We start from the raw sequence: 144,179 nt of genomic DNA, 5'->3' as shown, positions 1-144,179 counted from the left end.
TAAAATCAGAGAGATTAGAGCCCACACAGAGGCATACCGACAATCTTTCTTTCCACGAACAATACGAGACTGGAATAGAAAGGAGAACCGATAGAGGTACTCAAAGTACCCTCCGCCACACACCGTCAGGTGGCTTGCGGAGTATGGATGTAGGTGTAAATTTAGATGAGGGTCCCCTATTAAAGGGTAAACACAGCTGGAGCTCTGATAGCTACGCCACTAGGGTGACCGTTGACAGACGACATTGAAACTATTATTAGTACATCTACTATTCCCCAGGCAGCCTATGCAGTCGTCGGGTCAAAATCGGTGTCGTCTTTCGACATGTGCTAATCTTTCTCCGGTAGTGTATAAACTTTTTGTACTTCTTATTATGTCTTGAGAATAGCCCCGTTTAGACAATATATTCCATGATTCGTGCCCGTCTACCTTATCGAAGGCCTTCTCTCTATCTACAAATGCTATATAGGTGGCCAAATTGTATCCTCTTCTTTTCTCTGCTAGCTGTTTCATAGTGAGTACATTGTCAATGCAGGCTCTGAATGGTGAAAACCATTCCGTTCTTCTTGGCTTTAACCGGTTATTTAATATACCAGCGTTAGTTTACAGGTTGAAATTAATGTACCTCTGTAGTTTGTGGGTTTATTTCATTCACCTTTCTTAAATGTAGAAGAGACAGTGGCCGTTAACCATGTATCTGAGATCTTCAGTGTAAGCCAGCAGGTGTTTAATAGATGAAGAAAGTGGGGTTTGAGTAAAAATTCACCATTATTTATGAGTTCTGTGTTTATGCCCTCTGGTCCCTGAGAGTTTTTATTCCTTTGTTTTCTTTATTACTGCTTCTAACTCTCCTAAAGTAAAGAAGTTAATGTTTTTTTACTAATTCCCCAGTCTCAGTCTCTGGATTAGTAGATACGTCTGCCTCATTATGTGTTATCATATCTATTCGTGCATTGTCTTTCTCTGGTTTACTTAAATTCATTAATAGCTTGATAGTAAAGAAATGCAAATACAAACAGAGCATGGGAAAAATATTTAGGCATAAACGCTGGTCTGTGTACCTAAACTGAACGACTTTCTTTTTTATTAAAATCTCAGTTTAGTTTTAGCTATCGACGTCAGAGAAAACAGTAGTGCATTTAAACTCGTCTTTAACGTGATACTAAATCTCTTCCACAAATCGATTTCCCTTTACGAGGGGTTCAGCGTTAGGCGGAGGACACATATCGGTTGCAGTGCACGGCTTGTCGGAGCGGGCTGCGAAAAAGCCATCTGCGCTGGGGAGCACGTGTAGGCGCTAAGTGGAAAATTGCCTGGCGCAACGGGCTCAAACGGTCGGCGTTCACACGCGGCCTTCCAGCGTTGGACGCGTGTGGTCGCCACACTGGCAGAAGCTGGGGCGCCGCTCCCTCCCACCTGGAAGCTCTGGTCCGTACTGCACTGTAACACCACCCAGATGTTAGTCACGGCGCTCTTACTCCTTACTAAGCCGTACTTTGTGTCACTTGAGCAATCGTTCGCGGTATCATGATCATCATCATCATCATCATCATCACCCAGTTGAATTAGTTGGTGATGTGTCTCTGTGAGACGTCGTGCAACGTAGGTTCTCAGACTGTTCTTCCATTTGTCATCTCGAGCTTCCCGTTGCCACCCGAATCCAGCAGTCTTTCAAAGTGTCTGTCCCATCTGTCCGGTGGTCTTCCCCTCAGTCTGTTTTGGTTAACTGGGCTCCAATCTAGTATTTGTTTTGACCAGCTGCCGTCCTTTCTTCTACATCTACATCTACATTTATACTCCCCAAGCCACCCAACGGTGTGTGGCGGAGGGCACTTTACATGGCACTGTCATTACCTCCCTTTTCTGTTCCAGTCGCGTATGGTTCGCGGGAGAACGACTGCCGGAAAGCCTCCATGCGCGCTCGAATCTCTCTAATTTTACATTCGTGATCTCCTCGGGAGGTATAAGTAGGGGAAAGCAATATATTCGATACCTCATCCAGAAACGCACCCTCTCGAATCCTGGATAGCAAGCTACACCGCGATGCAGAGCGCCTGTTTTGCAGAGTCTTCCACTTGAGTTTGCTAAACATCTCACGCTTACCAAATAACCCTGTGAAGAAACGCGCCTCTCTTCTTTGGATCTTCACTATCTCCTCCGTCAACCCGATCTGCTACGGATCCCACACTGACGAGCAATACTCAAGGATAGGTCAAACGAGTGTTTTGTAAGCCACTTCCTTTGTTAGTGGACTACATTTTCTAAGGACTCTCCCAATGAATCTCAATCTGGTACCCGCCTTACCAACAATTAATTTTATATGATCATTCCACTTCAAATCGTTCCGCACGCATACTCTCAGATATTTTACAGAAGTAACTGCTACCAGTGTTTGTCCCGCTATTATATAATCATACAATAAAGAATTCTTCTTTCTATGTATTCGCAATACATTACATTTGTCTATGTTAAGGGCCAGTTGCCACTCCCTGCACCAAGTGCCTATCCACTGCAGATCTTCCTGCATTTCACTACAATTTTCTAATGCTGCAACTTCTCTGTATACTGTAGCATCATCCGCGAATAGCCACAAGGAACTTCCGACACTATCTATTAGGTCATTTATATATATTGTGAAAAGCAATGGTCCCATAACATTCCCCTGTGGCACGCCAGAGGTTACTTTAACGTCTGTAGACGTCTCTCCGTTGAGAACAACATGCTGTGTTCTGTTTGCTAAAAACTCTTCAATCCAGCCACACAGCTGGTCTGATATTCCGTAGGCTCTTACTTTGTTGATCAGGCGACAGTGCGGAACTGTATCGAACGCCTTCCGGAAGTCAAGGAAAATAGCATCTACCTGGGAGCCTGTATCTAATATTTTCTGGGTCTCATGAACAAATAAAGCGAGTTGGGGCTCACACGATCGCTGTTTCCGGAATCCATGTTGAGTCCTACAGAGTAGATTCTGGGTTTCCAGAAACGACATGATACGCGAGCAAAAAACATGTTCTAAAATTCTACAACAGACCGACGTCAGAGATATATGTCTATAGTTTTGCACATCTGCTCGACGACACTTCTTGAAGACTGGGACTACCTGTGCTCTTTTCCAATCATTTGGAACCTTCCGTTCCTCTAGAGACTTGGGGTACACGGCTGTTAGAAGGGGGACAAGTTCTTTCGCGTACTCTGTGTAGAATCGAATTGGTATCGCGTCAGGTCCAGTGGACTTTCCTCTGTTGAGTGATTCCAGTTGCTTTTCTGTTCCTTGGACACTTATTTCGATGTCAGCCATTTTTTCGTTTGTCCGAGGATTTAGAGAAGGAACTGCAGTCCGCTCTTCCTCTGTGAAACAGCTTTGGAAAAAGGTGTTTAGTATTTCAGCTTTACGCGTGTCATCCTCTGTTTCAATGCCATCATCATCCCGGAGTGTCTGGATATGCTGTTTCGGGCGAAATGTTCCGCCCACAGCCATTTCAAGCATTTACAGTTCCCAATATGTCACTGAACTTTGTTATGGTCTGATATGCACTACTTTCTTTCTGTTTTTGTGTGTCCAGCCCAGTATCGACCTTTCCATTCCTCTTTTACCTGCTATGAGTTTTCCAACAAACTCAGGTGAAAATGGCGTTGAAAAAAATCGATATAACTGAAAACCGGTTTTTCAGCGATAACCGCCATCCCTACGGTGCAATGTCACAATGTCCCCATTACGTTGGATGTGTCAGCCGTGGTCATAATAGTGTTCTATGCAGTTGTGAGAACATTATGCTGGAGCTAAGCGAATTGTGGGCGAATTGTTGGTGCTCCCATGGTGGGTGCTTTGGTAACCAAGGAAGTCAAGTGTTTGGTGTTTCGAGAGGCACCATTTGGAAGAGTTGTACCGTACACAGAAACAGCAGAAAAACATCATCCGTTAAGTCACAACGTGAACGAAACTGTGTGTTGAGCGATTGTGACAGACGGTCACTGAAGAGCATTGTGACGAAAAATAAGAAAACGACAGCTGCAAAAGTCACTGGAGAACTGAAAGTCGCACTCGCGAACCAAGTCAGCAGAAAAACAACACGAAGTGAGCTCCATAAGCGGGGAACTGCAAGGAGAGTAGGAATTCTAAAATCACTCACTTGTGAAAATGTACTGCCGAAGCTATGAAACCTGGACTGTGGAGCAATGGAAGAAAGTTCTTTGGTTGGATGAGTATTGTTCCACACTGTTTCCAACTTCTGGCCGAGTTTATGCCCCAAGAGTGAAACATGGCGCGGCTTCGGTGATGATTTGCGCAGATATATCGTGGTAATGCGTGTGTCCGGTTTGTAATATTATTGGTATTTCCGTCCTATGAAAGCTTTCAGTATTCTTTGAAAGACATTTGTTTTGTATAATTTACATAACTGTAAAGATGCGCATCTAGCGCGGACGCTAATACATCGATTGCGCAGTCAAAGAAACATTTTAACAGAAGCTGAACTGTCGTTCCGCTTCGATTTAAATAAAAGATGACAGTAAAAAAAAAAAAAACTTTTGTAGATCTTCAGATTTTTAATGTGCTTCTGCTTGTGGTGTGAAAGCGTGGAGAAGGTCGACTTTAAGCTAAAAAAGTGAGCGGTCTTGCCAGCGTGCAGACAACATAATTAATTAATAACATTAAAGTAATTTATGTTCGAGACTGTAATTCAGCAAGTTATTGTTATCGGAGGTGTTGAACAGTGCAAGAATTATCTTCAACGAAAGGAGAAAAGTAGTGACTATAATTTGTGACAAAAACGTGAACCAAGGAGACAGCACAGGACAGGCTGAAATCTGATCGCACCATACTGTTAGAAAAGTAATGATGTAAGTTGTATTGTTTATAAATAAGCCCTAATTTGCTAGTGAGAATTGTTTGAATATATTTAGTGTTTACCAGACTTCTTATCCTGTTCTTTTCCTTTATACTTTTTTATCCTCCGTGTCATATTATTTTTATAAATGTCAAACAGCCTTTACTACAGCAGAGAATACTGCGGCATCCTGGTCGTAGACAGAAGGCCGCTCCTTGTCATCTATACAACTCATAGCTGCCCCATTTATTAATGATTTCATTTGCAAAAGCAATTTTTTTTCTACTATTCATTGTTAAAGGTCCCTTAGGTAATTATAAAATTCATACTGATTACGTAAAGAAATCCGGGTTGTTCTTTTCCAAATAATAGAAGTCTTTGCGTAGTCAGAAACTAGCCTCCTTCTGACAACGATCAGGAGCCGACCAGAAGACGGACGTCTTCGACCGCTTTCGTGTGTCCTGTGGCAAAGCTGTGCCAAACTGGGAACACGACATTCTAGTATGAAACACAGATTTAAATTGAAAGAATTGAGATATATTTAATAGTAATAATAATTTTTTTTTCATACTAGATGTGGCGCCCGAACAGGGACCTGATAAAAAATTTTAATCTGTTCTGTTATTGTTTCATGACATCATCCGGTGGACATCGGGAAGCCGTAAAGGAAGTACTGAACGAAATCGAGGAAGGATAAAAAACAAAGAGAAAAATTCGAAAAATAACAGCAGTGCGCAAAACGACTGATGTAAGTACGGTTTTCATTACGCATAAAATCTCACGTCTTGCATAAAAAAAACTGATTTCCGGAATTTCTTTCCTTACTGCTTTATTTTATCCTATCGCTGTTATTTCCTTGCAGAATTGCTTATTTACGTAGTTAGAATTCATTTCTGATCATCTCTTCATGCAAAGTTTATTTGTTAGTATTATGAGCATCTTCATTGTTGCTACGGTTAAGAACACAAGATGGATGCCATAATAGCAGGATTCAGTGTCTAGTAGGTGTTTGTCACTTATTTTCAAAGTTAGGTGCCATCTTGTCTTCTACCCGGTATAGCTCGGCAATTGTCACCTACCGCGGGGTGACGTTTGACTATCAGCGCGCGCATCTGAGAGTTGACGATCGGCGTACCGCGAAATATTTCTTTGAGCAGTTACGTCACAAACTTGAAAATAAACATGGCTGATGACAAAGGAAAGCCGACAAACAGTCTGGATGACGGTGATGACACAGTTGTCAAGTCATACCCACTACGTTCGCGAACGGAAACAGGCAGACCCGAATCGCGAATGGAGACAACGGTAGACGATGATGGTGTGCGTGACGTATCGTCACAGCAATCATCGTCACAGCAAGCGGGAGAAAATTTGATGGTTGAAATGATGAGAATTTTTTTTCAAGAAAGAGAACAGGAGAAACGGGAAAGGGAAGCTTATAAATTACAAAAACAACGAGATAGACAAGAAAGGGAACAAAAAGAAAGGGAAAAGGAACGGCAGACAGAGCGAAAATGGTTTGACCTGAATACCATGATTGGTACAATGAAAAATAGGTTAGATAATATTGATGCCAACTTAGAGGCAAGAATTAGGACAGTCACGGTGGAATATATCTCGGAATTAAGTAGTAAAGTTAATGAAAGGATAGAAGGTATTCTGCAGAAGGTAGATGCATGTGAGAGCACAGTAGGTAACGTGCACAAAGACCTCAAAGTACAAATCGAAAGTTGCCAGGCAGTTACAACAGAAGTTTCAAAAAAGTCCGCTGAGGTCGGAGCTAAAGTAAACAAGCTTGCAGACAATGTCGTCACTCTGCAAGGCCAGGTCAATGACCTGACACAGGCGCTATCCGAAATAAACATTGAAAAGAGGGTGAATGATGCTGCAGCCAACGTACGTTCCACGATAGGAAAAGAATTTGTAGAATGGGTCGAGACTAAGGAACAGTACATAGAAAACAAGGTTCAACACGACTTAAAAGAAGCCGTTAAGTCAGCCACAGTTGAAGTTTTAGCTGCTCCAGGTACATCAGGAGATACGATTCTCACTGAATTAGGAGAGATTCGTAGAGTTTTTCACCGAGATCTTCCCGAGTGGAAACGACACCTCACTGAGGAAATCGAGCAGTTGAAACGACAAGTCAATGATTTTCCTAATGACAATAGAAGTGAGCATTCACACTTGCTTTCTTCAGAACATGAATACAATAATAATCCCGTGTCTCGTGTAGAATTCTCTCCACTTGTACATGGACACAGTAGTAAGAATCCTTTAGTACGCAACCAGAATGATCAAGTAACTCTTGTCGAGCTCATGAAAGAAGAAAGCGTTCTCAAGCACCGCGTATTCCAGCCTTTTCTGCCAGAGAAACGCAACATCCACCCAATGGTTTTTCTGAAGTCATTTAATGGTGTTTTTCCTGAGAGCTGGGATGACAAGCAACGTATGCGCTTTATAGTAGGTTACATTCAAGGAGAGGGTTCTGTCTGGGGAACAGAAGTAATTGACAGATGTAATAATTACGCTGACTTCGAAAAGCAATTTCTGAACATATTCTGGAGTTCAGGCATACAACAACGCCTTAGAAAGGAAGTATATAATGCTGAACCGTTTAACACGAGAAGTGCTGGTCTCCGTAGGTACTTCGAGAAATACCTGAAAAAAATACAATATTGGGACACGCCCATTTCCACGAAGGACGTAATTATGATCCTTAAGTCAAAGCTACCGGTATCAATCAGGGAGAAGTTAGTAAATGTCAGTGACGACGACACGGAGGCTTTTCTGTCAGTACTTGACAACCTTGACATGATTCAAGAAGACGTGCGTGCTAGTGCGCGGAGTAATTGTAATCTTGGCCTGCACACTACACAGCCGCACGGAGTAGGCGCAGACTCAGGTATGTCATACCAACCCAACAACAGTAAAGGACACGACGTTCCGTGCGATAATAACAACTACTATCGCCGTAACGGGAAGCAGAAACATAAATTCCAGGATCAAAACAGGTACCACCCCATATACCAGACAACACCACAGCAATACGGTAATTCACCAGTTAATTACAATGATCGCTATCACTACAATAACGATCGCCAAAATAATAATAATTTCAATGGAAAAGGACGTTGGATTAACACCAACAGTCAACAGCAGTATGGTAACCAGCCTAGATTCCAGCACTGTTCTCAAGGGAGAAATCCTCCAGATCCTTCCAAGCAATACAAACAACAGTATGCTCCAAACTTTAGGAATAGTCCTCCGCCTTTTACCAACTATCAAAGTCAAAATCATGAACCTCAAAATTCTCGCATCTATTATGCCCGAGCAAACCCGCCAACACACATCATCTCGACTGAAATTCCGGCAAATAGCTCGCAACTTAGGTGGAATACGGAAGCAAACTTCGTACCGAGCGTACCGCCCTGTACTTCAAAGGTAACTGTGAGCGAAATTCAATCTAATGATCATGCGGAAAACTAAAAGCACACTTTGACCGGTTTCACACCTTCAGAACTAATCTCCAGGCAAAAGGAAAGCAATGAATGGACTGATCCCATCCCCAAGATAGAAGGTCCAGAAGTCAACCTAGATAATAAGTTAAGACAAGCCCTGATCTCTCTCACAACTCATGCCAATTTAAGAAAAAAGGCATTTGACAAGCATGTCAATAAAGTTCTGTCGTATCGCCTGAACGAGCGTGTTCTTCTGAGGACACACTTCAAACCATCTCTCATCTTACGTAAAAATCGTAAGTGGCAACACTTATACGAAGGACCGTTTGTTATAGTCAGGAAGCCACATATTGGTTGTTACGTGTTGGCAGATCCAGTTAGTGGACGAATAAAAGGACTTTACCACCATGTAGACCTAAAGAAGTACCATGAAAAACGTTTAAAAAAATATCATTTATTATGTTAAGCTGCAACTTGAAACAAGAGTGTGATCTGTTTAGAAAGTATGTGAATCAACAGCATGTACATGTATTCTGCAGGTGACGTAATCATTTGAGTGAGGTGGACATGAAGTAATGATGGAGCTTGAAAGATATGAACTGATTGAAGAAGGTACTCTACGGATTTGGAAAATAAGATTTGCTTTAGTTTTAAGGTAGTTTTAAGTTTCTTGAGCACGAGAAGACTGCAGTCGTTGAATTGAGTAAGGGATGTGCCAAAGTGCCACCTGCTGCTTTAGTTTTAAGTTATGGCAAATCTCCTTTTTACCAAGTAGTAAAGGTTTTCTTTAAATCCCTCATTCAGACCAGAATGTCCGTATATGTGAAGTATTAACCTAAGTTAAGCCTTCAAAGGATTGATATTTTAAGTCGCTAGAACCATGTACGATGAAAAACTGATACATTGTAATCTGTAGATTACACCGAGTATAAGCAGCAACATATAGTTAATGTACAAACAAATGAATAATGGTACCCGCAACTGGAGAGCAACTTTAATTTATTTATTACTATGAGTAAACCAGTTAAGAAATTTGCATTTATAATAAGAATTAGGTCCTGTATTGGAGAAACTTAGAGAGACTATTCCTATGTCACGAGTATTATACAGAAACCTTCGATATTAAGACACCTAGTTGAGGACTGAGATAATCTGCTTATATTCTTCTGCTATGTCCGCATGCCGTGATGTTGAGATATATTTGAAGATGCTTTGGAAGCGGATTTGTGCGACATTTTAATACTGAAGTCAAGTTATGCCACGTGGATGACACTAAAAACGATGGAGCCGAAGAATGAATTTGCTCAACTGATTATTTCACCTGTTATCTATCTTCGTATCTTTCATTTCCTTGCACTATCCTATTGTAGTTTTCTTCTTTAGCATTATTACCTTTCTACCCTACCCGGTAGGGGAAGAAATTTGGAAATTGGTTCAAAAGACTTGACGTGTGTATGTTGTGTGTATTGACGATCGTGGCTCGTTGGTTAATGCGTATCTGCGGTTACTTATCGGAACGTGATGTAAATCTGATTTGCTGTGAGAAAAAGCATCCCAGGAAATAGGAATAATTTTCCCGATTTCTGTTAGATGAAGTTTTGAACGTGAACTGTTCGGCACGCCAAAGTGGGTATATTTACTGATTATTGATGTAACCGAATAAATGAACAAAAAAAAGAAAAGGGGGCTGTTATAGAACAATAAGAAAAGGAAAAGAATCAGATTTAAAATATATGTAAAATCTAACGTGCTTCAGAAGCATCATTCAGAATAGCAAACACGTTTTTCGTTAGGTCTTGGACAGTAATAAAAAAAACCATGAATATTTTGTAAATGATCCTTTCATGATAAGTAATTTTAGCATTACCTGTGCTAATCTGTGGTATAGAGAGACCTATATGGACACGTATGGATTGCTGCGTGTGACTCAGTGACAAAATAATGGACACGTGTGTAAAATCGTAATTTGACACATGTATGGACACGAAAAACTAGTTATCTCTTGTGTGAATCAAAACTGTAATAAACTTATGGACACGAGTGATGTTCCGCGTGTGAGGTAGCATTTCAAGTATTCTCACGCTATAACGACGATACAGTGGCTATCAGTCAAAGGATAGACAAGCTATTGTACTCACTGCAATAGGTGACAGTAGTCATTTTCATCGATGACTGTTCTTCGTCGCTGGTGCAGTCAATTTACCGTCCAGGTTGACCATGCTACCTTGACGAGCTGCTCCAGTACCCATGATTCAACAAAGTGCAGAAGTTATGATGCGATTGGTAGCCACTGAACTATCTGCCTCGTGCAGGACGCGGACTGCCAACGCTGTTAAACCGCCAGTTCGTTACCACGTGACTGTGAAGCACAGTGGCAACATCCAATGACTGCTCGCCGGCCCGTACTCAACAATAAGCACTCCTCTCCATAACGGGCGCGAGCGTGCTCCAGATTTGAGATGAAAATGGACATAAAAATAATAAATCGTTGATAAACTACGCACGATTTTACCATATTTACATGAAAAGGACACTAATGATGACTTTTCCTTAACTACGAAAATTTCTACAGCGATATTGCTAAATACATTGGTTAAGAAAGACCTATACAAGACGAAACGTGCTTTGCTAATATTTGCTAACGAAAGAATATAAAACGTAGACACAAAATATGAATAATATACAATGTATATGTACATAGTCTATGTAGTAATTTTTATTGTCTTAAATTCTTACTCTATATTCCCTTAGATTAAGATGCTAGTTAATGAGCAAGTCCTGATACAGATTTTTTTTCTGTATTTTCATGTGCTGAAACATGAAATGGAATGAGATTAAGACAGCTACCAAACTGACTCATTCGTCATTTAACCAGTCATCAACTTTCCTGATTCCCGACATGACCCGATGGATCGTCGAGTCAAGAAATACCATTTCCCGCTTCTCATAGTGAAATTCCCAGTGTTTTCCACCAGAATGTGAAAAGGTAATCCCCAGTTTTAGTGCAGTGAAAAGTGACAGGTTATGAAAGAATTCCCCTGTGAAAATCATCCGAGTTCATGGGAAATACTACCAACTACAAAGTGAAGAGTGATGTCGCTACGAGAAAGACTGATAAAGTTTTATGTTCTGTTCACAATTGGCGGAAATGCACCAATACTGTAATAGAATTTTTTTCTTATTGTCAATATTTATGTATATTTGTATCTGTATGTGTATTTAATTTGTACTTGTATCTATGTTAGTATTTCAATGTTTCAATTGACTGAATGAGAGTAATTCTTGAGAACACGAAAAAAAAGGAACCTATGTAAAATCCTTGAACACTTATGATGGCATCATGCCACAACCAAGTTTGTTAATGATCAAGCAACTGTGAGTAGCTTTGACGACTTAGTGTGAAACGTATATAATTCTATGTGCCTTATGTTATGTTTGTTTTGCTCCATACAAGGAGAGATTCTTAAATACTTCATTCACTAAGTACGTGAATCCAATAATATTGCAACTGCGCGTGAGTCGTAACGATCTTTCAGACTCATTACTCCTCACGCGGGAAGCGATGTAATATTATTGGTATTTCCGTCCTATGAAAGCTTTCAGTATTCTTTGAAAGACATTTGTTTTGTATAATTTACATAACTGTAAAGATGCGCATCTAGCGCGGACGCTAATACATCGATTGCGCAGTCAAAGAAACATTTTAACAGAAGCTGAACTGTCGTTCCGCTTCGATTTAAATAAAAGATGACAGTAAAAAAAAAACTTTTGTAGATCTTCAGATTTTTAATGTGCTTCTGCTTGTGGTGTGAAAGCGTGGAGAAGGTCGACTTTAAGCTAAAAAAGTGAGCGGTCTTGCCAGCGTGCAGACAACATAATTAATTAATAACATTAAAGTAATTTATGTTCGAGACTGTAATTCAGCAAGTTATTGTTATCGGAGGTGTTGAACAGTGCAAGAATTATCTTCAACGAAAGGAGAAAAGTAGTGACTATAATTTGTGACAAAAACGTGAACCAAGGAGACAGCACAGGACAGGCTGAAATCTGATCGCACCATACTGTTAGAAAAGTAATGATGTAAGTTGTATTGTTTATAAATAAGCCCTAATTTGCTAGTGAGAATTGTTTGAATATATTTAGTGTTTACCAGACTTCTTATTCTGTTCTTTTCCTTTATACTTTTTTATCCTCCGTGCCATATTATTTTTATAAATGTCAAACAGCCTTTACTACAGCAGAGAATACTGCGGCATCCTGGTCGTAGACAGAAGGCCGCTCCTTGTCATCTATACAACTCATAGCTGCCCCATTCATTAATGATTTCATTTGCAAAAGCAATTTTTTTTTTCTACTATTCATTGTTAAAGGTCCCTTAGGTAATTATAAAATTCATACTGATTACGTAAAGAAATCCGGGTTGTTCTTTTCCAAATAATAGAAGTCTTTGCGTAATCAGAAACTAGCCTCCTTCTGACAACGATCAGGAGCCGACCAGAAGACGGACGTCTTCGACCGCTTTCGTGTGTCCTGTGGCAAAGCTGTGCCAAACTGGGAACACGACATTCTAGTATGAAACACAGATTTAAATTGAAAGAATTGAGATATATTTAATAGTAATAATAATTTTTTTTCATACTAGAGGTTGTTACAATGCAATGTCTCATTACTGCTAAAGAATCTGTGACCGTTTTGTCTGATTAGGTCCACCCCATGGTACAATGTTCGTTTCCCAATGGTGATTATGCGTTTCCAAGAGGATAGGATTGCCGTTTAGCACTGGTTTTGTGCGAGTGCGAGGATGAATTGTCGTATATCCTCTGACCACCACTGTCACCAGGTCTTAGTATTACTGAATCTTTGGTATCTGCTTTAGACGGAAGGGTACGTAATCGCTATCCACCTGCATCATCGACTATGAAGATTGCCTGCTTAGCTGAGTGGTTAGCTAGCACGGTAGCTCAGCGTGTTCGGTCAAAGTGTAAGCTCCCCTCTGTAATAAAAGAAACTGAGTTAATCGATCAACGACGAATTAAGCAGGTGTCTTACGACCTCCGCCCCGAGCAGATGCAACGAACGAAAGCGAACAAAATGAGATTAAAAAAAAAAAGTGGTTACGTTCTGGCCTCCAATGCAGCGGGCCCGGGTTCGGTTCCCAGCCGGGATGAAGATTTTTCTCCGTTCGTGGACTGGGTGTTGTGTTGTCGTCATCATCATTTGATCCTCATCACCGGTCCAATGTGGCGTCCACTGAAATAGGACTTGCACTCGGCGGCCGAACTTCCTTGGAGAGGGCCTCCGGGCCATCAATGCCACACGCTCATTTTTTATCTATTACGAAGTGGAGATCGCTTAGGCAATCAGAAGACGTACCAATTGATACATCTTTCTGGAAAAAAGACGTACCAATTGATACATCTTTCTGGAAAATTCATACTATCTTCTTTATCTATTATGCTTCAGTTTTAAAGCATCTGACAGAAAGTAAAAAAACTCCAATGATATTGGTCCTGCTCACAGCGGTTTTCCAGTCTTTATTTGCATATGACACACTTTACAAGCGTTTCTTTCCCTTCTAGCTGTCCGCGAAAAATTGCGAACATGGCTACCGACGTGTAACTTTTTTCTGTTTTTGCGATGAACAAATACAGCTGACAAGTTAGAACTACTGCCATCATCCAAATGTTTTTATTCATTTCGTACTTTGTGTTCTGCCGGAGACCGTCAACGATTTTCCCAGCGCTGCAACAATTTGAATCTGTGTTCCTACAGTCACAGTTATACTGCTTCAAGTGCGGAAAGCGTTGCTTTGAGAGCATATGGAAATAAACCTGGAAACCAAAAGGAAATAAAAATTTTGCATTCGCGGTTTTTTGTGGTCTCTGACTGATAAACGACGGAACTCTGCACGAACACCGAAAATTTAAACTGTTGTGCACAATACCCGGAGAGGGAACCGCATCATTACCAGCTACTCGACCTGTAAGGAGCTTATCGTTTCGTGTGATATCTATTGCAAGCAAAAATGCAAAATCTAGAGACACTGGACTTTTATCACATTTAGCTACAGAAACCTATTACCAGACACCCAGGCATTTCTTATTTTAGATGTATATTTTGTATAATTAGCCATCAGGAAGAAACGTTGAAGGACATTGGAGGATATTGAGCGATTAACGGCTCTTGTAGCATATCATTTTAAAATTCACCGCAATTTAACGGGATTTTCCCCATACAGGGAATTTCATGTATAGCAGCTTCTTCTAAAGTAATTAATTAATTATACAAGGTAAGCTTTCAGGACTGATACTGGCAACCTTAAAACATTAGAGTTAATAGGCCGTGTTCGATGTATAAAACTTTCTCCTAACGTTTATCTCCGACTGCGGGAGACATCTTCAGGGGTAAAGTAGCGAACTGCAACCAGAATTCGAGGGAGCGCCGGATATATGGGCATGTAGAGGGCACCACCGTTCATCACGTGATGTCGGGTACGAGATTATCTGTGGTAGTGCCAACACCCACGACTGAAAGTAATCGATCGTCATTCTTACGTTGCAATGTTGACTTCCTAATTTAACACCTTCATCTTTTCTGTTGAAAATGTTACGGTGTTTATAAATCTCAATAGCCTCTCTATATATTTTTTTCAGTCATCAGTCTTCTGACTGGTCTGATGCAGTTCGCCACGAATTCCTCTCCTGTGCCAACCTCTGCGTCTCAGAGTAGCACTTGCAAGCTGCGTCCTCAATTATTTGTTGAATGTATTGCAGTCTCTGTCTTTCTCTACAGCTCTTACCCTCTGCATCTCCCTCTAGTACCATGGGAGTCATTCTCTGATTCTTAACAGATGTCGTATAATTCTGTCCCTTTTACTTGTCAGTGTTTTCCAAATATTCCTTTCTTCTCTGATTCTGCGCAGAACCTCCTGATTCCTTACCTTATCAGTCTACCGAATTTTCAACGTTCGTTTGTAGTACCACATCTCAGATGCTTCGATTCTCTACTGTTTCGGTATCCTACAGTCCATGTTTCACTACCATATCATGTTGCGCTCCAATCGTACATTCTCAGAAATTTCTTTCTCGCGTTAAGGCCTATGTTTGATACTAGTACACTTCTGTTGGCCAGGAATGCCCTTTTTGCCACTGGTAGTCCGCTTTTGATGTCCTCCTTGCTCCGTCCGTCATTGGTTACTTTGCCGCCTAGGTAGTAGAATGCTTTAATTTTATGTACTTCGTGACTGTCAATCCTGATATTAAGTTTCTCGCTGTTTTCATTTCTACTACTTCCCGTTACTTTCGTATTTCTTCGATTTCTTTCAGTCCATATTATATATTCATTAGACTGTTCATTACATCCAGGAGATCATGTAATTCTTCTTCACTTTAGCAATGTCATCAGTGAATAGCATCATAGATATCATTTCATCTTGAATTTTAATCCCACTCCTGAACCTTTCTTTTATTTCCATTATTGCTTCTTCGATGTACAGATTCAACAATAGGGAGGGAAAGACTGCATCCCTGTCTTACACCATTTTTAATCCGAGCACTTCGTTCTTGGTCGTCCAGTCTTATTATTCCCTCTTGGCTCTTGTACATATTGTATCTCACCGGTCTCTTATTTTTCTCCATATTTTTCTCAGAGTTTCGAAGATCTTGCACCATTTGGCTTCGTCGAACGCCTTTTCCAGATGCACAAATCCTATGAACGTGTCTTCACTTTTCTTTAGTCTTGCTTCCATTATCAACCGCCACGTCATAATTACCTCTCTGGTGCCTTTACCTTTCCTAAAGCCAAACTTATCGTCATCTAACACATCCTCAATTTTGTTTTCCATTCTTCTGTATGTTATTCTTGTCAGCTCTTGCAGTCTTCGGAATTGTGTGAATGATATTTTTCCGAAAGTCAGATGGTATGTTGCCAGACTACACACCAACGTGAATAGTTGTTTTGTTGCCACTGCCCCCAGTGATTTTAGAAATTTTGATGGAATGTTATCTATCCCTTCTGCCTTATGTGATCATAAGTGTTCCAAAGCTCTCTTAAATTCTGATTCTAGTACCGGATCCCCTATCTCTTCTAAACAGACTCCTGTTTTTTCTTCTGTTATATTAGACAAACCTTCCCGCTCATACAGGTGTTCAATTTTCCGTCCATCCGCTCTGTCCTCTGCATTTAACAGTGGAACTCCCGTTGCACTCTTAATGTTACCACCCTCGCTTTTAATTTTACCGAAGGTTGTTTTGACTTTCCTGTATGCTGAGTCAGTCCTCCTCTATAAATACGGGATGATAATGCGATGTTTTCGACGTGACACTCATAGCAGTGAATTTTATTTCAGCATCACCCTCTTGATAAAGATGTTCCGCTAAAGTCGATTGATCCGTATGTCCCAGATGGCAGTTTCTCTTGTGTTCAACCAGACGGTTGTTGACACTTCTTTTTGTAGTACCTATACAAAACATTCCACTACTACAAGGAATTTTATGTACATCTGGTGTAGCCAAAAGGTGTCGTATATATTTGGCAGATCTTAAAACATTGTTCTATCTTCCAGGTGGGTCTGAAAGTGGTTTCCACACCATATTTGCTCAACACTTTTCCACTGCGAGCTGTAATCGTTCTGATGAAGGGAAGGAAAACTTTCTCTTTCGTCAGCTGTCGTTCCTCGTCGAATCTGATTCTCTCCCTAGGGCGTGGGTCTTGATCTATCTTCCTTTTAGAATAATCATTCTTCTTGAATATCGACCGTAGATTTTCAAGTCGATTCACAAGTTTTGTGCGCCCTGTTCAGAAATGTTTTAGTTATCTGATTAGGATGAGATATAAGGACTGATCCTGCCGTAATATTTCACTGCGTCGGACATGCTAACAGCGCGATTTATCCTTAAGAATTGTTGCATGTGGAGGGCTACGTTGACCAGCTCGTAAAGAGATGGTCCTACACACCAGCGAGTTCCCTAATTACCCATTAAGAAAGCGGATTACTTCGTATCTTGTAAAGCTGTCTAGGTGTCCCCGATGGTCTTCTTCTCCACTGGTCGTGGGGCTGAACACGCATACAATCAACTGCGACAGATAAAATGGAAAGCGGAAAAGTCTCAGCGCTACTTCAATGAATGCCTTGAAACGAAACGATGACATATTTTTTTAAAATAAAACTAAGTAAGTCTTTAGAGCCATTCCAACGGCAGTACTTGAATCTAAGTTCTCGGAATCTAATCTTTACTTATTGAGCACCATTGCAAGCTCAGAAAAATCTCCACATGATTTTAATAACCAAAGGAAACTGCACACGCGCGAGATAGAACATAAACGTTTTCCAAGGCGGAATAATGCTTTCACTTAAGCTAAAGAACGTAAAATACCCACTTGTAGGAAGTACATGTTGTCGGCCTGAATGCCACAATCTGATTAAAACTACTTGATAGTTGACTAACGCCTGTCACTTGTGGCTGTAGTGCTACAGTGTTGCCACATCAGCTGCTGGCTGCGGCTCCCGCTCGGTTATAGGCGACAAACCAACAAGGCGGGTCACTCCACAAATGCCGTTAATGTGTAACGCGGAGCAATGTTGGCAGCGGCCATCGTGAGGTATTACGGAAATGAGAGATGGTCTGTCGACAGCTGATATCAAGTGACCAATAAACTGCAGCAGATAACGCGTATTGCGACCCTGAATTTGAACTCATGTGCTAACCTAACCACAATCTCGTGATGTGTATCCGAGAAAAGTGCGGTCAACCATCTACGGCAGAATTAAAATCACTATCGTTTTATTCACGGTGTTTAAGGCTAACCTCTACAGTCCACCTCAGAAAAATTTCAGTTTCACCGGTGGAAGCAAACTGTTATTTCTCGCTATTATTGGTTACCTGACTGAAACTATCCTCATACAGGCTATTCGAGCTGCTGCGTTTCCAAGCGATGAGCAGTCCTCGTTGGCACTTGCTTGCAGATTATAGGTGATACAAGATGAAAATGACTTGGCGAAGTATTAGATATAAAAAATTACATTTAAGCCAACTAACTGAATAAAATAATAATCAGTATTTTGATTAGATTTCGAAATAAAAAAATATTCACTGCATTTGACGAGATTAGAACCTAAAACCTTTCACACGGTATAATACTCTAAAAATTCGGCTTCATGCAATGTCATCACAGTCGCTCAAGAAAGTTATAACTAAGCATTACTTGTTTAATCATAATGAAATTCCTTACACATCTTTAATGTAAATGCTCAGTATATATTTTCTTGAGTAGCATACAATATATTTTCAATTTCTTTCTTCCAGTAATCTCGATAGCAAAATTACAATTATTCAATGCGGCTATTCGGCACGGAGAAGATCCTGGAAGTCCTCTCAACACACCAGAGAGAATATTACAAAGAGTAATTATTCGCTTATGGAATAGTAATAGTACTGTACTACTTTGCGCATCGATTCTGTGAGTATATAGATGGTCTAGTAGGAAACGTAATTCACTCATAGAATTGTGCAGGGATAGTTAGTAGAATGTAAAGAGATATTACATTATCATGTGTGATGAAACACGAAATAAAAGGAAGATCCCAGGATTCGGGATCCAAACACACCAAGAAAGAAAGAAATTGCAAGTGAACTAAGTGTTTTAGCAGTCTGGTAACGGCGAACGGTTCGTGCGTGACGATGAGGGCTCTGATTGGAGGAAACCAGCTACAACGAGTGTAGTGTCAATTATAAAGTAATTTTAATCAGAGTGTAGTCGAAGACTGTGCTCCTGACGAGTTAGTTTCATTGTTTCGCGCCTGCTTGCACAGGGCGCGTTTCTGATTGGTCGGTTTAGTCGGACAATGACTGATAACACCATATAAAATTGTAATTGAAATGTGAGTATGATTTCAGAGTTACTGAAATCATGTTTAGGAAGCTGTCAATGTGGAAAATGTCTAGCTGGAGTCGTATATAAACATTTAAACAGCTAATTTAAAGAAAAAAACCAACAAAAACGAAGTTCAGCGTTTGTCGCCAAGCCTCGCAATGTGAATCACCATATTCTCTGAATGCTCCATTGCAACATGGCTCCTATCTGCATCTCCGTTCTCACGCTCCATGACCATGGCTTTTTATGGGATGAAGGCTGCTACTGATCTTGACTGCTTGATGACGTATAGCAGCATAAGCCTTTCTGTACTGTATGTTGAAATCTAATAAAATGCTGGTCGACGTGGGCCGTAAATACATGGTGGGTTCGTTCCTTTTAGTAAATTGCGTGAGATCATGAGTTAATGATTCTCATTCTGTTGTATAGTATTTACTGCTATTTCCAGTTTTGTGTACCTCAACGGAAATGCTAAACGCGTTCATCACAAAACTTGGCAGATCAGTGTCATATGTACTTATCAGCACTGCCACTTAGTCATAATTTCAGATCTTAAGGAAAAGTCAGCTAAAAGATGTCTATTTTTACTTTGGAATATGATGGTGTACTTTCTAAATGAAAATTCCTGGCTATCGTTACAGACCAAAAAAGCCCTAATGTTTCGAGAAATATTGAAGAAATAATTTTTTACTTCAAACTATGGAAGAAATGTATGAATACTCTCAAAGATTATAAATGCCTGCGACACATATTTTATCGTAAAACGTAAAAGTATTTTGAGATAAAAAAGTAAATTACATTAAAGTGTGTCATTGTTTTGCCTGTGTTACGAAAAATGTTGACACTGGTGAACTTGCGTTCTGTTGGATCATGTAGATCCTTCCTGTGACAAAATTGTTAAGCAACAAAATTAGTTTTGGTAACATCTGGAACGCCATGTCGCCCGTGAACGCCATTTATTTACGAGAGCTCGGTGGGCTGCAGCGTGCTGAGGCTTGCACGCCGCTGCCAAGATTATTCTTCCGACGACTCGCCTTAATAGGGCCGAAAAGATTGTATTTGCAGCATTGTTCATCTCTGCACCTATCACCCCAAACAGCGATATGTATGCTATCCGAAAGTGTTCAAGAACTATGGTGTATTAGAAGTTCAGAAGGATCAACATGAAGAATTACCTCAATTCTACAGATGATGAATGAAATGACACCTTTAGAAGCAATTCAGCGACTATATACCAAAAATGCTGTTGAACCCTTGAGTTTCAGACTTAAGAAACTTTGCAGTCAAAAGTCAATGCACAGGACGTCCTATAAAGAACTAACACTGGCAGTGAGGTACCAACATTATTAGCTTGGCTATTTAACGTCAGTTAAATACTAAATAAAGAACATTGTTTAAGATTTTATAAACACCCAGATTTGTCCCTCCTGTGACCCTGATTCGAGATGACTGTCGGTGTTTTCCCTCAGTCGTATTAAAATCGGTGCTCCTACAAAACCATAACGAACAGCTTGCGTAGTCTTTCTCGTACGTAAGCTAAAAGTGTTTAACGCATTTAGCTCAATCTTCTTCGGTAAAACGATCCAGAGTTTCATGTACAGGGTGTTCAGTATTGGCAAATTTGAGAGTTGTGATTCTTTCTGCTATGTTCCGCTTAGCTTGAGCCCATATTAACTCAGTAGGATTATACTGAGTTCGTTTATGTTTGTGGGGTCCAGGTAAAAAGTAAGTAAATTTTATAACAGAATTCTTTAGGACTGTTGTTATATAATCTTCACGTCTTCCATATATGGCAGAGAAAGGAATCTTTCAGAAAGTTTCTCCCCTTAATGTACTGCTGTATAGTGAACGACCAACTAACTTTTGCAAGGAATACATGTTGTTTCATCTGCCTACACAGAAACAAAAGTGGCAGGATTGATATCTTTAATCAGTTCTACAATGAATACCTGGAACATACAGTCTAAAAGTTCATTTTGTTTAATGTGAGTTCATTTTGTATAATGTGTGACATTTATTTACAGATGTAAGTACTAGAGCTGTCTAAGTGGTCATCTGAAACACTGTCAAGATTTCCTTCCCGCGACAAGAAATCTAAGAAAGTGCTACAGTTGGCTGAACCTTTAGTGCTAACTTATGAATTCCACAAAACGTTAAAGACTCTACCACTCCGTTTAATATGTGTCTGTTCTTCGTAACTAATTCATTATGTTTTTAAATTGACATTTTATACGCTAAATCAATCTGAGCAGCAATATTAAGGACGCCAAACATTTTGTATTGGCAAGCACTTTCTAAAGACAAGCACGTGTCTTACTCCGTTCACTTAAATGCTTTAGATTCTTACAGGCGAAAGCTGTCCACGTTCCACCAAAATAACTTTTCTCTCTCTTCACTCAGAGTTAACCGCAGAACAATGTATTGCAGAAAATTGTGTTCTTTCTTCCATCGGGTTGAGACATTAAGGAACGTTTTGGTTGATGTCTACATTACCACTTGATTTATAGCTTCTCTTTCATATTTAATAAATTAAAGATTTATTTGTAGCAAACAATCTGCTTTATTAATTTTAAAATCGCTGTAAGAGTACTTGAGTTTCATCTACAAAGCTCCAGAATAAGGACTATCACTCATTAAAATCAAACAAAAAAAATGAAACTTCCTTGCAGATTAAAACTGTATGCAGGACCAAGACTCGAACTCGGGACCTTTGCCTTCCGCGGACAAGTGCTCTAGGTAGGAGACGAGGTACTGGCACAATTGAAGCTGTGACGGCGGGTCGTGAGTCGTGCTTGGGTAGCTCAGTTGGTAGAGCACTTGCCCGCGAAAGGCAAAGGTCCCGAGTTCGAGTCTCGGTCCGGCACACACTTTTAATCTGCCAGGAAGTTTCATATGAGCCCACACTCCGCTGCAGAGTGGAAACTGGTTCTGAGCACTATGGGACTTAACATCTGAGGTCATCAGCCCCCCTAGAACTTAAAACTACTTAAACCTAACTAACCTAAGGACATCACACACATCCATGCCCGAGGCAGGATTCGAACCTGCGACCGTAGCGGTCGCGTGGTTCTAGACTGAAGCGCCTAGAACCGCTCGGCCACCAGCGGCCGGCTGTCAAAGACAGCTGGGTTCATTGGTGCGCGAGGTAAGAGGGGTACGCGTGAGCCCGTCCGTCCGCTGGGCCCACCCGAGGTGGCCCTGAGCTATGCCCTAGCAACGGGCGAGGCTGAGGAAGGGAAGCAGTTTGGTTACGACTGCAGTTTACATAGCCACGGGTGGCGAGGGAGTACAGGCCGCGAGGCGCTGGCCCTTGGCCGTCGGCTGAATGGGGAGGGGAAAGGAAAAGCGGTCCGTCACTGCGAAATAATGGGTTCAGGGAGGAGTAGCGGAAGACTTGGCAGCTCAGAGTAACATCGTGTGCTTCTGCAACGGAACCTTGGAAACTGCGCCTCCTCTGGTCTCTGTCATCCGCACTACACCAAAATCATGTCATACTCAAACTGTCTGACATAATACTGAAAAAAATACGAGGAATAAATGTATGTTACAAAACTCTGGGTGGGCGGGGCCCCTCTGATCCTTACGAACGAGTCGTCCTTGCTGGCAGTGGTATGACCGAAATCACACAACTTCGTGTCCCATTTCCCTTGCTGTATGGCCCAGTTCATAGATCTTCTCAACCCTCGTCATTTGCTTGGATGAAAGTTCATCCCTAGTTTGAGCAGGGGAAAACTAAATGATCCTCTTCTGTAACCAGTCCACACTGTCTGCTATACACCAAATTGAAGACGATGTTTCACCAACTTATATGGAATGATCTAATGAAATTATCCATTACAATAACGCAGTCTTCTTTCGTTAAGCACAACAGTCTATTTCTGAATAGTAGTCAGATTCAGCATAACTGTAATGGTGTAGAAAGTCACACATTTCTGACGCCGGATGTCATGGATGTTTTCAGGAAGGTGTGGACGAGTGATTGCTGTCGGAGTCGGGTGGAGGAGCAGACGATGCAGACAGGCAGCTTTTTACTGAAACCCATTATTAGCAATCACAAAAAAATATAGAGCAGTATGTCTGCAGCCAGCAGAAAGCAGAATGGTGGGTGATGAACCTCGGACCCGAGCACAACATGGGGTGTTTACGCAGGCACTCTCTGAGGAAGGCAGCATGCGGATTTCTGCTACGGGAGAAGCTAGATTCATCTCTGTGACACTTCTCCGTAACCTTAGTATGACGCGTACATCCCCAGTTTCGACGATCGGGGATGTCTGTCGACTTTCGAGATCGTATCGAGGTCTGAGAGGTTCGAGAAGCCGTACTGGATTTCGTCACTCGGTTGAATCTCGCATCTTACAGGTTTTAAATTACGAAATATGTCCTATGTGTATGTACTGCTTCAAATATCAAGGATCTCTTGAAAACGCATCGTTATTGTAATAGTTGGTATAATTAAATTTAATGCAAAAAACATATTAGCGGTTAAAATCTTCAGGAGGTCTGAACACGAAAAATGAGCAGCGTTTTCCTGCTGTTGACATAGGCGAAGTGGGTAGAGGTTTCTCGTTAAAAGTAGAATGTAGCTTGTTCGCTGGTTCGAATCCTGTTCCTTCCGATTATCTTTTACCTTTGCTTTTAAAGAAGATTGTGGATCCTTCTTATTAATTTTAAGAAATGTATATTCTGTAATATTAGATGTTACGTACGTATTAGATTGCTCTTCTCCAGGAGTTAGTTGTTTCTCTAAATAATTTACAAATTAAGCGTGAAACACGCAGATGTCAATAAATACTGGAAACACGTTGATCATCTGCTGAAACAAACTAGGTACCACTCAGAGTAAAGGGTATAGAAAAGACTGATACATTTGAAAAAGAATTGAAAAGTAACTTAGTCTCCACCGTCTACGAAGTAAGAAAAAAATTTACAAGCTGCTGACCTCTTTTCCAAACAAGAACATCATCGCTTAAATTACATATGCAAACGAAATGAATGTTGGTACGGAAAAGAATGTTCCTGCTGCTGTTTTTTTCTCGTTATTCCGTTTTTTTTAAATGCAAAGGAAGAACTTCATTTTTTCTCTGTGAATTATAATTTTTCGTAAAAATTGGAGCATACTTCATGAAACCAGCGCATTTTTATCACTGGAGAAGCTTATTGGCAAGTACTTTTCGTAAAACATATGAAAAAATGAGTATCAAATTGGTAGCTTCTCACTTTGAAAGAAGGAAAAGGCAGGATTAGTTTCCTAAGCTGCCATGAATGTACCAACTGGAGATAATGAGTTGCTGCTTTAGTTCGTGAGCAAGAATGGCTACCACAGTCAAAATAATACTCCATATTAACAATTTTTTTACGTTTTCAGAAGAGTGCGGTGGTAATACTACCTTTGTTATCCTTTTGTGCAAAGGGTGTTTAATTTTGTTATGTAACTAGGCGACATAACGTTATGTAAGTGGAATTCAAACGAGTAAACATATCAATAAAACGAAGTCAACAAACAGGTCAAATCAAATAACCTGAGGCAAGATGTGGTACATTGTACAAGACAAGAGCATTATGGCTTCAACATCCGTTCCTGACGATATGTGATTTTACCAATCCATATTCCTTCTGAACAGAGTGAATTTGTGTTTGTCGAAACCACGGTAAAAGGCTAATAAACCTTTAACTCTGTAACTGGTTGGCTATTATTTTCCAGTCACATCAAGTTTTTACGTACACCGTTGCTGAACGCATCCATTTTTAAAATTTGAAGATGTGATTTATACACTGGTACTCAACCAATAAATAGGTTTCCACTTATTAATAATAATGGGACACACATAATGATCGTACATTTGCAGGCAGTATTTCTGAAATGAATAAATTCTGCTTAGCCACTGTTTCCTGCTTGGAAGTAATTAGGTATTGAAAACAACAACCAGTCACATTATTTTGAAGTATCATTAAGCTACGGCAGCAAATGTATGAGATGTGAGCTTTGTGCTGCGAGAGGCTCACCTCACTCAAACTCTACACGACGTCGACAGTCGATGCACATCTACGACGGTCGAAACAGGGCATGTACATGTCATGGTGACGTCACGAAGTGTCACCGTGGTGGATCTAGCTTCTCCCTTTCTGCTGCCTCTGCATGGCGGTGGGCAATGCTGTGGGTGGTGGCTGAGCATCTACCGGTGGCCAGGGATAAATAGTTCGCCCACTGGCTGTCATGGGTGAAATCGGACCTCACAGGCAGGGGAACGGCAGCGTCGAGCTGGCTGGACCTGTGTGCCTGGGACCATATGGCGGCGGCACAGCAGGTGCCTGCCAGGAACAAATGACACTAGTTGGGAAGTTACTATTCAAATCCACGTCTGACCATTCTGATATACGTTTCCCGCAGTTTCCTTAAATCGCCCTAGGCAAGTGCCGGGATAGTGCCTTTGAAAGGACACAGCCAATTTCCTTCCTTACCCTAAAAATCCCAGCGAGGTGGCGCAGTGTTAGCACACTGGACTTGCATTCAGGAGGACGACGGTTCAAACCTGGGTCCGGCCATCCTGATTTAGCTTTCCCGTGATTTCCCTAAATCGCTTCAGGCCGACTTCCTTCTCCGTCCTTCCCTAATCCGATGGGACCGATGACCTCGCTTTGGTCCCTTCTTCCAATTCAACCAACCAATCTGAAAAAGAATCTGAACTTGTGCTCGGTCCCTAATGATGTCCCGTCGACTCGACTTTAAATCCTAATCTTCCTTCCTTTCCTTTTTTTCCGTTGCGGATGAAACCGTGTTTCTGGTGCACGTCAAAACGTCTCTAATAGGGTCAATGTTCTAGGTGTATTTATTACGCGGAAGGAAGTATTTGGCATGCATTTTTAAATTGTACTTATTTCTTGGCTTAAACAAGTGTAGTTTTATTACGGTATTTATTCTAATATTACCTTTTGCATCCTTGTGGCCTGTTACCTGGTTTTGAATTTTAAATAATTTACTGTAATGGTCTTTGCATCTTAGTTGATCGTGAGGGTATAAGCCTGTTACTCAATATTTCTGTTATCCTGCTGTTTGGTACTGGATTTTAACACTGTTGAGATTGGTTGCAATAATAATAGCCCGCATCTCGTGGTCGTGCGGTAGCGTTCTCGCTTCCCACGCCCGGGTTCCCGGGTTCGATTCCCGGCGGGGTCAGGGATTTTCTCTGCCTCGTGATGGCTGGGTGTTGTGTGATGTCCTTAGGTTAGTTAGGTTTAAGTGGTTCTAAGTTCTAGGGGACTGATGACCATAGATGTTAAGTCCCATAGTGCTCAGAGCCATTTGAACCAATAATAATAACTGTTACTAGAAGACTTGCTATAGGGAGGAATGCCCCTCTCTGTACGTACTAGCCTGCTTCTTATGCCATCACTACTTCGTCTGTCATGCATATCTTTGCTTTCATGGTAACAGAATTTTCATTGTAAGTTTATAGATAATCTTATACTTTTATTCGTTAATACCTTTTTCTTTCTTTGATTTTCTTTCGGTCTACCTTCTGTGCTCATTATACTGTTAATTCCATTCAACAGCCCTAGTAATCCTTCTTCACCTTCACTATGGATAGCAATGTCACCCGTGAATCTTGCTGCCGACAGCGTTTCAGCCTGAATTTTGATCCTACTCTTGAACATTTCTTGTTTTTCACCATTATTTCTTAGATATACTGGTTGGTGAGAGAATGTTCCTGCCCTCTTTAGAGAAATTACCTCTTGGTATTTCATTCTTATTTTTCTCTCTTGAATCTCGTACACACGGTACATTACTTATCTTTCCCTAAAGCTCTCACCTATTTTTCTGAGATCTTCAAACATCTTGCGTCTATTTACGTTGACGAACGCATTTTCTTTGTCGACAAATCCAATGAAGTAGTCTTAAGTATTTTTTAACTCGTGGGTCATAAGCCTTGCCTACATTAGCAAACGCAGCGTAAGCCCCACTTCTCCAGTGCCTTTACCTATCTGAAAATCCAACGGATTGTTATCTGATAGATCCTCAACCCTATTTTCGATTTTTATCTCCATTAGTATTATGAGTAACTTGGATGCATGACGTGCCAAGCTGATTTTGCGATAAATCTCACATTTATCTGCCCTTCCTGTCTTCGGGATTGAGTAGATACTATTCCTCCGAAAGTCCGATGGTATTACTCCAGTCTCACGCTCCACGCACTACCTTGCATAGCTGTTTGCCACTTCATTAGTTTTAGAAATTCATTAGGAATTCTGTCATTTCTGGAGACAGTTCCTCCTCTTTATAGAACTCCTCAGTTTACCTTTCCCACCTACCCGCTTTTTCCTCTGCGGGTGACAATGGAATTCCTTCCTTGCTTTTAATGTTGACGCCCTTCCTTTACCGAAAGATCATCATGACTGTTTGGTTAGAGGTGACATGATCTTTGGACACACACAGAATACCTTTACAACCAAAGAAGACGAACAAAACAAAGTTGGAACTATTAATGGGTAAGCAACTCGTCTGTTGCCTTTACAACTACAGCGCCAGGTTTTCAGTTTTCATTTTATCTCTGGTGTTTTATTAAATTCAGATATATACCTCACTTAGAATAATCTCCGGCTGAAACGGATGAGCAAGTGTCTGACATAATTGTCCCTCTCGTGTTGTGTGCACAACTTTAGCATTCAAGCGGCTAAAGTGCGGTTTACTGCACGCCTCGTTGCGGACGCAATGTAAACAACATCCGCTTTGAAGTAGATTCTGAGTAGGCTAACATTAAAGCAGGAAATGTGTTTGGAAAGCAGCTTTAAATTTTGCCTACGCTTTAGAAGCTACAAGATCGAAAGTAGTGGACGCGGGCAATTACCTTCACTGTAGAATAAATCTGAGAGAATAAACTTATCAGTTCTGGACACTGAACACTGCCACTTTCCAATGTTATTACTCCTTTTATTATGCCATTAGTCAGATTTCGAAGTTGTGAAAGCTCGCCATAGGGTGGTAGGTATTTACTGCAACTGCAAGAGGTTACTGAAAAGTAATGTCTCCGAAGTTTTTATGCGAAAACTCTGCAGGTTTTTAAATAAAATGAACTTCATTAACATTCTCCCTATTTATTTTTCATCTCGACATATTTATATGAAGATGGTATACCACTGGTGATCTTGCAGCTCTCGGAGAATGAAATTATAATGAAATAAAGACCATTAGCTGTTTACAGGCAATGATAAATATCAACGGGAACAGTTGAAAATGTGTGCCCCGACAGGACTCGAACCCGGGAACGGATATCATCATCATATATAAATAAGGCTTACCGACCAATGATCGTCTTCAGTGCGGATGCACTCATGTTGCTCAAACTCTTGCGGGAATCGGTAGATTGACTGCCGTGAGTAATGAATGCAGTGGGCAGGGGCACTACAAATGCAGTGTGTGGACAGTAAGTTGGAAGTGTGGGTCTCTCGGGGTGATAAGTCTCTGCAGTCGCACTATCGTCCGTGTCTTCGGTGGCTCAGTCGGACAGTCTGCCTTCGGCAGTGACACAGTGCGGACCGTGTTGCCTGCCGGCCGCGCTGTGGTGCGCGCGCCTGTTTGTTTACGCCGGAGCAGCTTCGCGTGTGCGGTGTTGTGAGTCTAGAACGAGATGGCACACTCGTACAGAAAAACGACTTTGAAGTTCAGTTTTGCGAACGACTATACACGACCAAAGGCACACGAGATTGAACGTTTCTTCAGAGAAGAGGTAAAAATCGATCCACAGGAAATCGTGGGAATCAATTTATCGCTCGTTTCAAGCGTCGTCTATGTCAAGCTTGTTGACAAGGCTGCTTGCGAAAGACTTCTACAACGATCACCGAACGGGTATCGTTTCTGTCATGCCGACGGGAATGTTGGTGCGGTTACAGTCGATCACGCGGGAATGGGGATCCGCACTATACGAGTCTTCGAACTTCCGTTTGAGGTCCCGTCTGAACTTGTTACCGACGCCTTTCGACCATACGGTACAGTTCTATCCCATGTGGCCGAAAAATGGACGAGTTTTACCACGTACCCCGTTTTAAATGGGGTGAGACAGATACGGATCGAACTGCGCAAGCACGTCCCCTCTTATTTGTACATAGGAGGTTGTCGAGCGATTATAATCTATGATGGGCAACCCCGCACTTGCTCGGGGTGCGGGAAAGAAGGTCACGTCCGCTCGGAATGCCTCCAGCGACGTTTAGTGCAAACTCCACGAGATGACGTTCAGGCGCCACAACCGACGACTGTCTTACCGTTGACCTTTGTGGAAGCCCTGAGAGGCGACGTGAGGGAGACTTCCGATGGGCACCAGAAGCTGCCCCCTATAGAGAACATGGACACCAACGGACTGGAACTCCGACCACCGGTTCCACCACAGCAGACACAGGACACCACACAAGAGATGCAGCTGACGGCCGCTCCAGGCTCATCCGTGGTGGCTGCCAGTGCTTCCACCGAGAGCGTGATAGGCCAGGCCCAAGACGGAGGATACGCAACCCCAACAGCCGATGCGGACGCAAGGCAACGGAAACAGCGTTCGCCGAAGAGAAGAAAGAAGCGTCGACTGACTTCTGCTGACGATAGCCATAGTCCCGAGAGGACAGTGGACGACAACGACAGTATCGACCTGAGACCAGTGGATTCAACAGATACCGAGATGACGATGCAGGAACTCCACAGCGACGATAACTTGAACTCTCCTTCTGGTGACCGGAAGGCGGAAGTGGAGATGACAACTGTCCAACATCAGAGCGATGACAACGTTACCTCCCATCCTTCGACCAGTTCCGGAAATATGCTGGGGGACTGGGCGCACGAAATGGACCAACAGGAACAGGATGAAAATACGAACGCGATGATTGAGGACAGTCCTGGCCAGAGTCCGGGAGGGGTCGGGAAATGTTGACCAACTTAGTGTGTTGAGGGGCGCCGGGAGTGCAGATGGACGCTTAATGACACCGCCCTACAACTGATGAACACAAGCCAGGCGTACCGCATTGCCACGATAAACATTAATGGCATACAGACTCCGCTTAAAATTCAAATGCTGAAGGATATGTTACGCGCTGCGGACGTGGATATTGTACTCCTACAAGAAGTGCGTTTCACATCGCCGCCAGAGTTCTTCGGTTACGAGGCGCATTATTCAGTGCACGATGAAAGTGGCTGCGGTGTGGCGATTCTCACCAGGGAAGGAATAGGAGTGGAGGACGTCAGGTCTCTCCCTTCGGCACGCGGCGTAGCGATCACTGTCGACGGCGTTCGTTTCCTCAATTTATACGCACCATCTGGCTCCACAAAACGAAGAGAGAGGGCGACTTTTTACACCGAAGAAATAGCACCGTTGTTCGCTGGACGCTTTGATAACTATATAGTGGGCGGCGACTTTAATTGTGTCGTCGACAAAAAGGACCAAGTACCTCATTATGTGCCATGCATGGAACTGCGTGCGTTGATTACCGAAATGGCGCTTCTGGATACCTGGGAACTGCAGCATGGTGACAGACCGGGTTATACGTTTGTCACGGGACACTCGGCGAGTAGACTTGATAGAGTGTACGTGACACGAGCTCTGCGGACGACGATACTGGATGCCGAAATCTGGCCAGCGGCTTTTACGGATCATATGGCGTACGTCTGTACGATTTCACTAACGCGTCAGAAGATATGGCGGAGTAAAGGTCCCTGGAAAATGAATTGTGCACTTTTACGTGACACTGAATGTCACCGGTCGATAGAGGCGGCCTGGGAGACCTGCGTTCGCCGCCAACGAGCATACACCTCGGTTCTCCAGTGGTGGATTAAATGCGCAAAACCAACGTTACGGAGAACGTTGATACGATACGGGCAGGACAAATCACAGTGGACCCGCACAACGGCTGATTTTTATTTTACAGCCCTGAGGGAGCTGATGACCCAACAACCATCGCCGGAAAGGCACACGGCCATGCGCAGGATAAAATCCAGGTTATTACAGCTGACGCGACTAAGAATGGAAGGTACAATGGTCCGGGCGAGATTGGCGGACACAGTTGCTGCCGAAACCCCCTCCATGCACCACGTGGTACGTGACCGCCAACGACGACGCAGGACATTGATCAGGGAACTAATCTCTGAAACTGGCCAGCAAGTTGTGCACCAGCGTGATATTGCGCATGTGTTTACCGACTATTTCCGCCAGTTATATGGACCTGTAAATGTGAACCACGAGACACTCCATGATGTCCTCTCGGAAATGCCAGATAGAGGACCACCACTGGATGCAGAGACTTTCATCACAGCGATAACAGAGGACGAGCTGACAGACGCAATTGCCAGGGGGGCTCCGAACAAGTCCCCAGGACAGGACGGCTTCCCAATTGAATTTTACCGCGCCTTTGCATACCTCATGGGACGGACCTGGATTCAGATGTACAACGAACTCCTGTTACCGCAGACTGAGATACCTGCCGAATTCACGGAGGGTATCATCATCCCAATACCCAAACCACGCGGTGGCAGAAAGCCAGGAGATTATAGACCACTCACTCTCTTGAACTGCGACTATAAGATTTTCGCGCGCATCCTTGGGGCTCGTCTGCGGTCTTCACTTTCCGATAGACTCCTCATAGATCAAACTTGCCTCGGCGGTAAGAGTAACGTACATACGGCGCTCAGTGACTACCGAGATCTCATCGCATTAGCAGCGGCATGCCGAGTTCGTGGGGCACTCGTCGCTATTGACTTCGATCATGCGTTCGACAGAGTGGATCATACCTTTCTGCATGCAGTGATGGGCAGATTGGGAATCCCACGGGCCTTCATCCTAGTGATCATGCGACTGTTACACGGCGTACGATCAAAGGTCTCGGTGAATGGGCGGGGCACTGACTACATTGTTATTTCAAGGTCAGTTCGTCAAGGTTGCCCCCTTTCGATATTTTTGTATGCAATGGCTTTGGAACCCTGTCTATATGGTCTCCGACGACGGTTGGAGGGAGTGCCGTTGTCACAACTGACCTTTCATTGCCGCGCTTATGCTGACGATGTGATGCTGGTGGCACGGACAGGCGAAGAAGTACGTAGGGCGTTGGCATGGATACAGCGATACGGGATGGCGGCAGGAAGCGTACTTAATCTACAAAAATCACACTGCATGAATGTCGGTCGAGGATTACAACCGGGGGAGGAAGGCCCGCTCATCTTAGTTAAGACCATAAAATGCCTAGGTATTACGTTCCACACGGATGTGCAGCGGACAGCAGCGGATAACTACCGACGCATATTGAAGCTGATGCGGACGATGGTGCTGTTACAGAAATTAAGAGCGTTGGATATGATTCAGAGGGTGAACTATGTTAACGTATACCTAGCACCGAGACTCACTCACGTAGCGCATGTCCTGCCTTTAACGCGCACAATGGCATCACGGATACAAGCAACTTTCGGAACCTACGTGAGTGTGGGACACCTGTTTAAGATCCGATACACAACGCTTACGCTACCACCTGGAGAGGGTGGACTTGGTCTAGTGAACGTATACGAAAAGGCACGGGCGTTATTCGTCAGTACGATTTTTCGACAGTGGCGCGGTCAATTTCGCAATATCTCGGGTGCGTTGGCCGATGTACTAGCGCCCACTTCAATGCTGCCCCCAGTCGATGTGGGCCATATTTCACCGAAGCTGTCACATTTCAAGTATTTTTTTTTTGGAGCTTAGCTATGTCAGAGATTCCTTCCCAACAACACGACTACCGACGACGCGAGACGTGTACCAACTCTTACTGTGCCGGTGCCCCAGGAATACCCTGGAAAAGAAGTACCCAGACAAGAACTGGCGGCAGATATGGCGCGTTATACGAAACGTTTACCTCCCAACGTCGGTACGCTCAACATGGTATGTGGTGGTAAATAGGAAGTTCGCAACGAATCAACGGCGGCACGCGATTCATTTGGCAGACACTCCACTATGTTTAGGCTGCGCAACAGTGGACACTGATGAACATCGTTTAGCATGTAGTGGGACGGCCCCAGTGTGGCACTTGGCACAACAGATATTGGCGTTCCTGTTACGCTCCGCCCCTCACACAATTTCATCAGACACACTTTTTTTCCCCCAAGAATCTTACTTCCCGGTCCAAAAAACCAATGCAGTGACATGGGTGCGGGGAATGGTGGTGGGCTACGTGTATAACGAATCGGAAAAGGACAAGATTGATTTTTGGCATTTTCTCCTGGATGGACACACGAAGCTGCAACAGCATCAGAAATATAGGCAAGACTTCGCCAATTACTTGCGACTTACATTTACCGACCCGCCGGCCAGATGGGGTGTGACGGGTGAGAGATGAGATAGACGAAAAGCCGAGATAGACGTCGATCACACTTACGGACCCCTAGTTAATTTCGAGAAGACGAACCAGTCTTACACCAACGTCTGGAAACGGAGTCGATAGATGGCTCTCTTGATCTATCGAACGTCGGGTCGTGAGCAGGTGTCGCCCCCGACACGAATTTCATTTCATTGCTACAGGAGCATGTTTCTTTTGTATTTGTACTATCCGCAACGTCTTCATGTCTTTCATTTGGGCATTTTCAGTTTTATTCATTTCCTTAATTAATTTTCTAATTAGCCACTATTTGTCAACATATGGACTTTGTAGACACTATTTATGCGATAGTACAACAACATGTATGTCAGCAAAGGTGGTAAGCCTGACATTGGAGAAAAAAAAAAAAAAAAAAGATGGGTAGAGCGTGAAAAAAAAAGGATGGATAGTGTGTCTGCCATGTAAAAAAAAAAAAAAAAGTCGGATAGAGCGTCTGTCATCTAAGAATCCCGGGTTCGAGTCCTGATCGGGGCACATATTTTCAACTGGCCCCGTTGATATTTATCAACGTCTGTAAGCAGCTAATGGTCTGGATTTCATTGTAATTTCAGTTTGCAATTTGCGTCAGCAAAGCAAAAAGTCGACCGAGTATTGTGCATGACATGTATTACCTCAACCGATATTGAGAACAGAATAAAAAATTCGGAGACATTACTTTTCAGCAATCCCTCGTATATTTTGCATACCATGTGCTACTTATTACTGGGATAGTGGTGCTGTTTAAATTATCTGTATTTGGAAGGATTCGACGAAAATAGTCACTTCAATACGAACATGACACTTTAAAAGAATCCATTATATACCTGCGAGGAGACACAGCAGTGAGATGTAAGTAAACATTTGGTTTCAGCGCTAAGAGAATTCTTTGGTCTGTCGGTTTTGTTTGCCGAGAGATTTTACATTTAGCTGCACCAACGTCATCGTACCTATAAAAAGATAAAGAAATTATATACTGTGTTTTGACTCTTAAGTCAGCGCCCTTCTGGAGTGTACCTACAGTTGTTCCAAGTAGTATAATAAAAAGAAGTCTTGAATAACAGATAAAAGGCACGAATTTCCTTTAAACACCTACGAGCAGTATGTTCTGCTCTACCTCAGGCAAAAACTTGTGAGTATTGGAGAAATCTTGACGTAATATCTTATTTCTGCTTTATTTCCAAGCAGCTTTGTTGCCTATAGCTTCGCTTGAGTTCGTGATGTCGCAGCAACCTCCGTTATGCTTGACCTTGTCGGACCACATTCATGTGTGTAGAGTCATCAGTCTCTGGGCAGAAGGCGAAAGACAGTCTGGTTGCACGGCTGTCCCCTAATGTATAACGGGTTTGAGGTTTTGCTCTTTATTGAAAGTACTTCTGAACCAGCATGGGAAGCCTCGCCTTTTGGGAATGAGGCTGATCATCCTGAAAGATCCGGACAAAAGCAGAGAGAGGATTTGTTATACATTGGAAGCTCCAACATTAGGCGTGTGGTGGAGCCCCTTGGATAAATGCTTGTAGGTCAGGAAGGAATGTCAGTGTCCACTCTGTATGCTTTCTGTGATTCACGTCCGAGATACATGGGATGCTATGCCGGCGGCGATGGAGCACACACGGCAAACACTAATGCAATTCGTGACTCATTCCGGCACCAATGATGCCTGATGTCTAGGTTCTGAGTCCATACTCAGTTTCTCAGGTGGTTAGTAACATTGGTGACTCCTCGTGCTGGCTGAAAACGTTAACGTTTGTTATCGTATTTCCCAAAGCCGAAAGCAGTCCTTTACTTTGGAGGCGATTGGGTCACACGATTTTGTGACGCTCTATGGTGCAGATTTCTCGGCCTGTGCTGTCGGTTGGAGAATTCTAGGGCCTGCAGTTGAAATGTGCTCTATATTCAGGAAGCAGCAACTAGTGTACCAGATGTAAGGCGACAAACTGCAGGTGCGCTCCCCTACGTGACCAAGTGAGGGAGATTTGGAACTGGAGGGAACAGGGATCCAATATGGTGCCAGGAAGTGGCATTCAAGATGTGTGAATTCCTAAGGGACCAAACTGCTGAGGTCATCGGTCCCTAAACTTAGAACTACTTAAACCTAACTAACCTAAGGACATCAAATACATCCATGCCCGAGGCAGGATTCGAACCTGCGACCGTTGCAGCAGCGGGGTTCCAGACTGAAGCGCCTAGAACCGCTCGGCCACAGCGGCCGGCCCCCGCGGGAGGGGCCGCGAAATTCGTGACAAGGCGCCTCAAACCGCGCGGCCACTCCGCGTGGCGGAGTTGTATTCCTCTATGTTATTTTGATGTAGCGACTACTGGTAACCAGGCGAGTCAGTCTCTCAAACTCACCGATCTACGGGAGAGTTTTTAACGGAAGTTTTTAAGCATGGGAAGCTAACCCGCAGGTAAATTCGCGAGGTCGTGAATATCTAAGTCATATGCATAGCGAGCAATCTAACTTAATGATTGGAAACAAAAGTAAGCTAAATATAGATGGATAAGAAAGGGAGATGTACCTTCCGTGTATAAAATTTAAATAAGGGAATGAGGCCTGGATGTTGAGGGGGATGAGCTGAGCAGTCAGAGGAGGAAAGAATGACAGGCTGCCAGAAAATTCTGAGAGGAGATTGAGACAGGCATGACGTGCTTGACAAAAAGCAGTACTCACGCTGGGCCAGGTTACATGACAGTTCGGCGGCACCCGTGGGACATAGTTGGACTTAACTATATCCATATACAGATTTGTCAAGATTTAGATTATTTCTAGAATAGTTCTGTCTGTTTAATATTCAGTTACAATCGCTCAAAGCTGCGCTCTTGCTATAACAAACGTAATTAATGGAAGTATTTCACAACTTCCTTTTAATATTGCCTGGGTGGTAAGTCCCAGTGACGACCCGTTTGTGCCATAAGTAATGGTTTGTACTATTCCAGCGTCATTGTCTCCTAACAGGGCCAAAGAAACTCACACTCTGGACTATGTGCGGCAGTATGGGAGGAAGTAACCAGTAACCGCACCCAGAATACATGTGATTTTCTTTAGAATAGATAAATCTCGATAAATGATGTTCTGATTTCAGAGGGGAGAGAAAATCAGTCCCATTACTTACACAGATTAACTTTCGTGCAAATATTGATTCACTGTAGGATAGTCCATGGAAAGGCACCAGAAGTATTCTCTCTCAGAGTCTGTAATATTCCGCTCACTTTACTATAGACAGAACTCAGGTTGAAACCAGAAGTTAATGGCAATGAAATTTTGAATTCTGATTGGACCGTACACCACAATGATAAGTTGTACTCCGGTACTGGAGGCGTTTTTACAGCTGTAAATAATGAACTAATAACTACTGAGTTTAGTACAGATTGTGAATGAGAAGTAATTCGGGTGAGGTTAAGAGTTAGAGGTGGATCAGTTACGGTAATCTGACCCCCTACCTAAGGACCAGTAGTGACTGTACAGTGAGTGGGAATATAAATATTGTGGATTACAATAATTAATCGTTTTCATCATTACCGCAATATTAGCCTCTGCTGCACCTGGTATACGACATGTACTTCCTGTTCTAGTCTATGCCAAAGTAAAACAGATAACGTGTGACTCGGATGCTCCCACTTTACATACAAAGAATCTTTAGGCGTTTGTTTATAACCTGTGGAAAGCTTTCCTCAAAACGCGAATCACGGACAATGTGGACGTTCCGGGGAGAGCACTGTTTCTCAATGGAGAGATCTGACTGTGAAAGGCTGGTGACTGACGTATGGGGCTCGTTACCAGTCGGCTTTCTGAGCTAGGGAAACATATTCTTTCGCTAAATCTGCATCCCCACGGAAAGCATAACAGAGGGGGCTAACCTTTCTGCAGGTGTGCAGCCAACCTGAAGCCACATGAAGACACTTCAGGGGGGGGGGGGGGGGGGGAGGGGAGTAAAATTGACACGTCTTGAGCCATCATTCTGCGGGACTAGATCGTGCGAATGATTGGTGAACGCGTGTACGTCAAAGTCCGTCCGCGACAAAAGATAGGTGGTTTCCTGGAACGAGGATTCAAGATGAGGATGTCTTCCCAGGAAGAATCGCTACCGACTGGGCGAGATATATCGCCATTGAACGATAATATGTTACCACAAAGATTCAGAGCTCTGGAAGCGAAAGTGTGTGGAGAAATGGATCAAAATCTTCGATTGATCGAGTGGAGAGACCTCTGTCGATACGATGACATTCGGTGTATTTTTTCGGCGGAGACGGTGATCACTAGAGACTTCTACATGATTCTTTCTGGAGACTTCGTGTTGAGACATTAATCTTAAGACTTGGTAGTTTGGACTTGAGGCCTTTGTGCTGATCTGCATCTGTGAAAGCCCTAGCCTAGTCCATGTTGCTCTGATTCCCACTGAAGTCTTTGTTGGATTTCGTCCCAGTCCGTTGCTTATTCTGGCAAACGTTCGACTTCATTTTCTTTTCTGAAGATAGTCTTCTGTCTCTGAACAGTCACTCTTTTGTAATCTGACTCCAGTACAGATCAGAGTTTTGAGTCTAACGCAACTGATTCATTGTCACGAGGACCGTCATTCGATTAAAATTTCATTCCTTGAGTATCAACATTGTGATCTGTCTGCATAACGTATTGACAAGGTTTAGACATTCGCATCACATAAATGATATTCGATTAGCACGACTTGTTTTGGAGATTATTCCGCCATCGGGTGCCACACACCGTATGTAGCACCTAATGAAGGAGCAATAAGCTCCAGAACTAGTCTTGCTAATCAAATATCATTTGTAGCTCAAGAGCCGGCCGTTGTGGCCGAGCGGTTCTAAGCGCTTCAGTCCGGAATCGCGCTGCAGCTACGGTCGCAGGTTCGAATCCTGTCTCGGGCATGGATGTGTGTGCTGTCCTTAGGTTAATTAGGTTTAAGTAGTTCTAGGTCTAGGGGGCTGACGACATCATATGTTAAGTCCCATAGTGCTCAGAGCCATTTGAACCATTTTGTAGCTCAAGCTGTCTTGTGAATATAATCCTCAGTTGTGGTTATGACTTTTGATTTGATTGATTATAATCAAGACTGGTGCCCAATATCCCTATATCTTTGCTAAAAATTCCCATTCACCACGTTTTAGCGTCCAACGATGGCTCGAGATCACCGAAGTTACCACATTTTTGGAGGCCAGCATGGGGCTTCTACCTTTAGGGCACGGCACATTGTTAACTCATTGTTGTGTAGTAATATTGTAGTATAGTATGGCTGGTTCAAATGGCTCTGTGCATTATGGGACTTAACATCTGAGGTCATCAGTCCCCTAGAACTAACAACTACTCAAACCTAACTAACCTAAGCTCATCACACACATCCATGCCCGAGGCAGGATTCGAACCTGCGAGCGTAGCGGTTGCGCGGTTCCAGACTGAAGCGCCTAGAACAGCTCGGCCACACTGGCCGGCGTAGTATAGTATGGTTCAAAATGGCTCTGAGCACTATGCGACTTAACTCCTGAGGTCATCAGTCGCCTAGAACTTAAAACTAATTAAACCTAACTAACCTAAGGACATCACACTCATCCATGCCCGAGGCAGGATTCGAACCCGCGACCGTAGCGGTCGCTCGGCTCCAGACTGTAGCGCCTAGAACCGCTCGTCCACAACGGACGGCGTAGTATAGTATGCCATGATAAGTATTTCTGTTAGCACCATTAACCGTACGGATAGTTTTGTGTGTGTGTGTGTGTGTGTGTGTGTGTGTGTGTGTGTGTGTGCATGAGTGTTTAAGTGACGTATAGTGAATGAGCTATGTGTGGTAGACGGAGCTAGAGAGTATCTGCTTGCTGAATTTATATCAGTAGTCACAGTATGAATTTCGTTTCTCCAGCCTACGTCTTCATCATACTCTGCAACCCACCTAATGGTAATGGCAGAGGGTACTTTTGGTACCCTGTTCCATTCGCGAATGGCGCATCGGAAGAATGATTATCGGTAAGCCTCTGTATTGGCTCTAATTTCTCAAATTTTCTCTTTGTGGTCATTACGTGAGGTGTATATGGGACGAACTAGTATGTTGTCCGACTGTTCCTGGAAACTGATGTCTCGAAATTTTAATAGTACATTTCTCCGTGATGCACAAAGCCCCTCATTAACGACGCTAACGGAATTGGTTGAGCAGCCGCCGACTAAACCATCTAGTGACGAATCGCGCAGCTCATTGTTAGATCTTCTCTTTCTCTTCTATTAGTTCTATCTGCTAAGGATTCTATGTTGATGGACACTAATCAAAACTCGGTTGAACAACCGCCTTATAAGCCTCTTCCTTGGTGAATGAACATTTCCTAAGATCCTTACAATGTATCTGAGTCTGGCATCTGCTTTTCCTACTGTTTCTTTTATGCTGTTATTCAGCTTAAAGTCGTTCTGGATAGTTACTGACGAATATTTTACGACAAATACTGTTTCCCGCCGTTTTTCATCAATTGTGTAACTGTACAGTAGTGGCTTTTTTTCGTATGTGTGCGTTTATTTACGTTCAGGGTCAGATGGCAGACAGAGCGAGGTGGCGCAGAGATTAGCACACTGGACTCGCATTCGGGACGACGGTTCAAACCCCCGTCCGGTCCTACTGATATAGGTTTCCCGTGATTTCCCTGAATCACTTTAAGCAAATGCCGGGATGCTTTCTTTGAAAGGGCACGGCCGATTTCCCTCCCCATTCCTCCCTAATATGGGCTTGTGCTCCGTCTCTAATGACCTGGTTGTCTACTAGACGGTAAACAGTAATCTCCTCCTCCTTCCGCAGGTGGTTGAGCCTGCATCAGCCATCAGTCTTCTGCACGTTATTCTGAAAATCGGTGCTATGGTCTGGCGTTGCTACTTTCTTACAGACAACCACAGCATCTGAGAGTAGTCTTATGGAGCTTCTGACGTTTCCTACTAGATGTAAGTAGGCTGTTTAGGTTCTTATATTGGTAACGCCACGTAGCCTCTGTATGCAAATCACTGGCTGTGCTGTGTGCAGTCTGTGGCTGGTTGGCATTGTTGAGATACTCTGTATTGTAGTGGGCAATTGGCTGGACTGATATATATATATATATATATATATATATATATATATATATATATATATATAATGACTTTTGAATACTATTAAGGTAAATACATTGTTTTTTCTCTATCAAAATCTTTCATTTGCTAACAATGCCTATCAGTAGTTAGTGCCTTCAGTAGTTAGAATTTAGCTAGCAGTATTGGCGCTCGCTGTATTGCAGTAGTTCGAGTAACGAACATTTTTGTGAGGTAAGAATTCATGAAGGGTATAGGTTATTGTTAGTCAGGGCCATTCTTTTGAAGGAATTTTTGAAAGTCAGATTGCGTTGCGCTAAAAATATTGTGTGTCAGTTTAAGCACAGTCATGTATAATTTTTCTAAGGGGACGTTTCATAGATCATTTGTATACATTGTAAACAGTAACGGCGCTATCAAACTTCCTTGGGTACTTCAGAAATTACCTTTACTTCTTTAGATTTTGTTTCGTTAAGAGCGACGCACTGAGTTCTATCTGCAAGGAAGTTTTGAGCCCAGTCGCAAACGTAAAATTTGGATGCGTTATTAGTAGTTGTCTTAATTTACCCTGTGCATCTACAATACTGTGTTGCGTAGTAGCAAGATTTTTCGATCTGTGTGATGTCCTCCGTTAATTTGATGTGACTCATATCCGAAAAATTAGTCGATATGGAGTAGGATAGAGAGCTTGAGATCAGTGTGGGCGTTAGCGAAGCTCCACAGATAGTTCTGTAGGTGAAATGTGTATTCCAAGTGTGTTGGATCGATGCTCGCAATGGTGACGAACACTACAGAGAAATTAGCAGAACTGAACTAGGATAGCGATAGGACCAGAGAGCAAGTAGCTGAAATGAGACTGGAAAACCAGGGTCAGTTTACGAGAATACAATCTGAGTTAAGGCAGTACACCTCAAGCGTGATGATCAGATCGTAGAATGGAGGAGTGATTTAGGGACAAATGCAGATGAAATCCGGGCAGAACTAGCCAATACGCAGTGTTCAAAATGGTTCAAATGGCTCTGAGCACTATGGGACTTAACATCTCAGGTCATCAGTCCCCTAGAACTTAGAACTAGTTAAACCTAACTAACCTAAAGACATCATACACATCCATGCCCGAGGCAGGATTCGAACCTGCGACCGTAGCGGTCGCGCGGTTGCAGACTGAAGCGCCTAGAACCGCTCGGCCAGCAACTGCCGGCAATACGCAGTGTGAATGCAGTTTGCGTGCGGTAACAAGGTAACTGGCGAGGAGGCGGGTTTCAATTTTAAAATGGCGGAGGTCGTCACTCACACTGAGAGCGAAAGAGTGGCACCCACTTAGGGGCATCGGGAATTGAAATGGCAAGAGAACAACACGCAAACGAGGATATCGCTCCTCGAACAAGAAGTGTCGGCAGTTCGGCAGGGAAATAACACCGGGCCACAGGCCTCGTCAACATTTCACCTGCAGATTTACCAGTGAAGGGTATCGATCTACCACTGTGCAAGTTCGTCCGAAATAGGAAACCTATAGGTATATCAGGAAAATCTAGATACATACCTGCGTATGAAAGGGGTGGCCGAATGTAATGCGGTACTTGTGGCACGTCAAACATTAGAGCAAGAGGAGGCTGCCTGGTACGGTGTTACCATCAGCGAAAGTACTTCTTCTTCTCTCTGCAAGTTTTCTACACCACGCAATGTCTCTCGCAAACAAGTTTTGATTTCATTCTATCCTGCCTGTCGTCTTCTTTCATGTCCTGCAGTGCATGCCTCACTCCATCGTTTCAATGTAGTCGGGATCTTCCTCTTTTTCTGTGTCATTGATGCCTCCAGTGATGTATTTTAGAAGGTCATATTTCCTCTGGCTTTCTTCTAAGACATGCATGCCATGTTAGCCGTTTATTTTCAATTGTGTCTGCAACATCTTTTGTAACTCCCATCCGTTCTCTTAGCACCTCACTTCTTATTTTCTCTCTTTTTGTTACTTCACAAATTCGTCTCGAAAACTCCGCTTCCGTTACCTTTAATTTCTTCCCAATACCCTGAAGACTTCCCACAGATCAGTACCACGTAGAGCAATGCTCTCAACTTTACTTTCGTATATCCTACTTTTCAAATTTTCTGACCCCGTCTTATTCCAAATAATGGACCGTAACTGCTCAATTGCCACCTTTCTCACTGCTATTCTGTGCTTTACTTCCTCGATACTTCCACCTTAATAGAACATTATAGTATCTAAATATTTATATAGCTGATTACACTTTACTATCGATCTATCACTCAAACAAGATCTCTTCCTGTATTTCCGACAACACCATTCAGTCTTCGTAAAGTTTATGTGAATGTCTCACTGCTCATAGTCTTCTTTAAGCTTTCTCGATAGATGACTCGTCCTCTTCTTCATCAACCTGATCGTCGGCCAAATTTAAGGAGAACAGAAAGTCATCATTTACTCTAATTTTCACGTTTTTGCGTTTCGTTTCCAGTTTTTCAGTGCTTCGTTCAAAAATATTTGAAAGAGGGTAGACGCTGAGCAGCATCCTTGCTGGTTCAAATGGCTCTGAGCACTATGGGACTTAACAGCTATGGTCATCAGTCCCCTAGAACTTAGAACTACTTAAACCTAACTAACCTAAGGACATCACACAACACCCAGGCATCAGCATCCTTGCCTCAGCCCTCTTGCTAACCTTCAGTTTCAGTGATAGCAACTTCCTAACTTTAACACGACAGGTATTATCTGAATACAGTGTTATAACGGCCAGAAAATAACATTTATGAATGTTCTGGTTTTTCATTGTTTCTCACATCCTAGAAAGTGGTACACTGTCATAGGTCTTCTGCTGATTTATAAAAACCATGTGTATCTCCAAATTATGTGCCAGTCTCTTGTCAGTGTCACCTGATGATGCTGCATATATTATCCATACAAGACCTTCCTGCCCGAAAGCCACTCTTTTCTTCTACTTCCTTAATTCCTCTCTCAATTCTAGTCTTAAGTATCTTATAGTCCCGATACAGAACTGAGATCTGTGATGTCTCTATAATTTACGCAGTCATCCTTGCTTGCCTTTTTAAATATGATTGTGATGAAACTTTCTTAAAACTCGATAGGGATTTCCTAGCGGTTAAACAGCTTCAAGAGATGTTCAAATAACACGTCTGGTCAGGCCTTCAGTTAACTCCTTATACACAGCTCCAGGTCCTGGTGCTTTGCCATTTTTGAATTGCGTAACTGTATCCTATACTTCTGCCGTTATTATCACCTGGATTTCTATGTCTTGTTTGTTACCTGCAAAGAGCATATAACCTGAAATTCGGATCGATGTTCCTTACATAGTTCTTTGTAGTAATTCTGCCATTTCTGTAGCCTTATCAGTTATAAGTTTATACTACTTCTGTCATTTGTTCTTAGCTGTATTATTACCTTCCATTTCTTCTTTGAACTTTACATTCCCGACGCAGTTATTAATTTCTTCACATTTGAAATCCCACAGGGAATTTTATGCTCAAATTACTGCTTTCTTTGCATCTTCACTCAGTCTAATATACCTACTTCTACCATCAGTTTTACTGTTCATAAGCCATTTGTTGCAGGCCTCCTTCTTCTCCTTCAGCTTTGGGACAATATCATCACCCCCTAATCACTTTTAAATTTATACTTCCATACGAAATTGCTGGTTGCGTGATGAAACTTTGCCGCACAGGCGACGCCAAAATTAACATTTACCGGGCCAGTATACGCCTCAGTGGCGAAAATTGGTGACAACATATGACGCACTTGCTATTTAGTTGCTATATGAAGGACGAGGGGTGGTGTAGCGCTTTGCTTTCACGCCTCACCGCTCACTTGCAGCATACACTCATCGGAGTGCAGTCAAAGGAGCAATTTCTGGAAACTTTGAGGTGATAGAGCAACAGACTGGTCACTATAACAGCCTGCGCAGTTACGAAGCTCGTCGGCAGAATACTATAGACAGGAGGAGAAGTGACACACAAAGGCGAGATATGGGCCTACCTCAGGACTAACGTGTGCATGGTCAGGGCCTGAATGAAGCGCTGGCTCAAAGACGCCGCGTTAATCACTTCCGAGCGTCACTAAACCAGAGACGTCGCAGGAACGAAGAGAGTCCACTATCGTAGGCGCTGCCAAAGGCGCATTTACGAAATTTGAATGAAGGGCAAGACAAGGGGTAATGAGGTTTCCTAGGGGACGCCTCTTGCAGTGGGGATTATCGCATACGCAATTTGCGGTATTGGTGACCACAAGCAGAGGAAGACATCTACTACTATTGTGATGAACCCACAATACCTGGGAAGGCTGAAAACCAGTGTCCCATCACCGACACATCAATGTGAAAGGAATACATACGAGAGATTGTCTGGACATTGATACGGAAGTAACGGCGATGTCCATGATATTTTACACAAAACTGATGAAGAGTGGCATGAAACTAGCAGAGGTTCCCGTTAAAGTGATCTTGCTTATTCCCACATTTTGGGCAACAAGGATACTTACGGCGAAGCAAATCTTGTAGTCGTTCAGCGACAGGCGAAACGAAAATCAACTAGAACCGATTGCTACTGATGGGCTGTCGCTCGTTGTTATCATCCGAGAGAAAGCAGCAGTATTTTGCAACTTTCATAAATAAGACAAAAACAATGGCCTTCAAATGTAAATATAGTGTTAGAACCAAAATTATAACCAGGGACACTGTATTGAAATAAGTTGCGGGTTTTAATTACTTTGGAACGTATGTCAGTTACAGAATATGAAAAGGATTTTGTAAACAAACTACCCATCTTCCAGCAAATTTGCGGTACGATAAAGAGAAGCCTAAAACCTAAAACCAGAAAAGAAACACGAATGTAGTTCTAAAAAGTAATGGCTTTGTCAGCTTTTCTCTATGAAAATGAAAAGTCAGACATTGACTAAAGCTAATAAAAACAAGATACATGCTACCGAAATGAGTTTCTTAAGAACAGTAAAAGGTTGTACCCTTTTAGCCAAAATTTCAAATAACAGATTAAGAGGAGATCTAGGAATAAAATTCTTGAAACAAAAGGTTATGAACTACAGAAATGAATAGAGAAGCATGTTTATAGAATGCCGAAGGAGAAGATCCCAAGAGGAGTGTTGTATTATAGACCTCAGGGAACAAGATATTCGGGAAGACCGTGGAAACAATAATCATATACATTTTTAGCCGGAAAAGGTAACACTGCCTAATCCATGGAGGGCGGGAAAGAAGAAGAAGAATAACAAGAAGAAAGGGCCATAATCATGAAATGGAGCACGAGGATTGTGGATAATGTCTTGAAGGATCCCTTCGTATTGGGTGCAAACGGAATTGGGAGAGCACACGATACCGTCAAGTGAGAAAACGGCAAGAAATTTTCTACAGGTGGGCCACAGGCGCTAATTGGTGATTTTTTTCAGTCATCCTTCTTCTGGTTGGTTTGGTGCGTTCCGCCACGAATTCCTTTCCTGTGCCAGCTTTTACATCTCAGAGTAGCAATTATAACCAAAGTTCTCAATTATGTGTTGAATGTATTTCCAATCTTTGATTTCCTGTACAGTTTTTACCCTTTACAGCTCCCTCTAGTACCGTGGAAGTTATTCTCTGATGTCTTAACAGACGTCCTATCATCCTGGCCCTTCTTCTTGTCGGTGTTTTCCGTATATATCTTACCATAGCGATTCTGCGGAGAATTTCCTAATCAGTTCACCTGATTTTCAACACTGGTCTGTAGCACATATCTCAAATGCTTCCATTTCCTTCTTTTCTGGTTTTCCCACAGTCCACATTTCGCTACCATACAATGCTGTGCTCCAAACGTACTTTCTCAAAAATTTCTTCCCCATATTAAGGCCTGTGTTTGAATATAGTAGACTTCTCTTTGCCAGGAATGCTCTTTTTGTCAATGCTAGTCTGCTTTTTACGTCCTACTTGCTTCGTCCATCATGAGTTATTTTGCTGCCTAGTCAGAAGAGTTTCTTTACTTCGTCTACTGCGTGATCACAAATTCCGACCAGTTTGCCACTGTTCTCAATTCTGTTACTTCACATTACTTTTGTCTTTCTTCGATGTACTCTCAATCCAATTCGACTGTTCATTCCATTCAACAGCTCCTGTAACACTTCTTCATTTTCACTGATGTTATCGCTTTCACCCTGAATTTTAATCCCACTTGAACCTTTCTTTTTTTTCTTTTGTTGTTTGTTCACTGTATCGAGTGAACTGTAGGGGCGAAAGATTATATCCCTGCCTTACCCTTATTAATCTTAGCACTTCGTTGTTGATGTACTACTCTTACCGGTAATTCAGTAGAACGGATATGGAAAGGAATCTTCACAGGCTTTAGCGACTGCAGAGAGCCTCAGGCAAGTATTAATAATATTTAAATGGTCAGAGATAGTTAAAGCAAGCGCTCGATTGACACCTCGTGCCACCCATGCTGGTATGGGATTAACGGGAAGTGAGTCTCATGCCGTTCGACAAGTTGAGGCAGCAACCTAGTAGCGAGCAGAAGAGCCTAACTGTAAAAGTGCCAAGACGACTACCATCACCGGAACAAAGCCTCCACGATGCCCCTGCCACTCAAAATAAGCACCATGAAGCAGCATAAGACAACAGAATATGCTGAAGTAGCCTTACAACAAACAGAATGCACTTGCAGGTCAGAGGCACAAGCCAGCGTTATCGCTACCACGAAGAAACGTGTCACAACATGAGAAGGTTATCGACAAATCGATACTTTTTTCGAAAATGTGGGCATTCTTTACGAATTTCGATCTCCTGAATGCGCAGATGACACTCAAAACACCATATCACCCACAGTTTTTGCACAAATCGCAAATATTTCCAATAAAGATAATATATACTAAAACGCCATATGAAACTCTGAAATGACACAACGCTTTCAACTGTTCAACACTTGCGCCTCTGGCGGCACAATAGTGAAGTTTCATATTGAAAAAGGCGCTGCCTCCCTGTCACTGTGGAAGTAAGTTGAAGTATGTTAGCGGCGATAGCAATGGAGATACTATCGAAGGCAGTGCTACCAAAACAGAGTTAATAAACTTAGCCTGCTGAAATGACTTCACGTAAGAAGACAATGTAAATATTCCAGAATTCGAAACAAGAACAGCCGCAAAGGCGAGTAACGTAGAAGTAGATATCCTCGGTGTAGTGAAACAACTTAAATCACTTATTAAAAGCAAGTCTTCGGGTCCAGACTGTATACCAGTTAGGTTCCTTTCTGAGTATGCTGATACAATTCTCCATACTTGACAATTATAAACAACCGTTCGCTCGACGAAAGATCAGTACCCAAAGACTGGAAATATCACACCAATATTCAAGAAAGGTAGTAGGCGTAATCCACTAAATTACAGGCCCATATCGTTAACGTCGATATCCAGCAGGATTTTGGAACATTTATTGTGTTCGAACATTCCGTATTTCTGGATTTCCGGAAGGCTTTTGACACTGTGCCACACAAGCGGCTTGTAGAGAAATTACTTGCCTATGGAATATTGTCTCAGTTACGTGACAGGATTCGTGATTTTTTGTCAGAGAAGTCACAGTTGGTAGTAACTGACGGAAAGTCATCGAGTAAACCAGAAGTGATTTCTGGCGTTCCCAAAAGTAGTGTTATAGGCCCTTTGCGGTTTCTTATCTATATAAACAATTTGGGCGACAATCTGAGCAGCTGCCTTAGGTTATTTGCAGATGGCGCTGTCGTTTATCGACTAATAAAGTCATCAGAAGATCAAAACAAATTGCAAAACGATTTAGAAAAGTTATCTGTGTAGTGTGAAAATTGGCAATTGACCCAAAATAACGAAAAGTGGGAGGTCATTTACATGAGTGCTAAAAGGAATCCGTTAAACTTCGATTACACGATAAATCAGTCAATTCCAAAGGCCGTTAGTTCAACTAAACACCTAGGAATTACAATTACGAACAACTTAAATTGGAAAGAATACATTGAATGTTGTGGGGGAGGCTAACCAAAGACTGTGTTTAATTGGCAGGGCACTTAGGAAATGCAACAGATCCACTAAGGAGACTGCGTACACCACGCATGTCCGCCCTCTTTTAGAATACTGCTGCGCAGTGTGGGATTCTCACCAGACAGGATTAATGGAGTACATCGAAAAAGTTCAAATAAGGGAAGCACCTTTTGTTTTGTAGCGAAATAGGGTAGAGAGTGTCACTGGAGTGATAAAGGGTTTGGGATGGACGTCATTAAAACAAAGGCGTTTTTTGTTGCAGAGGAATCTTCTCACGAAATTCCAGTCACCAACTTTTCCCTGCGATTGCGAAAATATTTTGTTGACGCCGACCTACATAGGAAGAAACGATCACAATGATACAATAAGGAAAATCAGAGCTCGTACGGGAAGATATAGGTGTTCGTTCTTTCCGCGCGCTACACGAGATTAGAATAATAGAGAATTGTGAAGGTGGCTCGATGAACCCTCTGGCAGGCACTTAAATGTGATTTGCAGGTTATCCATGTAGATGTAGATTTTGTGGTGAACAGACAGAAGAAATAATACTGCTTTCGTGATAAAACCTATCATGCCTATTTGGGAGCGAAACTAGCCGACTTCAATAAGGCATGGGCTCCAAACGGCGTGTGCGCTTTGTGTGTAGAAGACTTACAACGGTGAGCGGAAGGATAGAAGAAGCCAATACGATTTGACGTCCGACGTTTTGCAGGAGCAACAGAATCATACGAACGATTTTAGTTCCCCTCTTATAAGGTTAGAGGTTTGAGCAGACCGGAAGACTGTAGAATATCCGAGCAACGTTCTCTCAGCGATTCGTCCTGTTCCGTACGGCCCGGGTACATCTATACCACAGCCTCCACAGACGTTAATACGCATGATAGTGTGAAAAGATAGGAAGCAGGGGACGAATGATACTGACTTTGAAGCAGGCACAGATAAGGGCCCTCTTCTGATCACTCAGCCAGATGTTAAAAAATGTTCAAATGTGTGTGAAATCTTATGGGACTTAACCCCTAAGGTCATCAGTCCCTAAGCTTACACACTACTTAACCTAAATTATCCTAAGAATAAACACACACACACCTATGCCCGAGGGAGGACTCGAACATCCGCCGGGACCAGCCGCACAGTCCATTAGTGCAACACCCGAGACCGCTCGGCTAATCCCGAGCGGCACTCAGCTAGATCTAAAAGATTTAGTCTGAGATCTGAGACTGACAGAGGATAAAACACAGCTGCAAGGGTCAAGATTGTAGGAAAGACATTTTTTAGCAGCTGGTACGTCCGTTACATTTTACAGAAAAACGGACACAACATTTTACTCAAAACGACTTGAAGCGTACTGCAGTAACATACAAGGTTTGATGAGTCAGTTCCATATTCCGTACGCGCCAGGTGACTGGAGACTTTGTGTTGACTCATCTAAAAGAAGTCTGAAGACGTTTCTGCTGCACAATGGTAACATGTATGCCTCAGTGCCTGTCGGTCATTCTGTGCATCTCAAGGAAAATGTTTCTTACTCCCATTCATTATTAGGGTCACAGTTCATTAGTGTGTGGTAATTTGAAAATATTGGATATTCCTCCAAGACAACAGTCAGGATATACCATGTTTCCCTGTTCCGCCTATGATTGAGACGATAGGGCTCATGGCAAACACTAGAAGCAAAAACAGTGGCCCCAAATGGGACAAAAATATCAAGCGTGACCTTCCAATGGAAAGAGGAAGAATACTTTTGCCACCTCTGCACGTCAGACTGGGCATAATGAAGCACTTTTAATAACTTTTCTTATGTCTTAACCACACTTTTATTTTTCCAACAACCCTACACATTTCGACTTTGAATGACGGAAAGTCGAAAGGCGTAAGGTTGTTGGAAAAATAAAAGTGTGGCCAAGATATAAGTAAAAGTTATTAAAAGTGCAACCAAGTGGCCGCGTCGTCTCACAGCTTTTTCATACTAACTGCAGCATAATGAGCCGGCCGGAGTGGCCGTGCGGTTCTAGGCGCTGCAGTCTGGAGCCGAGCGACCGCTACGGTCGCAGGATCGAATCCTGCCTCGGGCATTGATGTGTGTGATGTCCTTAGATTAGTTAGGTTTAATTAGTTCTAAGTTCTAGGCGACTGATGACCTCAGAAGTTACGTCGCATAGTGCTCAGAGCCATTTTGCAGCATAATGAAACAGTGTTTAGCGGTATTACCTAAGTGTGGCAACTGTTTCAGATAGCTGTGTTACAAGTTCCCCAACCTGTCAGATGCTAGCATGAAACAAGGTGTGTTCACTGGTCCTGATATTTGGAAGCTAATGCTAGATGATTTTCTTCATTCAGTGAGTGTCGCGGAGCGAGAAGCCTGGACACCTTTAAGTGTGCGCTTCAAAACTTCATGGGGAACAATCGTAGCCGAGAGTATACTGACATAATTGAAAACATGCCGAAAATTCAAAATGCTGGGATGCTCAAAGAGTTTGAAGTTACATTTTTAAATTCGCGTTTTGACTTTTCTCCTCCAAACTAGGGTGCTGTGAGTGAGAAACAGAACGAAAGATTCCGTGAGGATATCAAGGACATGGGATGTTTGGATGATGGACGACTACTGCTGGATACTTCATCATAGCACACGGAAATTCCCCACAAGAGGAAAAGCAGGAGCCACGCCATGACAACTAAGAAATCACGGAATGAGTACGGTTAGTGCATGTTTTGTACCACGTTGTCTGTATACACCTGTTCACTGTGCGCATATTTTAATATGTTGATCTTTTAAACGTGTTATATTCTAGTGTGATTCATGTGAAAATATGTGATTTATGTTGGCAAAGTTGAGATTGGCGCCAAATATATGAGTGAAACGATACCTAGAATATTATTCTTGAATTCAGGAGCAGAAATACATAAAGAGCACCTAAATTTGCGAAAAACGTTATCCACTGTCGCATTGTGTTATTTCTCTATGCATCCAAGTGGTGAGAGAAACCTCCGACGTCGGCATTAGACATGGAGGATATCAGGGTCAGAAGGCAGAATTAATGACCTACGATACGCAGAGGAGGACGAGTTTGAGTACTGAGTAGGTTATATCGTGGTAGGAAGAGGTAATCCTAGCCGTAGATATTGTTATTATTGTCTTCTGTTAATGTCACTCGTTTATCAGCATTTAGCGTATTTGCATTTTTAGTTAGCTGCATGAAATTTCGTAGCAATAACAGCAATAGTTACTTGGCTTGAGTGCGTATAGCGTGAGTGAAATGCTCAAATGTGTGAGGTTCAAGTGCTTGCACTCAAACCAAGCCATACATCATTTCCGACACTGCTCGCGCCTGCGCGCTTCTAATTGTGCTTGTGCCGTATTTTGTATTTCATTCTTTCAGATGTACTGGTTTGTTAGCCTGCTTTGCGGCCGAGTGTTTATTTATCAAAGCATATGTGTCCTTGTTGGTGTGGATGATAATAGCCACACACGAACAAAGATGCTGTTAGTTCGTTGCAGCCTACAGAAAAGCATGTGCTCATTGCGCAGGCGAGAAAGGAAAGAACGGCACGACAGGTGGAATTACATCAAGCCATTTAGTAAACTTGGATCCCAAGTATGTAAGTTAGTGCCTGAAACTTAAGACATTCGTTCACCTGGCAGTCTCCATTGTGTGCCACCTGCATTATAACTGACACCGAAGAACAGCAATTTCTTTGTGCAATGCAAATAACGTATGGTTGTCCATCATAACAAAATAGGCAGCATCCAAAGGACACCAGCCAACTCTGCGCTGTCGACGGTCGATTCAAGACATTAATGAGATATAATTGACATGCCAACTCCCCAGAGAGCTCAATTTGGCCGCGTATACCTACCACAAGCACCCTAAGCCCTGAGTTTAAAGTTTCTCATTTTTTCAGTAAATTGTTTTGATATTACTATCTGTGTGTGTGCCTCTCCGTCTTTATGATGTTTTTCAGACGTCCTGAAGCGATGATGTTTGGTTTGGTTGATTATGATCAACCTTGCCTCACAGAAAACAATGAAAAAAAAACAAATAAATTCCCTACATCCCGCAAAAAATGTCCATTCACCACGTTTTAGCGTTAATGAGGACTCGAAATCACGCGAGTTACCACATTTTTGGCGTCCAACACAAGGTTCGAGATCACGTGAATTACAACACTGTAAAACCCTCCACCAGATGATGTGTCTGCAATGGCGAAAAATTTGGCTAATGGCACAATCAAAGTTAAAAAAATTGTGAAGCGACTGGTTGCAGTCTCCACACAAATCACCCACTACATCTGAGATTGTCGAATTTATTGTGTTTGTAAACAAAATTGCGACGTTCAATTAAACATTCGTAAATCACTGGCTCTCTCTCCCTCTCTGATAGTTGAAACGTCCCCTTTGAACAATTATACACGACTGTGCTTAAACTGACACACAATACTTTTAGCCCAACAGAATCTGACTTTTAATAATCTCTACAAAAGAATGGCCCTGATTAACAATAACCTATACCTTTCAAAAATCACTTACCTCACAAAAATCTTCGTTACTCGAACTACTGCAATACAGCGAGCGCCACTACTGCCAGCTAAATAAAAGATTGAAACTACTGAAGGCACTAACTACTGATAGGCACAGTTAGCAAAAGAAAGATTTTGATAGAAAACAAACAATGTATTTACCTTAATAGTGTTCAAAAGTCATAATATATATAGCAGTTCATGACATCCAGTCTTATAAATGTATTGTCTCTGATGGACACACGTCCAGATCATCCGCTCTCAAAACTCTGCCATCTCTCCCCCCACATCCACCACTGCTGGCGGCTCACCTCCAACTGCGCAACGCTATGCGCTGTTAACAGCCAACTGCCCAACGCTACAATGGCGAGTATTACAACAATGCCAACCAGCCACAGACTGCACACAGCACAGCCAGTGATTTTCATACAGAGCGCTACGTGGCGGCGACGTTACCAATATAAGAACCTAAACAGCCTACTTACATAGTCTAGGGGCAGATTTCTTCTTCCTAGGGTTCAGTAGCTTTAAATTTAATAAAAATACTGTAAAATAGTGAATAACAACTAATCAGAACTCTAATATCTACTAGCTTGAACGAAGATGCCGTTACAAAATCACATACCCAACTACTGATGATGAAGTTTTAGTAAAATAGTTTATTGTTCCATTGATCTCTCGCTTAAGTGTTGTTGGCTGAGCAACAAAAGTTAACATGATGAACTGATAAAATGGCTCAAGCCCCTAGTATTGGGTAATAGCAACTCACTACATCTGTTATATATAAAAAAGAGGAGATCCTAGATCCGTAACAAAACCCATGGATCGATTTCACCAAATTTGCCATAGAAACAGGATTGTGTGTTTCTCTTAGCTTTAGGCATATGGGCTGCCCTGCTTGGCAGGTATGTTGTGTGGGCGAGCCCAATCAATCTGCTTTTGCAGGGAAGCGTACTTGTAAGTGGCAAGAAACTGATTCCTGGTTCCCAACATGTAGACTATGTTGGTGTAGTATTGGCCTGCTTTGCATGGTGGCCTGTATGTCAGCGGCAAACAAATGATTTTCAAGTCCATGAAGCATAGCCTGCCCTTCATGACAGGTGTGTTGTGGGGATAGTATCAGCCTGATTTATTGAACTGTATTGCAATGGCTACACATGCCAATCAGTGTAATTGTGGACAGGTTGGGATGGATAAAAGAGGGGATGGACAAAGCAAGGAAGGAGAAAATGGACAGAGTTAGGAAAGGAGTGGGAGATGCATGTTGTAGAAAGGGTATTGGGCAGGTGGACAGGGAAGAAGGGAGAAGGAGGTGGAAAGAGAGTGGGGTATGAGGATATGGTAAGAGAAAGGGGGGAGGAAGATAGGCTCAAAAGAGGAAAATGGACCAACACTTAGGGAGGAAGAGATAAAGAGATAAATACAAGTATGGAGGAGGGGACAGACAGAGGTGGAGGATGAGGAGGGCAGACAGAGATAGGATGGGCTCCAAACTGAGAGAGGTGAAGGTGTGTTCAATGTAGTTGTTGACTGCATACATAAGTGTGAAGCTGCAAGGTAAAGGCTAACAGAGATATGTACCACTGCTCATGCCGATGAAGATGCGACCTCCTTCAAATTATCCTTAACTCAGTCTCCTGCTTCATGAAGAAAAATTCCTTCTACCAGAAGGCTATCAAGAGTCTTAATTCTTATTGTATTGTTTCCCTCCAGAGATTTGTCATCCTTCTCTAACTTTCGGCGCCGACGGGAGGCCCTCGTTAACGACATTTACATTTTACCATTAGCTGTGTGCTAATATTCCACACTATAAAGACATACAATAATAATTTTTAGGCACCATAGTTCGCCCTCAAATCAAAATTTTAATATTTACAACTTGCACTTGGAGTGGTGCAAATTGTTTATTCTCATGATATCTTTACTATTTCCAGTACAATTATTAATTTTACATAATTTTAATGGATTTCATCTTCTCTTTCGATTACTGTTACTGGATCTTATGTATCTTCAATAAAATTTAAATTTGGGGCGAAATTATGCAAATTTAATATAAAAGAATCAAAACAGGCAATAAAAGTAATAAATCCTAGCATCTAAATGGTATGTGTGGTAAATAGTAATTGCTGCCAATAGTTGCTACCTCGCTGTCAGTGTGTCTTTCTTCATTCAAAAGTTATGCTGATTTTAATTAATTTTCCAATTAATAGTCTCTTAGAACTTAATTATTAAAGTTATTAAATATGTATGTAGTTCCACCGATGCCAGTTACCAAGAGTTACAAACTGAGTGCTCGATCTGTTTGGTGGTTGAATTATTTGTGAATTATTTGTGCTCTAACTTATTTTGCTCTGCCTCTGCTCTCATCCAACATTTCCAGATCATACCTGTATACAGAATAGAAGAATGTAAAAAACTGATAGAAGCTGTTATATTTTGACTTAAGTTCAGTCTTGATCACACCATTTATGTTTCAATGAGATGGGTAACTGGTTTCGGTTATTTTTACATAACCATCATCAGACCTGTGGATTGATTTTTAGGAAATACTAGAAACCAATCTTTAAATAAAATAAAAGTGTCTAATGACATCATTGAAACATAAATGGTGTGATCAAGACTGAACTTTAGTCAAAATATAATAATCTATTGATCACTGTATTCCAAAAATCTTTACCAAAATTGTACAAAGTTTGTCTAGTCAGGCAATTGGAAATTACAAAAGGTTTAGAAATATTAGAACCAAAATTATGAAACTTGGTACGAAAATTAAATTTAATAAAACTTGCCTCATGGAACATATCATACCAAAATATGCTATAATCAATATCCAATCCAAATCTAGTAATGTAACATATATACAGCAAAAGAGTGTCTTATGGATTAAATCTGAAATTAGAGAAGCTTTTAAGATAAATGATCTTTTAAATGTCGAAATGTATAGTCTGCATTTATTGCTAAGTAATGAACTCTCACCTTTGATTTTTTCTACTTTACTAAGCAGCACTGATGAGAAAATAGACTTTTTACGTAAAGCGATTACCCAAAGACATCAGAGAAAAATTGATTTACTCGTAGCTAAACAACAAAATAGCTTTTAGAAAAGGTCAACAATATACAACAATTTTATCCAAGGACAATGAATCTTACAGATATTCAGTTCACAAAGTCCGAAATGTCGCTACTTGACAAAGGCTTAAAATATAACCTAACTCCCCCACTAAATAATACGAATGTTAAAAAGCATGTAAGATAGCCCTAAAAACGAAAGATTTAATTCTAAAAGAGAAAAATAAGCTGCATAGAAAATCTGAAGATAAATCACTTAAAAATATCAGTAATAAACTACTAGCAGAGAAAGCAATTGTAGTAAAGGCCGATAAAGGAAATACCCTTGTTATTATTAAAGAAGACGATTGTATATTTAAAACACTCTCATTTTTAAATGATAATGGGATTGTCGAAGTAACTAAAGACCCCACTCTAAAGTTCCAGATAAAGATCAAGAAATTAGTCGATGAAAATATTCACCTCTTGACCCCTGAAGAAAAGAATATGATGAAAAATATGAATCCCCAAATACCTAAATTAAGATCACAGATTAAACTGCATAAAAAAGAGAAATCTATACGACCTATTGTCAACTACAAAATTAGTGCTTCATATAAACTAAATATGAAACTTAATAAAATTTTGAAAGCATTCTATATGTATGACAGCAATTTCAGTATCAAAAACAGTTATGAACTAGCACAACAAATTCACAATATAGACATTCCAACTAGTGCAAGTTTCGCCTCACTAGATATTAAAAATTTGTATACAAATACACCCATTAATGAGACGATTAATATAATTAGGGATAACTTAGTACAATACAAAAATATGACTAAAGATGAAATAATCGAATTTATAGAACTGCTTGAATGCACTTTAGATTACAATTATTTCACTTTTAATACTAAAATCTATTGTCAGAAAGATGGCTTAGCAATGGGCAATTCTTTGGCTGGGAGAGTTGCAGACATTTTCGTGAACCACATTGAGATGCAATTCCTGAAAAATAACCCTGATATCACAAATAAAACTATATATTACAAACGATATGTAGATGATACATTATTGCTTTATAATTGTTCAAAAGATGAAATTGAGAAGCTTGCTATAAAATTAAACTCTATGCATCCGAATTTACAATTTACGGTTGAGCATGAAAATCGAAAATCTATTAACTACCTAGATCTCACTATAACTAATAACAATGGGGAACATTTCTTCACCATATACAGGAAACCTATAACCACTGATGTTATTATTAATGCCACATCATGTCATCCTGACAAGTAGAAAAAAGCATTTATTAAGTCTATGATACACCGAATACTAAAATTACCGCTAGAAGCTAATGAGATCAAAAAGGAAATGACCATCTTAAAACAAATTGCAAAAACCAACTCTTTCGACACATGACAGGTAGATATCATTTTTAATAAAGTGCAACAATCACAAAGTACTCCACTAATAGGTAATCCAAAATATATGAAGATGACATATATGGGAAACATATCAGATAGAATTACTAATTTATTCAAAAATTCTGGAATAACAATAGCATTTACAACTGACAATACTTTACAACAAAAATTAAGACATACTTTAAGTAAAGACAATGGCAAATTTACCAGATCAGAAGTGTACAAGATCCAATGTAGAGACTGTGAGAAAATATACATCGGCCAAACAGGTCGAAATTTTGCAGTAAGGCACAAAGAACATACGTCAGGTACCTCACGAACAAAGTCTGTATTTGGCCATCATATAGCATTCAATAATCATGCTGAGGGGACAGTAGAGCAGAATTTACAAGTTCTTCATTATGCAAATAAAGGCTTACTTATGAATATGTTAGAAGAAATCGAGATATATGCTCATTTGAAAACCAAATCATCATTGCTGCTCAATGAACAATTAGATTTTCGCGAAAAATATTTTTACGACCTTTTTGACGAAATTTTATAATAAAAGCACCTACTCTTTTGTTTTAAAATATGAGACTAGTTATACCCATGGCAAAAGCTATATATGTAAAATATGCTGTACAACATATAAAAATTTTATTAAATTGACATTGATTATTATAAAAACTATTAGAGCGATGTGTCCTAAAAATTTAATCAGCAGTCTCATCAGTTATTCAGACATACATAATGCGGAACGTACTATTGGCTGCTACCCTACTGCTATAAAGAATATTGCCATGAAAACTACAGTTAAAGTAAGACGATTCTACAACATCCAATGAAGATGCAATTGTGATGTAGGCGACTCGGTATAATCGATATATACCACAACTCCAAGGACTTTCACATCTTTGATGTAGCTGACACTGTAATAGTATTAAGGTTGCCCATAGAGGGCACAACTATTACACATCGTAGTTTACTGTTTTTATCTAAAATAGAAATAAGCTGTACACATACTAACTATCCGTTAATCAGACATTTTAAATGAATCAATTTTATGTAATTAGTGTATTTCCTATTTCTATACTTTGACGATGGCGTCATATTATGAACGCTGATTGGCAGTTGTGAAGTAGTGTGACAGGAAGTAGGCGAACCTCTGCATATTTAAGCTCATGCTCAGCACTCATAACCATCAGTTGACTTTGTAGCAGCTGAGGAGAGCTCCGCCTACCATCCTAAAGGAGCCATGGGTAGAATTAATTTTATTTTATCTTGTTAAATTTTGACGTCATTAGACACTTTTATTTTATTTAAAGATTGGTTTCTAGTATTTCCTAAAAATTAATCCACAGGTCTGATGATGGTTATGTAAAAATAACCGAAACCGGTTACCTATCTCATTGAAACATAAATGCTGTGATCAAGACTGAACTTTAGTCAAAATATAATAATCTATTGATCACTGTATTCCAAAAATGTTTACCAAAATTGATAGAAGCTGACCTGAGGGAAGATCAGCTTGTATTCCGAAGAAATGCTGACCTTACGACTTATCTCAGAAGATAGATTAAGGAAAGGCAAACCTAGGTTTATAGCATTTGTGGATTTAGAAAAGGCTTAGGACAACCTTGACTGGAATTATGAAGGTAATGAGAGTAAAATACAGGGAGCGAGAGGCTATTTACAATTTTTAGAGAAATCAGACCTCGGTAATAAGAGTCGAGGGGAATGAAAGGAAAGTAGTGGTTGAGAAGGGAGCGAGACAGGGTTGTAACCTATTCTCGAAGTTATTGAATCTGTATATTGAACGAGGAGTAAAGGAAACTAAAGAAAAATTTGGAGTAGGAATTAAAGTTCACGGAAAAGAAATAAAAAGTTGGAGGTTTGCCGATGACATTGTAATTCTATCAGAGACAGCAAAAGATTTGGAAGAGTACCTGAACAGAATTAACATTGTTTTGAAAGGAGGATATAAGACGGACATCAACAAAACAAAAACAAGAATAATTGAATGTAGCCGAGATAAATCAGATGATGCCAAGGAAATTAGGTTAGGAAACGATAAACTTCAAGTAGTATATGGTTTTTGCTATTTGGGCAGCAAAATAACTGATGATGGCCGAAATAGAGAGGATATAAAATGCTGACTGGCATTGGCAAACAAAAAGGATTATTAAAGAAGAGAAACTTTTTTATGTAGAATATAGATTTGAGAGTTAGGAAGTCTTTTCTGAAAGTATTTCTCTGGAATGTAGCCATGTATGGAAGTGAAACATGGACGATAAACAGTTTAGACAAAAAGAGAACAGAAGCTTTCGACATGTGGTGCTACAGAAGAATGTTGGACAGTAGATAGGTAGATCTCGTAACTAATGAGGAGGTACTGAATAGACTCGGGGAGACAAGAAATTTGTGGCACAACTTGATCAAAAGAAGGGATCGGTTGCTAGGAGTAACTCTGAGACATCAATTGATCACCAACTCAGTATTGGAAGGAAGTGTGGGGGTAAAAATCGCCGAGGGAGACCGAGAGATCAACGTAGTAAGCAGATTAAGAAGGATGTAGGTTGCAGTAGTTATTCGGAGGAGAAGAGGCTCGCACAGGATAGAGTAGCACGGGGAGCTGCATCAAACCAATCTTTGAACTGAAGACCATAACAACAATCTTTATACCATTGAATTTGTAATCAAATTCTCTTCCGTTTGATACCTTGTGCTCCCCTTGAAAAATCACAATCCGCACTGCACGTACCAAAATAATTACAATGCAATTTGAAAGACAGAACGGCTGCCGGACCCTGAGTCACCGACGGCCAGTGAAATACTCAATTGGAGTCATACGATACAACATTGCATTGCCCGTGTTGCCCAGAATTACGATGCAATGTTCATTCGAACATGCATGCTTGTCCAAAGGAGCAGACGCTGCAGCGACTACAGCCGCTGCGAAATACCTGAACTGTATTCGCAGTTGACAACGTACGGAGGGTTGGTTGTGGACGTGAGTCGTGCTCAGATAGCCAAGGGGTTGCCGTCCTACGGCTAGGTCGGGGATTTTCTCCTCTCAGGGACTAGGTGTTGTGTTGTCTTCACCATCAATTCATCCCCATCCGGCGCGCAGGTCGCCCAATGTGGTGTCGAATGTAGTAAGACCTGCACCAAGACGGCCGGACCTGCCCCATGAGGGGCCTCCCGGCCAATGGCGCCAAACGCTCATTTCCATTTCGTACAAGAACAATAAATGTTAAAAAACTAAAAAAATGCCGGCACGGTAGCTCAGCGTGTTCGGTCAGAGGGTTAGCTGCCCTCTGTAATAAAAAAAAAAAAAACTGAGTTAATCGATCAACTGCGAACTTAAAAATGGGTGTCTTACGATGTCCGCCCCGAGCAGATGCTACGAACGAAAGCGAACAAAATGAGATAAAAAAAAGGGGGTGGGGGGTAAGGCGACACGCGCAAAATCCGGTGTCAAGTCCCGGTGCGGCACAAATTTTCATCATCTTCATTCCACTATGCAGCTGATGGTTGTCTATATTCGCAGCTGCGAATGTGTTTCACATGGAGCCAGGCCGCCTCCGACGGAAGTGAGCCGCTGCCCAGCTGTGCCCGGCCATGACACAGGCGCCGGTCAACACCGACTCAAAGAAAGACCTCGGCGCTTGTTGGTGACGTCACGTCAGCTAGGCACGTCGTACGGCAGGTCTTTTGCAGGCAGAAACTCCTGGGCGTGCTTATCACTATAAATCTATTATTTTTGGACAAAATGCTTGGTGTTGTTTTAGATTCTGCAGTTTTATGTAGATGAAAGATTTTCTTACTATCGTAAAGCTACAAATGAAGATCATAGTTCTGTATTACTGAATCCTGTCGAAACAAACGTAGATCAATATGAGAAGATGCTTTGCCCCATTGCAAGCTTCGGAAATTTTACATTCAAGTAATTATACTTACTTGATCCATTTTGTTATCGAAACGTACCCCAACCACTTTACAATTAACTCGTTTCTTTTATTTATTTATTTATTTTCGTTTGACATCGTCACTGGAAATGTGAACTAATTTACATGTGTAAATGTCCAACTGTTGCCAGTCATTAGATTGCAGTCGTTTTCGACGAAAGGAATTCTAAACAGGAAACAAAATAGCTACATACATCGTAAATACTGCTGAGCTTAAACTTTTTTAAACATGCACATTAGAAAGATAAATGTTCCCCTCTTGCAACAAAGGAGAAACTTTATAAGACAAAAAAATTTTATTTGATAAAACTAGTATCTCTCTTTTGCCTCTTCTTCTGTCCCCACCCCCTCCCCCAACGTGTACAATCGCAAGATATTTCATTAACATTCAGTGCTCCTCACCCCATAGTCAACCAAGATACCTAAAGAAGAGCACCAATATGTTCACAGTTTCTTGTAAAAGCAACCCAGTACAAACGTAACTTCCTCAGATTTACAAATAAGGTAAAGAAGCACGAATTCTGTTGCTGCTGGACCATGAAGTTGTTTTTGTATGTCAATCCTGAAAACAGGTGGAAATTTAAGTTCAGGAGGACACTATTTGTTAAGAAGTGTAATGAATTGCACAATTAATTGATTGCAGAAATCTCTCAGAACAATGTGTGTTGGTCAACTACCGCCAATAGTTTCACATTTTCCTGTGTGAGAGAGGGAGACACCACCATTATGAGTATGCGTGCAACAGACCTGGCGTTCGCCGTGCCTAGCTGACGTGACGTCATGAACAAGCGCCGAGGCCTTCCTTTGAATCGGTGTTGCGCCGGCCCGCACTCACTGCGCGCGTGACGTAAACTCTCCACTCAAGCAAACGGAAATGTCTTGGCATGTTACAGAAAGACGAGGCAAAACTTTAAGACCACACTTAACAGCGTGGTGGTCTCTCCTTCGAACGCAGTACAGCAGCGATTCCGAATGGCATTGATTCGACAAGTCATTGCAAGGTTTCCGAATGTATGCGGCCCCAGATGTCTAAACACAGGTCACACAGTTCCTACAAATTATCTGTCGGCGATGTGAATGTGATTCGGGCGCCCGACAGCGTACCAGATATGTGCTATCGGCAGCTAAGACATCAAAATACGTTTTTGGAACATGTTTCACTTAACTTCTGCTAAGACTCATATTGTACCCGCATCTCTGAGGTTTCATAATCGCCAGCAACAACAAATTTATGTAGGGTTAAATGTCCAAAATTACTGGGCGAGCGTATCGAACAGAACTGAATTGAATGCCACGTATTATGCAAATCCTCATTATTACTCCGCATGTGACTGCTGATTTTGGTAACGAAAACATCAAAACGTAGACTTTATTTCCATGCTTCCATTCATTCAGGACACATGGAATAATTTGCCAGAGCGACCATATGTTCCAGCTGCTCACTGAACAAAAACTCTTACGGGAATCGGCGACGCGCCGCGAGTAACGAGTATAATGGGCGGGGGCACTACGAATGTAGTGCGGGACAATACGTTGAGAATGTGGGTTTCGCCGCAGGCGTGCCAGAGATAAATCCCTGCAGGCGCGCTATCCTCTGTGTCCTCGGTGGCTGAGATGGATAGAGCGTCTGCCATGTAAGAAGGAGATCCCGGGTTCGAGTCCTGGTCGGGGCACACATTTTCATCTGTCCCCGTTGACGTATGTCAACGCCTGTAAGCAGCTAAGGGTGTTCATTTCATTGGATAATACCCATCATTTAACTTCACGTAGGCAACTATTTAAAAAGTTAGGCGGCTCAGATTATTCTTGGAGATGGGCAGCGAAAGAAGTTTTGTGTTGTACATCATACGAGCTGGAAGAGACGGTAGCACCAGTTCTTGGTGGCACGAAGCAGCGAGTCTTGGACAGAGCCAAGAGAAAGTGTGGTGGTAATTTCCTATAAAAAAGGTCCTTTTCGAGAGCTGGGTTACGACAACTGCCCATATTCCGATAGGTGCACACCCTTACACCTTTAAGTTTCGGTTGAGATGTATTCTCAAGCACCTTTACGTATATCTCGTTTTTCGTTCACAAGACGCTCGAAAAGTTTTCACTTGGTGATGGTATATTGAAAAAAGTTTTCAGTTCAACGGCTTTGCTTGTGTTTTGACGTGGCGACTTGCTTTTTGTGACTTCCGAAGTGGATCTTAAGATCGCACTTAGGCTTGTTTACTTTTTTATGCGACGCACATACTGCTCTTAATACGGCGCACGTGTTGTCAATGTGTCTGTTATGCTACTTAATGGAGTGTAGAAGAGATGTTTTGCGTCAGTCAACTTTACAAGCGTGAGGGCCATCTAAAAGCGTCACTGATTACGCAGTCTGCCCGGTAAGGCAGGTCCTTGGGGAACTCAAGCGTTTTTTTGTTTTGTTTTTACTCATCACGGTCTTCTGACTGGTTTGATGCGGCCCACAGTTTTTACCCTCTATACTTTCCTCTAGTACCATGGAGGTTGTTCCGTGATGCCTTAACATATTTCCTACTATCCTGTCCTTTCTTCTTGTTTGGGTTTTCCGTACGTTAATTGCGTCACCGATTCTGCTGAGAAACACCTCATTCCTTACATTATCATCCCAGTCAAGTGTAATATGAACTTACATTTTTAGTGTAAGATGTAGGTGGAATGGGGTTTGGCTGGAAGTTGTGGAGACATTGGGCTCAGTTTAATAATTTATTTTTTATTTTTATTTTATGGTCTTCATTGGACCACTCTAGTCAGTTACACAACAATTATTTTTAATGGTCATTTTATTTAACATCAAAAATTTCAATTACATCTACAGAAACCACTTACAATTGTATATAAGTACAGGCCAATTATACTTAAAGTTAAACTTTCAAAACGCTGTAGAAATAACACCACTGGTCAGAATGACGTCAAATTGCAACGGAATATTATCGGAGAAGGGAGAAAACGGATGGCAGCAGAAAAAAATAGTGTGAAAATTGATCAATAGATGGCGCTGTGTGTGTCAGAATACGTAAATGAAAACACTTGCCATGTGACACGGTCCTTTGAGGTTGGTGTAAATACGCCGTGTAGGCGGCTTTTCCTCCTTCCGTATCTGTGACGTTCGCCATGACTGCCTCAATGCAGGATCGCGCCCTGATTTTAAAGCTGCATTACATGGACGATGACTGTGCACACGCCGCTCTGCAGAAGATCCGGACACTGAAGGGTTTGAAAAAGGCGTTAGTCGGTAACTGCCGTGGGTATGGAGAAAATGATTCGGAAATTCGGTAAGACGGGTTCTTTTGGTGTGCAACCTGGTAGAGGGAGGAAACGAATTGATCCGACGTCAGTGGAAGCAATTGCCACAGAAATGCAAGAGGAGACGAGTGGTGGTGTGCAAACGCGTAGTGCACGAAGAATTGCCCGAAGATTGGACATACCCGTGAGCAAGCTGCGTAAAATCCTACGAAACATCCTTCTTTGCTATCCATTCAAAATTACCCATGCGCACGAGTTGCTTCCTGTTGACCTGCCAGCAAGAGAAACCTTTGCTTTAGAATTTCTTGCTGGCATGGACATGATTGGCTGTGAAAGATTTTCTGGACAGACGAAGCCCACTTCCATCTGACAGGATATGTCAGAATTGTCGAATATGGGCAACGGAAAAGGTCACTGTATGGTGCTGGTTTACGGCATCATTTATTAAAGGTCCATATTTTTCGAAGAGACGGGTGCTTCCAGTTGAAAGCACGCATTGCGCAACACATCCTGAACGTGACCCCGGAATCACTTCAATCAGTTGTTGAAAATGCTGTTTCTCGATTTCAACTTGTTGCAGAAAACGGTGAACAGCATATTGAAAATATTTTTTGCCAGCAAAACGGACATTAATAATCCGATTTGATTTGGATTGTTGTTTTTAATGCGATTTTTCGCCTCAGGACAATTAAAAACCAATGTGATTGATGCTTTTTATGCGGTTTTCGGTCTCAGGAGAATTAAAAAGCGATGTGATTGATGCTTTTTATGCGGTTTTTGGCCTCAGGAGAGTTAAAAACCGATTTTTCCCATCCGACTTACCTTGATGGGTGGGGTTATGTAACTTACAGTATCACGCCTGTACACCCATGCTCACTGAGTAGTACAGTTTGTTTAACCTCAAATGTACACCTTAGACGTTGTTATATGATTCATTTGCCATTAAATTATGATGCTTAAAGCGTCATCTATTGATACATTTTGTAACTATTTATTTTTTTCCGCCGTACGTTTTCCCTGTTCTCCGATAATATTCCGTTGCAACCTGACGTCATTCTGACCAGTGCTCTTATTTCTGCCGCGCGGGATTAGCCGAGTGGTCTGGCGCTGCAGTCATGGACTGTGCGGCTGGTTCCGGCGGAGGTTCGATCCTCCCTCGGGCGTGGGTGTGTGTGTTTGTCCTTAGGATAATTTAGGTTAAGTAGCGTGTAAGCTTAGGGACTGGTGACCTTAGCAGTTAAGTCCCATAAGATTTCACACACATTTGGTCTTATTTCTACAGTGGTTTGAAAACTTAACTTTAATTATAATCACCCTGTATACATTCATGTTCTCTGTAGCTTGTAAGTACTTAAGTAGGGCTAAAATTAATTAAATATAGAACAAACTCAATCTGGCCATCCAATGGGCCGCCAAGCAACAGAAAACACTTTAAAATACTTGGCACTCTGGCAAGATTAAAACTGTGTGCCGGACCGAGACTCGAACTGCCACGAAGTTTCATATCAGCGCACACTCCACTGTAGAGTGAAAATTTCATTCTAGAAACATTCCCCACGCTGTGGCTAAGCCATGTCTCCGCAATATCCTTTCTTCCAGGAGTGCTAGTTTTGCAAGGTTCGCAGGAGAGCTTCTGTGAAGTTTGGAACGTAGGAGACGAGGTACTGGCGGAATTAGAGCTGTGGGGACGGGGCGTGAGTCGTGCTTGGGTAGCTAAGTTGGTAGAGCGTTTGCCCGCGAAAGGCAAAGGTCTCGAGTTTGAGTCTCGGTCCGGAACACAGTTTTAATCTGCCAGGAAGTTTCAACTTCTGTTTAATTTGCCTAATCACGCCCACAGAGTGTACTGGCACAATTATGCCCGCTTTGAATCATAACACACATCGCCGCACGCCTTGCATTCCGTAAATACCAATGATCTATTACTTACCATTAGAGGACTTCCATTCAGGAAGTTGTTTTACAGTTGGCTACACTCGAAGCACTTCAGCACATAACACGGCGCACCACTTCAATAATAAAACCACCAGGCAACGGCCATCAGCAGCCAAAATACTTAGGTGGTGCTCCTTATGACTAGCAGAAGTCCATTCCTCACCTCTCCTGGAATTCGTGTGTGTTCAGCAAAGTAAACACATCAACCGCTCTCCCAGGTTGTTGTTCATATGGTAGCCCATCTGTGCTGACCACAATCTTGCCTGGCTACTTCCCGCATGCACCAGTTCTTCAGATCCTCCCTCTTGGCTCAGCCCAAGACTCATTGCTTTGTGTCACTCCAGCAACTGATTCTGTCACCTCTTCTCGATGGTATGCTGTACAGCCCCAGTAAAAATATTTGATAAAAATGGATGACAGAAATGGGGAGGCAAATGATAGTTTTCAGCCTCTAATTGAGTTTAAAATAAGTGGAAATTGAAGACTGCTCTTATCGACAACGGTAGTACAGTTATAGAACTATCTGTGGTATATTGTTCCAAAATTTTAAGAAGAACAGAAAAAATTGTAACATGAGTATATCGAAAGACAGAATGGATTATGCCACTGGAACACTAACCAAACCAATTACTAAATTTTAGTATGTGTAACTCTCAGTCTAGAAAATTTTGAAATGGGGAAAGATTTTGCATTAGCGCTGGAACTGAACATTGATGCTGTGCTAGGAATGGACGTGCCGAGAAAGTATGAAGTAACAATAGATTGTCGATAGAGATTTGTGGAATTAACGAGAAATGGTCAGACTGAAAGCATACATTTTCCTGGGGTTGTATCAGCAGAAGAGGTACTGATACATCGATTAAAAATTCAGGAATGCAAGTGAGATGACTCTGTCAGGCTAGAAGCTGAATACAACAATAATGGATGATCAGATAACAGAAAAAATAAACAGAACTAAATATATTATCACTGAACAATACAAAGCGTATGGAGAATTGTTAAGGAAATATAAACAAATCTTCTCCAATCAGCCCAGAATAATTCATAATTACAAATTCAGACTTAAGGTAAAACATCATGAGCCATTTGTCGTAACACCTTACCCTATATCCTTGGTCAGAAGAAATGTATTAGTAAAAGACTAAATTAGAAAACATGGAGCACTGTAGCTTGGGAGGGAGGAATTGAAAGAGATAATTAAGCATACAGTAATCCATTAGCCGTGGTATACAGACAGGATGCATCAGTGCATGTGACTTAAGGCACCACACACCTAAAAATTATTGAATCAAAAACCGACAGCTCAGAGGATATGCCCAAAATTATAAAGAACTTTGAAGAAGTTCGATATATGACTAACGGCGATTTAAATGCAGCTATTAGCAAGTACCACCGTCAGTACCTACACTTTCGGTTACAGTAGTAATCCGTCCACACACAGCATTTGAAGGTTGCTGTGTGTGGACGGGTTACTACTGTAACCGAAATACAGGTACGTTCTAATACATTTGATGCTGTTCGGATAGGATGAAAAAGGTCTGCACATGTGAAATAGGAAATTAGTATCATTGTCGTTTCAGATCTTAAGATGGTTCTAGAGGAACCGAAACCGGTCATGTAAATAAACATTTTTGCAACCAAGACGGATTATAAGTAAAATTACACTTCACATAGTTTATAGGGCCACTAGAAGCTGGGTGTTCCTTTTGCGATACTGCAGGAAGACTTGGCAGTAATGCAGCCACTGTACATGATTACTGGCAGCGGTGGTCGCAAGAATGTACGGTCGCAGGAACACTAGGCTCCGGACTCTTCCGTGGCAGTACCGCGAGGGAAGACCATGATGTTCGGCTTATGGCTCAGACGCATCGTATTCCATCTGCAGCAGTAATACGAGCAGCAGTCCTCACGACAGTGGCACAACGAAGTATTACGAATCGTTTAAAGGACTGCTGCGAGCCAGACGCACTGTAGCGTGCGTTCCACTGACCCTAAACCACTGCCATTTGCTACTTGGGGCCGGCCGCTGTGACCGAGCGGTTCTAGGCGCTTCAGTCGCGGATTCGAATCTTGCCTCGGGCATGGATGTGTGTCATGTCCTTGGGTTAGTTAGGTTTAGGTAGTTCTAAGTCTAGGGGACTGATGACCTCAGATGTCAAGTCCCATAGTGCTCAGAGCCATTTGAACCATTTTGCTACTTGGGTGGTGTCTAGCGAGAGCTCACTGGAGGGCAGGGTGGAGGCTTGCTGTGTTTTCTGATGAAAGCTGGATCTGCCTCGGTGCCAGTTATGGCCGTGTGCTGGTTAGATGGAGGTGTCTGTGGTGTGATTTCGTATGATAGCAAGCGCACTTTTGTGGTTATCACACGTACCCTGGCTGCAAATTTGTACGTCAGTCTGGTGATTCTACTTGTTCTGTGCTATTCATGAACAGCACTCCAGGGAGTGTTTTCCAACAGGATAACACTCGCACATGTACCGCTGTTGTAACCCAACATGCTATACCAAGAGTCGACATGTTGTCTTGGCCTGCTCTGTCACCAGATCTGTCCCCAAGGACATATTGGACACCATCAGACGACAACTCTAGCGTCACACAAACGGCGTTAACCGTCCCTTTATTGACTGACCCCAGTACAACTGGCATAGAACGCCATACCACATTCCGACATCCGGTAACTGTACAAACACAATGCATGTACGTTTGCGTGCTTGCATTCAAGATCCTGGCAGTTACACTGGCTATTAATGTACCAGCATATCAGATTTGCAATGAATTTTCTCTTGCTTACACTAACCTGTGGTACTGCAATGTTAATCGCTTAAATACTCGTATATTACCTAGATAAATGGGTTGCCGAAATTTCATTACTCTACTTTAATTGTTTTATGTTTCTGCTATTTTTTTCCATCATCGTAGTAAGACATTGGACGACAAATATACAGCTCACCATTTAAAACATATAGTTATGCAGTCGTCCATTGTTAAGCTATAAAATCCTGTCTACTTGTTTCAATCTGGCGTAATCGAATCCTGATCCCTTTTCGGAAGTAGTTCCAAAATTTTGTACTGTGTATTCAGCCACGAGACGATGCGTCAGAGCAGCAGTGGAAAATTGAATTTTTTATTAATTAATTTTCCTTTTGACAATTTAGCAACCCTTATCTTGCATGGTCCTGCGATCGTCAAAAACATGTGCAGCGTATCAAAGGGCTTCCAACTCGGCAGGTACGATGACCTTGAGACAGATGAAAATTGCAGCGACTTCTACAACGCTACCAATTTCGTTTAGCAACTTGTGAAAACAGTATTTTAACTCTGTATTATGCAGGTGCTGATAATACATGAGAATTACGTATTTCATTCCTTCAGAAAGGAAAAACCGAACGAGGTGGCACAGTGGTTAGCCCACTGGAGCAGCATTCAGGAGCACAACGGTTCAAAGCCCTGTCCAGCCATAAAGACTTATGTTTTCTGTGATTTCCTGACCGCTCCAGCAAATGCTGGAATAGTACTTTGAAAAGCGCACGCTCGGCCTCCTTCTCCTCCTACCTTTTGAAATACAAGCTTGTGCTCCATCTCATGACCACGCTGTCGACCGGACGTTATACTCCAGTCAACCTTTGTTTCTTCAGATAGCATATGCACAGAATTTATTTTCATAACATTACATAATCAGTATAAAATTCTCTCGAAAGTTAGAATTTGTAACCAGAATACATAACAGGATATGTGTAGAATTAGAGCTTGCGTCTAAAATAACATTTTACTGAAATGATTAACCATACCATACAGAAGTAATTGTTTTCTGGATATATTTACGTGTGCTAAGCACGAGCAAGATTATAGGTATCATATCACGTGACTTATATTACGGAAATACACACATCAAAAAACCTTTTGCATCAACTCAGTTCCGAGAGTTTCAGAACCTACACAGAAAATTGGAATAGAGATCAACATCAACATCATTTCCGCCCTTTTTGTTACTCATGAAAACGACACATTGCATGTTGTACCACCATGCAGCGAGACCTTCAGAGGTGGTGCTCCAGATTGCTGTACAAACCGGTACCTCTAATACCCAGTAACACGTCCTCTTGCATTGATGCATGCCTACATTCGTCGTAGCATACTATCCACAAGTTCATCAAGGCACTGTTGGTCCAGATTGTCCCACTCCTCAAGGCGATTCGGAGTAGATCCCTGAGAAGGGTTACTGGGACATGTCGTCCATAAACAGCCCTTTTCCATCTATCCCAGGCACGTTCAGTAGGGTTCATGTCTGGAGAACATGCTGGCCACTCTAGTCAAGTGATGTCGTTGTCCTGAAAGAAGTTATTCACAAGATGTGCATAATGGGGTCGCGGATTGTCGTCCATGAAGACGAATGCCTCGCCAGTATGCTGCCGATATGGTTGCACCCTCGGTCTGAGGATAGCAATCGCGCATCTTACAGCCATTACGGCGCCTTCCATGACTACTAGCGCCGTACATCGGCCCCATATAATGTCACCCCAAAACAGCAGGGAACCTCCACCTTGCTGCACTGCTGGACAGTGTGTCTAAGGCGTTCAGCCTGACCGGGTTGCCTCTAAACACATCTCTGACGATTGCCTGGTTGAAGGCATATGCGACACTCTTCGGTGAAGAGAACGTGATGCAAATCCTGAGCGGTCCATTCGGCATGTTGTTGTACCTATATGTACCGCGCTGCGTGGTGTCGTGGTTGCAAAGTTGGACCTAGCCATGGACGTCGGGAGTGATGTTGCGTATCATGTAGCCTATTGCGCACAGTTTGAGTCTTAACACGACGTCCTGTGGCTGCACGAAAAGCTTTATTCAACATGTTGGCGTTGCTGCCAGGGTTCCTCCGAGCCATAATCCGTAGGTAGCGGTCATCCACTGCAGTAGTAGCCCTTGGGCGGCCTGAGCGAGGCGTGTCATCGACAGTTCCTGTCTCTCTGTATCTCCTCCATGTTGCAAAACATCGCTTTGGTTCACTCCGAGACGCTTGGACACTGCCTTGTTGAGAGCTCTTCCCGGCACAGAGGAACAATGCGGACGCGATCAGATCACGGTATTAACCGTCCACGCATGGTTGAACTACAGACAACACGAGCCGTGCACCTCCTTCGTGGTGGAATGACTGGAACTCATCGGTTGTCGGATCTCCTCCGTGTAATGGGGGCTGCTCATGCATGGTTGTTTACATCTTTGGGAGGGTTTTGTGACATCTCTGAACAGTCAAAGGGACTGTGCCTGTGATACAGTATCCATAGTCAACGTCTGTCTTCAGGAGCTCTGGGAACTGCGGTGATGCAAAACTTTTTTATGTGTGTATTTAGTGTAACATTCACTCGCTGATTACTTTGAACCTCACAATTTTATTCAGAAGTGCTTCCATCAGTCACAGCTAGCAGTGTCCTTTTGTTACTACGATAACTCAGTTCGTGTTAAGCTCTGAATTTTCGTACACAGCGAATGTATTGACCGTCAGTGTTTATTATGTGGTAAAATCAGGATATCTTACGAAATACCGGTCTACCAGTTTACACGGGTAGTATTCAGTGTTTTACTCGCTCTAAGTTTACAACATATCTGACTTAACCATTGTTCTTATCCAAAAAGATGTGTTCTCTTAGCAGACAGTTGAAATTTTAAATAGTTAGTTACTCCAGACATTCTGATATACGTATATAACCATATATTTGTATTTATTAATTCGTAAGTGTGCATGAGATTGAGTGTGTGTGGTGTTGTAGCCATCACAGCAGGAGGAAAGCTGACCTAAACCCGACTCTGAAGATATGCTGATTAGGCATTATGTGTTAAGCAGAATATGGGCCCTATTGTTCACGGGCGCGCTAGATAATTGCGGTGGCAGATTTTACTCCTAATGTTGCTGCATTATAGTCAATGAAGTGAGAATACTGGGTTTGGTAATATGAGTTACAGTAGGACATGTCCTGGCTTTCATCAAAGGATTTCAAACTGATTAAAGTTTGTGAAACATGATTTAAGTAATCCATTTCGCCTTCATAATAGCTAATGATTAATGACACTAACCGACCCTCACAAGGGAAATAAGATGATCAGTGCTTAACATCCCATCGATTACGAAATGATTAGGGACGAAGCAAAACTTTGGATTCGGATGATTTAAGGAAGTAATGGGAAGCCTAAATCTATTCGCTCGATAATTGACTCAATAATTATTCCTAGAGTCAACGAATGGAATTAAACCGTTTTTGAGGTAGAAGAATTTCCTTTATCTAACACATGAATTTTTTTCCTCTTCATCAGAATTTTAGATTATGATATAAAATCATTACAGGAAGCTGTAGAGGCGTCAGACACTGATCAAAAAATGTTTTAATATCTTTCTTACTTTACTCACATAATTTTGAGGTAATTACGTTTGTTCTCGCAGAGTCAGAAAGTGGTTTGAAAGTAAGAGTACGCCCTACAGCCAACAGCTTTCTGTGAATGGGCAGTCTTGGGTCCACTACAGGGAGATTGTGGACTGACGTGACAAGTCACACGACGTTCGACAGAAGCCACAGAAAAAGTTTTTCCCTCAGCACAAAGCTGGAGCGTAGTTTGGAATTTCAGGTTTGCTCTGCCGGCCCGTGGCTCTTGGTGAATGAACTGCTGGCTCTCGCGAATACTCGCAGCAACAACACGCGCCTGTCAGAAGTCGGAAGAGCACAACTTTCCCAAAAGACGTCGGGGCAGCAACAACGATACAGAGAAACCAGAAGGAGCTGTCGACGACAGTATTCAGTAGAAACGATACATGACAAGGCAGGCTGGAATAACGACAATAAAATATGCAAAAGAGCTCTTCTAGTCTAATAATCAGTCCATTTTCTGCGTCGTTATCTGCTTCTTCAATGCTGCCACATAGTATTTGGTTATAATGGTAACTTCAGTATAGCAGGTCTAGATTATTCGGGTGTGGAGTATTCGACTTGCGGATTATCCATGCGTAGGGCCGGCCGGAAAGCCGTGCGGTTCTAGGCGCTACAGTCTGGAGATGAGCGACCGCTCCGATCGCAGGTTCGAATCCTGCCTCGGGCATGGATGTGTGTGATGTCCTTAGGTTAGTTAGGTTTAATTAGTTCTAAGTTCTAGGCGACTGATGACCTCAGAAGTTAAGTCGCATAGTGCTCGGAGCCATTATCCATGCGTAGGTCGGTGACTATTGGAAAGGATAAAAACAGACTGTGAAGTATTCTGTTGTAATTAGAAAGAATATAAATTTCAACGTTGTAAAGACATAGATTATGAAAACATTTGCGAGTTGTGAAATAGCAACGCCTTTCTAAAAATTGTTAGCGAATATCTTTACCTGAGTCAGTTAAGTTATGACTAGGGAGACTTAAGACCCGAAATCCTCCACCGAATCAAGCCTATGGACGACTAACGGAAGAAATCCAACCGTAAACCGTTTTTAAATCTCGGACACCAGCAAACAAAAAAGTTATTTTCCAACATTTTGTTCTTCCGTACTAACATATGGCTGTGAAACTTGGTTTTAAACGAGTCTTTCAATAGAAGACTTCAAACAGCACCTCTATTGAAACGTGACTCATTGGTTTAACTAAGAAAGATCGCAAAACTAGTGAAGACTTAAGAACAGTAACAGGAGTTCAAGATGTAAAAATTGCTCAAGAATCGGAATCGGCAGGACATGGGCACCAAAAAATGGCGGGAGATGGACAATGACACTACTAGAGTGGAGTGCCATAAGTCAAGTCACCCGACCGCTTGGACAAAGAAATGAAGAAAGTCGTATGTAGGCTTCAGCTGCAGAGGAGGAGACAGAGGCATGGAAACAGCAGTTGCAATTATTTTGGCTAGCCTAACTTTATAAAGGCCGAATTATCTGAACAACAGATAAATAAATATATGGTTTTGTTCATAGTTGTAGTTCAGCAGCTGTAGAGAACTTCAACAAAGGTAAAAAGTCAGTTGCACAAGAAGCCATTATTTGAAGACATGTGCGGAAAAACGGAATAACCCTCAAATGTAAAAGCTTAGAAGTTAGTGTTGCCATCTGTTACTGGGTACGGGAACTATCGAAACTGACATTGGTCTCACCCTTAAATATGACTTAGGGGTGAGACCAACGTCAATTTTGAAAGTTCCCGTACCTAGTAACAGATGGCAATACTAACCTCTAAGCTTTTACATTTGAGGGTTATCCCGTTTTTCCGCACATGTCTTCATTTGATACACTTTACGATTTCAGCATTTTAAATTATTATCTGCTAGAGCGAAATAGGCTCACACCATTGGTAAGCCAACGGAATCGGACGGTAGTGTCTTTTGTTACAGAATCAGTGTATAGAGTCACATCGCAAAGCAAAAATGCGTATCTATGAGATGAAGAAAATATGGTTCAAATGGCTCTGAGCACTATGGGACTTAACTACTGTGGTCATCAGTCCCCTAGAACTTAGAACTACTTAAACCTAACTAACCTAAGGACATCACACACATCCATGCCCGAGGCAGGATTCGAACCTGCGACCGGAGCAGTCGCGCGGTTCCGGACTGCGCGCCTAGAACCGCTAGACCACCGCGGCCGGCTGAGATGAAGAAACAGACAATCAACCAAACAACTGCTTTCTGTGCAGCTGATAATGATACTCTATCATTGTTGAAATTAATGTAAGTGACATGAATGCAGTGATCAAAGCGTGGTCGGTAGAAGTGGAGAGTGGAGACAAGGCGATCGAGAAGCCCGTTATCACGTACGCTGAGGCTCTGAAATCCTTTGACCTAGTATCAGAGTTTGCAGACCGAAATTCGTTTGACTTGCCGATGTTCTTATTTTCCAAAATTGAGAACGCTCGACAGGAAAAAAGAGAATGAAAAATAGAAATATAAGTATATGAAAAAAGTGACCTAAAAGTAAACGATACGAAATTCAGTGTGTTTTAAGTATAATTAAGTAAATAAGATGCCAGTTTCCAGCGAGTAACAGGTAAGTAATGCGATGGTTTTTCAAGTGTTACATGTAGCATGATTTGTAAATTTAGTAAACAGCAGTTTCCGGTAAAAACTTTGAGCCGCGCGTGACTCATGTTTGTGACCTGTCCGTCCCGCAATTCTGAAACGACGAGAATATTTCTTTTTATTTTCTGTTAATATCTTCTGGCGCCACTATCCTTGCTCACCTTCGCTGTCCGCGAGTGGCACCACCAGCGTTATCGATAGTAGGTTCGTGTTACTGTCTGTGGAGCGACCGCTAGTATTTCCGGGTTCAGCTCTGACAGGAGTGACTGAGTCGGTGGACGGAGTCGGTGGAGTGAGTCGGCAGAGTCACTCGGAAGGCAGACACTCGCATATTAGTCAGCTCTGAGTCTCAGTCGCTTCTACGTTATGGACTGAGTCGGGATCGTCGCTACTTGGCGGTTGGACGAGTTGGTAGACCGTAGCAGGCAGGTCCGCACGGTGCAAGTACGCGCCGGGCCGTGGTCGAGCAAACGGACGGCTGTTGGTAGGTCGGTCGGCTGGTCGTCGGATGGCGACATGTGGTCTGCTGAGCACTGACACCAGTATCAGTCGGGGAAGAGATGTCAGCCAGCAACTGTCGGGTTCGTATGGTGTTAGTATTCGCCGGGACCGCTCTCGGCGAAAGTGGGCTCCCGTTGATCGTTTGCTCGGCCGGTCGTCTCAGTCGACGACGTCTTGGATCTTCAGGACTAACACCATTTTCCGAGTTGCGATGTGGTTGGACCTTGTTGGTTCGCTGGAACTGAGCAGTGACGCAGTCTCCACAGCTCGAAGCCAGGCCGGGGCTTTTGGCGGCGGGCACGCGTTATTGCATTTGGAGGCGCTAGCTGTGTGAGCGACTTTTCGCTTTCTTTCGAAGCAGGATCCACTATTTGAGTAATTATTTACCTGTTCTTAAAACTCTACTGTTACGATTTCTCCGTTATTTGTGGATTGTTGTTTCTTCAGCCGCTGAGGCGTGTGGTAACAAGTCGTGTGTTTTGTTGCCTAGAATCTGCAGCCTCCCTTAGTGACTTGACAGTTGTGACTTGTGTTTTCGGTATTCTTTTAAGCTTGTCTTGAGTGGTGTTTGATGCCTTGATATTGGTGAGGCCGAGTTTGAAGTTATTGGTTTCTTGGTTTACTCTACATCGGCCGATATTTTCCATTATCTGTGCAGTTGGATCTGACCGTTGGAAATCGGTCAGATTGTCGGTTGGTCGTGAACCGTCCTTAGGTTGTGATGCCTTCCGATTAAGAGGTCGGTGTGGCTGCCTATCTCGTCTAAACGTGCGTTAGTGTTACCTTACCGGGTCGATCATTGGAACCTTCTGAGCGCCGCTCCTTGTGTTTTACGTAGTGATTTCCTTTTTAGTCTTAAGTACTCTGTGTGGCCTTCAGACGTGTTTTAGCTTATTAAAATTGCAAGGCTTTTCTTCTTAGGCCTTAAGCCGTAAAAAAAAATTGTTTCTTATTTGGTATGTGGCCTTCAACTGAGTTTCCAGCCTTTTCAAATTAAAATTTGAAAATTTTTGTCTAGGTCTTAAGCCGTAAGAAATATTTTCTAATTTTTATGTGGCCTTCAACCGAGTTTTCCAGCTTAAATTAAAAATTGGAAATTTCTTTGTCTGGCCTTTAAGCCGTTAGATTGTTTGGGTTTCGTATGTGGCCTTCAGCCGAGAGTTACGTGCAGCGTTTTAGGATAAAGCCTTTAGCCTATTTTAGTTGAAATTTAGAAGCTCTTCCCTTTAGGCCGCAAACCGTAAAATTGTTTTCCGCATGGTGTGTGGTCTTCAGCCGAGTTTTAATCTCTCTTAAATTAAAAATTCAAAATCCTTGTCTTGCCCGTAAGTCGTAAGATTGTTATTCTGTAGTATGAGGCCTTCAGCCTAGTTTTACGTGAAATATTTGAAGATAAGACCTTCAGCCTAGTTTTACGTGAAATATTTGAAGATAAGACCTTCAGCCTTTTGAAATTGAAAACTCTTCTTCCTGGGCCTTAAGCCGTTAAATTGTTTTGTTGATTTGCGGCCTTCAGCAGAGTTTTCAGCCTATTTAGATTAAACTTTGAAAATCTTTGTCTCGGCCTTAAGCCGTAACACTGTTCTTGATTAATGTGAGGCCTTCAGCCGAGTACTATGGGAAAAAATTAAGCTAAGGCTTTCACCCTAACTATATTGAAGATAAAAAAATATAAAGAAGCGAAACCTCCAGAAGAACTCCTTACCTCAGTTCCTTGCTTAGGCCTTGTGCCTAGGATTTTCGATGTGGCTTTCAGCCGATCTAAATTAAATCAAAGGAGGTGTTTCATTAAAACCTTGAGAGTTTTGATTCTTGCTTATGTGATTGTGTGTTTTAAGAAATAAAGTTTGTATGTTGAGTGAAACTGACAGTAACTTATTTTGGCACATTTCCACAAATATAACCGCATCCGCTCTGTCCTGCTCGCCCAGAGATATCAAACTTCTGTAGTTTTGATTATCCTTTGAAAGTGCCTGTTGTTGGTTCTTTCATTTTCTAGCCTTCTATTTCAACTTTTTCAGAATCTATTTGCCATAATTGTCACTAATGTATGAAGGTAATCAGCTTCATTTCACATCGATTCTGGCACATTTGTAGACTCTTTGCATAACCGCTGCATCAGAAACCTTGTCTTTGGTAGGATGTTGGCCATCAGCCAATTATATTCCTCGGCGGCAGTATTTACCTTATGCTTCGGGTTCAGAAAAAAAAAATCTCCTATCGTTCTTGTTTATTCTTTCGTTCTGGTAGTAAGGCTTGTGCCTAAGAGATGTGTTCTTAACCCCGGAGTGAGGAGACGTGCTCTATGCTTTATCGATGTCTGAAGAACACACTGCTCTGATGAAAATACTTTACCATACGGAGAGCTATCGTGTTGAATTGCTGTACGGAGCGTCAGATTAATGGTAAAACATTTCCAAGGTAGTTTATTGTGGCGAACTCTGTCCTACTATCGCGTAGGCTATGAGAGAGTACAAATTATGAGGTATCGAGAAGTTATTTATTACATCATTTTGTAGGTTTATTTCATTCGATTGTGTGTGTAATTCCTCCGCCCCTATTTATATGAGTAAGAGAAGGTTGGTCTTGTTTATGACATGGGATAGTGCTTCCATTTCATGAGATTTTATTGCAATGTGAAATATGATCACGATTCTCACTGTCAAACTGTAATCTGGGGCTTTCATTATGTTGATGATCAATTAGGTTAGATGAGGAGAGGCTTAAGTGAATTACATCTGATGATTAGAATAACATCCCATGATATAAGGCTGGACGTAGATAAAGTAATTTAACATAAACCATTTAAATGGCAGTTAGTCAAATTTCAGACATCGTACAAGGTATAGTGGCGGCTGTTGGTGAACTTTCGACTGCTACATGTTATCATTTTACATGCGAACAACGTGGACATGAGACTCAATAATTCCATGCATATGCCTAATTATTGCATTCGTTGAGAATATGTGAATACAGACCCGGGGAGACAGCCTCATTGCAGCGTGGATCACTATTAGCGTGAATCTAACATAGATTAGTATCACTTTATGTTTTCATGAATCTGTTTACTTGTATTATTTTTTATACTGACGTATGATGGACCGTAGTCAAACGTTGCACTAAATGATATGAAAGTGTGAGCTGTGTATTTGCTCTCAAAGCTTTATTTCGAGTGAGATAGCGTTAATAATATTTCCATGTCCATTATAAATTTCTTTATGCATATCACTATAATATCAAGGCTTTTTCGTCACAACTTCAGAGAGTGATTGATGATTAAACACAAAGACAAGAATTTTTCATCTTGTTTTTCGGTTTTCGCGGTTGCCAAAGCCTGCCTCGCTCTCTGTGAAAAATTTCACATATGGCTATCACTCTTTCCTGTAAAACGCTCTTATAGAACAAAAAGTTACTATATATAGCTACACTAGCTACACGAAGTATTTCACAGTGAGTGGCTCTGATTGAGGTGCTATACAGTGCTGCTTGTTGGGGTCTGTCGAATACGTACATCCGGCCAAATATCTGAGGAGTGTTCCGTTGTGGTTACCACTCTCTCTTATATCATGTGGCGAAAATTCAGTAGGAAGATCAATAAAATTCCACATTCTGGTTATAAAACTGTATTCTGAAAATACTGGTAAATAATGGTTCTAATTCTCAAAACTATTCTACGCGTCTCGATGTATTACTACTTGCCTTGATTGTCACACATCCTATTTTTTCAGCCACCAATGAGTCCCACTGCAGCACGACTTAAGTCAGTTCCACGGATTAGCAACAGAGCGTCTCTTCCTCCCGCTACTATCTAATATAAAGTGAACTTTCAGGTGACGGGTTTGGGGACGTGCCCAAGTGAAAAATTGCTACTCTATGCATGGTCCAAGTAGTTTGCCATTGTCGTCGTTCAGTTAGTACTGACCTAAAATTTCTTTATTATGTTGGTGACTATGATGATTTGAGATGATGCAGTTGTGTTCCAGCTAGCCTAATAAGTTCCAAAAGCCCGCTGTCTGATCTGGGTCGACAAGCAATTTACCTCAGCCAAGAAAATCTGACTATTGAGAAGATAGCAACATCTATATTGCATGGTCCAGAGATCGTCAAAAACGTGTGCAGCATCCAGCTCGGCAAAAACTGACTCCATCATATGTCTCCCTGAATTACGTGCTCTTAACTGTTAATTCATTGGAAGTTGATCCTATATATCATGATTAGGTTCTCTAACTAAATGATGTAAATACGTATTTTCAAATTGAAAAATCTGAGACAAACTGCCACCAAGTCCATACAAAAACAAGAAGTGCACGATTCTGACGCACAGTTCATAGAATAAGAGTTTACTCCTTCAATATTCACACAACACACTAAGAGATAGTATCTATATCGAACAAACTCATATTGCGAAGAACCTGCAAATTTTGTGTTCGGTGGAGATGCTGGACATGTGTTTGACAGGAGCAATTTTTAAACTCTGGTATAGGTTGCCTTAGGATTCCTTTATTCAAGGGGCCCACCTAGGTAAGTGAGGTCCCTAACGTGTGCCTGTGTGGTGGCACTCGGAGATAAGCCGGTTCGAATCCTGGTTGTGGATGAAATTTTCACTGCCAGTATTTGACAGGCACAGGAGAGGGAGGAGTGTCGAGGGAGGGGGTAGAATGGATTGGGAGGAGGGAGGGAGAGGGGGAGGGCCGTGGAGGATGTGGGAGGATGGGAGGAGGGAAAAGGGAAAAGGGAGAAGTTGGGGGAGGGAGGGGAGAGGAGTGTGAAGGATGGGTGATGGAGGATTGGTCGGGTGGGGGAAGGAGGAGGGGGAGGATGGCGAAGAGGGGGAGGATGGTGGAGGACGTGGGGTCGACAGGGGAGCGGAAGGGTAGAGGGTGGGGAGGGGGGTGGATGGCGGGAGGGGGGGAGAAGAGTTCCTGATCACCAGTTAGTGGTGTTCAGCTACTGGTTCTATTTTAGAGGAGTAAGCTGCATCCTGACGCCAGTTTCATCCTCCCCTTTTGTCGTCATCATCATCATCATTATACAACACAAACTTACTAACATATCCGCAAGGAAAGGTGCTAAGGTGTGCAGAGGAAGAACACCCTTTGCGACAGGCAGCTGACACCACAATGTGGGATATACAGGCTGACAATGCCGTATTTACATTTGTACATCATGTAACATCAAGTTGATTTTTTAGCAAGTTCTCAATATATTCTTTAATTCACATTGCTTCAAATGAACTAGATCACATTTGTAAAAACAGCGAAATCGGCGTGATCTTGAACTCCGCCCTTTGTTCCTCGTGGCACAACTGGGAAATTACTCTCGTTGCCGTGATCACCTCTCTTCTCACGGTCACGGTTATGATATAGACGAGGTTGACCATCGCTTTTCAGCAAATGTCTTTTAATACGGAAGCATCCAATATATGGGATATTATTTCATCTTTGAGAAATTCTTTTTGTGACAGATACGCTTTTAGGGACACAGTGTAAGAATTCTAGCGCTTGTGCAGTAAATAAAAGAAACTAACGTTATTCTAGTGCCGTGGGTACAGACTCGAGGGTAAAGGAAAAATATGAATGTGTATACCATTTTTATTGTTTACATGGATGATGTAGAAATTATGAAAAGAGTGGTCGTATCATGAAATTAAAAACAGTCGCAGCTGACTGTCTTTTACATTTATTCTTGTTTCAACTTTGGTAATCAGATATTACTCAGTTCAGTTTAAGTGCACAAGAAAGTTGCGAGCTAACATTCGAAAGATATTCGGGCTCACATGCGGTTCCTCTTCATCCAAATGCCTTGGCTCAAACTCGTCTATGGGTTGAACCACACGCGTCACATTACAAGCCTTAAATTAGACACTTGTGAGCCTTTGGTTAAATTGTATGGCTGATGGCAAGTTTGCGAAATTGTATGAAGTTAATATGACATGTAATAGCAGTGAAAGGTCTCTGTTAGATTACTTTCATGCTATTTTCCTCGATTTATTGTTGTTTACGTCATACATTTGCACCTCTAAACGTACTTTGCGATTTCTAAATTTATCTGGGAGCAGACTGAGCAGTGGAATATGTTATAATGACATATAAACACGAACGACTTGCCATAGAACATTTTCAAACACAATTTTATATGTAATTCTTATCATACAGTTTCCTATGAAACCCACATCCGCCTCCTTTACGTTTTGCATATGATGTCTTAAGATATTGTCATCTCCTTCCCTTCTGGTGTGAAAAGATGAATGAGTGAGAGTATTTGTAGTTGGATGGTCGGTGGTAGCAGAGAAGTTCTGTCTGCTAGAGAACAGTAGGATCAACGTCTGAGTAGGTAGATACGATTTATAAGGCAAAGAGATTTGTCTCCTTGATGTGGTTCAGTCCATCCCTTGTCAGGTTGGTAAAGGAAGCTACCTCTCTGGTCACTTCCTATTGTATCTGTGGGGTACCCCCGGACAGGGCCCACGCTAGTCAGTCTGCAGGCAGATTCTTAAGTGGTAACATCTCCAGATAAGCTCGTGTTTGGCGAGTCCGAAGGCCAATGAAGTTCTTAAGTCTTCAGTCTAAATGAAATATTAATTACTTTTCTTACAGATCTACATCGAAAATGTTTTATATGTTATTTCAAATCGGGATGCAGTGCGATTTCAGTGTTGGGTTCGGAGTGTATTGCGATAGTTGCTTTGTTTCCTCTCAAATAAAGGAAAGTGGAAACACGTTGTCAAGAGGCGTAATTCTGATTAAAATCATTGTTCTTTATCGTAAATGTGTGTATAAGCGTTTTTCCTAGTTGATGTTCTGGAAATTAATAATTTCTCTTTGTGTTCAACACACGTGGTGTGTGCTTTGTAGTAGCCGTTCCATGTACTCGTAAAATTGTTTGAGCCATCAGGTCAATACCATGCCGTTTTTAACGCAGTTCTGAAGTTTCTTTTGTAACTAATGTGTTTGGATTTGATTTCGTCATTAAAATCGTTGTGGAATCAATTTTCTGTAAATGTACTTGTGCACGTGGAACATGTGCTGCAGTAACAAAACTAGCCCTCAGCTACTATTTTGCATAATATTTCGCGTATTCAAAACGTAATTACTCGCTATCGCAGTTTTTCCTACTTCACGATTTCTAGAAACATTTTTAAAGAGCATTTTGATAAGATTGTGGTGATCTTTGCCTAAACCTCCAATACCAATCTGTGGTTATCCATTGGGAACACGACTGCACGAGGAGCGAAGTTTCTTTGCCTAAATAGAATGGATTGGTGATGGCTCAGTTCCTTTTTGTGTACACTTGAACTATCTTCGTGTGCTTGTTTGAATGCGGTATCCCATCCTGTTGCCTATTTTTTGTTTCCTATTCTTAGAAAATCACGTTTTATTTTAACTTAACCCCCACTAATAAATAAAAAAGAACAAAAATAACTGTTATGCACTAAACTTTAAAACAAATGGTCTATCACCTAATCATTCAATAAGATGTAATGTTGTCATCGTTCAATGTGATTTGTGTCGGGGAAATGATGATCTGATGTTTAACTTAAATACTGATAATTTAAATTCCTATATCTTTTAAACAAATAAAGTTACAGAGTTGATATTTACAAGGTTTCTCATTTTAATGATGCGCTTCTATATGAAATGTCGATCATTAAGATCGACCAAAGCGTTCAGATTTTAACATTCAGGTCTTTGTTACAAAACGTGTTGATTTCACTTCAACAGTAAATCCTAAACTATTATAGATATGAGCAATATTCAAGTTTTATTGGTATCACCATGAAAATTTATGGAGGATGGCAGATTAAAATTACTGCGGATTAATTCCCTGCATTACTACATACTTAAAAAGTTTTCATAAATGTTGCCCTATATGGCCGATCTTAGGTCCGCCACATTTAACACTGCTACGACTCTTTGGCCACAAAGACTTCTGCTGGGTTTCCCTATGACGTAGATTCTCGTGTCTCACTCGCACACTGTAGCGCTTAGGCCTCAACAGACGATAGACGCCTGTGAATTTCCCCATCTCGTGGGAATCTGCGCCCTTCGTGACACGCAGTCCTGCACGACAGGGTTAGTTTCACAATTCCTGTAGGCTGACTCTTTCGGCCATGTATTTAAATGAGAGGGCAATGCTCAATCACTCAGTCCGCAGCTCGTGATCTTGCGGTAGCGTTCTCGCTTCCGGCGGGTTCGATTCCCGGCGGGGTGAGGGATGTTCTCTGCCTCGTGATGACTGGGTGTAGTGTGTTCTTCATCATCATTGACTCGCAAGTCGCCGAAGTGGCGTCAACTGAAAAGGACTTGCAATACGGCGGCTGAACTTCCCCGCCTGGGGCCTCCCGGCCAACAATGCCACACGATCATTTCATTTTTTTCAATTACTCACACACTTCCACTTCATAACATGTTGGCGTGCCATGTATGTTATGAAGTAGCACTCAAATTTAAAACACGCAAATCCATAACACAATAACATAAATATCCTAAGCGCCAAATCAATTGCTTAATTATTTGTAGTGGCGGTGATGCAGCATGCTTTAAATTTAAAGAAACTTTTATCTAACATAAATTATGATTTGCGGCATATTAATTAAATGCCAAACAAAACTAAACATTTACCAAAACGACTGTCTATTGAAAAGCCGCAGAAATATCAGCGCCACTGCGCTCACTTTCACAGAACCTTTTTGTTACAACGAAATTTCCAGCGGCGCTCCACAGGTTCGAAGCAGAGTACCCTGCAGAAATTCTGTATGGCTCTGCATTCCATCGCCAACGGTTGTCGGGAACAAATCTGTTGAATTTCGAAACGGGTGTACATACCAGAAAACAAAGACTTTCCGAAACCACCCAGGATCTGCACTAAACGCTTCCCCCAGTGGAATCGATACAAAAAGATCTAAACTACACAGTAAACAATTGATTTACAGCGTTTGCAAGATGCTCATAAATTCTTCAATGATTCTGACACGCTATTCAAGTCCCACTAGAGACATGCATCTCATGACAGATTCCCAATCGACTTCATCGACAAATTAATATTTTCTTCTAATTTAAATAACTCCCTTAGACTCTAAACTAACAATAAATACGAACAAATCTCACCCTTCGTTCAATTCCGTGCAGTCAAGCTGCGTACACAAATCGATACTCCATACAACAATAAATTATTCCCTCAAAATATTCTCAGATAAGCACATAAACATACATCTGTCTTCCTAGGTAATCATCATTAATTTTCATTTTCTTAGTTTCTCCCACCTCCATGCACCTAAGTTGGCGCGACCATAGCTTACAATTAGGAAATTACGACTAACATAAAACCAACCAAAAACTTAAGTCTAACACATATGTACAAATAAATAAATCCCTTATGTATTCCCAAAAACCTAATTTATATGTACACTGTGCACTGATTTTTGACTTGATACCGTTCACCAAATACTTGCGTTCTCCGACCTTCTCGCACCCAAATGTGCGTCTAAACTATCTCTTTATAATTGCACAGACTTTGTGCCCAAAAAGTATCCTTATTCGACGAAACAACAAACAAGCTACAATAAATGCTGAAATAAAACATTGCAAAATACCCCTCCAAATAATCTTATATCTAAACCCAGATATCCTTATTTCTTAAACAATTTCATTATTTTTCCTTCTAGACCTCTCCCTAACTTAAACTTCTCCCGAGTCCACAAATGAGGCAATAACGATTGTAATGTTCTACCCTACCATCGCCAATCAGTTACAGTAAAATCACGGTCCTCTTTAAGATACCATTATTCCCAAATATCACTTTCTATATTAGAATCAAACTCACTGTATTCTCCCTTAAAATTGTCGACGTTAGTAGCTACAACATCATTATCATGAAATAAAGCATTACTTTTTACTTCCACATCATTACAAATACCTTCACAAGCAGCACTTTCAACAGCCGCTGATACATTATACAACTCGCTACATAAAACCTCATTTACCTCGTATCACCAATATAAGAACAGTTCATAGTTTCACCATCCTCTGTCGTTACATCACATAAATTATAGCTACAGCATTATGCAATTTCAGAATCACCAGTACCATTAAATTCCACTGCGTTCTGATTTAAACCTGAGCATAATACCCTTTTCTCTCCTACACGCTCCTGCGCCACGTTAATTTCAGATCGCACATCAAATTCAGGTCCACATTCATTCTCAAACAAACATTCAGGATCCACAGATCCATCCAGAATTTCGGGTTCACCTCCATTAGTAGAAGGATACGCACAGATTCCTTTCTCAGAAGTATCAACACCAGCAGCTTTAACTTTCGTAACTTCTGCACACAAAACATCTTACTACCTTCCTTCAAAAATAATTCCCCAATATCCGCCAATACACACAAAAATTCATTAACAGCTGACGAGACTAATGCTACGCCGCCCTTATTAACCACCCTAACAACGTTCGTCGTCACACTATCACCTGAAACATCACCTTCATCACTATAGTCGTTACCGCTGGTTATTACCTCTTTAGAATTTTCTGTACCATCTAACTCCAGCAAATTCAGCTCCACCTCAGCCTCCTTCTGGGATATAGAATCTTTCATTGTATTAACATTCACACACTGTTTCGTCTCACATTCATAAAACAAATCATTTATCCCTCAATCGTCGTCACTGCCTTTATCGTTGTCTTTCATTATCTTAGAATTACGCCTTTTACATACGATCTGATTTGAAAATTTACGTATTTGATTGTCATCTCTAACTAATTTCATTTCAATATTCTGACGCCTTTCTGCCGATTTATTGACACCTATCATATTCCTGTTTACTCGCGTCCTATTCAACGCTGGTTTTTCTGGACCTGAGATGCGGCGAAACTTAGTTTCCCGATCTTCCATTACGCTGATTCATTTCGCCAGGTGCCGGTCCCTCAAATCTAGGTTCTTGGTGTCGATCCCTGTCACGAAAGTATCCATTCCCATTACCGCTTCGAAATTTATCATTGGATGTGTTCCTGCTACTGTTTGCCTTATCAGAATTGTTGTTTGCTTACCGTTGATAACTCCCCGGATGTCTTTCATAGTAGTTACCCGGAATGTAGTTATGATTTCCACTCTGAAAGCTATTTGCCTGCTTACTTTGCGGTTTAAATTTCAACGCCCGTTCTAATTTTTCTACAAAGTCCAAAAATTCGTCTATTGAGTTACTAGGACTGTGCACTAGATCCCACTTGCAAATTTTCCGCTAATCGCCTTTTCAACGTCGTAATTTCAGCAAGCACTCCCAATGGACGTCTCACATGCATTAATCTAGCAAGTTCACCTTTACAAAATTCTCGCATCGACCCGTTCCCGTATTTGAATGTTGGCCCATTCAGAAACTCATTTTGGAGTTGCGTTTTCTTCAGTTCAGTCCAGAACTTGTTCAGGAAACTGCTTTCAAATATTTCGTAGGTAGTGAACGTATCACTGTGTATATTTGCCTACGATTGTGGCTCACCTTCCAAATGTCTTTTCACGAATTTTATCTTCGCCTCATCGGACATTCCCATTGTAAAACCATTCCTGCATGCTGCGAGAAAATTTACTGGGTGTTATTTCCCGTCGTCTGCAAAATATTTGACCAATCCCGAGTTCATCCACGGAACACTGATCACTGCAGAGGTTTGACGTGCAGCTAAAGAATTCAGTTCGCTTTTTATTTCATTGATTTGCTTTTTATTTTCACTATTTTCTATTTTAATTCCAGATTCTACTCGTTCCTTTATTTTATCTACGTCTTTCTCTCTTTTACTTAAACGAACGGATAAATTGCTAATAGCTTCTGTGTCTCAGCCATTAGAGCATCTTGCCTACTGATACAATTTCTTACGTTGCCTCTCAGATCTGCCTATAACTTCTCCACCCTATCACTGAAATTTTCCTCCGCCTTATCTACGTTAGAGTCAAGTATCCAGAATGGTCTTTAATTTTCTGTCTATTAATTCCTCGGTTTCACTAGCAGTTTTACCTACTTCGTCTTTCACAACCGAAGCTATTTCGGATTGACACGAATCAATTTTTAAATTTACGTCAACCATATCGGTTTTAATAGAATCGGATTTTAAAATTACGTCACACATATCGGTTTTAAGAGAATCAGTTTTGGATCAAAATCCTCTTATCATTTGCATTAATTGCGACATCATGTCTCCTCAAAATTCATCTTGCCTGATTTCGGACTACTTGCCCTACTGATTTCACCGCCGATCACGCTCTTCCGCTCCGACTTCGGGCTAAGCGGCTCGCTAGTATTCACACAAACTGGCCGACTGCTTAATATTAGCGACGTCTATTATTGGCGATTGAACTACAGAACCATACATCATGTCGTTATCAGCTCGGGTACCTAGATTTGTATTGCTGGGTCTGTCTGTCATCGTACTGCTACCGATGCTGCAGTTGAAGCCGACGCTGAAAATTTCTTAGCCTCAGTTGTGGTACTGCAACCGCTGTTGCGCAATATATCGCCGTTGACGATGCCGCTGCTGGCTGGAACCACGTGCTTTCGATGTCGCCTCTTCTTCCTCGTTACTTTTTTATCACTCCTAACCACTGCTAAAACTCGGTGCACACAACTGTTGCCAAATTAGTAGCTCAGAGCCGCCACGCAAATTGATATTCTGCCACAGACTTGGGACCTAGGTCACAGAATGTCGTTAACTGTGAGAAGTACAATTGCAATTTCACAACTATTAAAGAAACCTAATATTCAGTCCTGAATAGATCTCACATTTAACTTTTGCGAGAGTTCCTGCCCATGAAGTTCAGATAATACTTTTGGAAACACTCGGCGGAATTCAAATCCAATTCTAAACTTTCCTGAGTTCATATTCCGCAACCAACATTTCCCAAAATCCAATCCTGTTCAAACAATTAGCAAGATTCTTGTCCCTCAACTAACACTTTCCAAATTCCTATGCCGGACGAACCCCAAACGCGAGCTAACGTCCCAAGGATGTTTGGGCTCACATGCGGTTTATCTTCGTCGAAATGTATTTCCTCAAACTCGTCTATGGGTTGAACCACATGTGTCTCATTACACGCCCTAAATTACACACTTTGACCCTTTGGTTAAATTGTCTGGCTGATGGCAAGTTTGTGAAATTGTATGAAGTTAATATGACATGTAATAACTATAATAGCACTATCGAGAACTAAACTAACGAAATGGTTCAAATGGCTCTGAGCACTATGGAACTTAACATCTGAAGTCATCTGTCCCCTAGAATTTAGAACTTCTTAAACCTAACTAACCTAAGGACGTGACAAACATCCATGCCCGAGGCAGGATTCGAACCTGCGACCGTAGCAGTCGCGCGGTTCCGGACTGAAGCTCCTAGAACCGCTCGGTCACCACGGCTGCCACTAAATTAACGACCCATAAACGATGTAGGCCACACAGTTGCGATTTGTTTAGAATAACGTTTATTCACAAAGCAAACTAATCGCGAAAGTGGTCGTGTTTAGAATTACGGTTACATTCGAGCGCATATGCATTTGACACAGTTCGATCAATCACAATCTCATCGCGAAATAAAAGTTCACTACTCCATCTCGTTTGAGTTCATATCACGAGCGCAGCTTCACACCGCTCAGAGACTAAGTCTCACACAACGCGAAATTTTCTAAGTCCTTTCACTTCCTAGACCGACCGTCCGCTTTCACGTCTGCATCCGAACTGTACCTTTTGGTGTCTCCAGCCGAACTGTCCGCTTTCGCGTCTGCATCGGAACTGTGCCCTCTGGTGTCTCGACCAGCACATCTTCGCTCAACTGACTAGCGCAGTTTCCTTTCTTGAAGCCGTCAATGTGATTGGCTATAGCTTATTCTACATTACTTTACATTTTAACATATTTAAATAATCAAAGCTTTACCGCTTTCACGTTCTAAATAAAGTAACAAAATATACATTACATAATAAACGTTAAAGTCTTTTACATAAAACCAATACAATTTCCTTCTTAATTTTGAATGTGACGGTCAGTAGTCTTGCACCAGTGTGCTTTCTGATAAATAAATAAAGAACAAAAGTAACTGTTATGCACTAAACTTTAAAACAAATGTTCTTTTACCTAATCATTCAATAAGGTGTCATGCTGTCATCGTTCAATGTGTTTTGTTTCGAGGAAATGATCTGATGCTTAACTTAAATATTGATAATTTAAATTTACTATATCTATTAAACAAATAAAGTTACAGAGTTGATATTTACAACGTTTGTCATTTTAATGGTGCGCTTCTGTATGAAATGTCGATCGTTAAGATCGACCAAAGCATTCACATTTTAGCATTCAGGTCTTTGTTACAAAAATGGTTAATTTTACTTTAACAGTAAATCCTAAACTATTATAGATATGATCAATATTCAAGTTTTATTGGTATCACCATGAAAATTTATGGAGGATGGCACACTGCAGCGATTAGGCCTCCTTGGCTTTGCCCATGTTATTATTTCCATGTGAAGACGAAATCATAAAAACACTCCAGTTGCCAATTGGTGCTCTCTGAGACTTTCCCTGCAGAATGACTGCTTGTAAGGCTCTCGGGCTTTGCGTCGGATAACGTCGCGGAAGTTGCACAATATTTCAAAGAGGCAGCTCCTCGTCTTCTTCATGTGTGTTGGATTATATTACACACTACGACCCCACCTTCTTTTGTATGAACAATTAATCTTACGAACTATATTTACGGCTACTACCTCTCATCACCCATCTCAAGGCGGCGGTGTATTACGGGCACACGTACACGGAAAACGAGTTCTTGAGAGCATCTCAGCAGAATACTACCGCCTGAACTCTGTTTGTTCATAAAGGGTACTCCCAGATGCATATTCGGAATGTATTTCGATTAGCAGTTATTAAACATCATGAGAAACCAGAAGTTACGAAGAATTCGAGTAGCCCTGTTTTCCTGCCTATGTTGGCGGTTTGTCCGTCAAGATGGGCGGGTTCTTCAAGAAATTGCGAATAGAATGTCTATTCCGTCCTCTGGTACTAGTGGAAGCGATGCTGGATTGTATTAAGGACGACCTCCTCCAAGAGGCCCGGAAATCATGCATTGACCAGATGTCCCGTACTTGCAGACGTATATCACGAACATTTATGTCACACCAGACTAGGTCAGGCAGCAAAATCTACTACTGTCGACCACTGTCTATATAAGGTTTATGACACGAAGTACGGGGAGACCGAGATATTTCCTGCGCCTCTATCTACAGGGATTCTGTCATCAAAAAGAGATCGAAGAACTACTCATCAGACACGTTAATTCAGCTAAGCGAAGCATGAGAACGACCTTTGGTAGCAGTAAGCCATATTGAGCCACAGAGTAAGGAATTAAACGAGCACACCGATGGAGGTACGAAGCAAGAACAACTAGTCTGGTTACGGACATTTTGTCTTCGTGCATGCCCTGGGTTTCGCGGTCTGCGGCCAGGCTTTCCCGCGCCGCGTGTGAGGAATACGTGACTCGTTTCTCCCGCAGGGCTCTGGACGTCGACTTGCCCAGCGATGACGTTAAAGCCCGGCCACCTGGCGCCTACTCTCTTTAAGCGAAGCAACGTATAATTCTAAGAGCCACTACAGCTTCCCTGGTCTGGGGTGACACCGTGGATACATGAAGACACCACGACATTTGTAGAATAGGGCCTCGAGGATTGACTACCACCATCCACGAAACACCGTCGACAGACCTCGTCGACATCAACAGAGCTCCCCCTCCCAGCAGACGTTATCAGTAGATTATTCTTAGATTTTACTTCAATACGAGTATAGGTTGGTGAAATAAATGTGTAATGCCCGAACGAAGTGGCCAGATCTACTCAACAGACATTAACCACATATAGAGTGTGTTCCTCCTAAGAGTCCTCAAGCGCATTTTCTCTGATGTATTAGTAGATACCTGGAGTTTTGGTTTCGTAAGGTGTAGCTGGAGCTAGAGTAAACACAAACTACTCATCACGCCTCTCATGAGACGCCCATGGTTGACGGAAAACGTCGGTTTCTTTTTTCCCGTTGCAAACAAAATTATTTTTAAATCGGAATTTTACGTGGCTATTCGTTAGAGTGGTCGCAAATTGGTCTGCTGCGAACATTTTTTATCTAAATAACTTACTTTTATCAAAATAAGAAGCTTTTTTAGTTCTTCTTGAAGAACATATCTTTTGTGTGTGTTACATATTGTCTGAACCGTTTTAGTTGTAAAGCAGCTTTTATCCATTAAAAATGATTCGGGCGGTTAATTTGTACTGACCGAATCGGAAACCAATTGTACACACAGTATTAACTCGAGTGATATTCAGTAGTGTACCCATGTTTATAGGTGTTATGTATATGTTGAAAACATGTTTTTGTATGTGTGTGTTTGTGTGTGCGTGTATGTGTGTGTGTGTGTGTGTGTGTGTGTGTATGTGTGTGTGTGATATTGTTTGCACATTTCCTGGTGATGGGGCTATAAAATCAGGGTTGCATTTAGTTTATGTTATGTCTCGCAAGTAAACTGTAAATGTTTTGTTTCATACAACAGTTCAAAGCTGCTCGATTTATTTTGATACTGTAAAGCACCGTTAAAGTGTTGCAGACATATATAAGTGCGTCAGAATTAATTGTTTGACATTCAGATTAAAGTGCTGAAAATTTGTATAAGTACGTCAATGTCAGCTGTTTGAAACTGTGGTTCAAGCGATGGAGACTTACAAATGCATTAATGTCACCTTTTTGAGGCTGTAAGCTGTAGTCAAAGTGCAATTACAAGTGGTGTGTGAGAAACAACTGTAAATTAAAAAAAAGCGTAACAGAAAGTGTAAGGAAATTAAGACTTTCATGGGAAAATCGTATAAAAATGTATATTTTGTATTTTGAAACCAATTAATTTTTCAACATTTACCTCATTCTGCTGGCATGTCTGAGCTGTATTGGACTCCAGTATTTTCAACTGTTTCTCCTTTCTTTTTTTCCACATTTCTGTCATCATTTGTTGATGTTACTGTCTTCTTTCTTTTGTCCAAGTGGCTCCAGCCTTCTTCTTGGCTTTTTATGGAAAACTTTGAAGTCCTAAGTTTCTTTCTTTAACATATGTCATTGTCCTTATTTGACAACCCATACCACTAATCCCAAATTCTATAAAAAATCTTTTAAACTGTTATATTGTTATTATTATGACAGTTAAAAGTACGGTACACTGAAGCGCCAAAGAAACTGGTATAGGCATGCGTATTCAAATCCAGGAATGTGTAAACATCTCTGATTCTAGAATTTCGTACGGTACCATGACGAGGTACGACAACGATCATTTTCTCACTGTAGGGAAGTTTAAGCATTTCTGTGAAGGAAACTCATTGCACACAGGAATCTTCATTGATCAGTTCAGAGAAGGACTACCAGAACGTTGGACATTAGCACCCAAACTAGACTTTGTATGTGCCCGTATGTCTGGAAGAGTAAAAGAAACGATGCACAACGTAGCAGCTACATGTCGATCATACAAAGATTTCAGAGATAAGTTTCTCTTACGCTACTGGTCGAGTGAAGCGCAAAATAGGGTAAAGTATGAGCTACTACAAAATCTATACTTCGAGAATTCCGAAGAGAAGAGCCCTGTAAATTTTTTCGAAGCAATGGTACAGAAAAACCAATGTTTGGATGTGCCATACTGCGATGGAGAATTGATTAAATTGTGTACTATGAAGCTGCCACTAAAATACCAACTGTCATTGATGGCGTGGAGGCAATATCGTGGATACCTTCAAAGGAATTTTGAGAGAATTAGAATTCATATTTTAGGAAGATGAGGCAAGGAAAAAGTGAAACCGTGATTGAAAGACTGCGAAATGAGCCAGAGACCGCACGAAGGAGTGTCAGCTGTTACAAGCCAAGTGAGAACTTCGCGTAGAGAAGTTACAATAGATTTCAACAAATAAACGGTTATGGATACGGAACAAGAAATGGGAACGGTCATCCACCTAGGAATGGCAATAACTACTACAGGGGGATTAACGGTAATCGCAATGGATGTTGGAGGACAAATAGGCCGACAAATTACCAGCAACAAAACCAGTGTCACCAAGTCGAACAAAGACAAGGACCAAAAGAAGACTTGGAGATAACGCCACCAAACCCCAATCAATGTTCGAATTGAGGAGAGAGCGCCCAAGTCAAGGAAAACAGCGCCCCTACCCAAGCAAGCAGCAGTAACGCAGTGAGAGAAATGTACACTTTATCGCGAGAGGTGAAAGATGAAAGAACAGAACCACACGTCGGACAGGAATTAGTTGGGAGGAATTCGCAAAAAAGCGGACTACTGGAACAAAGTGAAGCAAGCATAACGGAAATCCAGATAAGAGGTGAAGTAATGAGCATTGCAGTTATTTAATACTGAAACTAGGGAGAGTCGATCCCAAGAATAACGTAGCGTCGAAAGAAATAAATATTTTGTCACGACAGCTGATAAATGAGGAAATAGGATCGCAGAAATCAAACAAACGCAGGAAAACAACAACATCATGCTGGGGAGAAATTATTTGGGAGAATACCGACGAAGAAAACGAACTACCAGAGGCAGGCGAAATGGGAGAAGAGAATAGGGACGAAGTAACTGGAATTGCAGAGTTATTTGAGGTTAGGACCAGGGAAAACGAACTCAAGGAGGATAATGTGCAGTCAACGGAAGTTGAAAATAAGTTAAAACTGGGCACAGTTCCCAATGGGTACAACGATGGAAGTTACAAAAATATAATAAGGGCATTTAGATGTGACTATTTGGGAGTTTCCACGAAGAAAGAAGAGGCAGATGTAGTTGAGTTGAGGGAAGGCGAAGTCACATGGGAAGTAGATGCAGAAGAGAGAGAGATAGTGGTCGGGGCATGATCCGACAGAAGGTTCGAATTCACAGGCAAAAATCCTGAAACGTCTCACATGTAATTCAATAGAGGGTGCTTTAATGCAGAGAGATGAGGAATAACAGAGCAAACCGGTCGAGATTCAATCAGTTGTGAAGACCATGATAGCGAAAATCGGATTGCGATTTCGGTGAACTTATTTAACCAATGCAATACTAATGAAGAATTACAGATTTTGAAAACAAAGAAGATTAAAGTAAAGCATCCCATCAAAAATCATGCTGCGGATGTCAATAAACAAACAAGGTTAACTCTCTCGTGCCAAGGTCAAAAGATAGAAGCCGAATTCAATTTCTTCCAATATGTTAATATTTAGGCATATGGAGGACAAAGATTTGTCCCGCCTTAACGGCCAAATACACTCCTGGAAATGGAAAAAAGAACACATTGACACCGGTGTGTCAGACCCACCATACTTGCTCCGGACACTGCGAGAGGGCTGTACAAGCAATGATCACACGCACTGCACAGCGGACACACCAGGAACCGCGGTGTTGGCCGTCGAATGGCGCTAGCTGCGCAGCATTTGTGCACCGCCGCCGTCAGTGTCAGCCAGTTTGCCGTGGCATACGGAGCTCCATCGCAGTCTTTAACACTGGTAGCATGCCGCGACAGCGTGGAGGTGAACCGTATGTGCAGTTGACGGACTTTGAGCGAGGTCGTATAGTGGGCATGCAGGAGGCCGGGTGGACGTACCGCCGAATTGCTCAACACGTGGGGCGTGAGGTCTCCACAGTACATCGATGTTGTCGCCAGTGGTCGGCGGAAGGTGCACGTGCCCGTCGACCTGGGACCGGACCGCAGCGACGCACGGATGCACGCCAAGATCGTAGGATCCTACGCAGTGCCGTAGGGGACCGCACCGCCACTTCCCAGCAAATTAGGAACACTGTTGCTCCTGGGGTATCGGCGAGGACCATTCGCAACCGTCTCCATGAAGCTGGGCTACGGTCCCGCACACCGTTAGGCCGTCTTCCGCTCACGCCCCAACATCGTGCAGCCCGCCTCCAGTGGTGTCGCAACAGGCGTGAATGGAGGGACGAATGGAGACGTGTCGTCTTCAGCGATGAGAGTCGCTTCTGCCTTGGTGCCAATGATGGTCGTATGCGTGTTTGGCGCCGTGCAGGTGAGCGCCACAATCAGGACTGCATACGACCGAGGCACACAGGGCCAACACCCGGCATCATGGTGTGGGGAGCGATCTCCTACACTGGCCGTACACCACTGGTGATCGTCGAGGGGACACTGAATAGTGCACGGTACATCCAAACCGTCATCGAACCCATCGTTCTACCATTCCTAGATCAGCAAGGGAACTTGCTGTTCCAACAGGACAATGCACGTCCGCATGTATCCCGTGCCACCCAACGTGCTCTAGAAGGTGTAAGTCAACTACCATGGCCAGCAAGATCTCCGGATCTGTCCCCCATTGAGCATGTTTGGGACTGGATGAAGCGTCGTCTCACGCGGTCTGCACGTCCAGCACGAACGCTGGTCCAACTGAGGCGCCAGGTGGAAATGGCATGGCAAGCCGTTCCACAGGACTACATCCAGCATCTCTACGATCGTCTCCATGGGAGAATAGCAGCCTGCATTGCTGCGAAAGGTGGATATACACTGTACTAGTGCCGACATTGTGCATGCTCTGTTGCCTGTGTCTATGTGCCTGTGGTTCTGTTAGTGTGATCATGTGATGTATCTGACCCCAGGAATGTGTCAATAAAGTTTCCCCTTCCTGGGACAATGAATTCACGGTGTTCTTATTTCAATTTCCAGGAGTGTATATGCAGCATCATCAGGTGACACTGACAAGAGACTGGCACATAACTTGGAGATATACATGTTTTTTATAAATCAGCAGAAGGCCTATGACAGTGTACCACTTTCTAGGATGTGAGAAGCAATGAAAAACCAGAACATTCATAAATGTTATTTTCTGGCCGTTATAACATTGTATTCAGATAATACCTGTCGTGTTAAAGTTAGGAAGTTGCTATCACTGAAACTGAAGGTTAGCAAGAGGGCTGAGGCAAGGATGCTGATGCCTGGGTGTTGTGTGATGTCCTTAGGTTAGTTAGGTTTAAGTAGTTCTAAGTTCTAGGGGACTGATGACCATAGCTGTTAAGTCCCATAGTGCTCAGAGCCATTTGAACCAGCAAGGATGCTGCTTAGCGTCTACCCTCTTTCAAATATTTTTGAACGAAGCACTGAAAAACTGGAAACGAAACGCAAAAACGTGAAAATTAGAGTAAATGATGACTTTCTGTTCTCCTTAAATTTGGCCGACGATCAGGTCATCTTCGTTGATGAAGAGGAGGACGAGTCATCTATCAAGAAAGCTTAAAGAAGACTATGAGCAGTGAGACATTCACATAAACTTTACGAAGACTGAATGGTGTTGTCGGAAATACAGGGAAGAGATCTCATTTCTTTTTTGATTTCTGTATTTTTTCATACAAGTATTTCGTCTTAGCTTCTCTGAACATCCGAATTACTTCATTCCTCAGCGACTTATATTTCTGTATTCCTGTATTTCACTGAACTTTATTGCACATCCTTTTATCATAGATCAACTGAAGTATTTCTTATGTTACCCTTGTTTTCTTCGAAATTACTTTCTTTGTACCTATGCTTCTCTTTCCAGCTTTTGTGATTACGCTTTTTAGAGATTCATTCCTCTTCATCTTTACTGCCTACTGAGCTATTCCTTATTGAAGAATCTATAGTCTTAGAGAACTTCAAGCGTATCTCTTCTTTGAATATTGATTCTTCCTGATTAATCTCTTAAACTTCAGCCTACTCTTCATCACTACTGCACTGTCACCTGAATCTCTATCTGCTTCTAAGTACACGTTAGAATCCAATATCTGATTTCGGAATCTCCGTCTGACGAAGATTAATCCAGCTGAAATCATCTGTATCTTCCGGCCTTTCCCAAGTATACCTCCTCCTCTTGTGATTCTCGAGCAGAGTATTCGCTGTTACTAGCTGAAATTTATTGGGAGAACTCAATTAGTCTTTTTCATCTCTCATTCCTTGTGGCAAGGCCACATTCTCCCGTAACTCTTTCTTCTACTTCTTCCCCTACAACCGCATTCCAGTCCCCCATCTGTCTCTTCATCCTTAGATTGAGACGTTGGCGTCTCGTACATGACCGTAATTAGTCCTCATACACCCTCATATTCTCACTCCAACTCGTACACTCACGTAGTCACATACATTTTAATAGGGAATGGAAGTGGATGATACAGTAGTCTATTGTGCGGTAAAAAGTGCTCTCCGTCAAATACGCATACTTACCTGCAAAGATTAGATGTAGGTGAGGTTTCTACAAGTAGTACTGATAATAGAAGGTGCCGAATGTTTGTGAATTTCTGAATCGTAGAATATATGAATTGTGTTACTTGCAAATACCCTGACGAAAGAAAAATTGCAACACCAAGAAGGAGTTGTGCAACATAAACGAAAACGAAAGCGAAGAGGGCAGCTGTGTGCTGTGGAAGTAAACAGTATCTTTTTCACGCAGTCAGAACACATAAAAGGTAGTACCGGAGGCAATACATATTATTCTCCTCTCCAGGAAAGAAGTGCAGCTTAATTTAAAAAGTTTGTGGTCGTTTAAAAAATTAATTGTATCACGTCCTTACAGGCATGCGTTTGTTCTTGTTTATCTCTACCATCAGCGTAATTGGCTCGAGCGCTCATGACCGGAGGTCGTATCTGCTTGGCAAATATTTGCTTTTTCCACCAGTAATTAGTGCAAGAACAACTTTTAATGGATGTAGCGCTGTTCACGACTCAAATGAATCTCATTTTATGGACAGGGATACGCGAGAGCAGTTATCACACTGAACGATGAGCGCTCCAGAAACGAGAGCAAGAAGAAAAGTTAGTGTTTAGTTTGATGAAAAGCAGTTGAATGTCCCTGTAGGAGCCTGATGTTTGGCTCCCGCAGCCACATCGGAAATGCCTAGTTGATTCGATGGTTCTGAATGGACCTCTATTGCACTGTCTATCTTATTAGCGACGAAACCCATATCCATGCTTGTCACAGGCTCCTCAGATGTCGTCTGAGTTGTCTAGCAGCTCTTTCGTTGCCTGGATTACTGATCTTCGATTTTTAGTGCAGACCTGGGATCTTTTACACCATTTTCTCTACAATATGATTTTCATTGCGATTTGTCGTTTCAAACTCAAGTTATATTTTGCCCTCATATTGAGTGACACTTTAAATAAAACCAGAAAGCTCATGTTCAGATCTATAGCTCTGCATCATTTTGAACTTTTGAGATACACGCTTGGAGTCCTAGATGTGTTGTAACAAACTAACACACACACACACACACACACACACACACACACACACGTCCCTTCAAAACATTCGGTTCACTCAGCTCTGATGATTAACGACTTTATTTCAAAGTGACACCTCCAAGAAATGAGAATTTTTAGGAAACACAAATTTTAAATAGCCTGCTTAATTTTCATGCCTGGGGTCTGCTTTTCAGACTGTTAAATACATAACGGAGAGAAAAATGTGGTTCTTAGAAAGTAGCACATAAAGAACTTTCTGTTTTGTAGTTAAACGAAACCGCAGGTAACTTAGGTACAATCAGTAAATGTCAGTAAATAAGTGTACAAAGAGTGACAATTTATTCCTGACAGTAGCATTTACCTAGTCTGAGAAGAAAATACCTTGTCACAAAATGGCACCGCATAATGTTCATCAGCTAAACCCTAATTTATATAAAAGCTTCTCCATTAAATTTGGCCTTTGCAGCTGCATAAATTCCGCTTCTTTTTCTAATATCGTTCAGCCAGCCGAAGGAATAACGCTCCAGCACTCGCTCCGTTCTTTCAAACTGACGGACCACGCCACTACGCACGCGACCACAGGTACACAGGCCCCAGAGATGTTGATCGGCAGCAAAGAAGTACATTGTGTATGTGTCTGCGCAGTCGATCCACGCAGAAGTGTCGATGTATCACTCTGAGCTGCGCTGTCGCGACGTCTTTGTAAGTGTATTGCACAAAACCCCGAATTCCATGACTTACCCAAGCTGAAGCTGCTATCGTTGTTGATTAAAGTCGTCGCCAAACGCATATCGATTGCCTCTTTCATCACAGAGTACCAGAAAAAAGATGTAGATTCTAAAATTTCTAAGTTTTCGTATAACATGCAGCGACTGGTATCAGTATTGTGGTCTGCTACAGTCGATTTATTTTTTGAAAGAGACGTGTGTACCTTTGGCGTTCTGTATATCTTTTACGGACTGTATGAATTGTCTGTCCAGCGTATGAGAGGCGCTTTCGCAGGGGATGTTGTAAGCACCAGTGAGCCGTGGCTGGCTCGTGTTATGCTTTGCATTAAATTTTGGTTGCTATTCTGTGATCAGTCTCCCGCGGCTATTTCGATAATGCTGTTATCCTCTCTCTCTCCGAGAGTCACAGCAGCAGCGTGTATCAATATTCGCACCCTTGTACTATGTTTGGCCTCACGCTTAGAGTTTCCAGCTGTGCCATGTGCGGGCAGTTGGTTGGTTGGCGTGGAGCAGCGAGGAAGTGAGGAAGTCTCCGTGGCGCATGTCTGGCCGAGCCCTCTGGCGGCGTCCATGAGTGGTCGGAGTGTGAGGTGCTGTTCCCATTGCTAGGAGGTCCGTGGCTGACCGATTCCGGAAACGAAAGTTGAGTCTTTACTTCATCTTCCAGCCAGCCCCAACTATTCATATAGTGTCATTTAAATTTCGTTGTCGGCTGTTGGGACATTACTGTGAGCAACAGCGTGCGTTTTCAAATTGATGAAATTCCAGCTGCCCTCCTTAACTTGATTATTTTGAATTGAAGTAAACCAGCGGAATCTTCTGCCTTGCGGCCGTTAACGTTCCAGTTGCTTGCCATGGCTGTTGAAGTGAATTCAGTCAGTGTATTTTCCTCGTCGTGTTGTGGCTGTCCAGCACAGCGTGTAGTTTGACAGCTGAATGTGCAATTCGTTGTGGGTGCCAATACCTTCTGCATTGTTCCATTGAACTCTCTGTTGTGTGCTGGTCGGGTGGAGACGAAGTTATCCTGTCACTTGGTCCGTTGACTGTCTGTCGGTTGGGTTGCCGTCGGATTGAGAATTTGTTGGACCGACTACCTGTCTCACCTAAGCGAGCGTTAGTGTTTGAATTACAGGCTGACCCTTGTAAACTTCTGAGCGTCGTTTGATGTGCTGCCCTTTCTTATTTGTCCTTGTTGTTTGTTTACGTATGGCTTCTAGCCGATTTTAAACTAAAGTTGTTGTTCCCTTAAGGCGTGAGATTGCTTAAGACCTTCAGCCTCATTTAGAGAAATGTTTTCAGATGAGGCCTTCTGCCTTTCAAAAATCAAATTCTTGGTTTTGAGTCTTAAGTGATTGGCCTTCAGCCGCTTTTAAATTAAAGTTGTTTTGCCCTTGGGGAGTGAGATTGAAGGGCACATTTAGGTGGGAATTAAGTTCTAAAATTAAGGTTTAGCTTGCTGTGTTTTTAATGTTTCCTTTACTCTTGTAATGTTTGTCAAATGAATAAAGAAGTACGTTCGAGTGCAACTGACAGCCACTCATCTTGGCCCCTTTCCACAAACTGAACTATCTGTCCTGTCCTGCAGGTATCGCAGGTGATGTCACCCAGGCTTTCGGAGCATCTTTTACAGCACTCAAGAGTGCTGCTGTCTTAGGCGGAAAACGAAAAACCACTTTTACTTCATGCTTGCCGTGAATCCGTCCTATTTTTGACGATAGGCTTTCCACATACGTCAGGAAAGCCATGGGTTTAAATCTTCCTGCGTCTTCTTCTGTATTGCTTACGGTCTCCTTACGTATCTGCTGTGGAGAATACCCGTGGGCTCCAAAGACTCTAAGTATAGGAGTTAGTCCTGCAGACCTGCTGTTGTCAGCAGAGATGTGTGCTCTGTGAACAGATGTTCTGAGAACACTCATCGTCTGCGAAGGATGCTGCCGGCTTTTTGCACGGAAATATAAATTCTTGTGCGTCGGTTTCCGATATACTGTATGTTCCAAGGTGCCATCAACTTTGTGCCGAACCAAAACAACCATAAATGGAAGGCATCTCTCCATTTTGATTTCCATAGTAAACCGAATTTGTGCAAGAATGGAATCCAGATGGTTTAAAAATTCTTGTAATTTAATTTCACCATGGAGCCATACTACAAACGTGTCGTCAACATACCTCCAAATCACTATGTGCTTTAAGATAGCATTTTCAAACGCCTTCTCCTCAAAGCCTATCGTCCAAAATAAGATGGATCCTGAGCAAGTACAAAGTAAAAGTGATTTTTTGTTCTCCTCTAAAGCCAGCAGGAATCTTGGGTTTCGTTAAGGATGATTTGATGCCCCAGAAGGCTGGTGTTTACCATCAGAATGTGGTCTCTCATACATCGGACATACGATCCGTACAGTCAATGAAAGATGTAGGGAACACCGCAGTTATCCACGTCTCTTACAGCCAAATAAATTCAGCTGTGTCCGAACACTGTACTGATACTGGTTATTCTATGTTGTAAGGAAACAGCGAAATTTTAGCTCCTACTTCATCTTCCTGGGACTGGATGGTGATAGAAACAACTGAAATTCTCTTGGCTTCTCTTGGCTTCATCTTGGATAAGTCATAGATTCAGGCGCTTTCTGTAATAAACCTAGAAAGAAGTCGCGATAGTGTAACTCAGAGTGGTACATCGGCAGCCCAGCATGGATCGAGTGCGTAGCCATAGATATAATTCATGCACGCTGTACTTCTTTGTCGTCGATCAACGTCCCTGGCGCCTGTGTGGTCTGTGGCCGCATTCTCAGTGGTACAGTCCGCGAGTTTAAAATGACGGAGCAAGTGCTGGAGTATCAGCCCTTCGGCTCACTCTGAAGGTGGCTGAACGATATACAGCCGAAAACATGAAGATACTTAAAAGCTAATTCACATCACCAACCCTTCCAAATGAAGTGTCAGAAATACAGAAAACTACACGCCGAGTACGTGATTAAGAACAGTGTTTCTGTTGGCTGAACGGAAATAAGATACGAGGCGTGTTTCTTAAGTAATGTCCGTTTGAACATAGGTACACAACGAAAGGTTATTTCAAAGAAGTAAATTTATTTTCAGAAAGTACATACTTCACTATTTTTCGACATAGTTGCCAAGTTTGTTCAAGCATAAATCATACCTCTCAACCGATTTTAAAATACCGTCTTCATAAAAACTTGCTGCCTGCTCCGATAACCAAGTGTTGACTGCCGTTTTCGCGTAGTCGTCATCATTGTAACGGTGGCCACTGAGGTGTTGGTTGAGGTGGAGGAACAGATGGTAATCGCTCGGCGCAATATCAGGACTGCAGGATAGGTGGTCTAAAACTTCCCAGCCAAAACTGCCCAATAAAACGCGGATCTTACCTGCAGTGTGACTTCTTGCATTGTCATGGAGAAGGTCAATTCCCTTAGTCAGCATGCCACGTCTTTTGTTTTGAATCGCTCTGCGTACTTTTCTCAGGGTTTTGCAGTATGCTTCTACATTGATAGTGGTTCCTTGTTGCAGCCGGCCGCGGTGGTCTCGCGGTTCTAGGCGCGCAGTCCGGAACCGTGCGACTGCTACGGTCGCAGATTCGAATCCTGCCTCGGGCATGGATGTGTGTGATGTCCTTAGGTTAGTTAGGTTTAAGTAGTTCTAAGTTCTAGGGGACTGATGACCACAGCTGTTAAGTCCCATAGTGCTCAGAGCCATTTGAACCATTTGAACCTTGTTGCATGAAGTCGGCCAACAAAACATACATCATGCCTATCCCAAAACACAGATGTCATGATTTTGGGCTGGGATAGAGTCTGTTTGGCCTTTACCTTTATAGGAGAGGGTGTGTGTCTCCATTCCATGCTCTGTTGCTTCGATTCGGGCGTGACATGCGAAACCATGTTTCGTATCCAGTTACAATCTGTCTCAAGAAGCCGTCACCTTCATCGCACATTCAAATCTTTGGTTTTTGTGGTCCTCTGTTAGGAGTTTTGGGACCCAGTGTGAGCACAGTTTCCTAAACTTTAGGTGTTCAGAAACAATGTTGTAAAGTACTGATCTCGACACGTCAGGAAATTCGTTTGAGAGACCTGGTATTGTGAAGCGCCTGTTCTCACGAATCCTCACTTCAACAGAGCGCTTCTCATCATAGACGTTGTTTCGGCCATCTTTGAATTCTCGTACCCACTTACCCACTTTGCTTTCACTCATAACAGTAACACCATACACTTCGAAAATCTGTCGATGAATTTCTGAAGCAGACAGGTTCCTTGTTGACAAAACCGTACCACTGAGCGAACCTCACACGCGGCGGGCGAGTTGATGGTCTTAAACATTTTCAAAGCACAGAACAGAACCGTACAGGTTAGCTACAGAGCTGAAACTGTGCACACTTGTTCGCGAGGCATGCCGGTACACGACGCACGCGCTCGTTGCGCTATGCGCTCTAACTTCTAGTGTCTACAACAAAACGGACCTTATTTAAAAAACACGCCTCGTAGTTTGGATACAAAGCGGATAAACCACTTCTTTTAGAGAGGAAAGCTTATATCCAAAAATCACAACGTATTTAGAAAACATAGCTCTTGCGAAGCCAGCTTGTTCTTTTTTTGCACTATATCCTGCGAACCATGGATGAAGGGAAACAGGCAGATTCCATGTTCTTAGATTTCCGGGAAACGTTTGACATAGTGCCACACTGCAGCCTGTTGGCGAAGGTCCGAGCGTGTGGGATAGTTTCTCAGGTATGTAAATGGCTCAAATATTTTTTAAGTAACCGTGTTGATCGGAGACAGAGGTACCGTCGGTAGTGCCCTAAGGAAGCGTGTTACGATCGCTCTTGTTTTCAATACATGTAACGAATCTGGGGGATGGGGTGAGCGCCAGTCTGCGACTATTTACTGCAGGTGCCTTACTGTACTTGAAAGTGCCGTCTACGACTGACCATAGGAGGACACTGGAGTACTTGGATAGATCCTCTATTTGGTGTTATGAATGACAGATTGCTCTAAATGTGGAAAAATGGAAGTTAATTTGGACGAGTTGGAAAAACAGTCCTGTAATGGTCGAATACAATATTAGTGGTGTTTTGTTTGACACAGTCAACTCGATCTAGGCGTAACTTTAGAATACGTCATGAAATGAAACTAGCGCTTAAGGTCGGTAGTATGTAAGATGACTGGTCGAGTTAAATTTATTGAGAGAATTCTACGAAAGTGCAGCTCATCTACAGAGAAGACCGCCTAGAGGACGCTAGAGTGACCCATTCTTCAGTACCGCTCGAGTGTTTGGGATCCCTACCAGGTTGCGTTAAAGAAAGATATGGAAGCAATGCAGAGGCGTGTTGACATATTTGTTACCGTAAGGTTCGATCAGCACGCTTGTGTTACAGAAATTCACCGTGAACTCAAATGGGAAATTGAAGGGAAGAAAATATTTTTGCAAATTACTGTTAAGAAGGGTTAGACAACCGGCATTTACGCAGATTGCACAATAGATTTACTGCCGCCGAAGTACTTTTCGCGAAAGGACCTCGAGTACAAGTTGAGATTAGTAAAGACTCGTGCGGGAGCATAAAGATAGCCGTTATTCCCTCTCTCCATTAGCAAGTTGAAGAGTAAAAGGGAAGAGTAACAGTGTTACGTTTCAAGACAGAAATTGTTTAAGGTCATCAGATTCTAATTGAACACGCATGGCTATCCAGGCGCGTCTTGCAAAATGTGTGCAGGGTGACAACTATTGAATTACGAGTATATGACAAAAACGTAAGTTATCTACCATTCGGGTTTAGGTTATGACATTTTCTATAAGCTTGCCATTATTAGCGATGATGCGGAGTAGACGAATAGCGAAATTCTTCGTGACTCGCTGAAGTGTCGGAACATCGATGCAGTCGATGAACTCCTGAGTGGCTGTTTTCAGCTCAACAATGGTTTTGGGGTTATTGCTGTACACCTTGTCTTTAATATAGCACCACAAAAAGGAATCGCATGTGTTCAGATCCGGGGAATGGGAGGCAAATCGAGGCCCATGCCAGTGGCCTCTCAGAACCTCAGAGTCAGAATGCGGTCCCCAGAGTGCTCCTCCAGGACATCAAACACTCTCCTGCTTCGATGGGGTCGAGCTCCGTCTTGCATTAACCACATCTTGTCGAAATCAGAGTCACTTTGCATAATGGGGATGAAATCATCTTCCGAAACCTTCACGTACCGTTCGGTAGTCACCGCGCCATCAAGTAATATCGCAACGATTATTCCATGACTGGACACTGCACACCACACAGTAACTTGTTGAGGGGTGAAGAGATTTCTCGATGGCGAAATGCGAGTTGTCAGTTCCCCAAATGCATCAATTTTGCTTATTGACGACCCCATCCAAATGAAAAAGGGCTTCATCGCTGCCGGCCGGAGTGGCTGAGCGGTTCTAGGCGCTGCAGTATGGAACCGCGCGACCGCTACGTTCGCAGGTTCGAATCCTGCCTCGGACATGGATGTGTGTGATGTCCTTAGGTTAGTTAGGTTTAAGTTGTTCTAAGTTCTAGGGGACTGATGACCTCAGATGTTGAGTCCCATAGTGCTCAGAGCCATTTGAACCATTTTTGCTTCATCGCTAAACCAAACCATGCATGCGTATACTAATTCCCATCATGTCCCGCGGCCAATCGTGCAGTTTGAACGTCCTAATGCAAGCCGTTCAGAAGCTATGCAGTTCAGTAATTGTCACCCTGTATGTGACTGATTTTCCGGCACCGTTATAAGCATGATAAACATCTTTTGGAAAGTAAGAAAGGAAATAGTACGGTATAGCAACACATGGCCAACGTTTCCGCAACAAAAGCTAATAAAGGTCTGAGATGGAGATACATCAGTTTTAGAGTAACCTCTTCAGTTAGTCTTTGAAGTGCTGCTCTATTAATGGAGACGTGTCGAGTTGAAAATGTTGAATTCTTTTTACTTGTGTGCTGCTCATAACATCGGACAGCCACTAATGCTGTACTAGACCAAATTTAAAACCTTCTTCTTTGAAATTAACGAGTATGATAGCTCAAATCACATTTTTTAGCCGAGATAATGAGGTTTGGAATTATTTCTGCAGAAACTGTTGGTCATTCGGGAGCGAATGTCCGAGGCATTGAAAGTGTAGGGTCCTGTGCTCTCTAGAGGAGGTTTTTCACTCTGTACGCTTCTAAATCACTGCATGTATGCAACCAGCCAAAAAGCTGTACAATTCCCTTCACTGGGAAAAATGATACATTATACGCTATTGGTTCAAGAGGTTTCCAGAATACTGCAGCGGGAGACGCTATAAGAAAAGGGTTGTGCATAGTAGAGAGCCTTACGTAATATGGAGGACCTGTTGTCCAAAACAACTCCAGGAACATACTTCTTCCTCCAACATTCACCTCACTTAGCGACGACGACGATGACGGTACAATAATTTGGTCCAATTCAGAGGGGCTCTTTTTCCAGGTATTACTTTCGCGACTGCAAAAAGAAATGGGAGGAAATGATACTGATACATTCTTTATTATTCGCTTCATCCTGTAGGTGACTTGCAAAATAAATAGGTAAATATTTATAACTTTAGAAATATGTATAGTCAAGATGTCTGCCGGCCGCGGTGGTCTAGCGGTTCTAGGCGCCCAGTCCGGAACCGCGCGACTGCTACGGTCGCAGGTTCGAATCCTGCTTCGGGCATGGATATGTGTGATGTCATTAGGTTAGTTAGGTTTAAGTAGTTCTAAGTTCTAGGGGACTGATGACCACAGATGTTAAGTCCCATGGTGCTCAGAGCCATTTGAACCATTTGAACCAAGATGTCTCGTCGACTGGGAGACTGAAATTAATAATCCTATGTTCTTTTGAGAAGCGCTCAGATCGATAGATAAAGATGTAAAATTTTGCAGTTAATTATTGTTCAGAAAGACAACTTTGCACTGTAGGCTTAATTTATTTGCAATTTCCCCTTCGGAAGTTATTAAAGTTCTGCAATTTTTCCATGCTTTTCAGTTAAATGTTGTAGATTCCGTAGTAGAAACACTTGAAGACTGTCACCTCTCTTTAAACTAAGCACAAGTGTTCACGTAGGAATATGAGCACTGTTCAAGCCATGATATATGTCTCCAAACAGTAAACATGATTTATGGATAAGTAATCTGAGTACTGACTAGTGACGAGGTGAGCAAAGCTTCTGCAAGGTGCAACAACGGGGGAAAATTAATCAGTCGTGATACCATTTTAACATTAAATATGTAGTGAAAGTGTAATCACTACGCTATACGAACTGCAGGTGTGATAAGCTGCACCTTGGAGGATCATATGCCCAAGTAATGCGTCCTGTGTCACCATCTAATAAGCAGATAAAATAATTCCTACTGACGAATGTTATTAATTGTAAATTAGTCGTCTCCACCGTTGGATGATCTCGGGGTGCTGCAGCAGCATCGAACTTACCTTACCTGCAGAAAACCACTTGCAAAAAATAAATTTTAATGGAATTCGCGTGTACTATGTGACCCTTAAGCAAAGCGCTCTGCGTATTCAGTTGATACGTTGTCGCATGGAACCTAGTTTTGAAATTCCAAAATGGATGTGGCTACATGTGCTAGAATTGGTAAATGTTATAAATATTGTAATATAATGGATTTGCATGTACAAACTAATTGGAGTTCGATAAAACTGATAAAGAAATTAAACCTGCAATTCAGCTCTGAGGGCTGTGAACAGACGTTAAATCCCTTCAGTTTAGTACGTTGGAATTACGTCACAAAATTAACACTCCCCAGGACATAAGAAACCGTTTAAAGTTGAAAGAGCTGCCTCTAAGTCACTGGAGGTACCAGAAGCCTGTCACTGAAATAGACTCGCATCACCACGAGTTGTAAAGCAAATACCGGGATGAACAAAGATCCGCATATAACACGCGAAATTTCCATATGGGTAGCGACGTGCATTAGTGGCCACTTTGGCAGAATTTCGTATTATGATCAAGCTTATTCACATGAAAGCAGTTGTAATGAGCCCTGAAATATGTATTTAGTTACTTACATCCAAGTGTTAAAAGCTTCCATTTTAAAGGCAGTGTTTGAATTATTATTTTCTGCCAGTGAGCTGCCCAGTCGGAAGACGAGACGAGAAGCGATGTATCCTTTGTGCTTCGAACAGCGTGCCGGAACTACCCGAACTGACAATGCGCCTTGCCCTCCCATTGGCCGGCTCCGTGGTGGTAAGAGATTCCTTCCGCATTTGATAAAAGCTGCATCGCTTGAGCGGACAAGTCGACGCACCGACAGGCATCTCAACAAACAAGTGACTAACACTGCGCGTGATGTAGACATTCGATATATGAAAGAGTGCTAGTAATGAAATGGCCACTTTTTATGATGATATTTCTGTACAATAAAAATAAATAATTTAACAATGCTGTGCCAAGTTGGTGTGGAGTAACACAAAGTTTCTGATGCAGGTAACGTTCTACATATTTTTCCCCGGCCTAAAAGGGGCATTTAGGTTTTTGTAGCTATACTTACGGATAAACTGCCTATTGGCTTCTGTCTCGGGTTCTTCGGCCGACGTTCATCTAATGATTTTACTGACGTTTCGCCAGCGCGAGTGGCTGGCACTGTCGAAGCTTCACCCTCCATTGCCGGAGGCGAAACGTCAGTAAAATCATTAGATGAACGTCGGCCAAAGAACCCGAGACAGAAGCCAATAGGCAGTTTTTCAACAATTGGCCACGAAAGCCTTAAAAATTTTGTGTACTTATGGACTTTCTTCAACTTCCTAGAATTATACACACAGGAAAAATTACTACACAACAGTAATTATATCGCTGTATGCGGATTTATGTAATACATAGAAGAATTTTGCTCGTACCTGCGGTGACAAAAAAGCACTGCGTTTACCAATTACAAAACAGTGTGGTGTTGATAGGTTCCGTATAAAGTGGAATCGGTACGTTTCTTCATTTGCGGAGCCTAGTAGCGTTCGATTCCAGCGAGCTTGCACAAGGGCCGGGTAGTAGAGCACAGGAAACCAGATTCTCACTGCCGTTTTAGCAGTGAAGAGTTAAACAAACTGTGGTGTCACCACCAGACACCACACTTGCTAGGTGATAGCCTTTAAATCGACCGCTATCCGTTAGTATACGTCGGACCCGCGCGTCGCCACTATCAGTGATTGCAGACCGAGCGCCGCCACACGGCAGGTCTAGAGAGACTTCCTAGCACTCGCCCCAGTTGTACAGCCGACTTTGCTAGCGATGGTTTACTGACAAATTACGCTCTCATTTGCCGAGACGATAGTTAGCATAGCCTTCAGCTACGTCATTTGCTACGACCTAGCAAGGCGCCATTATCATTTGCTATTTATCTTGTTATGCATGTACCGTCAGACCGATGTTCACCAACTATGGATTAAAGTTAAGTATTCCAGAAGCTACATACCTCATAGTGGCTTGGCTGTCTTGCCAACTCACAACAGTTTGGCGCCGAGGTTTGGCGACGAGCCAATTCGCGTTCGTAACTATACAGACTGGTTTTCTTGCGTAATGGCTTCGCCACAATCTCCAGATGTACTGTCCGAATTTTATCGCTTACAGAATCAGCAGACGCAGGCCCTACTGGATGCCCTTGGACAGCTCGTCCAGGGTCAACGTGCAATGCAAAACGATGCGGCCGCCGCCGCTCCACCGCTCCCGCAGCCACAACACGCTGTTGCACCAACTTTTCGTCCTTTTGATGCGGCACTGGCAAGCTGGACGGCGTGGTCACGCCAATTTGGATTCCATCTCGCCGATCGCTTCCCGTGACCAGTTGTCCTTCGCCATGGAATTCTCGCCCGCTCCGGACCATATGTCGTCTTCGCCCGTCGGGTGCCCCGGCTCGATGGAGGTCGACCCTTCGGCCCCTCCTGTCTCTCTAAGGGCGCATACACCGCATGTTGGCGTGCACCCTGAAGCAGGTTTTCAGGCGTTTCCTAGCTCCCCTCGGGCCGAATGGAAGGGTGTGGGTGGCACAGCGTCGCCTGTTGTTAGGCTCCCCACCTCGTCGCATACGCCAAAATGGGGTCCTCTCCACGGCAGGCGGAAGCCTTATAACACAACCGTCCGCCGATTTGCGGGGGAGGAATGTGGTGTCACCGCCAGACACCACACTTGCTAGGTGGTAGCCTTTAAATCGGCCGCGATCCGTTAGTATACGTCGGACCCGCGTGTCGCCACTATCAGTGATTGCAGGCCGAGCGCCGCCACACGGCAGGTCTAGAGAGACTTCCTAGCACTCGCCCCAGTTGTACAGCCGACTTTGCTAGCGATGGTTCACTGACAAATTACGCTCTCATTTGCCGAGACGATAGTTAGCATAGCCTTCAGCTACCCCATTTGCTACGACCTAGCAAGGCGCCATTATCATTTGCTATTTATCTTGTGATGCATGTTATTTTTACGATTTTCAGCATTTGTGTTGGTACGATAACACTCCCCTGCACGCCGAACATTGGTGTCCAATGTGCTCCACACCCTGTCATAAATATAATCTCACTGACAATACTGTACCACTATCCAGTTTATCCCATTATTCTGTCCACATACGAGTTTTCGGGATTCATTGCAGTACTTACAGACTGACTTCGTGATGTCTGTGACTGGAATGGCAACGGTTATTTTTGCCAGTGAAGCTCCGTAGTATTATAATTACGTAATTATCTGAAATGCCAGCAGATTATCTGTTACCAGAAAAATTAAGGGATATTGTATTTGAAAAACGAATTTCATTTCTGCATCACTCCTTTGTTCGTGTTTCTGAAATTTCTCAATTTACATTGTGTAGAAAATTAGTGTTGGCTCCTGATGATATGTGTATTTCACTATTTGTTCTCAATAGCGTAAAGATCGAGCTGTCTTGATATGACCCGACCAAGAAGTAATCCAAACTTCTCCAAAATTATAAAAACCCCGATAAGAATGTTATATTCTATCGACGAGAAAGTCATAAGAGGGCGAACACAATCACAGTCTGCTTAAGTTCGATGCAAGACGTTGGGCGTTTGAAGGAATCACGTTCAACGGAAAAACCGCTTGTGCTGCACAAAACAGACAGTAACAACCAAACGTGTACTAAAATAAAAATTTTTCTTTGTTTCTAAACAGTTTCATCAATCTGATGACCATAATCCGAACCAAGTAATAGGACAAGAAACTATCGTTGTAGCATCTCATGAAGCTCAGGAATCTTTGACACAAATGTTGCGTGTGGACGAAATTAGTTTAGGTGAGCACTATATCTAAATGTAACTTTCTTTTACGTTAGTGATGTAACTTTTTTTTTTTCGTTAGTGATGGTTAACCCCCATGAACCATGGACCTTGCCGTTGGTGGAGAGGCTTGCGTGCCTCAGCCATACAGATAGCCGTGCCGTAGGTGCAACCACAACGGAGGGGTATCTGTTGAGAGGCCAGACAAACGTGTGGTTCCTGAAGAGGGGCAGCAGCCTTTTCAGTAGTTGCAGGGGCAACAGTCTGGATGATTGACTGATCTGGCCTTGTAACACTAACCAAAACGGCCTTGCTGTGCTGGTACTGCGAACGGTTGAAAGCAAGGGGAAACTACAGCCGTAATTTTTCCCGAGGGCATGCAGCTCTACTGTATGGTTAATGATGATGGCGTCCTCTTGGGTAAAATATTCCGGAGGTAAAATAGTTCCCCATTCGGATCTCCGGGCGGGGACTACTCAAGAGGACGTCGTTATCAGGAGAAAGAAAACTGGCGTTCTACGGATCGGAGCGTGGAATGTCAGATCCCTTAATCGGGCAGGTAGGTTAGAAAATTTAAAAAGGGAAACGGATAGGTTAAAGTTAGATATAGGTGGAATTAATGAAGTTCGGTGGCAGGAGGAACAAGACTTTTGGTCAGGCGAATACAGGGTTATAAATACAAAGTCAGTTAGGGGTAATGCAGGAGTAGATTTAATAATGAATAAAAAAATAGGAGTTCGGGTAAGCTACTACAAACAGCATAGTGAACGCATTATTGTCGCCAAGATGGACACGAAGCCCATGCCTACTACAGTAGTACAAGTTTATATGAGAACTAGCTCTGCAGCTGACAAAGAAATTGAAGAAATGTATGATGACATAAAAGAAATTATTCAGATAGTGAAGGGAGACGAAAATTTAATAGTCATGGTTGACTGGAATTCAGTAGTAGGAAAAGGGAGAGAAGGAAACGTAGTAGGTGAATATGGATTGGGGGTAAGAAATGAAAGACGAAGCCGCCTGGTAGAATTTTGCACAGAGCACAACTTAATCATAGCTAACACTTGGTTTAAGAATCATGAAAGAAGGTTATATACATGGAAGAAGCCTGGAGATACTGACAGGTTTCAAATAGATTATATAATGGTAAGACAGAGATTTAGGAACCAGGTTTTAAATTGTAAGACGTTTCCAGGGGCAGATGTGGACTCTGACCACAATCTATTGCTTATGAACTGTAGATTAAAGCTGAAGAAACTACAAAAAGATGGGAATTTAAGGAGATGGGACCTGGATAAACTGAAAGAACCAGAGGTTGTACAGAGTTTCAGGGAGAGCATAAGGGAACAATTGACAGGAATGGGGGAAAGAAATACAGTAGAAGAAGAATTGGTAGCTTTGAGGGATGAAGTAGTGAAGGCAGCAGAGGATCAAGTAGGTAAAAAGATGAGCACTAGTAGAAGTTCTTGGGTAACAGAGATATATTAAATTTAATTGATGAAAGGAGAAAATATAAAAACGCAGTAAATGAAGCAGGCAAAAAGGAATACAAACGTCTCAAAAATGAGATCGACAGGAAGTGCAAAATGGCTAAGCAGGGATGGCTAGACGAGAAACGTAAGGATGTAGAGGCTTATCTCACTAGGAGTAAGATAGATACTGCCTACAGGAAAATTAAAGAGACGTTTGGAGAAAAGAGAACCACTTGTATGAATATCAAGAGCTCAGATGGAAACCCAGTTCTAAGCAAAGAAGGGAAAGCAGAAAGGTGGAAGGAGTATATAGAGGGTCTATACAGGGGCGATGTAATTGAAGACAATATTATGGAAATGGAAGTGGATGTAGATGGAGATGAACTCTGAGATATGATACTGCGGGAAGAGTTTGACAGAGCACTGAAAGACCTAAGTCGAAACAAGGCCCCGGGAGTAGATAACATTCCATTAGAACTACTGACAGCCTTGGGAGAGTCAGTCCTGACAAAACTCTCTGGTGAGCAAGATGTATGAGACAGGCGAAATACCCTCAGACTTCAAGAAGAATATAATAATTCCAATCCCAAAGAAGGCAGGTGTTGACAGATGTGAAAATTACCGAACTATCAGTTTAATAAGTCACGGCTGCAAAATACTAACACGAATTCTTTACAGACGAATGGAAAAACTAGTAGAAGCCGACCTCGGAGAAGATCAGTTTGGATTCCGTAGAAATATTGGAACACGTGACGCAATACTGACCCTACGACTTATCTTGGAAGCTAGATTAAGGAAAGAACCTACATTTCTAACATTTGTAGACTTAGAGAAAGCTTTTGACAATGTTGACTGGAATACTCTCTTTCAGATTCTGAATGTGGCAGGGGTAAAATACAGGGAGCGAAAGGCTATTTACAATTTGTACAGAAACCAAATGGCAGTTATAAGAGTTGAGGGGCATGAAAGGGAAGCAGTGGTTGGGAAGGGAGTGAGACAGGGTTGTAGCCTCTCCCCGATGTTATTCAATCTGTATATTGAGCAAGCAGTGAAGGAAACAAAAGAAAAATTCGGAGTATGTATTAAAATCCATGGAGAAGAAATAAAAACCTTGAGGTTCACCGATGACATTGTAATTCTGTCAGTGACAGCAAAGGACTTGGAAGAGCAGTTGAACGGAATGGATAGCGTCTTGAAAGGAGGATATAAGATGAACATCAACAAAAGCAAAACGAAGATAATGGAATGTAGTCGAATTAAGTCGGGAGATGTTGAGGGTATTAGATTAGGAAATGAGACACTTAAAAGTAGTAAAGGAGTTTTGGTATTTGAGGAGCAAAATAACTGATGATGGTCGAAGTAGAGAGGATATAAAACGTAGACTGGCAATGGCAAGGAAAGCGTTTCTGAAGAAGAGAAATTTGTTAACATCGAGTATAGATTTAAGTATCAGGAAGTCATTTCTGAAAGTATTTGTATGGCGTGTAGCCATGTATGGAAGTGAAACATGGACGATAAATAGTTTGGACAAGAAGAGAATAGAAGCTTTCGAAATGTGGTGATACAGAAGAATGCTGAAGATTAGATGGGTAGATCACATAACTAATGAGGAGATATTGAATAGGATTGGGGAGAAGAGAAGTTTCTGGCACAACTTGACTAAAAGAAGGGATCGGTTGGTAGGACATGTTCTGAGGCATCAAGGGATCACCAATTTAGCATTGGAGGGCAGCGTGGAGGGTAAAAATCGTAGAGGGAGACCAAGAGATGAATACACGAAGCAGAATCAGAAGGATGTAGGTTGCAGTAGGTACTGGGAGATGAAGAAGCTTGCAAAGGATAGAGTAGCATGGAGAGCTGCATCAAACCAGTCTCAGGACTGAAGACCACAACAACAACAACAACAACAGTTCTGGTTAATTCTGGTTTTATACGAAACTGGAAAGCAGCACTTTAAACACTGAAAATTTTAAAGCAAGCACGTAGTGAGGCAAACGTAGCTTACACAGAACCTTTTACTTATGGGAGGTCACCAACGCACCCCTGTGTGTGGCGCTCGACTAGGAGGTACGCCGGTACGAATCCTCGCGGGGGTTGAAATTTTCACTGCCGGTATTTGGCGTAGAAGGGCAGGCATAAAGCTCCTGATCACCAGCCTTTGTGCCAATATCCTGGATTACATTTTAAACCTCTCTCGATTGTGAACAGTCCGTCAAATGGGGACGTCAAGCTTGGCTGCCACAATGGTGTTATTCGAGAGAAGTAGGCTACGTGTCCCGGCACCTATTTCACCTTCTTCCTTCTTTCATCATCACCATACAGCACAAACAACACTCCATCATTCTCATATACAGAGGGGTCCAAAAAATGTATCCACTGTTTAAAAGTCCATAACTGGCAAATTAATTGATGGAGTTGTCTCATCTTTGGTAGTGTAATAGTCTGTAGTTCCGGCAATCGCCACACAAGCGTTGTATTGCGTTGTTTTGACAGTCGCCAGATAGTCAGCGTTTTGTTCTTAGTTGCATCTAGTTACTCGAGTAAACATGGCTGGCGCAAGGCTTACATTCGATGAAAGGAAGTCAGTTTTGAAGTGCTATTTTAAGTACGAAAATATTATCGAGGTTCAACGGCAATGGTGAAATGAGTATCAAACAGAGCCACCGACAAGTTTAACGATTCGTCGCATTCGAGACAAATTTGAAGCCGAAGGCTGTGTTAAAGATGTACACAAACAACGGTCTGGACGACCTGTAATAGTAACAAGTCCAGCTAACTCCCGTCGTGTGTTACAACAATTCACTCGCTCACCACAAAAGTCTGTGAGACAATGTGCCCGTGAAACTGGAGCGAGTCGCTCAAGTGTTCGGCGAATTTTGAAGACAGCAAAGTGGAAGTGCTACATCCCACAATCGCTACACGCAATGAACGAGGACGACCCAGATCGTAGAATGGAGTACTGCGAGTTTACTTTCAACAAGATGCTGCCCCAGCCCACTACTAAAATCGTGTTAGGGCGCATCTCGACGAAAATCTACCAGGAAGATGGATAGGCCGTAAAGGTGCTGTGGAGTATCCACCACGTTCTCCAGACCTAACTCCTGTGGACTTTGACCTGTGGGGAACACTAAAGGACGTCGTTTATCGACAAAAGCCACGCACATTGGATGAACTTCGAGAATCCATCGTACATTCATGTGCAAATTTCCAACTGAACACGTTGCAGTCAGTAGTTCGTGCTACAGTTCGGCGGCATCGTTTGTGTATGGATGTTAATGGTGACCATTTCGAACACCTACAGTTATATCTTTAAGTTGGACTTTAAGCTACACTTTCACCAAAAATGAGACAACTCCGTCAATTAGTTTGCAATTTATGGACTTTTAAACAGTGGATACATTTTCTTGGACCCCTCTGTACACTTTACAAATAGACGTACGACACAACTCACACTTAACCCCAAGGAAAGGCGCCAATTTGAGTGGAAGAAGAACACTCCAAGAGAAGGCTTAACCCACCCCGTAGAATATCCCAGCGAACAATGCCTAACGACACGACGCCGCCACAAGCTAAAGGCAGTCGTTGCCAGACGCAGCTACGAGTGAAGATGACGGCGTAGACACACCGTCAAGAGTTCCATACGCCGTCCCTGCCAGAAGACTAGTTACATCACAGCACAGCGCCGTTCGCTCCATTCTGTAATCTGCGACGAGGACTGCAGCATCAACATAGCTCAACCCGGCAGCGCTAGCATTATTGTTCAGAACTGTGTCCCAAAGCGAAAAGTTAAATGTACTTCGATCTGTGACTGTCCTTCGGTACTATTCAAATACAAACAATATTCTTGTACTCGACGACAGTGGTAAATATCTATTGACATTAAAGTGGAAATGGACAGCATTTAAGTTAAGTGTTTAACATTAAAGAGTTATATTAAAAAGAACTAATATTTTATGTGTGTTGTAGTAACCCCTCGACCTCCTGCTGTAGGAAATCTACGATACACAGAACGGCCAACAAATATGTCTCAAGTGCGGTTTTTCGTCCGCCACAACTCGTGGCAACGATTATGTGTGCTGGTTTATTCCAGTGCATAGAGTTCCGTCTTGGTCTGCCTCGTGGATGTGATTAGTATGACGTTAATCATAGCGGCCAAAATATTATTTGTGTATTGTTTTTAAAACAGAATGTTTCACCATGTCTTGAGCCCCCGTCAAGAACAGTCAGCAGACGCAGTTGTTTAGTTTCGGGCGCAGCATACTGAACGAGTCTGTGATGGAGCGTCAAGAGTAACCACAGCCATGGTCTTCGAGCTGATAGTCCATGCTGCTGCAAACGTCGTCGAACTGTTCGTGCAGATGGTTGTTGTCTTGCAAACGTCCCCATCTGTTGACTCAGGGATCGAGACGTGGCTGCACGATCCGTTATAGCCATGCGGATAAGACCTGTCTTCTCGACTGCCAGTGATACGAGGCCGTTGGGATCTAGCACGGCGTTCCGTATTACGCTCCTGAACCCACGGATTCCATATTCTGCTAACAGTCATTGGATCTCGACCAATGCGAGCAGCAATGTCGCGATACGGTAAACCGCAATCGCGATAGGCTACAATCCGACCTTTATCAAAGTCGGAAACGTGATGGTACGCATTTCTCCTCCTTACACGAGGCAGCACAACAACGTTTCACCAGGCAACGCCGGTCAACTGCTGTTTGTGTATGAGAAATCGGTTGGAAACTTTCCTCATGTCAGCACGTTGAAGGTGTTGCCACCGGCGCCAACCATGTGTGAATGCTCTGAAAAGCTAATATTTGCATATCATAGCATCTTCTTCCTGTCGGTTAAATTTCGCGTCTGTAGCACGTCGTCTTCGTGTTGTAGCAATTTTAATGGCCAGTAGTGTAAATACTTAGCTTTAATTCAGCATCAGCGGTGAACGTCGATCTTGACTTTGTACAATAATATTTACAAGTGCAGTTATAGACTGAACTGCGATTACTTCTTTACAATTGTGATTGCTTCACACATACAGATCAATTGTCAATGTATGTGTATGTGGCGCCTAGCTAGGTCGTAGCTCCTGACTTAGCTGAAGGCTATGCTAACTAGCGTCTCTGCAAATGGGAACTCTGAAGCTATAACAAGTGAACCATTCCTATTAAAGTCGGATGTAGAACAGGGGCAATGCGCTAGCTTGTCTCGTAAGACCAGCCGAGTGGCGGCGCTCGGCCTGCTAGCGTCGACAGTGGCGATGGGTACTGACGGACCGCGGCCGATTTGAAGCCTACAACCCAGCAAGTGTGGTGCCTTGCGGTGACACCACAGTTCGCTTAACGTGCTTGTTGTGGTTGGCTTAAAATGTAACCAAGAAACGCACTTCTCCTTCCACAAGGAGGTTTTATATTTAGGACATGTCATAAATGCAACAATTACTCACCCTGCCCATTCGCACTTGTCTATGATTAAAGATTTGCTGCCGCTCCGTGACATCAAGGAGCTACAGACCGTCATTGAGATCTAACATACTACATGACGTGTATTGCGGAAGGTGCCAGAAATTGCTGTTTTTACGGCGCCTACTACGTCTTCCACTGAGAAGGTTGGTAGTGAGTCATCTTCATTGTCTTCTGCTGCAAGTAAAACCCTGAGTTGTCTTTTGACGATAGCTTCGTGGGCCGTATCCTGTGCCTCTGTCCGTTGAAACTGTCTTTCAAAGAAGTCTGCGAGTGCGGTTGCCTTGTCAGCAGAGCTAAACGCGAGGTTGCGCTGGCCGTGCGGGGGCGGCAGTTTTGAGGCTCTTTTAGTGAATTGTTTAGTCGCCTGCCACAAGCTGTTGTCTTCCACTTAAGGATGGACAGAGAGCAGCGCTGCTCTTAGATCTAGTTGCAATGTATTTGCGTATTTGGGCAAGCAGGGGTGGGGGGAGTTGCCTACTTTCGGGTACACTTTCGAGGGGTCTGGGAGTGACCGTTTCCGCTACTTGCAGGATCGTTATGTGCTTAAAGGCCTGTTCTGTGTTTTGCGTATTTGGAGGCTGGGTGTGGGAGATGTCTTCCGTTAGTCCATCTCGAAACTGCTCCCAGTTCGTTCGTTTGAATGAGGGTTGACCGTTCTGGACTGAAAACCACTCGCCCACGTGCATTTCGAAGAGGTCGGATGACATTTTGTTCAGTGAATTCGCGGCCACAAAGCCCGCTGTCCTCTTCGTTATAGCTATGTTCATTACGTCGGGGCGTGTTCCGTTCCGAGGGAAATGTGTGGATTCTTCGGGAGCCCACACTTTGGTTTGAGAGGTGCGTGCAAGTCACTGTAACTGGTGGCCAGGTCTTTGGTTCGCATAGACTTCCAGCCAGAGCGTTTTGCATTGAGGTCTCATCCAATTAAGGGTTTACCTCGTAGCTGAGTTAGTGTCGCTATGTCGGGTTCGTGGAGGATGACACTAGGTTGTATGTAGACTGCCACTAGCGTGAGGGGGCCGGTGACAGTTTGGATTTCTATAGCTACCGCTTCTATTGACTCTGTGTCAGGGGGGATTAACTGGTGGTGGGGGTGCTTCGTTTTACGTAGATTGTAACTCCGCTTCCGCGTGTTTGCCTATCCTTGCGGTAGCTTACGTAGTTTGGTGCCGAAGCTTTCACCCGCTGTTTGGTGGTGTCGGACATCAAACACACGTTTATGTCCTCGTCTTTCAGGAATTGCTTGAATTTCTGTACGTATTTATGGATACCTTCGGCGTTGAAGACGCAGATGGTTAATCCATGCATGCTTAGGCGCCTATCCATGGTGGAGGGTGTGGAGTGGTGCCTGTCGACAGTGAGATGGCCGGCCAGAACGGTGCTGGCTTGTTCTGGGATATCGTGAGTGGGACTCAACGCGCTAGAATAGTGACGACCGTATTGCGGCTGTTCGTAGTACGGTCTCGCTCAACATTAGTTCTTTCCTGATCTGCTCGATCGACTTGGTTGGCTGGGAATAGCTCCTCCAACCTTTTCTATTACCCTTCCTGCCTTCCTGTGGCTGTTGCTGCGTTTTGTGAGCCTATTGCTTCTCTATGGCCCTTAGTATGGTGGGGCGGCCGCTATAGGTTGAGTGGGGGCCCTTGCAGTTACAGCAGACTAGTTCCCCCCTCCCCCCATCCTCTTTTCTAGGACAATCCCTGGACTGACGGTTGCCTGCACAGCACACGCAATCTGGGGGTTCAAAATGGTTTAAATGGCTCTGAGCACTATGGGACTTAACATCTGAGGTAATCAGTCCCCTAGAACTTAGAACTACTTTCGAACCTGCGACCGTAGCGGTCACGCGGTTCCACACTGAAGCGCCTAGAACCGCTTGGCCTCACCGGCCGGCCAATGCGGGGGCACTGTGCAGTTCCTAGCTTCGTGGTTCGCTCCCTGGTAGTCATAGAATTGCCTGTATTTGTTTTCGAGCATTAACGGGAATAATTTTCTATTTTGGGGGTTGTCTGTTAGCGTCGCTACTATCAGGGGGCATTCTTTTCCTGTCGAGCGGAACTGCACTGACGTCAAATCCCTGTCGTATTAATTCTAGCTTGACATCCTACGGTAAAATTTTTCGCGGGATACTTCTACTTACTGCCTTGATCGGCTTCTTATCTAATAACCTGAAGGTGTAGTAGGGGATGTTGTGCTCTTGCAAGGCATCCCTTACCTTCGTTTAGTCCTCTGAGGTCTTTACAAAAATTTTGATTTTATCTCCTCCTCCCGATTTTGTGCTGAATTACGCGTTCTCGAGTGAGTTCTTCAGTAGTTCTTCGAGGTCTTTGTAGGATTCCAGTCGTCTTGCTGTTATCGGAGGTATTTTGTACTTTTTTGCTCCTACCTGCTGGTCTTTCTGGTCAAACCGATTTTTGCTTTCGATCGCGGGTGCTGGATGCTCCTGAAGTGAGGAGCGGCGAATCCTCCTTCTGGGTTGTTCGAAGGGCGGCTCGTCGCTCGGAATGTCTCCTGGAAAGACTATGTCATTCTCTGCAACTGTTGTATCGACTATCGGTATGTCTAAGGGCACATTTTTCTGTGTCCCTCTTTTGGCTGCCGGAGAGACCGCCAGCGAGTCTTCCGATTTGCTTTTTCTTATCTCCTGCGGACTGTCTGCTCGCCTAGTGCTACGATTTCGCTTTAGCGAGGTCGTTTCCCTATCTAGAGACTGCTGTCTGGGTGTACCTGTTTCTTTAGGGACGATTTGTCTTCACTTGGTGTGTGCGTGGATGGCGGGGGCTGGGGGGTGGGGGGTGGCGGGGGTTGTTTCTGGCTATCCTATCTGGGGGTAATTGGGCAGGAGAGTGGTAATGCTTTGGTCGGGAGGGAGAGTCCTATGGCTAGACGTAATGGTGGTGGAGCTGAGGGCTCACTGCTGTCGCTCTCTGTTGTTTGGATAAATGTGATTACTCAGCCTCCAGTTTAGGGAACGACTCTCGCTCCTACTGTCTCCGAAGAATCCATGTTCCGTCGTTTAAAGGGTGACAAGCTGCCAAGAGAGTGTCGGATGTTGCCTTCGTTGTCATCGTTATTCGTATCCAGCAACAACATCGACCATACTTGCCTACCAAGCACGGATGACTGGCCAGGGACCGGGCCCTGACTTGGGAAACGCCCTGCGCCTCGGAGGTGCAGTGGATTACCTGCGGCAGCAACAGACGTTCGAAACGGGTGGAAAAGCGACCCGCAACAACAAGAAAGCACGCACCAAACCGCGCCAACCAACAGCTAGCAAATCAAAACGACAATTTGCTAAGGCGCTGCCAATCCACCCGCTGGTGCCAATTCAATTCGACCCGAATGATCGTCTGGGCTTCGATAAAAGTTCCACCGGAAACGCTCCTGTTTGTTCTCCGGTACAAGCGGGGGGCCTATGGCTTCGTGATACAGACTGACGGAGACGATGCTCAGCTCCCGACTGCCACTCAGCCAATGAGATACCTCAGGAGGGTACGACAAGCTGAAGACAGTCGCTGCCAGACGCAGCCACCAATGAGTCGTTGGCAAAGACACGGCTTCATTGAGGTTCCGCACGCCGCTACTGCCGGTGGATTTATTCCGTCGATGATGATAATATATTAAAACTTATTAGTATTTAGTGCCATAAATAATACTGACTTTTGTAGGTACATATAATATGATTTTTTACTTGATCTGCAGATAGGAGTACAAATATTATTTATACTGGAGCACAGAAAGCACTTTCTGGAAGTTTTACAGCAAAGGACTGTTAGCTATTTCGGTATGCTCACTAAGGATATTATCAGGGGACGCGTTGTTTGGGTATGTATTTCTGTTTTCTCTGATTATTCAATGTGGCTCCTTTTTCTGCTAAATATTATATTTTAATATTGCTTTCAGTGTTTGTCACTGAATGGTTTTCTTCTGGAATCTGGGCTGAAAATGTAGATTTATTCCAGCTCCCAAGCCTGAAGGCATCGAAGTGTTCTTTGTACCAAATCTCAAAACTTCTGCCTGACCAATGGAGAAATTTGGACATGAATCACATTGGAGCTTGTATATTCCTGATTTGCTGTAGGGAGCTTTGGAAAGATTTACTTCATGCATTACTTTTTGCTGTAATTCACTGTTAGTAGAGAAGCTGATATTGATATTCTTCTTTTCAAATAAGTTTGCAATTTGGTATGCTATTTGGCCTTTCTATGTGAAAACAGTATATTTAAGTTCGGCTTCTGCAGGAAGCTGATTTGTTTTGGGCTGATTGCGCGTGAACTGCTTTTCTGTGGAGCTGTGGCTTTTGTTTTTATTTTCTTGTGGAATTTGTCTATTGTTATAGGATAGTGGGCATTCTTGTGACTGTGAAAAATAGAAACATCCTTGAGAATATATTTCATTGCAAGAAAACTTCTAATACAAATGTTCCAGATGGACATTTCACGTTAGTTGCATTCCAACACAAATATGTAGCGCAACCATTTTGGTTACACATTTGTAATTTGTAAATTATTGTTTGTCCTAGGGCAGCTCACAGGAAACGAATATACAATCTGTATTGAAGAAAGCATGAAAATGCCGTCTGATGATGAGTTACAAAAAATTTCAAACCGGTAACGGTACTTTTTGAATAAAGCAACTTAAAATCAATTTTTGCCTGGTTGCTGTGCACCATCAATAATTTATTTTATGTAACAGCCACGGTCTCCAACCGTGTCTGTATATGACAGAATTGCATAATTAACTTTCTAATTAAGGACTGTGGTAATTTAAAATGCTCCAGGTAGTCGGTGAACAGGAAACGGCAAATTCAAAACTGTGATTACAAGCAAGGAACAAACGTTATGACGTCGGGATGGGTCACGTGTTAATTAAACGAAGTGTATATTGTCTATATCGCCAGTTATAGATACGTTAATCGAGAGGATTCTACAAACATCACACGTACCCGCTGCACGGACGGGTGCGATCAAGAGAATTAGCACGGCGGCGATAATTACTGGACTGCACGCTCATGTATTTCGGAGCAACAACGCTGACGACGATGGGCCCGGATAGCGGCGTGTGTAAAGCACGCCACTTGCGGAATTTGGGCAGGCTCCGTATCGAATTTGCCCGCCAGATTAAGGTGGCACGACTGGGCGACTGACGAGAACATTGCTCAAATTCATGATTTTTTCCTCCTGCTGGAAGGCAATAGACAACTGAGGTTTCCTGCAATATATAAAGCATACATTGGTGTTATTATTGGTATTTTGTTATTGAAAAATATAATATCTTCACTGTGTAATTGGGGGTTTTCCCGAGGCAGCTCTAAAAGGAGGTAGATCGACGTTTATCGCTGTAGCTGCAGTTGTGGTTATCCGAAAAATGAAATTAACATAGCACCATGATCCTTATAGACGTAATTTTAGTTCATCGTAGGGTTTAAAAAAATCAGCGAAATTATAGATATTTGAAAAGATGGCCATTTTTGGACCCCTCTTTTTTGGCCGAAAAAATGCTAAGTATCAACATAAAAAATTCGGCTACGATGAACTGAAGAGAATTTAATTTGCTTCAAGTGGGACAAAAAATCATTAATATAGAATGAAAATTGTAGCGTGGGTGACGACAACCATGCCGAAAAACATAGTCTTGAGTAAAACGCGTTTAAAGTTTGACAAGTATTCAAATGGTTCAAATGGCTCTGAGCACTATGGGACTTAACTTCTGAGGCCACCAGTCCCCTAGGACGTAGAACTACTTAAACCTAACTAACCTAAGGACATCACACACATGCATGCCTGAGGCAGCATTCGAACCTGCGAGCGTAGCGGTCGCGCGGTTCCAGACTGTAGTGCCACTCTGGCCGGCGACAAGTATTCATCATATATATAAAAAAAAGAGACAAAGTTAGAAACTTACGGTATGTCATCGATGCCTGGTCCAAAATAACTATCGCCCCGGCTACTGGATGGCCGCTTCTGTACTTTGACCCGATAAGCCCTCATTTTCGTCATCAAACCCCTTTTCGTCGCTGAACCCATCGCCGTTTTCGTCTCTATCTTCACAGAATCGGCGCATTTCATCGCCGATTTTGATTCGAAGGGCATTTGCCATGTGCATTAACGCAGTATGGTCTACATTGAATAAACATACGGCCAAATTTGGAGCAATGTTAATAATTTCGCTTCGGTCGGGTGTTATTTTTGAAGCGTATGTCCAAATGAGACTATTAAAACTTCCGATTAACATTTCGAGTAAAACCACCCAAACAACGGTCCAGGAACTGAGGTTTACTCAAAACCCTAACCACCTCACAGACGCAAAGTCTGTGAGCGGGGAACCGGTTCTCTAACGTCGAGGCGTGCCATGCACGTTCGACTTCAAACGCTCACAGAATCGTTATTTTTTGGAGATCGTGCATAATATTTTGGGAAATAATTATTCAATGTATATACATTCGAATTTCGTAATAAAGAAATCGAGTCTTTTCGACTGTCATCCTGTCGTTCCCCCGTGATCCGCCCTCGCTGATGTGCCAGGCAGCCGGGAAGTCGTGTATAGCCAGTTTCCCACATCCGACTTTGTGAATGCCGGACTAGTACACACTTCTCTCCTCAGTTAAACGATTCGCATACATCTAGAAAAATGTCAGACACTTTCACGTGGGTAACAGTGCACGCAGACATTTCGGATGCGCAAATTCCTTGTCGGAAGGAATGGGGTGGCGACATGAAGGGCATCTTGACACCTCCTAACTTGAACAATGCCGAATCCGAAAATAGCCGTGCCGATCTTGTGTAGATACTGGACAGAGTCAAAAGAAAAAGAACGCTGATGATGAAGACACGCCGATGCCAACAGTTAAGTGAAGGTTGACTTTATTCATGCCATAAAAGCTCAAAACTTTTGCAAAACCTTGTGAACTATAACAGGAAAACGTTTTGTAAGGAAGCTAGCATTTGTGTTAAAGCTATGTTATTTTCTCATTGTCATTGTCTTTCATGTAACTGAAATACCACTCAGTTTTGGATAACATTACTTAGTAATTTCCAGAAATAAATTTAAAATTAATTGCGTTCCTTAAATAGGCGTGTAGTGGGGACATTACGTTCTGCGAACCCATTGTCTTTCGGCACGCCACTCTCATCATTGTTGCAAATGATAAGTATTATAAGAAGTGATACTAAAGTGCTTAATCTTTATTTTTTCATTTGCTTTTATTACACTTACGAATCGTGAAGTACTTAGGGTGAATTACTTAGGGTGAAGTACTTAGGTAGAGTGACAGTCTTAATTTCGGTAGATGTGCGATAATCTGAGTTTATTCAAATATCAATAGCCCTCATGCCATGGTTTTCTGAGGCAGAGTAAGGCCTTGCTTATGTGTGTTGTAATTAGTAATTATTTCAATATATTGGGTGTAATATCCAACGAATCATGGGAAATGTTAAATATTCATGGTTTCAGTTCCCTCCAAACTTATGTACATGAGATACTGAGTATACATCAGGGGAGACACACCAAGGTTCATCCACCTCCGTTACGTGAACACTGTTATTTCTAGTAAGAGTAACATTCAAGAGGGATCCTATTTCGTTAAAAAACAGCTGCAACCTATTGGGAAGCAGAAATTCTAAGAGTAGCTAGCAAGTCAGCAAACAACTGGATTCCCAGTTATGCCAGTACGACCAATAATTCGAGGAGTCAGTAGTCTCCGACTACAGTAGCAAATAAAAAGCTCATCACACGAACAACTTAGGCCGCCGCTTCTAACTGACGAAGCGCACAGATCAGCACGCAATAGCCGCACGGGATTACCCGAGCGGTCTAGGGCTCTGCGGTCATGGACTGTGCGGCTAGTCCCGGCGGAGGTTCGATTCCTCCTTCGGGCATGGGTGTGTGTGTTTGTCCTTAGGATAATTTAGGTTAAGTAGTGTGTAAGCTGAGGGACTGATGAGCTTAGCAGTTAAGTCCCATAAGATTTCACACACATTTGAACAGCACGCAATAGCAACGCAAGGCGGTCGCTCCTTCAGAACAAATCGGTGGGTTCATCTGACAACGAGAATGGGTTTCTATACACGAGTGAAGATATTCTGGGCGAGATCTACCCTGCAACACCGCTCCTAGCCTTGATAATTCGGCAAGAGGGACAAACCGCATGCTTTTTTTTTTCAGGTACGCCACATCCAGCAGAAGTTATTAATTGATTAATAAATCTTGTAGAGCTGTGAAAACTTCGGCGTTGTTGAAACTTCCTGGCAGATTATAACCGCATACCGGACCGAGGTTCGAACTCGGGATCTTTGTCTTTCGAACGCATGTGCTCTACCAACTGATCTATCCAAGCACTGCTCACGACAACTCCTCACAGCTCCACTGCTATAGATACTGGTAGAAGTAGAGCTGTGAGGACGGATCGCGGGTCGTTCTTGGGTAGCTCAGTTCGAGTCTCGGTCCGGCACACAGTTTTAATTGCCAGGAAGTCTCATATCAGTGCATACTCCGCTGCAGGGTGAAAAGCTCATTCCACATCGTGGAACGCTTCGTTTCTCAGACATTTCTACGCGATGCATCGCGACATCAGTGGGCAGGCCAGTACACAGTGTGGTGCCTGAGTATTCGTCAAACCAGGTACGAATGAGTGCAGCCCTGTGAAGTTGGATGTTGTCTTCTTGGAAGATGGAAGTGACCACAACATATACACCACAAGGATGCAGAAGAAAGATAAAAACCTTCGATACTTTCGAATCGATGTATGGTTATCTAGGGTCGGTGCCTTGACTTATGGTGTCTGGAGTTCCCTTGGCACGTCACGAGAAGTTCCGTTTGCGCCGACTTTTAAGACGGTGCGCAGGTGTGGCACGGGAGACGCACTTTGGAGTCTCCTGGCAGTGGCGAGCACAACGTAGCCCAAACATGGTGACGATTTCCCCCTTGGAAAGGCGGCGGGCTTTCCAGTTTCGAGCTGAATATGTCGTTGGTAGCCACATATAAATGCTCCAGTTCGGCGTTTCCATTGCTGGTCTGGAATGTTCCTGTGTGGTGGATTCAGGTCCTGATCCTGCCACAAAAGTAGTTCACCAAGGTGTACCTGCTGTGAGATTGTTGTGACGGTGGTTATCATCACATAACGATTTTAGCAATTAAGTCTAATAAATTTAGTGTGCCTCCTCCCCCCCCCCCCCCCCCTATTCAAAGTGTTTATTACTTTTAATAATAGTTGCATTACATGCACGGCAAAATGTTGTTGCTCTCGTACGCTGTTACAAATATAACCCATCTTATTTTTATATGCACTGTTATATTTGTTTAACTTCACATCATTTTAGATTAACAGTGAACTCATTCAAGACTTGATATTTTCCTTTTCTATTGTGATTACATAAGCTATTCTATCTACTCTAGACGCATTTCTTGCATGCACACATTTAAGCCCTCAGCAGCTAGCTTTCGCTAGCACTAGAGCCTGTACATTTGAGAAGCTGACTTCTGCTATTTGTCGTATACATACCGCTGTAATACAGATGCCATCATTTTGTTCTGTTATTTACAAGAGTACTTTTACATAGACAGAGGCCTTATGTTAATGGGCCAGTAGTCTTGGCATTTGATCTGCACACCTGTAATACTCTAGTGCTTCCAGCCTAAGTTATGACTTGTGAATGTGTTCTTAAGGTGGATGTCTCATAAGATAATAACCATATGCCTTTATTCAGTGTACTTAATCATCTTTTGATTTAACAACTGTGTACCCCTATCATACAATTTTCTGATTACAGTTGCTACTTTGTTCTGTTTAAAATATTTTTGGAACCATTAATGTAATTTTTATGGCCCATTGCACCTTGTGAAGAAGACAATTTTGAAATTGTCGAAACCTAGGTCAAAGTTTCCCATAAACCCTTATTTCCAACTGGTTGGCTTATTTTTACAACCTGTTCATGTTTACTGTCGTGCAGTTGTTGAAGTTTCAGTCATGTTAAGATTTTAACCGAAGTTAACGGTGAGCTTCCGTCTGCTGAGTTACATCTTGATGGGGCTAAATGTACGAAGGCGAGTAAACATACTACTTGCATGGGTATATCTTGATAGTGCTGGTGCGAGATGGGCTGCTTCATCATTTACGTGTAGACGAAAACTGGTTTTGTGTTTGATTTTTAAGAGTCAGGTGGTAAATACTGTAGTACAATATGTTAAATTTATGTGTACCTTTTATCTGATATTCTAAAGGAATGTCATCGGTAACTTGTACTTTCCTGTGATTTAGTTAAATCTGTAAATATAGCATCCCTGGGTCAGATTTTGCCACAAACCGCCTTGTTTTGAAGAAGCTGAGATGGCAGTTGACCGTGGTAAAGTTTTTTTGTGTCGTCTTTTGAGGATATGAGTTGTCAGCGGGGTTGAATTTATTCAACGACACCAGTTAAGAGTAAATTTTCCAGAAACGATTCCCTAGGTATTAGACTCTACTCTTTTTTAAACGTGTGTGACTGGTCCAAACAGTCCGTGTAGTCAGCCAATTTACTGGAATACTGACATGATAAATTGATAAATGCTGTTGATTTGTGGAAAAGGTGTAACTTTGGTACCTTAGCTTAAGTTATGTGTGTTTTAATACGTTATAGCATTTGTGGTAATAGCATACGGCAGTACCTGTGTTTTTACGATACACTCTGCAATGTCTTTCAGACATGAGTATAATACTTTATTCCAACACAAATCAGCGACATGATTATTAAGGTTCTCCCTGTGCGCGAATCATAGCAGTTGTGCGAGTACAGGATGTAGACACGGTGGAAGTTTGGGTCGGTCTTGGAGGTGACTCGGTTGGCCGAGATAGCTAATAATAACAATAAGAAAAGAAATTGAGTGACACATTCAACGATCATCTTGAACAGGTGTCGCATGATGTCCATCCAGACCATCAGAATGAAAAAGAAAAGATTGTTAAGGCGACCGCTCGCATTAAAGCGGGAAATGAAATCCGGGTTCGAGCCCCTGTTCTGCACAAATTTCGATTCTCATCGATACATTGTGCAGCACGAGTCCGACGATACTCGCAATTGCGAATACATTTCTTGAATTTCATATAGCTGTTGATCGCAACAACGCCTGTTGCTCCACACATGCATGCATGGCTGAAGGACATTGCAGAGTACATCGTAAAAAACACCGCCAATGCAGTATGGTATTTCATGACAAGACAAAGCCGAGACAACAATCGTAAATCTTTCCCTGTGCGTGAATCACAGCAATTATGCGAGTACAGGAAGTTTGGGTCGGTGAGGCGTGCTCGGACGACGAGGTAGTTTTAAGGCGACCGCTTGCCTAAGGCGGGATATCTCAGTTCGAGTCCCGGTCCGGTACAAACTGAGTTCTCACGAATGTATTGTGCAGCTGGAGTCTGATCATATTCGTAGCTGTGAGTATATTTCTTTTGGTAATATTGTTTTCTTTTCTGTTTTAGACCTCTATAACCTGATGTTTTCATTATACCAACCTAACTGGGGGGGGGGGGGGGGGGGGGGAAGTCTCTTGATACCTGTGGCGAATGTAAATAATACTTGTACATGCTTCTGAAACAAGTTTTTTACTTGACTCTTTAATTTTCTTCGTCGGCTATTGGCCCGCTGTTTTGTATTGTAATTAAGTATTAAGTAATTGTACCGTAATTAAGCTGTGAATGTAATTTAGCTCTTGTTAATTTGAGTTAATTGAACGTTGAGGCACAAGAGATGCTGAAGGTACTCGTATTATTATGATGTTTACAGTGTTTGATTTACTTGTTGGTGAATTTAAACCATTCGGTAATTACTGTACGAGTGTTTAATTTATTTATCAGGTGGGGCCTGGTTACCAGTGTCCGTCGCACAGGAAACTGTTGGTGTGAAGTAAATTCTGAAATTTTATGTTGATAACTGTGGGTTGGCAGCTTAGCACTTCCGGACTGCCCTTTCCTCATCATTCCAACTTTATCACCGATGATCTGGAAATATAAATCCTGGTTCAAGAATATGATAACCTGACTGAATGGGTCCAAGACACGGTACGAAAAGCACCATCAAACCTGCCTTTGGCTTGACTAACCCCCACACACATTGCCTGACTGGGACGTCGGTGTACTAGATCTCTCGTATCATTCAGACAAAATCACGACTCATTGGACTACAGTACACGCCTCCAAACAGCTTCTGCCCAATTGCTGCTTGGTTTGGCTCCTCAAAGACGTACAACTTGAAGCCCCGCTTTGAGCATTGTCCTTTTGTGAGCTAGCCAACTCTAAATGTCCACTGCACGCATTTTCCTTCGCACCGTTCAGTCGGAAACTGGTTCACATGGGCCTTGATTCAATGAAAGCAGCAGTTCCTGTACTGTTAGAAGTAGATTGTCATTGATATTCATCTCCGATTCCTGTCGGTTACTTTGCACGACCACTGTTCCTACGGTGTGATATGTGCCAAGGATTGGCGTACTGTACCTGGGAGACATTTTGGACAGTCCTCGTCCACCAACAAATCGGTGAACTTAATTCACGGTGTGGTCGTGGGTACGTCAAAACACGATAGCTTCCTTTTGTCACTGTGTCACGTGTTCATGTCAGGCCTTCATACTGTGTTGATACCATGCAACAGACGGGCACAAACGGACGTCGTCACTGCCGCCAATTACCCCAGCCCTGTAGGATCACACGACCGCCTACTGTTCTCTACAGCGCTCTAAAGTGGCCTCTGTAATCTTTCAAGAGGGCAACTAATACTTTCGTCTGGCGAGCTTAATTCCTAAGTAAGTGGTATCATCGACACTAGATGTGATTGCACTATAGAATAAAAATGCTTCTGAAATAAATACAAAGAATATTCAAAATTTTCAGTATACTTGAAAATGTCTGTTGATAGGCCATACAGTTTCATAACTTGAAAAGTTCCTCGACTTCCTTCCGTACATGTCGATAGCGACTGTCGAAGAAACAATCTTTTGCTGAAGTCAAATTGTTTTCTATTCGGTTGCAACATGTTGTCTGCCTTTTCATCTCTAGGTGCTTGTTTGTGTAGCAGGGAAATCAAAATATACGAAGTGTACTGGAAATAAATACATTTATTCACATATATTCTTTATACATTTAAATACAATAAATTTACACGTCCAAACGGACAAACAAGTCATTATTAGGATCGTTACACTCCTTTCTGAGGTGTAACTGTCAGGTATGAACACACAGATACCCTGTTTTATTTCCAAGAAGAATTTTGTTAATACAGTGGTACATACAATGACCACAATTATCGATAAGCGATTGAAAAAAAGCCAGTTCACAGTGTTTGGTACTGCCAGTCAGATATGGACATTAAAGACACGAGTTACTATGTTTATTATCTTTTTCTTATGGACGTTAATAGATAAGCGCAGACACGAACGATTAGATTCACAATTACACAACAATATAAAAAGAACATTCTTCAAAGAATACTAACAGACTCTTGTTTCACAAACACACAGTACATAGTTACTTCAAGTGAAATATGGAACAACGAATTCTGTGCTGAAGGGCACAATTCAACATTTTCTGTCAAGAACTACTGCAGTTCACACAGAGTGCAATTTTTCATTTTCATTTCTTTTCTTTTTTTGCACATATACTCTGTTATAGCATCAAAGCAACTTCTTCAATTGCAAACTGACACTGATGTTACTTGAGCCAAGGAAGTATCCTCGTCACATACACAGTACAGTTACACTTTCATCCACACATCAAGAATATTCTAGATGCTGACGACATTAGCATTAATACGTCAAATGTTCTTTATAAAGGTCTCTTGAGACCGTACTTACCGTCTTACCTAAAAGTGATGAGCGGTCATTCTCACCGGAAATCAAGTAATCCATGGTCCGGCCGCCAAGATACCATTTAAATCAAGTGTTCAGTTACCTCGACAGCAGACGCACTTGGACAAATTGTCAGGATTATTCTTCGTACCAAAAATTCAACGGTAAGTGAACCTAAATGAGATCTTCACATGTCACAGATCTGGTGGGATGATGGCTCCACTGTTCCCCTACTGAGCTGTAACCGGACCAAAAAGTTTTATCTCTGCATTAATATGCAGCTTAAGGCAATTAGGTTGTACCGAGGTGCAATCAACTCCGCGCCGATTAACGCCACGTTCTTTGAAGCCTCTTGATAACTTTTCCAAATTATTGTCTGAGACATTTGTCCTATGATGTTTCGCAAATACTATTTATACCGTGTTTATAATTATTAGAAAACTGGAAATTCCGCCAGACCAGAGGAACTGGAAATCACTTAATCGCGCACGTCTATTCCTTGGAAGTCTCGTAGATTTAGAGTATATTGTTCAGATTATTTTACAGGATTATAATCTTCCAGTTTTTCATTATTGCTACAATATAAACCTCTCAGAAACGTCAAATATATTATTAAGTCGTAATATACATCGCTCGACAGTATCCAAATGTACACCAATGGGGTAGAATATCACGTTTGCCGGTCTTTAGGGAATGTGTGGTGTTCTTCAGGAAGCTTCCATATACACATCTACGAACACTTGTTCCGGAGAAGATATGTGTTTCACACTAGCTAAGATAAGCAGGTTCTCATAGATCTTAACGTACGTATTTTAGACTCCATGTTTACTGGATTTATTTTTGGCTTGGTCCATACTACCTTCTTCCAAAATATGGAAAGCAAAGCCCTTGCTGGAGCAAACATCTGTTTCATAGTATCGAAGATGTGCAAGTGCTCATAACTATTAAGTTAGGCATTTTAGGGCTCATGTTCATCAGGCATTTCTTTCTTGTTTTCGTGCAAGGAACCTGTCCATAAGGTTTGTCGGTGTTATTTTGGAACACACTGTATAACTGATCTCTTGGCGATGAAAGCAGAAATAAAAAACAAGTTTATCGCTATTATTAAAAATTTTCATACAAATGGAGCCGAACTGTTAGAAATGTAACAGAAATTTTGACTGAAATATAAATAGCAAGCCTAAGCAACAGCATATTACATGAATATAAATAAAAGCTCATACTGAAAGCCATTACGAAATTCTGGGGGCCTCGGTTGTGAAGACTGTCGCAAACGTCCGTGTTTGAGGCATTGCTTTGTCTTTTACTGACTTCACCCCAGAAATCAACGAAAGTGCTCAACGAGACTGATCCCCCTACCGCTTAACAATACAGAGTGATGGAGGTAGACTGTATACCTAAGTTAAACACATCGTGCCATCGAAGCTATCATTCAGTGGGATGAAATATCTGCAAACGTCATATTAAATCAATCATTGGATTGCGCCTACAGCATACCACTTGTCGGGGCCGTCTCTATGAAAACAAAATCGACAATCCATATGAGCCAGAAAAAACGTTTCGAGTACTCTTTTCAACCACATAATTCTGCCCTGTGAAAACTTTTCGAAAGAGGAACAGGTTGTATACAATAATTTTAAGAAACATCCGTATTTTACGGACTATAAGACGATCTCTTTTCTTCGAAAATTTGGCTCCAAAAATCAGGTGCGTCTTATACTCGAAATTAATATAAAAATGACCAGTGCTTGATTTAAAATTCCCGCCAGTCTTAAAAGTCGCCATATATTCGACACCGCGGGGAACATTGGATTCAGCTGTCGGTAGCAGTGCACCGATGCGACGAACATGAGCTGCGGGGAATCACAAACTTGCTAACACCGTCTCCCTCCCACTCCGCCATCACAAATCTAGAACACTAGAACACTGCCGAGCCTACGAGGCGTCATTGCAGTCTAAGGTGCCAGTGAACTTGAATTGAAAGTGATATGTGTTATCGGTAACAGTACAATATGTTTGTCAGTAGCTGGTTTCGTAATCGGAAAAAACAAAAGGTGTTCATACGATGAGGGCTATAAACTGAAAGTAATAGCATTTGCAAAAGAACATGGAAACAGAGAAGCAGAGCAGCATTTCGGCCCTCCACCAACAGAAGAAGCCATTCGCGATAGGTGGACTAGTAAAGAACTGAAAAATGAGGAAGACTTAATGTGCAAATAGAGCACTGAATGCAAAATGGCCAAAACTAGACGATGACGTGTTGAAATGTATTCAAGTATACCGTCAAAAAGGCACTGAAATTAATACAAAAATGATTCAAACACAAGCCGGTAAGCTAGCGCTACAGTGGAACTTCAAAGACTTCAAGTGTGGGGTTGGTTGGTGCGATGGATTTATGAAGCGTCATGGACTTAGCATGCTTGCTAAAAACCGATATATCTCAGAAAGTTTCAAAAGAGTATGAAGAGAAAATATTATCTTTCCATCGTTTTATTTTTCAGCGTCGAAAGAAAACCAGCGTGGAGCTAAGGCAAATAGCGAATATGGACGAAACTCTTCTGACAGGTGATGTGCCGAGCAACGGAACAGTTGTCATGAAACCTGCTAAAACTGTAACTGTAAAAACAAGTAGACACGAAAAAATAGACTACACTGTTGTCCTTTCATGTTGTGCTGACGCTACTAAACTTAACCCAATTATCGTTTCAAGCGCAAAACCATGCCAAAACCTCCTGAAATATCGCCATGTGTTGTTGTTCACGTACATGACAAGGCTGGTATAAATTTATAGATTAACAGAGTGTGGGAGAGTAGGAAAGATGCTTTATTGAAGAAGAGAAGTTCTCTTCTTGTGCTAGATCAGTTTAGTAGTCATCTGACAAATTATGTGCAACAGAAATTGACACGGGGAAACACAGAACTGGCTGTTATTCAGGGAGGACTTACTTCACAATTGCAAACTCTTGATATCTGGATAAGTAAACCGTTTAAAGTCTGTATGAGAGAGGAGTGGAATAAATGGATGATTGATGAGACCCAACATGAATTCACACTGAAGGAAGCTTTAAAACGACCTACAACCAAACAAGTGTGTCAGTGGATAAAACAGACGTGGTCTAAAGTGAGAGAAGACATTACTGTTAAATATTTCAAGAATAGCGGCATAAGTAACGCTCTCGATGGCAGTGAAGACCATCTTCTGTATGAAGAGGACAAAGATAAAGACGAAGAGGAACAAGAAGAAGAAAAAGAAAGTTCAGATGACGATTTTCAGGGATCTTCAAGGTCAGTTCGTTTTTATAAATTAAGAGTTCTTTAGTATGGCTTTGCCGTATGATAATAAAAATTATTTGAAAGAACTGCTTAAAAATTGGGGTGCGTCTTATAGTCCGTAGCGTCTTATAGTCCGTAAGATACGGTACTCAGATCCCAACTCTATTATCTGTTTTTTTACATTGTAATATTAACCCCATTTAGAGAATTGCAGCTTCTTATTTGTACGAGACCAGCGTTGTCTTGTAAATTAAATAAATTTTCGACCCTTTTCAAACTGCAACTAGAAATGTAAAATGAATGTAAACAAAAATTTAATCGTTCATCGTTGTGCATGTACCACCTTGATTTAACTTATCTCTATATTTTCACACTTTTAAGAATGTTATTATTTTGTCGTAGTCAACTGCTTCATTAATTTTAAAAAAGAACCGCTCTAGAATTTGATTTACTCGGGTCAATAAATAAATGAAAACGTAATTTGGTGATGTGGATATTAGACAGGAGAACCAAGCAGGCTAAGGACAGGAGGCAAACTGATCGTGTTCTCTTCAAAAGAACCATTCTGGTAATCATTTAAGTCCATGTATGGAAACCACAGAAAACCTACTTTTTCATTGCTAGGATTTAGAACATGGTCCTCTAAAATGCGAGTCCAGTGCCTTAACCATTGTGTTTTCGGGAGGTTTCCCTAGACTGCAAGGGAACTGTGAATTCCGTCTTAAATTTTCTCGATATTGACTCCCTCTAGCACACTGCGAGATTATCTGGTATTAGGCCAAATAATCTCTAGCTGTACATTAAATCATTACTCGAACAACCGAATAGCTCGACCTACGAAGAGAACGAAGAAAGATCCAACAGCGAGTCCTTATGTTGTGGACTGTTTGTTCCAATGACTGTACCTTGTTTCACAACTGCTTGGAATGTTGGGTTTTTAGTATCAGTCTGAATATTGTAATGTTTAAAAATATTTCTTTCTTAGTCCCTCTAAAGAGATTCTGTGGCAGCAGAAAAGCGTCCTGTAATATAGAAATGTTGAGGACTTTTAATTGACGGTAACATATTTCATTGTTTGATTTCTAACAGAGCACATATATGTAGCGATACAGTTTTGTAGATCGGCCATTTCACGCCTTAACATCGTCTGCACCAGCAGTTTTCTATCTGCTTGTTCCGATGTTACTTTTGCTTATACTGGACTTTCATTGACCTGTGTTCATTGACCTCAGTTAGGTAGCTGATAACACCATGATGGTATATTGGTTATAATTTGATCGTGTGGTACAATATCGAACCCATTTAGGAAATATAGGAAATAATGGGAAATGAAATCTACTCTCGTAAGCTTCAAACACACGCAAATGGAATCTACGTCTTACATGGGCTGGCAATTTGAAGAAAATTTAGCCTCAGTTTTACTTTTGAATCTATATACATATTCCGCAAACTACTGAGTAGTACACGGCGAGGTGTGTTTTATACCCGTATTGGTCACAAATTGCTACGCAAATATTAAAACGTAAATCGATTTAGCCTTGTATATCTCTTACAGGAACGATCTTTTTTCTGTTGCAATAAGATCACGAAGAAGAAGTGTAGTGAGCATTGTATTCAGTTTCATGGAAACATAAAAATCACATGCTCACAATAAATGTTTTTTTTTTTCGTTTTAAATGAAACTACACGAATAAATCGTTGTTTTCACCTACCATGCATACGAGAATTGCCAAAACGTTCACAGCAACAACTAAAACAATGTCACATTTTGCTATAAATAATCGAACTTTGTGTACCTTCTGCTGCAACATGAAAAATAATTGACAAAAGAAGTACGACGTTGATCAAATCGGCGCGTCTGGCCCCTCTTGTTCTACTTTTTATGCGTTTATGACGGGCATTTTAGATGTGAACGCAGGAGAAAATTTGCTCTAGAGGATCTTTCAACAAATCCTTTTTAGTACAATAACCGATATCGAGGTCATTACGATGTGAACTTCCTACTTTTCTATTTGGTAGACTCGCTTTAGTATTACAGTTTCTCGATCGACTCAACTCAGCGATGTAATCTGTACGTAGTTACATTAATTACCCGAGCATTGCACCGAAGGAATGGACACAGTTTATGCCACAGGGGTGGCATAATACTCTAACGAATATATACAAAGTGTTTAGCAATATCGTGGTGACCAATTTTTCTAATTATGTTGAACGTGATCCTAATGATTTCGATACATCCGCGAGTCTATTGAGGTAAATCTACAAAATTTCCTATAGGAAATTCCTTGAAAAGAACCGGATCGAGAGCCACTTATCTCCCTCGGATAGGGGGGGAGAAGAGGGTGCGGGATGGGGGCATGGATCGAATTAAAATTTTGAGAACAGTAAAGCCATTGTGTCGGGACACACGCCTAATGCACATCATCCATAAAAACGAAATTAATACTTTGAAAGCATTGAACACAGAACAAGGGGGCACACATTCAGAAACAAACATGACACACTCGCAATTTACAGCCCTTTAAATTTAGCTTGCTGTTGTAAACACAATAAAAAGACCGAAAATCTCGCAACTCTAAAAATTAGAAAGATGGAAGGATATCCTCAATGAAATGTTACCGCACTAAAATGAAAGATGAATTACAAGAATTATTGAGTGGAAAAAGTGGGTCACAGAGATCTTCTTCATGGTACATAAACAAGACAGAGATTTTGAAGAGGGTTAGAATTACGATCAAAATTTTAATTGGACGTTCATGTCGAACTGGTTCGAAATGAAGCACTAGCTCAGTTGGACACTTATGGGGAAGGAAATTAATCGTGAATTATTCAAAGGCACTAGCCCATTCTCTACAATAAACAAAAAAAGAGTAAAGAGAAAAAAGCATTATATACTAGAAGAAGTATGTGGTAAACATCGAAACTGTCACTACATAGTTGAAAAAGTGAAACAACATGCCTTTTAATAACGAACATTTACACTTGTTGGCGGAACAGAGAGGACGTCAAAATAGACAAACGCAGACGAATAAAAATAGCTTCGGCGAAAATGTTTTGATGTAAGATTTGGAAAAAAGAAATGCATTTGAGCAACAATACGTAATAGAAGCAAAAGACGGGAAATGGCACATCCTACAGATCACACTGTAAGCTTGCGAATTTTGTTGCCGCAGAAAATTATTAAGAATTAATACACAGGAAAAATAGGAAAAGAAGACGTTTTAAGCAGAAATACTTGATATCCTTTCGTTTACAGCACTGAAATCAAAAAGGTATTGCGTTCAACGTCGACACTGTCTCATGAAGCAATTTATTCAGATAAAGGTGTCCATATCTTTATAATATACACCTTAATTAAAATTGTAAATGCTGACTCTCTTTGTGGATGCTTTGCTAAACAAATACCGCAACTTCTTGCTATCTTTATATCATCCCAGTAGAATACGTACTTCTAGGAATATGAACCAGAGACTAATAAAGATTTTCGCTTTCCTTTCTTTTTTTCTAATTGTTGCTGTCAGTGAAGACACGTGGCGAATGGTGATTGTAAACACCGTGATAATGATTGGCATCTCTGAGTGATACACTAGACGACACAGTTAAAGGCAATACGAACAGCTGCTCGCTAATACAATACTTTCAACAACTAATCAGCTAATTATTACTGCATAAAACAAAATAAAGATGACCTGGAATTCTGTGAGTCATTCTTTGATGTTACCCGTTACCTATTCAAAAATGAACAGACGTACTTTGGTGATTTTCATTCTGTGCTGTCGTACGATATAATACAGGCTGGGCAAAATTAAATTGGTCTGGAATTTTTTCATACACCTTAAGGCAGCCAACCCAAATTACATCATCCATCCGAGCGGTCTAAGGCGCTGCAGTCAAGGACTGTGCGGCTGGTCCCGGCGGAGGTTCGAGTCCTCCCTCGGACATGGATGTGTGTGTTTGTCCTTGTTGAAGCTTTCTCAGAGAACTCTGACACCAACTACTGTTAAGCAGTGATAAGAGCTCACTTCTAGTTATCGACAGCAGGAGTAGGAGCAATCTGCATAAAGACTGAAAATTACTTTTGATGCAGAAATGAGCCCGTTACCAGGAACACACATTCACAGTAACAATAACGAACTGAATTTCTTGTCCAGCATGTGGAACATGATGATTCTGGTTTCGTAACTGAGTGTTTACATTACCGTACGCGTTTTGTTTCGATGACATAAGAGTGAACGCAAACGAACACTTACGGTGCTACATTTCATTGTCAAGAAATGTGTTGTGCTGCAAACCAACACAAAATTTAAACATAAACATCAGTGCCCTAAGAAATAATACCTGAGAAATGAGCAAGCAGACGACACTTCCAGATGTAAGAGGATAAGGAAAACATGATACTACTGACGTAGACATATCGGTAAAATAATGCCCTTTGGTGATGCAAAGACACATTTTTTTGTGGTTGCAAATACAGATTCTAAGTAGGGTAAAGTGTGCTGGAACTGATACAGAAAAAAAAGAGATGCACGCAGTCTACTCATAAGAAAACCATACATATCACAAATGTTGCTACTGATCCTATGTTGCAATTGTTTTGGAACTTTTAGTCATAATTTGGTTTTACACTTAAAAAACTAGTCAGATAGCACTTTCGGACTGAAAATAAATTTGGACGCACTTCTAGAACTTTTGCCATAGTCATGAAAATAGTGATTTTTTTTATCTGCCAGATTTGCAGAATACACAGAAAATTATGCTCTAACTGCTGGATTATTCATTACTGTCAAATGGAGATAATTTTTTAAGCAGCCAATATAATTCTTAAATGTGACACGTTCGGTTATAAAATATGAAACCGTTGGATCATAAAAGTGATACACAAATTTTTCTTGACCATTGTGCTCTATACACGAATATGTATTTCTTGCAACTGTTGGCAACAGTACAGGAGAGAATATAGAATTTGTTACATTTTTTGCTACTGTTGAGATTAATGCACCAGAGAACAGAGTAGAAGTAGGTGCAGGCGTAGGCCAAAAGCAGAACAACCAGAAGGCTATGAATGTGACCAGGGCTGTGGCAAGTCCACGAAAGAGAAAGGAAATTGAGACACCATATTCTGATTCCAACATCTGAAGGATGACACTGATACCTTAGGGGACTTGAGTTCAATTCCTGGTACTGCCAGCGATTTTTCGTTGGTGGAAGGGATAGAACAGATGCACTTAGCCACGTGATGTCAGCTGAGGAGCAAGTCGAACGAGAAGTAGCGGCATCAGGTCTGCCAGCCCGAAAACCGCCTGGAAAAATGTGTGATGACCTCGCGGCTCTCCATGTCGCATCCCGATGACGGCGCTGGATGAGGGTGACACGGTGGCCAGTCGGACCTGATTAAGAATGAGAGTGTGGCACCGAATGTAGCCACAATGGACGAAAGGTAAATAAATAAAACAAAAAAGGAATGTTGCTACGGAATATCTAGGCCACTTCCCAAAACAAGTATAGGTATTTTTGTATGCTCTTAAGTATGTACACGTTCTATGACAATTTTTAAGCGAATATATTTTTAAAATTTTGACTTATTCGATACCCTTGAGAACTATTTGACTTGGGAGCTTAGCGTATTAGGTTTTTGAAAATATTTAGTTTGTATTATTTACTTCTGAGATGTTTAACGTCCTAGAGGATCTCCATACTGTGGATCTAAGGAGAGAACAGTGAACCAGAATTAATTTAGCAACCGTGAAATATTTTAGTCGCGACTACCTTACCGCGGTTTGACTCCTGGAGCTCGTGTTACAAAGCAAATGATTCCAGCACTTGTCGTCTTTTTGTAGGCTCCCTAACATCCGGCTCGGATTTGATTCTTTTGGAAAGGAGATTGTAAGGTAACAAATGTAAGTAGGGTGTTCAGGTTTTTATGTTGGTATTGCCAAGTAGTGCTCTGTATGAAAATCGCTGACTGTGCTGTGTGCAGTCTGTGGCTGGTTGTACTCGTTGTTGGAATATTCGCTTGTGTAGTGTTGGCCAGTTGGATGTGAACAGCGCGTAGCGTTGGCCTTTTGGAGGTGAGCCGCCAGCAGTGGTGGATGCGCACAGAGAGATGCCAGAGTTTTGAGACGTTACTATGAGAGCACGATCTGGACGTGTGTCCATCAGAAAAAGGAAATTTGTAAGACTGGATGTCATGAATTGATAGATATATATATGATGACTTTTGAAAATTATTAAGGTAAATACATTGTTTGTTCTCTATCAAAATCTTTCATTTGCTAACTATGCCAATCAGTAGTTAGTGCCTTCAGTAGTTAGAATCTTTTATTTATCTGGCAGTATTGGCGCTCGCTGTATTGCAGTAGTTCGAGTAACGAAGATTTTTGTGAGGTAAGGGATTCATGAAAGGTATAGGTTATTGTTGGTCAGGGCCATTCTTTTGTAGGGATTATTGAAAGTCAGATTGCGTTGCGCTAAAAATATTGTGTCGGTTTAGTGATGATCAAAATGAATAAAGAGAGAAATGTCTGAGTACGTTCAGTTTTGCTCAGATGGTTGGAAATCAAATAACGTAAGAATTTTTCCAGCACTGTCATTCTTTACATACAAAGAGGAAGTTTCATACAAAGAATCCCATACTGCGGGAATTAACGTAGGGGCGCAGATGCAGGAATCCTACTTCGCTGCCGTGTTCAAGGTCCTAGAGAAGGTGGTTTGCCATTGCCTTCCTCCGACTGACACGAATTGTTGAATTGTCAGTTGTCTGTCTGTGCTGTGTGAATGAATGCGATGAGTGCTTGTGCAATGTAGTGTCAATTTGTGTAGTTATGTATGAAGGGAAGGGAGTGGGTGAAACTCTGTGCTCGTACGTAGCCTCTATTCTCGAATAGCACCAAGGGGACCGTCGAGGTTAGCGTTCCCATCCGATGGACGGATCACCGTCAACAGTGTCACAAAGACTGCTGAAAGGGTTGGAATTTAATCTAGGACATTCGCGCAAAGGCTCTTGATCAGCAGTTGTACGCCGCCACCTCTCTTCCTCTTGCCAGCTAAATAGTGGTAGTGAGAATTTCATCCAACACCAGGATTGGAACCGCCTTACATCCGAATCGAGAGGCACGTGCATCAGCGATCCGCCCTAGAGAGGCGAGAGGAGTTAGTCAAACACAAATACTGCATTGTCACGCAAGCTAGTAATTAATTATTAAAGTAGCAGTATTAGACTTCCGATATGAAACAGCAGACATAAGAAGGTAGTTTGCTCTCAATATAACATGTTCCTATGTTTTAGGGCCAACAGTTCCAAGAAGATTTTCAGTATGTTGCGTTGAGTGCTGACTGGCGCACCAAGTATCGAATAAGATTTAACTGCAAAAGAGACAACGATTTGTGTCCTACAGTAGAAGAGAAAGGGTGGTGTTTAGTTCGGCAATTACAAATACGCCACACGGCCCGCGTAATTCCCCAACGCACCAATTAAAGTTCGCCGACCGACGTTGCCCCGTAATGCATTAGCCGCAGTGCCGAATGGCGCAAAAACCCACCAGTCCCCGGTGTAATGAGTGAAACTTCATTTACCCGGATTGCCAATTTCACGAGTTCCCACAGCGCGATTGCGTCTCATTTGTTTCCGTGTCAGGTCTGTCAGGCGCGCTGAATTAGCTGGTTTGTCTAGCGTGGTGTGCTGCGCGTAGCGTAGTCACCGGTTTTAGTAGAAAAAAAATTAATTTGCAAACCACTGTTATGAAGCC

Source organism: Schistocerca piceifrons, chromosome 1 (genome assembly GCF_021461385.2).
Source record: "Schistocerca piceifrons isolate TAMUIC-IGC-003096 chromosome 1, iqSchPice1.1, whole genome shotgun sequence".
In the NCBI taxonomy this organism is placed as follows: Eukaryota; Metazoa; Arthropoda; class Insecta; order Orthoptera; family Acrididae; genus Schistocerca; species Schistocerca piceifrons.
Note: the sequence above shows the minus strand (reverse complement) of the source record.